The sequence below is a fragment of the Oreochromis aureus genome, linkage group 5, assembly GCF_013358895.1.
Source record: "Oreochromis aureus strain Israel breed Guangdong linkage group 5, ZZ_aureus, whole genome shotgun sequence".
NCBI lineage: Eukaryota > Metazoa > Chordata > Actinopteri > Cichliformes > Cichlidae > Oreochromis > Oreochromis aureus.
This window is the reverse complement of record NC_052946.1, coordinates 20,232,525-20,376,703: the sequence shown is the minus strand read 5'-3', so window position 1 is coordinate 20,376,703 and position 144,179 is coordinate 20,232,525. Positions and strand designations below refer to the sequence as shown.

The 144,179-nt window shown below is 38.5% G+C and overlaps 4 protein-coding genes and 1 long non-coding RNA gene across 7 annotated transcripts; all 5 read right to left on the bottom strand.

Moving 5' to 3' along the window:
* Nucleotides 1–24,869: 24,869 nt before the first annotated feature.
* LOC120440193 lies at nt 24,870–30,316 on the bottom strand. The gene is made up of 11 exons (XM_039612042.1): nt 30,232–30,316; nt 30,003–30,029; nt 29,579–29,875; nt 29,140–29,415; nt 28,638–28,931; nt 28,192–28,473; nt 27,677–27,970; nt 26,956–27,030; nt 26,762–26,884; nt 26,454–26,539; nt 24,870–26,312 (listed from the first exon to the last, which is right to left on the bottom strand). Exons 1-11 carry the CDS (start codon nt 30,263–30,265, stop codon nt 26,310–26,312), a joined length of 1,791 nt encoding a protein of 596 aa, XP_039467976.1. The 5' UTR covers nt 30,266–30,316; the 3' UTR covers nt 24,870–26,309.
* Nucleotides 30,317–30,822: 506 nt separating this feature from the next.
* Nucleotides 30,823–35,011, bottom strand: LOC120440194. The gene is made up of 3 exons (XR_005613059.1): nt 34,958–35,011; nt 34,596–34,756; nt 30,823–31,317 (listed from the first exon to the last, which is right to left on the bottom strand). It is a non-coding gene; the product is annotated as an uncharacterized LOC120440194 (long non-coding RNA).
* A 26,733-nt stretch (nt 35,012–61,744) lies between these two features.
* LOC120440233 lies at nt 61,745–64,081 on the bottom strand. The gene is made up of 6 exons (XM_039612228.1): nt 64,026–64,081; nt 63,688–63,714; nt 62,860–63,174; nt 62,369–62,395; nt 61,972–62,186; nt 61,745–61,765 (listed from the first exon to the last, which is right to left on the bottom strand). The coding sequence occupies exons 1-6, from the start codon at nt 64,057–64,059 to the stop codon at nt 61,745–61,747; spliced, it is 639 nt and encodes a 212-aa protein (XP_039468162.1). The 5' UTR covers nt 64,060–64,081.
* Nucleotides 64,082–67,740: 3,659 nt separating this feature from the next.
* LOC120440399 (location of vulva defective 1-like) lies at nt 67,741–126,931 on the bottom strand. 2 transcript variants are annotated; one of them, XM_039612798.1, is made up of 21 exons: nt 126,787–126,931; nt 126,481–126,507; nt 126,078–126,365; nt 125,479–125,793; nt 123,939–123,995; nt 123,782–123,841; nt 123,345–123,431; nt 76,888–76,944; nt 76,731–76,790; nt 76,303–76,392; nt 73,243–73,302; nt 72,848–72,907; nt 72,715–72,765; nt 70,855–70,914; nt 70,558–70,656; nt 69,911–69,929; nt 69,005–69,024; nt 68,872–68,912; nt 68,716–68,782; nt 68,162–68,199; nt 67,741–68,071 (listed from the first exon to the last, which is right to left on the bottom strand). In XM_039612798.1, exons 1-21 carry the CDS (start codon nt 126,818–126,820, stop codon nt 67,979–67,981), a joined length of 1,683 nt encoding a protein of 560 aa, XP_039468732.1. In that variant the 5' UTR covers nt 126,821–126,931; the 3' UTR covers nt 67,741–67,978. The 2 variants fall into 2 exon arrangements, with proteins under 2 accessions (XP_039468732.1, XP_039468733.1); XM_039612799.1 differs by lacking the exons at nt 67,741–68,071; nt 68,162–68,199; nt 68,716–68,782; ... (9 more) ...; nt 76,731–76,790; nt 76,888–76,944 and adding exons at nt 113,477–114,545; nt 114,636–114,673; nt 115,285–115,320; ... (8 more) ...; nt 120,309–120,371; nt 120,466–120,522 and having other exon boundaries at nt 123,782–123,844.
* A 75-nt stretch (nt 126,932–127,006) lies between these two features.
* LOC116336007 (A-agglutinin anchorage subunit-like) lies at nt 127,007–134,175 on the bottom strand. 2 transcript variants are annotated; one of them, XM_039612800.1, is made up of 14 exons: nt 133,893–134,175; nt 133,741–133,800; nt 133,498–133,548; nt 132,095–132,139; nt 131,940–131,996; nt 130,901–130,963; nt 130,538–130,600; nt 130,326–130,427; nt 130,079–130,097; nt 129,745–129,764; nt 129,607–129,647; nt 129,393–129,459; nt 128,556–128,596; nt 127,007–128,455 (listed from the first exon to the last, which is right to left on the bottom strand). In XM_039612800.1, exons 1-14 carry the CDS (start codon nt 133,945–133,947, stop codon nt 128,363–128,365), a joined length of 777 nt encoding a protein of 258 aa, XP_039468734.1. In that variant the 5' UTR covers nt 133,948–134,175; the 3' UTR covers nt 127,007–128,362. The 2 variants fall into 2 exon arrangements, with proteins under 2 accessions (XP_039468734.1, XP_039468735.1); XM_039612801.1 differs by having other exon boundaries at nt 130,901–130,960.
* Between the last annotated feature and the right edge of the window lie 10,004 nt (nt 134,176–144,179).

Sequence of the window (144,179 nt, the reverse complement as noted above, 5' to 3'; positions counted from 1 at the left end):
AACAAGGAGGCCATGTCATTAGTTTTTCTTCTTTTATACCCTTTCTTGCCAGCCACGCTGTGGAGTACTTGGATGCGTGTGATGGAGCATTGTCCTGCATGAAAATCATGTTTTTCTTGAAGGATGCAGACTTCTTCCTGTACCACTGCTTGAAGGTGTCTTCCAGAAACTGGCAGTAGGACTGGGAGTTGAGCTTGACTCCATCCTCAACCCGAAAAGGCCCCACAAGCTCATCTTTGATGATACCAGCCCAAACCAGTACTCCACCTCCACCTTGCTGGCGCCTGAGTGGGACTGGAGCTCTCTGCCCTTTACCAATCCAGCCACGGGCCCATCCATCTGGCCCATCAAGACTCACTCTCATTTCATCAGTCCATAAAACCTTAGAAAAATCAGTCTTGAGATATTTCTTGGCCCAGTCTTGATGTTTCAGCTTGTGTGTCTTGTTCAGTGGTGGTCGTCTTTCAGCCTTTCTTACCTTGGCCATGTCTCTGAGTATTGCACACCTTGTGCTTTTAGGCACTCCAGTGATGTTGCAGCTCTGAAATATGGCCAGACTGGTGGCAAGTGGCATCTTGGCAGCTGCACGCTTGACTTTTCTCAGTTCATGGGCAGTTATTTTGCGCCTTGGTTTTTCCACACGCTTCTTGCGACCCTGTTGACTATTTTGAATGAAACGCTTGATTGTTCGATGATCACGCTTCAGAAGCTTTGCAATTTTAAGACTGCTGCATCCCTCTGCAAGATATCTCACTATTTTTGACTTTTCTGAGCCTGTCAAGTCCTTCTTTTGACCCATTTTGCCAAAGGAAAGGAAGTTGCCTAATAATTATGCACACCTGATATAGGGTGTTGATGTCATTAGACCACACCCCTTCTCATTACAGAGATGCACATCACCTAATATGCTTAATTGGTAGTAGGCTTTCGAGCCTATACAGCTTGGAGTAAGACAACATGCATGAAGAGGATGATGTGGACAAAATACTCGTTTGCCTAGTAATTCTGCACTCCCTGTAGTTGACTAGATGATTAATCGTTGTTGTTGTCACTGGTTGGAGATTGCTTCATTGTCTTCTTATTCTTTTTTTGCAACATGCATCATTCATAATGCACAGCACAACACACCACACTTTTCAGTCTTGATTTATTATTTTTCAGATGTTAGGACATGTTGTGTTCCTCTGGACACAGATACACAAAAGCACACGCACACGTTCACACACACACACACACACACACACACACACACACACACACACAGACAAACAAACAAACAAAACAAATTTTAAATTAGGGAGTTTTTTTCTTAAATATTGCTGGCTTTAAAACAACAGAACAATCAGAATAAAACCATTTTAAAATCCACACTGTGTTTCTGGTAATTTCTGTGATGTCCATTCATCCATCTATTTGCTTCCGCTTGTCCTGGAGCCTGTCCCAGCTGTCTTAGGGAAAGAGGGGGGGGGTACACCCTGGACAGGTGGCCAGTCTGTCACAGAGCTAGCACATAGACACAGACAACCATTCTTGCTCACATTCACAACTATGAGCAATTTAGAGTTTCCAATTAACCTATCCCCACTAAGCACATGTCTTTGGACTGCACAAATCTATTTTTATTCATGTTCTCTAAAAGCAGACCATGAATAAAAAGTTGCATTTGTTTGCTTGTACAGATACTTAGGCAGTAGATTATGAAATCTTTCTTTAAAAAATTAACACCTCACATAAAACCTAAACATATGCAGACCACACAAGTGGGAGAACAACTCTGCATTCTCATACTGTAGCTAGCCTCTATTTCTATACTTTGCATTTATACTAAAATGATTTTGTCATCATGTACGTTAGTGAACTTCTGTGGTTTTCTAAGAGAGTTGTTAAGCTACCCAGCGCATTCATTCTTTTTAAGGTTGAGCTCAGAGATCTTTTTTCTTTTTGAAGTGAGGAAATAAAATCCTAACAGCACCCCTCTTTTGGTGTCAGAAAGCTACTGTTGTGTTTTTTTAAAAATGTGTTTCTAAGTTTCTAATAAAACTTTATAGGGGTGTAGAGTGGGGTCATTTTAAAAATCCATTAAAATTTGGCTTACACCCACCAAGATCTTCATGGTCACCTTAATGATTTATTGGTCAAAAACTGACAGAAGGCTTAGAAATTATAACTTAGAAATTATGATTCGAACAAGTGCTGTGTGTATGGTTAAAAGATGAAAAATATCATGTCAGATTTGACCATGGTTTAAAGCGATATCAATGTTCTATAGCGTTATTTAAAACTATATTTCTTAAAGTACAATGTTGTACTGACAGCATATAGGGGAATGATGTGGGGATTCTAAGTGTCACCTTATTTCACTTCTGACCTCTTTTTCAAGGTTAAACAAGGTCAAATTTATTATTGTGCCTCTTTGTGTTTCTGGTATTTTTATTTCTGCCATTTCTTTTGTTTCCATTTTTACTTCATGTTTAATGTCATTTATACATTTGTATTATTTGTATTTTACTTTTCTGGCTTCCTCATTTGCCTCTCTCTCACCTCAGCTTGACTGTTCTCCCGCCGGTCTGTTCAGTCTGTCTGCTCTATGAGTATATTGTGTTGTATATAGTCTTCCTGTTATCAGATATCAGAATGTCTATTTGCTTTTTGAAGGTCCACCTTGTGCCTCTTCTTTTTTGGATTCCAGCTTTGGGTTTTTTTCCGTCTTTTAGATTCTGTGTTTCTGTGGTTTTAGATTAAACAGAGGTCTCCTGCATTTCGGTCTTGTCTCCAGTTATCTGTAACAAATGCACAGAAAACATACAAATAGAATAAAAGATATATAGAACTTCATGCTCTGTTTAATCTCAATCTTTTTATTGTTGGACATTATTTATAATAGGTCTCAGTAAAACCCCTGAGTTCAGCCACAACCTGTTTTAGCATCCTCCTTTTAGACAAACTTTCTTCTAATTGGTTGAGCATCACAATGATGAACGGCAGTTCAAAGCTCTGTGAGTTTCTGAGTAATACAATCTCTTCTTAGCTATGCTGCCTGTCAGTCTGTTGTAATGCGTTGACACCTTTGCTATGGTTGGCAAGAAAAAAATAGCATAGATCTTAATGCATGAGGGCCATGTAGCTGCTGCTGGATAAATTGCATGAAATCTGCCACACACATATGTATATGCCAAATTGTATTTAAACTCCCTTTGGAATAGTTAAAACAAGGAAACTACAATCAATCACAGATTAAAGAGAAAAAAATAGAACTTTTAAGATGGAGATATGACAACACATTGAGACATGGTGAGGGGAAACTAACAGTAAATACATGTGAGAGGGCAGCAGCCAGTTCAACTCGCACATAATCAAGTCTGTTCATTTTGTAAAGATCTGTGAGGACTGGCAACATGTATTAAGGAACCTAAAATAAGCCCTGAAGGACATCACGTAAGATAACATGTCAGTTAATTAGAGCGACTGTGAAAAGTTCAATTGAGGGAAACTTTGACATTTTAGTAAAAATGCTTACAGTAGTTATACTCCTGTTAAGTGGTATAAAAGTGGTGTGCTGTGACATTTACAGAAAGGTAAGCAGGGACTGTACCGCTCTAACCTCTGCATAAAATAAAATAAAGCTTCCTTTGCTCTTTAACAAGACAAGCTGGTTCAGACTAAAACAATATTGCTCTGACAGGCTCTTGCTTGCTTCCTGGACATCTTCTCCTTTCTGCTGTGGATTTGCAAAATTGTATTACTGTTATAGTTCTCTAACTTTTTACTACTAGCTGAAAATTATGAGATGTGAAAGAATTTGTTAGAATAAAAGATTCAATAACTTACTATGAAAAAGAATTACTATACACAAATCGTATTACTGGCATATTTTAGAAAAGTATCAAAAATGAAAATATGTATTCTGTAGAAAAATGTTATATGGTTCAGTGTTAATGCAGCAGATATTTAAGATCTGATATTTAAGAACACTTATAAACTGTTCAATCTACAGTAATGGATCATTTTCTATAAATTATATGTTTTGTAGTGTTTGTGCAGTGAGAACCACCTCAGCTCAGAAACATACCTAAATCCTGATTTAAAAACAACAAAAGCAACAACAACAACAAAAACAAGATAGATTACCTACATTTATAAAACAAAACAAAACAAAAATCTAGCACGCTCTATAGCAGGGGTAGGCAACCTTTCTGATGGCGAGTGCCATTTAAAATTTCCTCAGAAGTCAGTGTGCCATATGATTGCATTAGCAATAAATTTAATAACGCTCCATATGAACAGTTACACACTGTATAGAACCACTTTATAGAATTATATTTGTTTGCAAATGTTGGCAGCTATCAGCGAATAGTTATCAGCTATTTTGAAACAAAAAAAAGACACTTTTTATTCATAACAATAACTCCATAACAGCAAATGAACTGTACAACAGAAAATACAAATGCTATTTATGGTCTCCTCACAACAATGATAAGAAAAATAAACTGGGCCAATATGGTATGTTTGTTAATACAGAGACACACATGTTAATGTGATCTCTGGTCTCCCACTCGGAGACACAGGTCTCCGAGTGTCCAGTATTCAGACGGCTACCTGAGGACACTCATGTGAGAGAAAATCTGCTCACACAGATATGTAGAGCCAAATACTGTCAATAAGGCCTCTGCAATGTTCTGAAGACAGTTAAACTTGTCAGGTAGTGATGTCCAGCAGGTGAAAATGCAAGCTCCATGAACATGCACAGCTGTAGATTCCAGCTGCTTCGATGTCGCATTAACTGGCATTAACTTAGCCAGTTAATGCAAGACAAATCTAGCTGCTCATTAAAGATTTCTGGTTTGATCAGAAAATAAAACATTGGTCCATACACCTGAAAGTCCCAAAAATGCATTGTGTCTCGAGTCTATGGATGCATTTTGACTAAAGACCGGCCCCCCAGATATTAAAGCCATAAAGCCTTTGAATGAAAACAAACGCTGTTGTGACAGTGATGTACACTGTCTTGTTGGTAAATGTATGATTTCTATTCATTTTACGTCAGATAAAAACTTTGGTTGTAAGCTTCAGATAATTATTTAATAACAGCCAGACATTTTAAATGAGAATAAGAGTATATCTTTGTGCCCCCCTTTCCCTGTTAATGCCCTACCTGGCCCCCTGGCAAAACTTTGCTAGATCCGCCCCTGCACAGTTACCAGCTGTCAGCTACATAGAAAAGGATCCTGGTGTTATTTGTCTCTCAGAAACAGCTCATAACTTTCCTTCAACTCATTCGTGTCACCTAAAAGGTAAACCTGTTTCTCCATCACCTGTTCAGCTCTGATGATTCAGTAAGGACATCTCCTGGTTTCATCTGCATGTTTCCCTCTAACCAGATATACAAACCATCATGACCAGCAGCTTTACAGCTGTGGCTCCAGAAAACCTCAGCTGATACTAGAAATTAATATTAAATAAATTCTAACAGCAGCTGACCAAGCTTAAACGTGCTGCTGTTGTTTAGTGCGACATCCGGCGGTTTCCTCTTTGTGGCACAAAGTGAGCGATAAACAAACAAGAGAGAAAAGCTGATCAGCTGATCATTGATCAGTAGCAACAGGAGAGAGAGGGGGGAGAATGACAGGAGAAGAAGATGCAGCTGTGCAGCAAAGACACAATAACTCCAGCTGTGTGTCTTTTTCCATCCTGGCTGAAGTACGGGACAAACTGTGTTCCTTCTCAGCTCAACACGAAACGCGTAATAATTTCTCTGAAGGCGGGACGATTCCGTTTGTACGGGACGGTTGGCAACTCTACTAACTAACCTTATGAATAAAATAAAGTTCACTATCAATAAAATCATAGCACCCGCCCAGCAGTATATAAATTCCGTCATGCTAGCTAGCACGCAGTACGAGTTATTGTAACTGACTGTAAAAAGTCAGCACAACGAAAATAAACTCCACCTAAACTTGGTTTATATCTGACCCAGATAGACTGCAGGTCATAACTTCTTACCTGAAGTTTAGTTCACCTGACGCTCCGACCGGCGGCCGCCTCGGGTCTCTCCTCCTCCTGTCTCCCCTTCCCTCATCCACCTGCTGGCCTCCACCACTTGTTAATTTTACTGAATCTGTGGAAGCTACGCCATAGCCAACACCAAACAACTGAGTTATTTTTAGACACCGACCAGCGTCTGGCCAATCCACCACCAAAAAAATAATCCAAAAAAAAAAAAATCATCGGGCATACCGAGCCCGGTATGCCCGATGGCCAGTCCAGCTATGGTCGTGCGTGCCATCAGTTAACCCGTTGGCACGCATGTCTAGGGTTGCCGACCCCTGCTCTATAGCACGCTAGTCCCATCTAAAACCTGAGGTTTACTACATTGTGGATTCACAAACAACCTGCTGAAAGCTGAAGGCCTCTCAGCTTGAAAAACGCAACCTCACGAGAACGCCTACCTCATACATTTAACTGGCTCTGTTGTCAAGCTGCATAAATTCTACTTCAGTGAGAATAGCCGTCTGAGGCCACAAGATGGCAGTGATATAGATGGATACAAACATGCATAAGAGAAGCTTTATCACAGAAAGCTTTTTAAGATAAAAGTAAAGCTGTTGGTTGTTTAAATTGATGTCTGTTTTCTGTTTTGTTAGACAAGCAATGCTTGCCTCGCTTGCTCCGATGGGATGCCACTGGGTTTAAAAATAATACCACCCTTGCATTTCTATATAAAGCTACAGCCATTACACTTTTGGGATCTTTCTCTAACAGGTTTCAATAGCCATGCACCAGCAAAAGTTCACTAATAATGTATTCAGGCCAATATAATAACAAGTCTCTTCAAAAACACTCAAAGTCTGTGAATTATGGAGATTTTGATGTAGATGTTATAAATCTATTTTAAAAAACATGATAGCAAAATAATACTTCAAACTTCATAATATTAAGCATTAGTATGATATTAATGAATAATTCATCTTTTGTAAAGCATTACGCCTCCTGAGTATGACATTTATACAAATGGATATAACATGGAAACAAAGTAAAAGAGAGTGCTGCTGTCCATTTGGTTTTAACAAATGGTGCTGGATGGGGATAAATGTAGCATGAGACATCAGTTGTACACACTCATAGAGGAGATTCAGGAACATTTATGTCAGGAATAATTACATTTTAACCCTTCTTGGTGAGTTTAGCTGTATTAAGCTAGCGCTAAATAGCCTTACAGCTGTGTTCTCTGTTGATGCGTTGGGAAGGCAGACTCTATATTTCAAAAATGATGGGTGAACTTGACTTCACATTCCATTTACTGCTCTTATTGGTTGTTTTAAAGCTTTAATGAACTGGAAATTTTAAAAATTAATAATCACTTTTTTGTGCTTTGGATGCCAGGTTACATCTTTCTCATGTTAATATAAAGGCCATTACACGCCAAGCATGTTGTGAAAGAGTAACATGAATTTAGGATCAAAATTTGTCATGTAATGATTATAAACACTTAATTAATCCTTTAAAACCCTAAAAGTTGATTCTGTTTATCTGGACGTAACGCTTTCAGTGGGAGAAACGTTTTGTTAATCATCAAAGTGACTTCTTCAGTTTCAGCTGTCTGCAGTTTTCTCCACCCTTAGAAAGACTTTGCATAATGACTGAAACGTACATGAAATTACATACAACAGAACATTAAGAACAGGTGAGCCTGTAAAATGATAACACTTTTGAGACTCCATTGAAATTTTTCCTTTGGGATTCTCCACGATGAAGGAGATGCCAAGCCACCCATGAACCTGATCACCCCAAACCTCCTTATCCTGAGGCAGTGGGGCCAACTCCTCACTAAGGAAAATCGCTATTGGCTGTCCTAAAAGTTGCTAGAAGTCGCTAAATGGCATTATTGCCTAATTTGCATAATTGGTCATGCTTATGTAATTGTAACAGACATTGTAGGGGAGAGAAATAACATAGTGGAAGGACATAAGTGCCTAAAAAACACTAAATGCATTTAGAATATATTTAGAACTACAAATTAAATTTAGCAATTATTGTTTTTTTTTTAATGTCACAATGAGGTCACACAAAATACTTAACTAACAACAAGTAACTGCTTGAATTAACCATAAATCACATTATAAAATAAATACTCATATTTAGAAAACCTCTATTAACGTACGCATATGTGTAAATGTGAATCTAAACACTTAGTTAATCATTAACATAGACTTTGGAAACAGTTCCTAAACAATGTATTAGTTCTTGATGTAATACTTTATTCTGAAATAGTTAATCCATCATTTATAAATTATAAAAATGCTGTCATTTATTAGTTCTATATGAGCTTATTAATCAAGAATACACCAATGCTCAATACTGTGTTTTTTTTAAATAAAGTGTGACCCAACAGAAATGAATACACATAAACGATGTATGTGTCAGCCAACACGGGGGTAGAGTTTAGCTAAATATATCATAGTTAAATGGGTTGAGGCCAGTGTTGCCAACTTAGCGACTTTGTCGCTATATTTAGCGAGTTTTCAGACCCCCTAGCGACTTTTTTTCTTAAAAAAGTCGCTAAAAAAAGACGTGAAAGCACGTATCGCTTTTACTCTCAACAAGCAGCGGGTGCTGTAACACAGTCAGTTCTTCTTTTACTCTTTTACTCATATGCTGTTTTGTAGATCACAAGGTTTAAAACTACTTATAAACACACACACACAAAGTAACTCCACCAGAGTGCCTATTTCGATCACTTTTGCCGTCCAAGCCCGGGTGAAGGAGCAGGGTTGGAATTGTGACATTAAAAAACAATAATTGCTCAAAGAAATTTAATTTGTAGTTCTAAATAAACTCTAAATGCATTTAGGACGTTTTTTACTCACTTTGTGTCTCTTCCACGATGTTATTTCTCTCTCCAACAACATAGGTTACAATTATATTAGCATGACCAATTATGCAAATTAGGTGATGACGTCATTTAGCGACTTCTAGCGACTTTTAGGACAACCAATAGCGATTTTCCTTACTGAGGAGTTGGCAACACTGGTTGAGGCTTTCAGTCTATCAAAGCAGTTCCATGTGAAGTGGGTCTTACTGTGACCAGTTTGTGTGATAAACCTTTGATCCTGTGGTTTTCCTGAAAGCGAGTTCTCACATGACATGTAAGGTAGGTGAAAATCAGAGTTATCAGACAGACTGCTGTAGTCTGTTCTGTACACTCACTTTTTATCATGGCTGAACTTCTGCTGCTAGTCGTGCTTGTGTGTAAGTAAATTTTTTTCAAATTGGCTATAACTTGATGTCAGCTATTCCGTTTATATCTGCGTTATTTTTTGCTAGTTTGTACTTTAAGTTTTATTATCATTGCATATTTTTCTCTGTTTAAATTTCCTCAACAGATTCTTTTCATGACATTAAAGCACAAGGTCAGTCACTATGCTTTACTGTCACCACTATACCCGCTGTTTACTTTGACTATTTTTGCACATTATGTATTTCACCTGTGCATCTGAAGTTTCATATTTTATGTGAATAATTTTGGATGTTACAAAAACATAACCAAAACATTTAGCTAATTTTCAAAATGTTATTATATTTAAATGTAACTTAGCCGAACACTTACTTGTCCCTGTACTGATGGTGTTTACAGTGAATTAAATGTCCCACAATGACCTAAGAGAAAAAAATATTTTTTGAATTTGAATGTTCAAATTTTTATTGTAAAATGTTCTGTTGTGTGACAGTTGGGCTATGAAACAGTTGCCAGAGAGACCAGAGAGACTTTGATACATTGGTTAAAAAAATGCTTATTTACTTTCTTTTGAATGAAGTTTTACTAATACTTCACTATTGCTAAAGTGTGTTGTTATGAATACACTGGTAAATCGCTCTGTAGCTGTTAGTCAACACTGGGGCAGAGTTGGGCAGAGTCTAAATATATTATAGTTAAGTGATGTTTCCCTTGTGTCACGAGCATTCGCTGGGCAGGGAGTGCGGAGTTAGTTGTTACAAGCAGTGTTTGTGAACTAAAAATCAAGAATGTGGGATACTGTTTATCCGTTATTTGGAAAGCCCAGCGTGTGCTCCTGATGCAAGGGGAACAAATTCTGTCGGGGATACCTACCTTGGCATGACACATGTTTAAACAGTTTTGTTTAAACCCACTATGAAAAACACTTTCATACTTGTGTTAAGTTTTGTATAGAAATTACACAAAATTCAGTCTCAGGTTAAATGTGATAGAAACATCTGACACTGACATCCATCTTGATAAAAGACAATTTATGTGAGAAGCCTTGTTTGCACTTATTTGCACTGCTTTCCACCCTGGATTTCTATTTATGTTAAGCTTTAAGTATAAAAGGGTCAAGTCTACAACCTGTTTTTTGGGGGGGTTTTTTAGTTGTTGAATATAAACATTGTTTTGTTGATATTGTACTTCTTTTTCAGATCCAAAGAGTTTTTGAACTACATCCTAAAAATCCATTAAATTGTGGCTTACACCCACCAAGATCTTCATGGTCAACTTAATGATTTATCGGTCAAAAATTGACAGACAGGTTAGAAATTATGACATGAACAAGTGTGGAGTGTATGGTCAAAAGATGAAAAATATAATGTCTGATTTGACCTCGGGTCAAAGCGATATCAGTGCTCTACACACTTCTGCACAATTATTAAGCAAGTTGTATTTTTGAGGATTAATGTCATTATGGATCAAGGACAGTGCTTTTGGTCAATCCAAAATGTTAATGAATCTAAACCCGAATGTATTATTATGCAACTAATTTTAAAAAAACGAACATTTTCCCATCTCACTAGTTTATTTGCAAATGTTAAAGTAAGAATAATAAAACAACTCAAAATGTACATATAAACATTTCTGACATGTCAAAAAAAATAATAAAAAAAAATCAGTGACCAATATATCCACCCTCCTTTTCAAGTCACAAGCCTTCCATTCATGGAGTCTGTCAGTTTCTTGATCTTATGGCGATCATCTTTTTGAGCAGGAGCAACCACAGCCTCCCAGACACTGTTCAGAGAGGTGTACTGTACCGTTTAAGCAAGGCCCACAGGTTCTCAGTAGGGTTTAGGTCAGGGGAGGAAGGAGGCCGTGTCATTATCTTTACATACTTAAGGCCTTTACTGGATAAAAATCATGGTCTTCTTAAAACATGCAGACTTTTTCCTGTACCACTGCTTGAAGAAAGTGTCTTCTAAAAACTGGCAGTAGGTTTTGGAGTTGATTTTCAGGCCATCTTTAACCCGAAAAGGTCCAACCAGCTCATCTTTAATAATACCAGCCCATACCAGTACCCCACCTCCACCTTGCTGGCGTCTGAGTCGAAGTGGAGCTCTGTGTCCATCACTGATCCAGCCACGGGCCCATCCATGTGGTCCATCAAGAGTCACTCTCATCTCATCAGTCCATAAAACGTTTGAAAAATCTGTCTTCAGATATTTCTTGGCCCGGTCTTGACGTTTCAACTTGTGTGTTTTGCTCAGTGGTGGTAGGGTTTCAACCTTCCTTACATTGGCCATGTCTCTAAGCACTGAACACCTCGTACTTCTGGACACTCCGGGTAGGTTGCAGTTCAGGAATATGGCAGCACTGGAGGATAATGGGTTCCTGGTAGCTTCACGTTTGATTCTTCTCAAATCTTTGGCAGTTAACTTGCATCTTTTTTTCTCAATACGTTTCTTGCGACCCTGTTGGCTATTTGCAACAAAACATTTGATGGTTCTGTGGTCACGCCCCAATATCTTCACAATTTCAAGGGTGCTTAATCCTTCTGAAACACTTTTTACAATTTTTGACTTTTCATTAAATCTCTTTTTTTTGCCCATTTTGGCTGAGGGAAAGAAGCTGCCTAATAATTATGCACACCTTTATATAGAGTGTTGATCTCCTTAGGCTACACCCTCACTCGTTATGCAAATACAGATCACCTGACATACTTAAATCCAATAAGCACTCAAGTTTATCCACCTTGAAGTTGGAAAATATGCCTAAAAATTATGATATGGCCAAAATACCCACTTGCCTAATAATTGTGCACACAGTGTACAACTAGTGTAGCAGTGGTAATTCTGGAATTAGTTAAATAAACTGCCATTTGTTACATGTCACAATATAAAGCAGTACAGTATCAGTAACATATCCTAAGTCATTCATACCACTTTGCTTTTTTTTGCACCTCAGTACTGTGTGTGCATAATTTGTTTCACTTTACAAACCAAAAAGTGAAGATAGACAAACTTTCACTTTCCACATTTAGATGTAAATGTAGATAGTAGGAAACTGTCAACTTTTTGAGTTGGTTTAAGACTATGCCAAGGAAGTACCTTTCTGAGTACTAATGGATTATGCCGGCTTGTACACATACACGAGAGACACGAGAGTTCTTCTTTACTGATGTTTACTGTGCTTTTTTTTTTTAACGTACACAGGTACACCGTAGAACTGGTGAATACAAATGTACAAGAAAGTTATATTTCAGCATTAAAACATATTACAATATAAAATTCACAAAATATAAACAAACATACCACTTTGGCCTGCAAGTAGACAAACCGGTGTAACTGGAACTTAGGACTTATTTCTTCTTTGACATTCACACGGCTAGACCGTCACCATGAGCAGCTTCTCTGACCTTACTTCCCAAAACAGGAAGTCCCAAAACAGGAAGTGACCTCTGCCCTTACCTTATACTTACAAAATTAACCGGTTATTTTCCATGTATCAAATTAACTTTACACCAATCCGGTATGCAAAAAAGGAAAATGTTAACATGCTCAACACAAAAATAAAACATACAAAATAAAATGCGTTAATTACATTATCATTACAAGAGCTCCACCTAGTGGTCAAATACTAACATTTCACCAACTGTTACATGGATGTTTTCATACTGTATTAAATATTAAACAATATTAGTTTAAATTTGAAAGTTAAATGTTTAATAGTGGTGCAGCTGATCATGGTTGATCCGTAATCCGAACCGATCCCACTCCACGGTTTGGCACGCACGTGCAAAGCCTAAAACTTTTATATATGCAGAGCTGGCAACAGTACAGACATTGTTACTTAAGTGGAAGGACAGATACCTCTATTTCTATTAAGTACTCCAGTGGGGGGGGTGTATTTTTTGTTTTTGTGTGTGTGTGTGTGTGTGTGTGTGTGTGTGTGTGTGTGTGTGTGTGTGTGTGTGTGTGTGTGTGTGTGTGTGTGTGTGTGTGTGTGTGTACACAGGTTGTGATCATCTGACCTGTGCTACTGTTCAACAAGATGTTATCCAATATTTCTTAAAAATAATTTACTTTTCAGTGAAAAGCTTGATGGATATTTCATTAGGACCATCATTTTTGCTTTATTGTTCCCTCCATTTAGGCTCAAATTGGTTTGATATTTGAAGGTGTGCTGTGCTAGGGAATAAGAACTTCTTTCAAATGTGTCTGACTTAACCAAGTTAACAACTATTTGTGCTTTGTTATTTTGTGCACAGCATAGGCATACATGTGTATACCCATACAGCATAATTTTTAAAGAAAATTTTTAAAGAGAGTTGAAAAAATGCCTAATTAAAATTTGTCTGATTACACTGTATTATCAAAACTTTATACACAAAATTCACTTACCAGCTCCACTCCTTTCTGTACATGAATGGATTCATAATTACCTCCATAATCAGCTACATCAATAACTTACATTTCTTCCCATCCTTGCCCTCTTTCCCACAATATTCTCATTCCTCATTTAGACTCAGTATTATGTGTGCTTGATGTTTCAGATGCTCTACACAAACACTCTGCACCTCACTATTGCTACAATTCAACCAACATAGTATATTGTTAAAAATGCTTTAAAGAACATTTGTTTGGATTAGAATAACTTTTTCTTCTTAATTTAGCTGTCACTCTATTCATGCCACATCTGCTTTGAATAAAATTTCTGTATTATGTTTCATAAGGTGTTGAATTCATTGAGTGTTGTTGTGTCTTTTTTATGTTTGCTAGTTGCTTATATTAGGCTTTGTTGTGTCTGTTTTGTTTGTAGGTGATGTTTCACGCCCAAGAAATATGGACAGAGGAGAATGGGTAATTAATCAAAGTATTAATCAGTTAATCATTTTTTGTTAAAATGAACATTCTCAGTTTACAAATAATCCAGTTACTACGTTGCAGTCATTAATGAGTTATCCCTATCTCCATTCTTTTCTACTCTTATTAAACAAGTTGCCTCCAAACAATAATGAAGCCTACAGTCTGATCAACTATGTCCCTGTTGATGACACCCCTCATGGTGAGCTGCAGCTTTTTGTTCTTTTGAACAAAAAGCTCAAAAAGTTCTTTTGAAAAATACCCTTCCTTTTTTGTTTTGTTTTTTCAAAAAAAAAAAAAAAAAAAAAAAAAAAAAATCTGATATTTGTTACACCAGCTTGTGAGATTATTTTGATGAGCTACCAAAATGATATAATTTAACGAGCAAGGCATTTAAAACAAATATCCTTTTAGTCCATGAGTATTAAGGCATACTAAGGGTATACTACAAAGCAACATCAATAGAGCCTGGCTTTCTTTCTTTTTTGCCTTGACTTAACAAAACTAGTATCATTTCAATAAGAAGAGATCATTAGAAGGAACTATACATGATTTATTAATATACAGAATTCAGTTTGAGGTATTTGGCGGTTAGACTCCAATGACCCGTCAAAGTAGAATGGAATAATAGCGTTGACAGGGATTAGGGCGGAACCCCCCCAGAGTCTAGACCAGGGGTAGGCAACTCCAGACCTCAAGTGCCGGTGTCCTGCAGGTTTTAGATGTGTCCTTGATCCAACACAGCTGATTCAAATGGCTAGATGATCTCCTCAACACGTCTTGAAGTTCTCCAGAGGCCTGGTAATGAACTAAATTATTTGATTCAGGTGTGTTGACCCAGGGTAATATCTAAAACCTGCAGGACACCGACACCCGAGGCCTGGAGTTGCCTACCCCTGGTCCCTAAGCTGGTGGTGGAGCTGAAGATGGAAGCTTGGATGAAGCCTGAGAGATGAGGTAGAGGCGGCGATGGGGAGGAGATGGGTTGCACGAAGGGAGAACAGCAGTATAAAATATATATATTTGCATTTATATTACACGTTTGGTATCTCTCAGTGCTGCTGTTTATTTTCTAATGTGACAGTTTAACAGTTCTGAAGCTTTAAACTACCCATCCATCCACAGAGAAACACTTAAACGTTAACGATTACTTGTGTTCAGCTCTGACTCTACCCCAAAGGTCTATATAATAGACATGGGAAATAGTGAAAACATTTCGGCCAATTTTAAACTGAAACTCCAAACATACAGTGGCTTGCAAAAGTATTTGGCCCCCTTGAACTTTTCCACATTTTGTCACATTACAGCCACAAACAAGAATCAATTTTATTGGAATTCCACGTGAAAGACCAATACAAAGTGGTGTACACGTGAGAAGTGGAACGAAAATCATACATGATTCCAAACATTTTTTACAAATAGATAACTGAAAAGTGGGGTGTGCGTAATTATTCAGCCCCCTGAGTCAATACTTTGTAGAACCACCTTTTGCTGCAATTACAGCTGCCAGTCTTTTAGGGTATGTCTCTACCAGCTTTGTACATCTACAGACTGAAATCCTTGCCCATTCTTCTTTGCAAAACAGCTCCAGCTCAGTCAGATTAGATGGACAGCATTTGTGAACAGCAGTTTTCAGATCTTGCCACAGATTCTCGATTGGATTTAGACAGTTTCCTGGAAAGTGGATTGGTCGTCGTGGGCCAGTTGAACGGCCCCCAAGGTCTCCCGATCTGACCCCCTTAGACTTTTATCTTTGGGGTCATCTGAAGGCAATTGTCTATGGTGTGAAGATACGAGATGTGCAGCACCTGAAACTACGGATACTGGATGCCTGTGCTGGCATTTCTCCTGCGGTGTTGCTGTCAGTGTGTGAAGAGCGGGAGAAGAGGGTTGCATTGACAATCCAACACAATGGGCAGCACACTGAACACATTTTATAAGTGGTCAGAAACTTGTAAATAACTCATGACAGAATAAAGTTACGTTGAAACCAAGCACACCATTGTTTTTCTTGTGACATTACCAATAAGTTTCATGTGTCACATAGCCCTCTTCCTATTGAAAAAACAAAAGTTGTATCCAAGATGGCCGACTTCTAAATGGCCACCATGGTCACCACCCATCTTGAGGAGTTTGCCCCCCTCACATATACTAATGTGCCACAAACAGGACTTTAATATCACCAACCATTCCCATGTTATTACGGTGTATCCATATAAATGGCTCACCCTGTACACCAGTGTTGGGTAAGTTACTTTAAATTAGTAACTTAGTTACATTACTAGTTACTTCTCTAAAAAAGTAACTCAGTTACTTCAAGTTACTCGTTACTTTCAAAGTAACTAGTTACTAGGGAAAGTAACTTTGGTTTTACTCAGAATTCTCTTGTTAATGTGTTGCTTCCGTAACTGGATACCCAGCCAGACTGCCAGTCTTCTAGCTTGCTTACTTGCCACAAGTGCACTGTGCCACCTACCAACAGAAAGGAAAAAATAATGTGCACATTTCCACGAAAGAAATCCCACGCCTGGACCGTCGTTGACCGCCGCCATGATTCTAGCCTGCTTTTTACATCCAACACAAAAACTGCAGTCGTGGTGCTTTTGATTGTACTCAGAACTTGGAAATTCTGCCTTCTGAATAGGAAGATGTAGGTAACACCAGACTGCAGATGAGCTGCATACAGAGCTGGACTGGGACAAAAAAATCATCCCAGGCATTTTGACTAGAGACCGGCCCACCATTATAGGAAAAATCATAAAGCCTTTGAATGAAAATAAACACTGTTGTGACAGTGATGTACACTGTTCTGATGGTATATATGTATCAATCTATCAATTGTTTGTTGTAAAACTCAGATAATTAATTTTTTTTTTTTTTTTTTTTTTTTTTTTTTTTTAAAAGCGAGACATTTTAAATGAGAATAATAAAGAAAAGTATTTCCTTGTGCCCCCCTTTCCCTGTTAATGCCCAACCTGGCCCCCTGGCATCACTTTGCTAGACCCGCCCCTGCACAGTTACCAGCTGTCAGCTACATAGAAAAGGATCCTGGTGTTATTTGTCTCTCAGAAACAGTTCATAACTTCCCTTCAACTCATTCATGTCACCTAAAAGGTAAACCTGTTTCTACATCACCTGTTCAGCTCTGATGATTCAGTAAGAACATCTCCTGGTTTCATCTGCATGTTTCCCTCTCACCAGATAACCAAACCGATATCATGACCAGCAGCTTTACAGCTGTGGCTCCAGCAAACATCAGCTGATACTAGAAATTAATATTAAATAAATTCTAACAACAGCTGATCAAGCTTAAACGTGCTGCTGTTGTTTAACGCGACATCCGCTAGTTTCCTCTTTCTGGCGCAAAGTGGGCGATAAACAAACAAGAGAGAAAAGCCGATCAGCTGATCATTGATCAGTTTCGTGATTGAAGTAGAAACAGGAGAGGAGAGAATGAGAGAAGAAGAGGCAGCTGTGCAGCTTCAGCTTTGTGTCTTTTTCATTGTAGCTGAAGTCCGGGACAAACTGTGCTCCTTTTCACCTCAATACGAAACGCGTAATATTTTCTCTGAATACCAGACGATTCTGTTTTTTACGGGATGTTTGGCAACTCTAATAATTAACCGTATGAACAAAATAAAGTTCAACATCAGTAACATAGCACCCACCCAGCTGTATAGAAACTCCGTCATGCTAGCTAGCACGCAGTACGAAAATGTCAGCATACCGAAAATAAACTCCACCTAAACTTGGTTTATATCTGACTCAGATAGACTGCAGGTCACAACTTCTTACCTGAAGTTCAGTTCACCTGACACGCGGACCGGCGGCCGCTTCGGGTCTCTCCTCTTGCCTCCCTTTTCCTTCATCCACCTGCTGGCCTCCACCACTTGCTAATGTTATTGAATCTGTGGAAGCTCTGCGATATCCACCACACGAAGTAACGAGTAACGAGCCTATCTAAATCCCAGTAACGAGTAACGCGTTCCTGGTTTTGGCATAATAACTAGTTACCGTGCTCGTTACCACAATAATAACGTAGTTACTGTAACGCGTTACTTAATAACGCGTTAGTCCCAACACTGCTGTACACACAGCCGCTCAATCACGTGATGCATACTGGATGGGAAGCACGTCCAGACAAAGGCCCCCCATATATCATATAGGAGACACACACATTGATATACACTAAATATTTATTCCATTTCTTTTTTTGTGGTGCCCAAATTTATGCACCTGCTTGATTTTGTTTAAACAATTATTGCACACTTTTTGTAAATCCAGTAAACGTCTTTTCACTTCTCAAATATCACTGTGTGTGTCTCCTGTATGATATATTTAACTGACATTTTTTATTGTAACAACCAACAATTTATACAGGAAAATAATGGCTATTAACAAGGTTGCCCAAACATGTGCATCCCACTGTATTAGTATATTCTGTCATTAGTATAATATGAAATAAATTCTACATGTGTCAAGTCGTGTGCCAACATTTGCTGTGTAGTAGAACTGAGACATTAGTCATTATAAAAATTTATTTGAAATAATATTAAAATTCTCAAACAGAAAAACATTAAACATAAATATATAAAATATAAGTATTTACAGAGAGACAGGAATAAAAAGGACCCAGCTGCTCTCCAGAGCAGGAACAAGGCTGAGGAGGAAATGCTCCATTGGAGACTGGCGTGGCCTCTTCAGGGACACCAGGATGGCCAGCTCCACCGCCGATGGACCGTCCTGGGACCAGTAGCTCATCTGCCTCGGAGCAGTCCTCCTCTCTGGGCCTGTAAAACAGCACAAAACACAAAGAAATGAGAAGGCTGCTACTAGATTTTAATTTCAACATTGAAAAAAAAACAACAACAACAGGATATAATCAGATTAGTTGTAGATATTTAGTAAAGGTGATCACAAGGGAATCCCACCGAGTAAAAAGCTATCAGTGCTTGCTGTACATCTGATGCTACAATTGCATACCTGTGGGTGCAGCAGCAAGAGCTCAGGGACTGGGGAGCAAGGAGAAGCAACAGGGGATGCTCTGCTGCAGAATCAGTTGGTTCTGTCAAGACAATATTAAATTAAATGTTAACAGGTTGAATACAATAATCATAGAGAAAGTATATACAGTGGTCCCTCACTTATTGCAGCAGGGGTTGTCAGAATAACTAGCCCCTCGCCACGCACTTTATACACTTTTTTCCCCCACACACATGAACATTAGTCACAGTTCTCACAAGTTGTTTCTCAAAGTGCAAACCGTAAAAGTATTATGCCGTGTTTTGTCTTCGTCTGCCTGCCACTTTCGTGCGCCTTTTTCCCTCGCGGTGCAGGTGTCTATTTCCGAATGAGGGTCATAGTTATGGGTGTTTTTGTGCTGTTTTATCTATTGGACGTGATGGTTATAAAAACAAAACATGATAAATTTGACAAGCGCAGGAGACACGACACGGAGGAGATTTGTCAATCAGGCTGCAGAATGCAATGCTGTACTGTGCAAAAAAAAAAAAAAAAAAAATCAGCAAAAAAGCGAGGCAGTGACGGATGAGCGGGACCACTGTGTGCTGTTTATTAATAAACAAAATATATTCCTATATGACAACATGCATAAAAGCAGAACGGTATTTGTACATCAGTGGGAAAATAGCGGTGGCTTGCTAGCTTTTGTCTTGGCTTCCCGGGTCAGTGAAAAATTTCAAAAGAGAAATGAATGAACTCACCAGGTTGCCCGATCTCTTCACATATCTTCCTCCAAGCTCGGTCCTTTATATTCCTGTCTCGGTACAGAAAGCAGCTGGTGTTGTACAGCTCCAGGTTGTTTGCTATGGCGGTGATTAGCCTTCCCTCCATTGAAGAATGAAGGGCTTTGGCTGGATCTGCCCCTGATTGGTTGTTGCGGCGCGATTTGACGCTGGAGTTCAGATTTTTCCAACTCGAGCGGTAGAGGCGAAACACGTGTATGCACAAAATGCAACACAAAAACTGACGCGCGTGATTTTTTTTGCGAGTCCAACGCGCCAGACGCGGTACACTGACGCGCGTTTCACGAGTTTTGGCGTTTTCGCAACGCAAATCTGCTTCCGAATTTTCACCGGACGCGCAATCGGGTGTCATCGCGCTTTTCCATTGACTTTACATGTAAACCTGATGCTCTGGCCGCCTCTATCGCGTTAGGTGTGAACACACCATAATAGTCTGAGCTGCTTCCAGCTTTATTTGTGAAGAGCACAGCAGCTTACAAAACACGTAGCTAGCTCGTACAGCTGCGACGTAAAACTTTCATACGCTAAAATGACCTTAAAATAACGGAGCTACGTGTGGTGATGCTAGCGTTAGCCATGTTAGCACCTTACCTTCAACAGGTGGTCAGACTGTGAAAACAGGCACTCAGTCAGATGTTGGTCTCTCCGTTTCGCTGCAGGGTCCCTTCATTCTTCACATATCCGTGTCGAGCCCAGTGTAAATCCCGAGGCTGAACGGCATTTGTACAAGCACACACGCTTCTTACCAGGCCAAAGCTATGAGCTAGAAAAATCCAGGCTGGCAGACAGCCTGTGTCTGACCAACCAATCAGAGAGCTCCTTACATCCTACGGTGTGGCTAATTTGAATAGCAGCAGGATTTTTAAAATGAAGTTGTTAATCCAACTGCTAATCCAAATGCTAATCCACATGTTAATTCCTGAGCGAACAGGAAAGGGAAATGGATTTTGAAATGCAGTTTATTAAAGTGCAATTGAAAAAAGGTTTTTGAAATGAAGTTTATTAAAGTGCAATTCGAAAAAGATTTTTGAAATGCAGTTTATTAAAGTGCAATTGAAAAAAGGTTTTTGAAATGTACTTTATTAAAGTGCAATTCGAAAAAGATTTTTGAAATTAAGTTTATTAAAGTGGAATTCAAAAATGTTTTTTGAAATGAAGACTTAAAAAGCATTTTAAAAATCAGTTTATTAAATTGGAATTCAAAAATGAATTTACAAATGCAGATTTTATTCTACAATTCATTAATTAAGCACAGAATTTTTTATTTCGATGCGCGTGGCTCTTGTGGTCCTCCATATCTGACAGCCTCTGAACTTCAGCTCTGTATGCCGTCTCATCTCCCCCAGAGATGAGCTCCACCATGGTGGTATCATCTGCAAACTTAATGACTGCTTTGTCTGGGTGGGAACTAACACAGTCATGTGTGTACAGAGTGTATAGTAGGGGACTCAACCTTGTGGTGTAAGGCTGAGGAAAGATGAGGCTCCACTCTAACTCTCTCTAATTACTGAATTTAGTACTGTAGTACTTCTTCAGTCTCAGCTGACTGCAGGTTTCCCCAAACCTTATAAACAGTACATTTGCATAATGACTGAAACCAGCCCACTGAAGGAACAATGGGCTGTGAGGTCAGTTCCTTAATCATAATTATGCAAATTCCCATGACCATTGATCAACAATCACTGACCAAAACCCACTGATCAAAGAACACTGATCAATGGCCATGAGTACCATTCACAGAGAGTTGGGGAATGGCTGCAATCACAGCATTGTAAGATGGCGAAAGATGTCACTTGGATGAGTGACGAAACGTTTCTCCCACAAAATGCCACGTCCAGATGAACAGATTCAACTTTTGGAGATTTACTTTCCTGGATGATTGAGAATGCATCAAGACGAAATAACAGCCTATGAGTATAAATAATAGTGGGGCATACATAAAGGCAGACTTTATCAAACAAGCACAGGCTTTCAAAATTCTGAAAACAACACACTGACCAGTTGTAAGTAAAAGAAAAAATCTAATCTAATAGAGACTAAAAGTGTCACCGCTCAGCAGCCAGAAACAAGAAATGAACCCAGGAGCAGATTCAAGTAGAGGCTCAGAGTGAAGTGAACAGAAAACTTTATTTACATTAACACAAAAAGGGAGGCAAAAGCTAAAACTAAGGACAAGGATAGAATGCATGAATAGGAGCTAAAAGCTATGAACATGAACTATGGTAGAAAAATGCTATGAAAATGGACTATAGTTGTGGCGGGGCGTGGTCTGCAATCACACATCACCGGCACTAAACAATGAACTGGCTCCCAAGTTAGCGTTATTGTTCCATACGTGTGGCTGGCAGCATGGAAGCTGCAGCCAAGGTGTGTTGTGACAGTAACTGTGCAATAAAAGTGGTTAAAGATACTTAAAAACATAAGCGTGTCATTGGGTCTGCTGTGGTATTACTACAGTGGTGCTGAAACCCAGGAGGGGGGCGCACCAGACCCAGAACTGGACCAACAAGTGGAGGAGCTGGCCCAAATGGTGACCACACCGCCGGAGCAGGAAGAACTCCAGGACTGGATCGTGTGCAGGATGCAAGTGATTGGAAATCTGGCCGCTCTGATCCGGTCCTGGCCAACACTCCCCCCACGGGTGGGCCGCAGCTGGTCCCCGGCAGGGGCCTGCACCAGTCCCGGCTCCACGGAGCAAACAGCGTGTCCTCGACCGAACCAGCAGGAGGTGGGGGTCAAGGAGGCACGCAAGGGCCTCACCAGCCGGAGACGGGGGTCAAGGAGGCACATGGGGGACCTTAGTAGCCAGATATGGAGGTCAAGGCGCGTGAGTCACCTCGACAGCCAGAGGTGGAAGACGAGGTGCGCGAAGGACCTCACCAGTCCTGCAAAGCCGGAGGGCTTGCTGCCCAAACTGGCCTCACCTCCACCAGAGGCTGTTTGGTCCTGTGCCTGCTGTGCCACAGCTGCTTGTCACGCGGACCCACTTCATCACCGGCACCACTGGATCCGCAGCCGGCCACCTGAACTCACGCCTCCCTGTCGCTGGGCCAGGGTCCGAGAGCACTGACAGTTGATTTTCTCTCCCATGGGGTGTGGGGGTAGGTTTGGCAAGATGGCTCCCGGCCTCAGTTCGGCGATGGGGGTATGTGACGGGGCTGGTCTGCGGTTCCACTGCAGGGGATGCGGATGCACCTGAGCGGCAAATGCAATCATGCATCGCCGGCATAAAACAATGAACTGGGTCCTGAGTTAACATTGTTGTTACACCTCAGCTGCAGTTGAGGTGTGTTATGACAGCAACCATGCAATAAAAGCGGTTAAAGATCCTGAGAAGCATAAGCGTGTCATCGGGTCTGTCCTGGGTTGTTTACTATCGTATTTCACACAATTAGAGGGGTCAGGAACACAAACCGTGGCTGGCAGAGCTTGGCAAGGGAAACAGTCTTGCAGGTAGAGTAATGCAGGAGGGGGGAAACGAGGAAACAAGGCCTGGATGAGTCCAGTGGAGTAGTGATCCGTGATTCCAAACAATGGGGATGCAGGCAGGTCACACTGGAGAAAACAGACTGAGAGGTTACCAGCTATTGATTAGTGCCCAGGGGAATGAGGCTATTGTGAGGTTGAAAGGTTGTCCAGGAAGCAACTGAGAAGACAAGAACACAGAGGTAAGTACTAGAGCTATGAGCGCAGTGAAAAACATGAGGCCAAGAACTAACGTAAGCATACAATCTGGCAAAGGCTGGTTGCGAAACGCTGGTCTTAAATATAGCCGGCTTGATTAGTCTCAGGTGGTGATCCTGGGAGGATCGATGAAGACTCCACCCAAAGGAGGAGAGCAGACACTGTGGAAAATTACTGTGACTCCCCCAGACCATGACAACAAGTTTCATTGCTTGTTATTCTGAGGAGTTCATTTATACAAGAACTTGGCACACCGCTCGTTCAGGTGTGCAATCAGAAATCAGGGATGTCGTGGTTCAGTTGCTTGTCTCAGGGTCAGTACACCTGGAACGGGTTGTAAAGTTCCATAATTATTCTACAGAAAGGAAACAGAAAGGCAAAAATGAATTGATCTTCATTAAACGTAATAGTTTTCCAAAAAAATCTGAAATTTAAATATTCTATATTTAAAATATATTAATATTTTAACTCATTTTCCACATCACATGCACGTAAAAGACGACGCCTGAATAGCATGTTACTTTCAGTGGTCAAATCAAAGTTGTCAGGTCCTGCCTGTATTCAAGGCTGGAAGGCAACTCACCAAAGTTACACTCATAGGTGGCGATGCTGTAGGAGTCACTATAACCAGCCTATAAATTATTTCAAAAAGATGTTAGGTGGAAAGGACAGACTCAAAATAATGACTGGAAGAAGGATAATCTCACCACAGAGACTTACCTTAGATTTCCAGTCATCTAAAATGGAAACCAAGAACAAAACAAAATGACTTTAATGGACAAATATAGAGAGACTACATAAATAATATCTGCATCATCACTGTATATCTCCAAGCCAGAGTGTGCAAACATTTGTTGATTAGGTTGTGCTAGGCTAATAAGTTTAAAGCTATTTGTTATTTAATTCTAGCTAATTTATCACTTAGCATCTCAGCTATTTTGAACCCCACGATTCATACTAAATTCACACTCATCAGCTGTCTTCGATTATCTATCTTGATTGTCTTGTAGAGTACAATTTTCCAAAAATCATTTCAAGGATTTGACGTGAAATACTAAAATAGGTTTATTCTGTACAAAGGGGATGTAAAGTACACTGGTCTTATTTCTGTTTTTTAAAACTGTAATTTTCCTTTAATCTGAGCAACTCTGAAAAAGGACTGTTTGTTGCGAGCAGCAGTGATTGACAGTGATGATGGTAAGGAAGGTGTAGTGTGGTACTCATGCATGATGACCTAAAAATCCTTTAAAAATAAAATTACTTACCTACCCACACACACACCCCAATTCATAAATACAAAAACAAAAACAAATAATGACAATAATCCAAAATAACTCAGAGATGATACATTGTATTACCAGAAGCAGATTAGAAGCTTTTAGTTACAGTGTTTGTTTTTTATCATTTTGCAAAATATATAACTTGAATATTGAATATTTCAAAATACATTTTTCCAAAATAAAAGGATACACAAATGTTAACAATTTTATTTTCAGCAGAATTTGTAAAATAAAGACGCAGATGACCAGTATTGCACTCATATATGACAGTACTGTAGGTGGCACTATAGCCATCCTGCTGGTTTTGTAAAGAGTGTCTTCTTTCTAGAGAAAAAAGCACACATTTCTAATTTATGTTCTCCAAAAATGTCTTCGTTATGGAACTGAAAACAGAAGCTTAGGTACTGATGGGCTAATTTGTTTACAGAAACCTCTTAAGCACCTTACTGTTTCTTTCAAAGTGGGCAATTTTCAGTAACCAGTTATTTGGTTTTTGTTTTTTTGTCATGTTGCACTCATCATGAAATCAAAGTCATAAGACCTAGGTAGTATAATTTTCCACAAATCATTTCACAAAGTTTTCCTGAATTAAACACATAATAGGCCAACTTTGTTCGAAGAAGAGTGCACTGTTTTGCAAAAAACAAAACTGGAGCTTTCCTTTGACATTCACATACTATTCAGGTCAAATTTGATCCATCCTTTTTCAAGTGACCCAAAATTAAAATATTTAAAAATGCTATATTTGCCAGAGGCTACACATTTTTTGCACCGAGGTTGTTCCAGGTTAAACTTGGCCTGCATCTATTTGGATTTAATCTATGTTAGTGGGTTCAGTCGAGAGAAAAGGAGGTTTTAGGAAATCCTAAAGCTGTAAAAATATAAATGTTATGTCTGCGTGTATATTTTATGGGACACAGTGAAAGAGTTCCAGGGGAACCTTGATAATGTCATGATGAGACATTTGTGTTTTCTCACCACAATTGCTCAGGTTCCTGAAGAGACAGGCACCTTGTGAGGAAATCTTAAAATAGTGAAACAGTAAAGCACCATAAAGTTCCCTTCACATATAATGCAACAGCACTACTATGACACTCTGAAACCCATTGTTCCCTATAGCTGAGACATGCATGAACATTTTACCACTGTATCAAACAAAGTACAATGCAGCACAAATACAACATCTATGAAGCACTTACAGAGCCTATGACTATGATATACTTTTACATACATTCTTCATTCCTGATTTTTATTGCTACCAATAGAAGTAAAAAATGACCGACAAAAGTTTACATATTAAAGATACAGTGCAGCAGCCAGAACAAAACAATTTTGGGTCAACCTTAGTGGTCAGGTCAGTACGCACCATCAGAAAAGTCCTGTTTGAGTTCATTTGAGAAAAGAGGGCTGTGGTGGCCAGAAAGAACATAAGGCATAGACTGGTACTACTGGTGACCAGCTGGAGTTAACATTACTTACATCTTGGAACCACATTTCACTAGAAAAAACAAAACAAAACAAAACATTAAACAATCCTCAAGAAATCATAGATAATGTGTTTTATTGCAAGAAAACGTCATATAAAATGAATTTGAATTTAAAAGAAATGTACTGTAATTAGGGATTTTTCTTTTCTTACCAATGCTTTTTTGCACAAGGAGAAGAGGCAGTGCAAGCAGGACACCACTGCCACAACTACTCCGATTATCCATATCATTTTTGCTGCTTTAAAAGAGGAGGTCATTTCACATTTTAAGTGAAAACAGTTAACAGGGTAAAAATTCTGTGAACCTTACTATGGCGATGTGACACAGGTGGCTCATCCTCAACGAGCACTTGTTTAATTTGGCTTTTAGTGATTTAGACCACACAAAAACGTGTTTATTTTTTTTAAAAATATATATATTTATATTCGTCCATGAATAAAAATAGTAAAATTAGGTCTACCTGTTATTCCAGTCGTGTCAGCAGCAGTAGGATTGGTCACAGCTGTGAGAGTTATCCCAGGAACAGAAGGACAAGGGGAGGCTGCCGCCAGTGGGATCCCAGGAGAAATAATTTCTTTAGTGCCTAAAAAATTTACTTAATCAAACATTAAAAAAACCACAATCAACTTTTTTATTCAGTTTTAAAAATCGTACCTCTAATTCTGTTTCTTCTTCGTACGCTTGTAGAAATAGGAGTAGATGTGGTGAAAGTCCTCAAAGTAGTCAGGTCTGATGGATTTAACAAATGTTAAATTTAAACATCCAAACGATTTTTTTGATAGCTCACTAAAATTTCCACATTAAGGAACGAAGAAATGTTTTCAGTGTTATTTGTAAATTAATTTCAGAAGTTATTTCCAGTCCTGTATGCAGCTGTTTCATTCTAATATGACATTGGCAATGGTAATTTTATTTATATAGCACATTTCATTTCATGTAAACTCTATTTGCTTAATGCAGAAAATAAAATAAACACATAAAAAACCTGTGTAGGTCTATAACCCCTTATGGCAGTGAAAGCAGTAAAACAAAACAATGCCCCTTTAGTCCCTTTGAAGTGCAGGCCTGGGTGAATAAAAGTGCTTTTTGTCTACATTGGATACATGCACAGTTGTAATTGATCTCAGGTCAGCAGGCAGCTTGTTCATCACTATCACAGTAACTGAAAGCAGGCTCAGCACACATCCAATTCTGGGAACAGTTACAACTGATGATCTGAGAGGTCTAACTACACTGTAATACTCTGCAGTCATTTTCTACTCCTGGTTCATTTAAAATGCAGCTGTGTAAAAGTCAATTTTTAGCTCATCTTTTCGGCTTGTTAAACCTAAAACTATATGTGCAGACTGTGTGGAAAAGCAGTACAGGCACTCACATTGTATACTAATGAAGGATATGTTGCTGTGAGGAGACTGGTATTGTCCTCCTTTACGCTCTGTCATGTAAAAACATGCCACTTGAACCTCAGCAGGTGAACTCTGCTCTGCCATAAAGAGGAGCTCAGTTCCTGTAAGTGTCTGCTGACAGGAGATGGATGTAGATTTTCTTCTTCTCATAAAGTACAAAAAACACTGAGTCACAGAAACAGATGATGGAGTCTGACAGTTCACTGTGACTGAGTCTGTTTCTGTTATCATCTGTGGATTCACTGTCAGTTCAGGCCGAGGAGCTAAAAATATAAACAATTGTTGAGTTAAATAACTAAATATTGCATTTTTCAGAAAATAAAGTCAATGAGAGAAAATCTTTTGGCAGTTTCACTTTTTATATTAGTCATGAAAAATGTCTTTACACCTCACTTATCCTCCATTTTGAGAGCAGCTTTGTATATTGAAGTAATTATTTAGTTAAACATTCTAACATTAGCCCATTGTTACAGTGTTTACTCACTCTGTATGATGATTGGTGACATGTTACTGACTGGAGATTTCTGTATATTAAGGTAATAACAGGTCATTTCAAGTGTAACAGGTGAACTTTGACGTGTCCATGACAGAAATTCAGACCCTGTCAGAGTCCACAGACAAGAGGCTGATTTGGCAGTTTTATCTCCTGAAATGATGAAATAACACTGAGACACAGAAACAGATGATGGAGTCTGACAGTTCACTGTGACTGAGTCTGTCTCTGTGATCATCAGCGGGCTCACTGTCAGTTTAGGTGGACGAAGATCTGAAAAATTAAAGTATATGTTAGATTAATTAAATACATTTGCATACAAATTATATAATTTATATATGATATTTATGATAGCAGAGTGAGCACTGAGATATTAGTCATTCCATTTCATAAACATTCCTGAAACATAAACTGTTCATGGTCATTTGTTCACTCACTGATTATGGTGATGGTGGATGGCTCGCTATCAGGAGATGTATGTTTAAAAGTATAAGTTTGTACAGTGTAAGAACATCTCACTTCAACCTCAGCAGGTAAGCTCTTATGTGTGATCTTCAGCAGCTCAGTCGCTGTCAGTGTCTGCACACAGGAGGAACCTTTGGACAGTTTCTGGCTTGCAATATAAAAATCACACTGAGACACAGAAACAGATGATGGAGTCTGACATTTCAGTGTGACTGAGTCTGTCTCTGTGATCAGAGGTGGATTCACAGTAATTTCAGGCCAAGGAACTGAAAAAAATGTAAACATTTGTTTAACTGAATAAGTAAATATACAAAAATAATCAATGCCAGAAAATGTTTAGGTGGTTTTACTTATTATATTGGTGATGAAAAATTTTCTCACACCTCACTTATCTTCCATTTGCAGCTTTGTATATTAAAGTAATTATTTAGTTAAACATTCTAACATTAGCCCATTGTTAAAGTGTTTACTCACTGTGTATGGTGATTGGTGACATGTTACTCAGTGGAGATTTATATATATAAAGATAGTAACATGTCAGTTCAACTGTAACAGGTGAACGTTGACGTGTCCATGACAGAAATTCAGACCCTGTCAGAGTCTGCAGACAAGGAGCTGTTTTGGCTGTTTTATCTCCTGAAATGATGAAATAACACTGAGAGACAGGAAGAGGATTCTGACAGTTCAGTGTGACTGAGTCTGTCTCTGTGATCATCAGCGGGCTCACTATCAGTTTAGGTGGACGAAGATCTGTTAAATAAAGTATATGTAAATTTTAATAAGTAAATTTGATGTACATAAAATATTTTTGACAATAGATTTACAATACCAAAGTAAGCATGTAAATGTAAAGTATTTACGTCTATAAATTTTTAACACATAATGCAAATTTCATGGTCATTTCTTCACTCACTGTTTATGTTGATGGTGGATGGCTCGCTGTCAGGAGAACTATGTTTTAAAGTATCAATTTGTACAGTGTAAGAACATCTCACTTCAACCTCAGCAGGTAAACTCGTCTGTGTGATCTTCAGCAGCTCAGTCGCTGTCAGTGTCTGCACACAGGAGGAACCTTTGGACAGTTTTTGGCTTGCAATGTAGAAATCACACTGAGACACAGAAACAGATGATGGAGTCTGACAGCTCAGTGTGACTGAGTCCGTCTCTGTGATCAGAGGTGAACTCACGCTCAGTACAGGTGGAACACTGGCTGAAATTTCAGATGTAAATATTTCATGATGAGCTATTGTGGAGATGTTTCAAAGTAACAAATCAAACAGCTGATACACTGATTAACATATGTGTGTGTGTATAACTATTAAATTAATTACACTAACCTTGTACTTTAATTCCATGAAAAGAATCTGTTGAGGTTACAGAAAACATGTATAATGATATGAATCTTGAATGAATGTTATTATGTATTAAACATAAGTATGCATTAATAATGTATAGTATGTATGAAACATAATAATAGCAACACCTAACAGAAATATTCACTGAACACACCAAAGGTAAGAGCAGAAAAAATGAAAATAAAAGAATTTCACAGGAAGTTTAACTTACAGAGAAGGACAACGAGCAGCAGGACTCCAGCCATGATAGCATGAACGACTACCAGAGCAAACTAACACTAATCTGACGTTCACCAACATTACATGACATAACTGTCTTCCAGGAAAGCCAGAAGTAAACCATACTAACCAGCCACAGTAACACATATGTCATATAGAACTGCAACGACGCATTTTTTTAAAACCCTCAGCCCATGTAATTATGATATATTTAGATAAGCGCTGCCCCAGTGTTGAAATATAAACAGTTTATATTTCTCTTGCTTTGCTGTTACATCTTTTACACTGTACAACCTCATTAGTTCCCAGAACTTAAAAAAAACTGCAAACTCGTTGCCTCATAAAAACTAAGTAAAGCTTACTTAAGATGACAATGTTAGGACAACTTATTCATTGCAAGTATGCAGTATGACTAAATAAGAATAAATAAGAATAACTTCATGTTTCTGACTGTTTAGTACTAACTTCACCTGATGTTTTATCATCCTTGAAATTTCTAGTACAGCACTTATATTAATATAACACTGTATGCAAGTATGATTAAAAAAGAATAATTTACAACACTTCTTGCAATGGCGTTAAAATCAGCCCAACTTTTATTTTCAAATGTAAAAAAGTACATCGGCCAACATACTGGACACTGTTCTACTGAACAACAACAATTATATTACCATCATTGTTATAATCTTACAATGAAACAAAGTCTCAGATTTAATTATTCTTAAAGCTAAGTTTAAGCTTTCCACAACTTTGTTTTGCAAGTTACAGTACTTATATAATCAAAATAAAATGTCTTTATTGTTCAGTCACAAGTGCAGTCTCTAGTTTAAACAACAAATTTGTTTTACATTCAAACACAGAAGTTTGGTATGTTGTAATATTTTAAGGATGGCTTGTTTCCAGTCCAGGCATTACTGCCTAAATGACTGTGCAGAACAAAGTCTTTAACATTGTCCCAATTTCCCTTAAGCACAGTGGCAGTGGATGTGGGTTGGAGATGCAATGACCCTGAATCTGCAGGTGACCATCCTCACTGACTACACCATCTGTGACGGAGGACTCTCTCTCTCCTGGTGTCCTGCAAGCAAACAAACATATTCTTTAGAACACCAACTTATTTGCTATCTTAAAACATTTTTTTCTGCATTTACTATAGAGCTGACCTCAGTTGACAATCTCAGGCTCCCTCCCAACTGAGAGAGGTGACATTCAATGTCCCACTTGTCAGTCTGGACAGCCCTGACCACCACCCGACACAAAATGTCATGAAAGCATAATTTTAAAAAGAGCTATGCAAACATGGCCAATAACTTTTCATTCTGATGATCTGCAAAATAATTTTGGCACAAAACAAATTGCCCTGTTCAAAAACTTGCAGACTTCACTATATACAGTTTAGACTGTGTGGACACTCTAAACTAAGTTTGTGAGATATGATTTTCAAGAAATGCAGATCAAACTGTCGTTGTTTGTATTTACTTACTGTCTCGTAGAATTTACTGGAGTCACCAGCAGCAGCATAGAGCAGTCATATCTCAAGTCTAACAAATGGTAAATGGCCTATATTTGTATAGCACTTTACTTAGTCCCTAAGGACCCCAAAGTGCTTTACACTACATTCAGTCATTCACCCATTCACACACACATTCACACACATAACAGAAGACAGGAAAAGATTAGTAAAGAAACCACTTGTTAGGAGACCTGGGTCATTGACCCCGAGTTTTGAGTTTACATTGTTATTGTATTTTGATTTTGATATCATTTATCTTTTCTAGTCTTTTAGTTTCTTTGTTAGTGTTCTGCTTTCTGGTTTCTGTCTGTGTTCCTTAGTTGCTCTGTCTCCCCTGTCTTCTGTATCCCCTTGTCAAGTCTGCGTCTCTGTGTTTCCTGTGTTACTTTGAAGTCCGTGTCTCAGGTTATTGTATCAGGTTTTGCTTCCCTTGTCTCGTTAGCCCTGATTTGCCCCAGCTGTGTTTCACTTCTGTCTCTCATTCCCTGATTGCTCCCTCTGTGTATTTAAGCCCTGTGTTTTCATTTGTCTGTGTCGTGATCTACCCTCATCCTATGTTGTGTGTTCTGTCTGATGTGTAAGTTTATTTGTATTCTTAGTTTGGTTACATCTGAGTTCAGCATCAAAGCTGTTTTGAGCTCATGTTTTTGCCTCCGAGTGTCTGCACATTGGGTCCTCCTTTCCACCACTCCTGCCTGCACACAGCCTTCACATGACACAACTTCCCCAAACCAAAGCACAAATGAAACACTAAATAAAACAGGTTCATGTAAAGCACATGTGTCAAACTCAAGGCCCGTGGGCCACATTCAGCCCGGCTTACATTTATATCCGGCCCGTGAGATCATTTTATATAGATTTATTATTATTGTTATGCATGGCCCAGCGATATGAGGCGCTAATAACACACAAACTAGAGATGCGATATTGCAGCGCTGCAGCCTCCTTGCCGAATGCTAGACTACCTGGGAACATTCCTGCATTAATCAAGTCAAACTTCTGTTATTGCGAAGCTAGTCCCTCACAATGGCGAAGAGAAAAGTTGATTCTGAAAACAGAGCCTTTCAGCACCAATGGGAGGCTGAATATACAGTATGTTTACAGACATTGCCGGTAAAGCCGTGTGTCTTATTTGTGGAGCTAATGTGGCTGTAATTAAGGAATTTAATTTAAGACGGCACTACGAGACAAAACATCATGAGCTGAAAAACCTAAATGCAGGGCAGAAAATACAGAAAGTAGGAGAGCTAAAGAAGAATCTAACATTTCAGCAGACGTTTTTCACCAGAACAAAATCACAAAGTGAAGCTGTTGTGAAAGCAAGTTTTATTGTCGCAGAGGAGATAGCCAAATCAGCCCGACCATTTACCGAGGGAGAGTTTCTGAAGAGCTGCATGATGATGGAGTGCGACATCTTGTGTCCAGACAAAACGCAGATTTTGGCAAATGTGAGCCTGAGCAGAAATACGATTGCTGATCGGGTTTGTGAGATGGCCACTGATTTAAGAACACAGTTGTGTGAATGAAGCAAAGACTTTGTTGCCTACTCTCTTGCTGTGGATGAAAGTACAGATATGATGGACATCGCACAGCTGGCCATCTTCATCTGTGGAGTGGACTCCAATTTGTGTGTTACAGAGGAAATATTGGACATTAAATCGATGCATGGGACAACGACAGGAAAAGACATTTTTGAAAATGTTTGTCAAAGTGTAACCGACATGAAACTGCCCTGGGACAAAATTGTTGGACTTACAACAGATGAAGAGTCGGCAACGTGCGGTCAAAAAAGTGGACTAGTCTAATGTTGAACCAAGTCGGCGCAAAAGCGTTCCCAAATGCGCACTTTGCTGATAAACTGAGCGCACTGCGCACTGAGTTCGCACGACGCTTTTCGAGCTGCTTCGCAACCCATTTACAGTTGACGTGGAAACTGCACCTGTGCAGATTCAGATGGAGCTGACTGAGCTGCAGTGAAATGGGACACTCAAGTCAAAGTACGACACTGAAGGGCCCGCACAGTTTATTCGTTCCATTCCTGAAGCAATGCCCCAGCTCCGTCTACATGCGGCTCGAACCTTGTGTATGTTTGGTAGCACATATCTGTGTGAGAAGCTGTTTTCAGTGATGAAGATTAACCAAACAGCACACAGGAGTCCTGAGAATCCTGAGAATCTCTACAACACAAGATCTCACACCAAACTCAAAAGAACCAGCTCTGACAAAGTGGCATAAGAGCAAAGAAAACCGAATGTTATGATTTGTTGTTATTTTAAATTTTGCTGAAAAGCATTAATTTTATTTATTTTTCCAGTTTTTTTGCATCATGTTCATATTTTGAATTTGTATCATTTTGACAGGAGATATTTTTATGAAGAGCGAAATATTTTAAGTTTATTTTATTTTTTATAAAATGGCGTAATAGCATCAAAATCTCATTATTTTGATTTGTTGTTATTTTAGCGTTTACTTAAAAGCACAATTTTCATTTATTTTTCTGGGTTTTTTGGCAGCATGTTCATATTTCTAACTTGCATAATTTTAACGGGATATATTTTTATGGAGAGCAAAATATTTAAAGTTAAAGTTTATTTATTCTAAGTTTATTTATTGTGGAATAATTTTCCTGTCTGTTTTATTCATATTTATGTTTAAAAAACATTGTTTTAGTGTGTTCAATAAATGTTTATCTTGTTTGGCCCGCAACCTAAAGTGTGCCTTGAGTTTTGGCTCCCTGTGTAATTGAGTTTGACACCCCTGATCTAAAGTATGATTAAAGTTCAGCCTGATTAATATAAATGTCACTGACAATTACAAATATAATGGAAAACCAAAATATTTACCACTCAGTTTATGTCTTTCTGTCCAACAGCTCCTTTTCTAGACTTGATGTAATGTGGGGTGTCAAGGTCCAGGGGAGTGTCTGGGGTTTCTCCACCTGCGGCTGCTGGTCTCCTGTCCATTCCTTTGGGTTGGAGCTTCATTTGTCTCACCTGGGCCTCATCTGCAGGCAGGAAGAGCTACTTAAACCTGTGCAACCTGCTTCTCCTCGCCAGTTTGTTATGCTCTCCATGGCCGTAACTAATCAGCTTCTAAGTAAAAAACCTTTCTGTTCATTTCCTGGTGTAACCCTGTTCTCCCCTATGTTTAGAGGAAATTGTCTCCACGGTTTGGACTCTCCTTGACATCTGTTTGGCTTCCTCACCTGCTTGCCTGCCCTTTGGCCTGGCACTACACCTCAAATACACTGGAAATTCCCACAGACCTCCCGGTCTACTTTCCGGCTCTTTGAAACACCGCGGCAAAATGTCAAGGAAAAGCACCGAGTTTTATCTGGAGCATGTACAAACTGATATTAATCTTTAATAGGGCTGTCAAAATTGAGAGAAAACAAAACAACTGCTCTAGAATGCCGTCCACCATCTTAGTTCAATTGGTCACATGATTGCATCATATGACTAAAATGCATCATCGTTTTCTAAAGCTACCATTTTCGCAGTCCACACTGCGACACGAAAACTGAGTTTCAAATTTATCCACTTTGTAGAGCATTTTCCAAAAGCTCAGTTTTCCTTGACCAAAAACGCCGTCTCAGTGTGGACCGAAGGCCAAAACAGAGAGAAAAAGATGCATTCTCAAACAAAAACATATTAGTTTGGACATGGCCTCAGTTGACTGCTCTTTATCCATACAATACCTCCCTCTCCGTCTGTTACAGGATCCCTTTCGCTTCTCTGTCTCTCGCTGTGACACCCTCTGTGACCCAGTTCCCTAGGGCCGCCGTTCTCATTTGTGAGCCATTTCTGGCTCACAAATGAGACACAAAATGTGACACAAAAAAACAGGTGGCTGTGCAACCATTATAACTAACAACAAAGAAGGTCAATGTAGACCTCATACAACCAAATTAGACTAGCACATATGGTACCTATTAATAAAAATAGTCATTTAAAAACACCATCTACTACTGTGTCTGAATGTGTGGTACTGCTACTGTCAGATACACGTTTTAAAAAAACGACTACCTAATATAAATGTAATTATTACATCCTTGTTAAAAGCTAACTTCCAATATATAAAGTTTCTAATAAGCAGAATGACCAGATAAAACATATGGCAGTGTTTATATGTAACATAGGGAAGCCCAAAATGTTTCAACTGTGGAATTTAACTTAATTCCTTAGAAGGACAAGCTAAATTAGTTTATTTTCAACTATAAAGCCAACCTAGACTTTAACCATTTAACAGGCCACTGATCTGATTTATGGCTTTGGACTTTCACAACAAAACTTGTATCTAAACACATGTTTAACAAAACAAATACTATAGTTATTATAATTATTATTACTATTACTGTTATTATTATTATTTTAAATGTAATTAAACAGAAATGTTCGTATGTTGCTGGCTAGATGAATGGCTAGATTTGACATTAATAGGTACCACAGATGTTCAAAAGCAACCACAAAGCATTAAAATAAATACAGCGGTTAAGAATATACAGTGCAAATGTTACAAAAGCTCATATGGATTGAAAACAAGCCCCCACCCCTAACAGCTGCACCTTCTGAAAAAGTTTGGTCTGGGCTCTTATGAAGTAGCTGCTCACTTTTCTATTTCAAACAATCAACAGAAAATTCCACTGATAGATTTTTATGTAAGGTTTTTAAAGCTGTTGGGTTAATTTTTAAGTAACATGAGCCGAGAGGCAGCAGCAATGCTAGGCTAACACGAGCTAGCTAGCAAGTTTATAAACCTGGTGTTAAACTGAGAGAAGGCACAAAAACAGTTTGAACACAGCAATGCCAACAATGATCTCTTGAGCTGAAGTTTCTCCAGCTGAACCAGGGCCATGCAGAGATTTTTAAAGGGGGGGGGTGCCCAAAGTTAAAAAGGGGGCATATAGAACCAGACTGAAGAACAAAACCCCAATTCTTTAAGAATCTAATATGGAATCACATCACACTATATCACTGTCATCAGGTGGGGCCAATGCAAAGCAAACACAGCCTATGTTTTACCTGATGGGGTACAATGTTGCTGTTGGGGGGTTCTGCTCCTGCTGCTGGAGGGCAGGGCTGTGTTGATCTGAGACTGCAGACTGTAAAAAGCCCATAGGAGAGATGGTAGCTGATTAAACAAGTGTCATGAGATAATAATAAAATGCAGGTTGGTGACAGCGCTTGGACACATAAGGCAACAAAACTGTGAGAAATAAACTAAGCGCTGCCTGTGAATCACTCTTTGCCTCTCTTCCTCACCTCATCTATCAGTCTCCACCTGCTTGTCCATCTGAGAACAAGGCATAATTTGCTATTGCATTAATCTATTATTTAAATATCCACACTTAACAACTCTTGCACCTAATCCTTAATAAAGTAATAATAGAAAAATGTTATAGAACCAAAACATTGTGTTTATTATTGTTTTTATACAATGCAATGCAACAACTGGTACATGTGTTATTGTTATCTGTGCTCTTTTTAATCCAGCTGGTGAGGGATCCACTGCAGCCTCACGCAGCTCCTTTTGTCACTATTTCCTCCTCATGTCCTCACAGGGCATGTTTGGACAATGTTATAGCATGAGTGGTAATTTTTGTAAAAATCTATACACATAAAACACGCGCACACACACATACACATGCACATACAGTGACATTTTATACCTTCTCCAGAATACTGTATATACTATGGCCACAAGTTTGCATCATGGGGCTGATCCAGAATCTTTCCATTATTATTTATGCCTAGTGCTATATTAACAAAGTAATTAAAATTTTTTTAAAAAGTAATAAATATAAAATATTGTATATATGAGGATTCAGTTTGTTTGATTATCCACTCTGAAAAAGCTTTTTAAATTATTAAACTGTAGAGATACAATAATGTTGCTGCTGTAAAATCACCATTTTGTCATATTTCTGACTTACTGCTGCACACTCTGGTTCAACTGCTGCACCGAGGAGGACAAGAGGAAACTGCAGCGGGTGGTGAGGGCAGCAGAGCGGGCAATCGGCACTTTACTAACCCCCCGCAGAGACATCTATACTGGCAGACTTCAGCAGAAAGCCAGCATCATCATCAAAGACCCCTCGCACCCTGGACACTCACTTTTTTCCCCGCTTCCCTCTGGTAAACGCTACAGGTCCATCAGGTCAAAGACAAACAGACTCAACAGAAGTTTTTACCAACAGGCTGTCAAACATGCCCTACCTCCTCCCTGATTGGAGGATAACTGCACTGCCAACACTCATGGACATTACACCTTATTTATAAATCGTATTTCTGTTTATACTTCAATGCAACCAACACCTTTACCTCTTTAAACTGTATTTATTATAACATTATTCAGTATAATTCCAACAGCAACCCCCCCCCCCCCACTCAATGTGCAATATCACTGATCACACTGCACCTCTCAATGCACCTGCTAGTTAGATGGCATGTATGTGTATGTATATAGATGTAAGTGTGTATGTGGAAATATGTGTGTGTGCGCATGTATGCGGATGCAAATATGTATATATACATATATATATGTATGTGCGTGTATGTTTGCAGGTGTATGTATAACTTGTACATATCTTTTCTTGTGTAAATGTAAATTTGTCTGTTATTGTGTAAATACATTCGCTATTGTGTACTCCACACACATGGAGAGATGCCAAACTGCCTTTCACTGTTCTTGTAACAGTGACAATAAAAAGCTATTCTAGTCTATTCTATTCTATTCTATATTTGAAATATAAATCTAATATATTCTGTTTCTTAATGTATACAGTGTTATTTCATTATATCGTAACTATAATAATTCATAATTATGTGGCTACCCATATTAGATAGTCTTTAGTGAAATATAAGCCCTCCAGAAAGGCAGGAAAAACCCTGTAACTTACTTTAAAACTAAATATGTTCCCTAAAACGGTGGACAGAGCTACAGACCCATGACAGCCTTACCCAGTGAGCTAGTAGCTAATGACCACCACTACTTGTGCAGTTAATAAAAGGGAAGGTAATGTTTGGTCGCGCTGCTGCACAGCAAGCACATTTGTTTCAATTCGTCAGTTGTCACGAGACACTTTACCACCGTGTACATAATAAGCTAATACTCCTTCGTGCTATAGACTACAGTGTGCGCTGTACACCTACTTACTGGTTTTTGCTGCATCAGTCTGCACGTCTTAATTAATTTGTGTTTCTCCTACAGCTCCGCACCGCTCGGAGTCAGACGTCAAAAAATGCGCGTGCTCTTTGCGAGCTCGTTCCCGGCTCGTAACCAGCGCGCTCTGCTTGTAAGGGCGGTCATTGGTTAATGGCAGTCATGTGACTGATGCAAGCGAGATCCTTTCATTTAGCAAAACTGTGGTTAATAGTTAAATATTGTTGTTGAGGGGCACAGGCAGGACTCCACACACACACACATATACATACATACATAAATAAAAATTTGCCTCAAGAAAAGGGCACTTGGGGAACCCATCAAGAACATATTCCAGAAAAAAATGTAGGTTTATAAAAAATAGAGTCAGTGAAGCCCTATTTTAAGTTTTGTCATATGTAAAGGTAGAGATGTCAAGATGAAGTGTTTCACACTGAGGAAATTAGTTCTGTACTCCACACAGCAGTTTCTCAGTACATTAACAAAGACACAGAGAAACAACACTCGCTGTAACAACACACAACAGAAAATCAACAGCCATAAAAAATGTATGGCCTATATGTGTTTTTTTAAATGTGAATCTGTACTTATTTGTATGCCATTAGAAATGGCAAAATCAACAGAGGTTCAAATTAGAGCTCAGGATGACAAATAGCAGGCATTCAGCCATGATGAAGCTGAAAACTGCAACTGTCCAAAACAAAATACTCAGGTGTCTGACTACAGAGAAGTTCATTTGTCATTTTTCAGAACTGGTTCACAGGAAAACCACAGGAGCCGTCAATAATCACACACAAAGGCCACGGAGCTACAAAGGACGAAAGGTGAAATTAAAAAAAGATGACCAGATGAGTGTAATTATATATCATGTCTGCTGCTCTAGCTTCAGTTTCCACTCATACATTTACTCTTATTGCTGGTTTCCCATATTAGTGGGCGCACAAACTCAATTGTTTGTTTCTCTGTTGCTATGCAATTAATGTGCAAAACTTGTCACCTGTGGTGCTAAAACATATTGTCATCATAGACAATTGTATGGAAAATGATTACCTCACAGTTCACATCTTAGCCTGTTTTGTTTTAGTTTTAATTTTAATTTTAAAACTCGTGTCAGGAGTTCAGGTAACATTCTTTGCTGATTCTAACATGTGTATCACAGAGGACAACAGTACAATTTTACATGATTCAACCTTGGTCTCAACCAAGGTGTACTTGACAAGTTTAGAGCTTTACAAGCTATAAAGCTCTAATACTTAAAAGTTAGTTTATGAGTATGCAGACTGTAATGATTTAAATAGAAGGAGTAGCAGATAGCTGCGGTGTGTTTGCCTCAGAAATAGAGGCATAATTCTACACCACAGAAGCTGCTTCATGTATCTATTTTTTGATCCTACCTCAAACATATTTCTTAAACATTTGTGAGACACTTAATTTTGAAACTGTGCTCATTTGTCATGTGTGGTTGACAAAAACTGCAATGTGATATTGAAGAGGCTGGCCAAAGTAGGTGTTCAACTTTAATGATAGTTAACTCAGACACTCTTATAAAGTTTCAGTCTATGCAGGAATGTTGAACTACTAGCAGACAGTGTAAATGCTTGTTGCTTTGCTCCATTACCTGCATGGAAAACTTCCCTGTGTCTTCTGTTTGCATATACTGGTGAAGAAATCCTGCCATGGGAGTGGTGAGCAAACTGTGACTAAGAGAAAGTATATGTGGAGAAACTACTGAGGAGATTCACTACAGTGGATTTCGTGTTGAACAATTGTTGCATTATTCACTTTTACAGTGGCTTGCAAAAGTATTCGGCCCCTTGAACTTTTCCACATTTTGTCACATTATAGCCGAAACATGAATCAATTTTATTGGAATTCCACGTGAAAGACCAATACAAAGTGGTGTACACGTGAGAAGTGGAACGAAAATCATACATGATTCCAAACATTTTTTACAAATAAATAACTGAAAAGTGGGGTGTGCGTAATTATTCAGCCCCCTGAGTCAATACTTTGTAGAACCACCTTTTGCTGCAATTACAGCTGCCAGTCTTTTAGGGTGAGTCTCTACCAGCTTTGCACATCTACAGACTGAAATCCTTGCCCATTCTTCTTTGCAAAACAGCTCCAGCTCAGTCAGATTAGATGGACAGCGTTTGTGAACAGCAGTTTTCAGATCTTGCCACAGATTCTCGATGTGATTTAGATCTGGACTTTGACTGGGCCATTCTAACACATGGATATGTTCTGTTTTAAACCATTCCATTGTTGCCCTGGCTTTATGTTTAGGGTCGTTGTCCTGCTGGAAGGTGAACCTCCGCCCCAGTCTCAAGTCTTTTGCAGACACCAAGAGGTTTTCTTCCAAGACTGCCCTGTATTTGGCTCCATCCATCTTCCCATCAACTCTGACCAGCTTCCCTGTCCCTGCTGAAGAGAAGCACCCCCAGAGCATGATGCTGCCACCACCATATTTGACAGTGGGGATGGTGTGTTCAGAGTGATGTGCAGTGTTAGTTTTCCGCCACACATAGCGTTTTGCATTTTGGCCAGAAAGTTCCATTTTGGTCTCATCTGACCAGAGCACCTTCTTCCACATGTTTGCTGTGTCCCCACATGGCTTGTGGCAAACTGCAAACGGACTTCTTATGGTTTTCTGTTAACAATGGCTTTCTTCTTGCCACTCTTCCATAAAGGCCAACTTTGTGCAGTGCACGACTAATAGTTGTCCTATGGACAGATTCCCCCACCTGAGCTGTAGATCTCTGCAGCTCGTCCAGAGTCACCATGGGCCTCTTGGCTGCATTTCTGATCGGCGCTCTCCTTGTTCGGCCTGTGAGTTTAGGTGGACGGCCTTGTCTTGGTAGGTTTACAGTTGTGCCATACTCCTTCCATTTCTGAATGATGGCTTGAACAGTGCTCCGTGGGATGTTCAAGGCTTGGGAAATCTTTTTGTAGCCTAAGCCTGCTTTAAATTTCTCAATAACTTTATCCCTGACCTGTCTGGTGTGTTCTTTGGACTTCATCGTGTTGTTGCTCCCAATATTCTCTTAGACAACCTCTGAGGCAGACAGAGCAGCTGTATTTGTACTGGCATTCGATTACACACAGGTGCACTCTATTTAGTCATTAGCACTCATCAGGCAATGTCTATGGCCAACTGATTGCACTCAGACCAAAGGGGCCTGAATAATTACGCACACCCCACTTTGCAGTTATTTATTTGTAAAAAATGTTTGGAATCATGTATGATTTTCGTTCCACTTCTCACGTGTACACCACTTTGTATTGGTCTTTCACGTGGAATTCCAATGAAATTGATTCATGTTTGTGGCTGTAATGTGACAAAATGTGGAAAAGTTCAAGGGGGCCGAATACTTTTGCAAGCCACTGTAAATAAACTCACTGTATCGCTTAAGAGAGTCTGTGCCTAAGTCCTGATTTACCACTCGGCTCAGTGAGAAGAAGGAGAATGTAGGAATTTCCAAAACTACCAAAGTTAGAATGATACATTGTATGGGAACCATGAATGTGCATGACCCACAGCACAACATAAAAGGTGCTGTGTTTTATTGCATTTGTGTGGCTTGTGTATTTTTGTCACAGACTGATGGAGAGTAGACCAAAATGCACAACACTAAGGTAGGCAAAATAAACAAAAAGCAAACCTTTAATGGTTGAAATGAATGAATCTGACAAGATGGAAGACTACACGCACACACACACAAACAAGGTGGACCGCAGACAGGTGAGGTTATGACAGCGATGGAAATGGATCAAAAGCAGGAAGTAAAATCACAATGAAGCAAGAGAAACATGACACTGTAGAATATGTGTTTAGCATTAACGCTATTTGGATTTAAGGAGATCTAGTTGGCCATGGCATAATTTTTTAATCACAACATAGTAATGAGACAGCGTCATAATGGTTTCAGAGGCAGAAAGAAAACAGCTTAAAGTGTTAAAAATGAGCTCTACAAGTGACCATGAAAGAACCTCTATGCTAGCACTGAGAGCAGGCTACACAATTATTTATTTTTATCATTTTAGACAGGGAGAGGTATTTACTTAAAAGACTAGGAAACCGACTATATCTTAACCTTGGATTTCCACCCTGCTGGATAGCTCTTCTGTTGGTGGGGAGTGAATATTCAAACAGAGCGGCAGGAGCACAACTCTCAATCCATGTCCATGTTGCTTTCACCTTGCTGGTCACTTTCTAATTGAAGATCTTCTTTGTACTACTTCCTTTCTTTGTACTCCAACATTGGTATGGTTTGTGTCTCATATGCACATATCACAAATACAGGCATGCATTGAATGCGTAAAGGGTCTTTGCATCTCCCTCAAAGTCTCTCATTACTTTATTTTTTTTGGCACACAGCAAGATGGCCTCTAATCTAAGGATCAAACACTAAATGATCATGAGTCTATGTTTGTTTGTTTTATTGAAAGAATTATAACATGTGATAGCCTGCACATCTCTTTTTTATCCTGAAACAAGCTCAGTTTCTAGCAATTCAGTATAGTTCAGGTAATATAAGGACTCTTGAAAATTGCACAATTTATTTATCAGGGCTGTACAGCTGGACAGGGACGGAAGTGCAGCCATTGCTCTACAGAAAAGAAACAGACAGGTACAAATTAACTGCTTTTACATAATTATAATGATTTTTCTTCATCACACAAAGTATGGATTTGAAATATTTTAAATTTCACATGTCAAAAAATCACATGTAAAAGATTTATGCCTGCAATAGTATGTTACATTTAAGTTTCTGTAGAGTGACCAACTGCCTGTGTTCAGAAACTGAAAAGGCAGCTCACCAGTGTTGCACTTGTAGGTGATGATACTGAAGGTGTCGTTATAATCAGCCTGTGAATTATTTCAAAAACATGTTAGGTGGAAGGGACAGAGACAGAATAATCACTGCATAAAGTAAAATGTTTTGAAAACAGTAGTCCTCTATTTTTGACACTTACCACAGATTTCCACTCGTCTTAAACAGAAGACAAAGAACAATGCAGTGTGTTTAATGAGGATGTAAATATTGCATTAAGAGTGCAGTGAATGTGCATTACCAGCATATGGTTTGATTTACCTGTGATGTTGCCTTTTTGTCTAAATGGAAAAAGAGACAAATTTTGTAAAAAATGTTTCATTTTTTAGTTACTCTCTCCAACTGTTTCTTCATCATGTGGCTAAAAATGGAATTTGTTTGCAGAAACTTACTAATTCTTCCATTGTATCACTGCTTTATCACTCAATACCATCATATATGTTAGTAAAATTTAAAAAAAATAAATATTTCTTTATTTCAAATTTCTGAATGTAAAGTAAATGTTTAATAAGCACAGCTATTTTGGCTCCATGTTGCACTCATCATATGTCGTGATTGTGTTGCTAGTTTTCTAGATATTATTTCAAACATTATAACTGAAGTCAACCCAAAAGAGATCAAGTCTGTATAAAGGAGATGACGCAATTACTAGTTTTATTTATATGAAATGAGCTACATAGAAAAAAAAAGTGTAGGTAGACACACAATATAAAATTTCTTACCTCTTGAAACCACATTTCTCTAGAAAATGCCACAAAAAACAACAACAACAACCAGTTTTATCAATGTCGGCTTTAAAACCAGACAATAATGTCAACTCAAAACTAAATTGTAATTAAATCTGAAATTATAAGGTGGAATGTTTAGTCTTACCAGTTTTACTTTGATGAAGGTCAAGAGGCAACAACAGCAGGACAACATCCAATGTTATGACTGCCCCAATCATCAATATCATGTTTTGAGCTTTAAAAGAGGAATTTATTTCACACATTAAGTTAACAGTTAAGGGGACAAAGAAAAAAAAACATTGATGGTGGTGCGAGAGGCAATGTTAAAGAACATTAACTGCTTTGCATTTGTTTAATGAAGATTTTCATGGTGTTTTTGGATGAATAAAATCATGATAAACGTAATAATCTATTCATCCATTTTTCTATTTATAAAATATGCATGTTGAGAAATGAGAAAGTGGTGATAAAAATGGAACAGACTGATTAGTACCATGCTTATGCAATTATGCCGGACTCCTTTTACCTTCTTAACTCAACAACATGCTGTCATGGCAGAGATTTCTGACCTGATTTCAGCAGGTCAAATTGACTGTTGACATGCCTAAAATGCATTTCTGCAGTGTGACCGACTGATCAGATATTTGCAAAGCAGTTTAAGGCGTGTTTTACTACAGAATCTGCAGTCCTTTACTCTACCTCCTAATTCATCATTAGAAGTGGTGTCCTTGGAAATTGAGTTGGTGGAGGTCAGATTACCTGCAGATAATGGGAAAGGAAGTGCAAAAAAACAAAACAAAAACAAAAAAAAAATGGGAAAAAAAAACAGGTTTTTAACATTTTCTTCAAAAATTTCTTAAAATAACATGACAGTTTTGGTTGGTCAACTTTAGATATCATGACATGTTGACAACAGAATGCTACATAGTAAAAACAAAGCAAATACTTTGCATCAAACACCCCATGTATTTGGACTGCTGGACATTTAGCACATTTACTTTGAAATAAAATGTTAAAGTTCTATCTCTTAGCTTTTATTTGAGTGCAGTGGTAGAGTTCATGGGAGGTATGAGGTCAAGGTCAAATGTATTTATATAGCACATTTCAAAACAGTACATGCTGCACAAACTGCTTAACAATGTAAAAAAAAAAAAAAAAAAGCAAAACAATGATGCTGTAAAATATAGAAAAACAAAAATAAGTCAATAAAATAAGTCAATAAAACAACAACTAAGGCTGTTAAAACCAAAATGTTTAGGTCAATATGTGTTAAAAGCCAGACCATAAAAATGAGAGTTTAGTAAAGATTTAAAAAGTTCAAGTGTTTGTGCAGCTCTAATATTAAGAAGACTGTTCCAGAGTCTGGGACCAGCCACAGAGAAGGCTCTGTCACCACAAGACTTTAGTTTAGTCTGTGGAATAGTTAAGGTTAGTTTCGATCTGGACCTCATGGTTCTTTCTGGAGCATAAATAAATAGGAGCTCAGACGGTAAGAAGGGGCTCGGCCGTTAAGTGATTTAAAAACAAAAAGTAAGATTTTAAAATTGGATCCTGTAACGAACAGGAAGCCAGTGTAGAGGCCAAAACTGGGGTAATATGCTCCTTCTGCCAGTGCCAGACGAGCAGCTGCATTTTGGACCAACTGCAGATGATGAAGAGAGGCCTGGTCCAAACCAAACTACAAAGAACTGCAGTTGCCCAGTCTGCAAGTAAGGAACAGATGAATAACACGTTCAAAGACATTAGCTGGAAGCTATGGCTTTACCTTGGCTAGCTGTCTTAAATGAAAAAAGCTGGATTGGACTACTGCGCTCACCTGCCCTCACAGTTTAAAGGAACCATCAAGGTACACAACAAGGTTTTTAACATTTGACTTACAATAGGAGGATAATGGGGCCACAGCACTGTCAGTGTGTTTATTAACAAAGTTACCAAAATGACAACCTCTGTTTTGTTTTGTTTTATTTAATTTTTAAAAATTAAAAACATGCAATGTGTAATGTCATCAAGGCAGCATAATAATAGCTAAAGTGAGACTGTCCCTGCTTTTAAAGGCAGATAGATTTGCAAGTCATCTGCAATACAGTGAAATGAAAGGTTGTACCGTGGGAAAAGAGACCCCAGTGGCAACAGTGCAAACAAGGCAGGACCCAAAATAGAGCCTTGAGGTACACCATAAATAAGAGAGGCTATTTTAGAGCTGTGAGGGCCCATGTTGACATAAAAAGTCCTTCCGGATAAGTAGGACCAAAACCACTGAAGAGCAGACCTTTTTAGGCCAGCATATGATTCCAACCGTGAAAACAGGATATCATGGTCGACCATGTCAAAGGCTGCTGTCAGGTACAACAACAAGAGGGAAGCAGGGCTGCCAGAGTCCGGAGTTAAAAGAATATCATTAAAAACCCTTAAAAGTGCCGTCTCAGTGCTATGTAGTAGTTTAAAATCAGATTAAAACTTTTCATCTCATTAAGATCAAGGTGGGCCTGCAACTGTAAATAGACCACTTTCTCCAGAACTTTTGAAAGAAAGGGAAGCTTCGAAATTGGCCTGTAATTAGCCAGAACAGTTGGGTCCATTTTGTGTTTTTTAAGAAGAGACTGAACTTTAGCTTGTTTAAAACATGATGGGACACAGCCTGTAGCAAGGGAAGTGTTGATTAATCTCTGTATAAAAGGCCCAACAGTATTAAAAGAGACTTGGGGAACACAATCCAATGGGCAGTATGATGATCTTAGCTGATGAACTACCACAGACAATTCATTCAAGGAGACAGACTCAAACTGCTCCAAGACAGCTGAGCACATAGGAGGAACACTGGGGTCTGAGGCACTGGACGATGAGACATGAGACCTAATAGCTGAAACTTTGTCAGTGAAAAATGCCAAAAAGTCATCACACATACTTGGTGAAGGTACAGCTCCAACATTATCACGGGGACTAAAACTAAACACATTAAAAAGTACATGAGGCTTGTGACTATTTGTTGACACTAGGTTTGAGACAAACTGAGTCTTTGCAGGTTTTACAGCCTCTTGGTAAGAAGAGAGACAGGTCCTAAGAATCTGTAAAGAAACATACAACCTATCCTTTTTCCATCTCTTCTCAGCGTGTCTGTAATCGCATTTAAGGACGCGCATATGTTCATTTAACCATGGCTCTGATAATGGCTTAGCGTGCACTGTCCTGAGTGGAGCGATAGCGTCCAAGATATCAATGCAGGCTGAATGAAGGATGTCAGAAAGGTCCTCAACGCTTTCACAGCTGGAGTTCATTATTACATTAATACAACGGAAAATTTAGGCGCTATTAAAGCATTAAGTGCTCGTCTTTTTCACACTGGAGTGCGCAGCTTATCCACAGAGCAGCACAAAGTTAAAGCAAACAGCACAAGAAAATCTCGGCCATTTGACCCTAGAACTGAAGAAGCTTCTCGGATGAGAGGTGAAACGTCTTCAAGCAACTTAAAGAAGTCCAGACGCTTTTCTTTGCAAACTCCTTTGACTACGATGACCTGGATGACTGAGAACCTTCACAGACAGCACAAGAAAATGATCAGAGAGGCACAAGTCAGATATTTCTGTGATGCACACATCCAACCCCTGGGATAGCACCAAGTCCAATATGTGTCTTTTTTCATGAGTAGGACCGGGAAGCATCTGTGTCAGGTTAAAAGAGACAATAACATTTAGAAAGTCCTCGACCAGAGGTTTAGACTCACAGCAGACATGAGTATTAAAATTACCGAGGATTAAAAGACTGTTGAACTTAAGACCAATTCTGGCCATAAAATTTGAAAACTCTTGGATAAAGTCCTTATTAAACGTAGGAGAACGGTATATGAGGACACACAGAGAAGGCACACTTCACAGGTAGCTCAAACAGCTGGAGTTCAAAACTAGAGAATGAATAATGCTGCAGTGTTTGATCGCAATGAAATCAGGTGTTGAACATGGTGCCTACATGTAAATGTAAGTGAATAAGGTTTCTTTAAAGATTTACTTATGGTAGTTTTCATGTTGGTTTTACATAAATTATCCCCTTCTGCTGATGATGCAAGTTCTGGTAACTTAAGCATGCATGTCCACTTCACGCCAGAAGAGGCAAAGCGTGACATCCACATGGTGGACATGCTTTGCCGTGAGATGTGTGATGACATTGAGGATTGATATTGCATGCTCTACCTGAGGTGATGGGAAATGCTGATTTCATGCTGGTCATTGGTGATTCTTTTTCCAATGTATCTAGAGCAAAAGGAAATGGATTTGTGTACAAATCAATTAACATGTAGGAAGGCTATCCCAGCTACCACAGGGCGGGAGGCAGGTAACACTCTGGACAGGTCGCCAGTCTGTCGCAGGGCCAGCTATCATAATTTAACATGGAGCCAAAGAGAATAAGGACTTTTTTTAAAAGTGTAAGCAATTATATGTAATACCATAAAATCTTCTACATTGGTTTATTAAAATGTTAAAATAAATGTGTCTTAGCACCAAAGGAGGAGACCATACTTAATATTCCTTGTCAGATGGATATCAAGCCACAGAGTATCAGTGTAACTCAATTAAATAATTTTATCACCTGATGCTGATGTCGCTGATGTCAGGCATGTACAGCATGAACAACCAGTGTTAGATGGTGTACTGATAGTCAGTCCTGATGGATAAAACAAAGCTTTATAGATTAATTCAGTAATTTCCCTTCTTCAAAGGGGAACACAAATAACTGATATTACAATCAACACTCAGTTCTGGGAGTGGAGTTATGTAAGTCAGAAACCGCAGGGCTTCATAAGCAGTGTTGGTCAAGTTACTTGAAAAAAGTAATCAGTAACTAATTACTGATTACTTCCCCCCAAAAGTAATCCCGTTACTTTACTGATTACTTATTTTCAAAAGTAATTAATTACTTAGTTACTTTTTAAAAACACGATTTACAACCTGAATAGGTAATAAAGCGATAGATCTTTCAGCCCAATTCTACTTTTTCTGCATAATCCATCATACAAAATGTAATCAAATGGAAAAGTCTCTTTTTAAAACTTGGTTTTATAAGTTTTAATCTTTTAACTTTACACATCAAGCAAAAATTAAATTATATGCAACATTCTCTGACTGGAAGAAATTTGTTTAACATTTAAACCTATTGTCTGCACATTCCAGCACATAAAATAAAATATTTTTTTGTGTTTACACTCAGTCTTTCAAATAAATGCAAGTGAAACCCAGCAGAAAATAAATAAAATCAAAGACTCAGCGGTCCTGTTGCTCTATTTTCACCTGTATAGCAGGCAGATGTTTGCCCTGGTGCAGGTGCCGCAGCGGTCAGTGGAAGAATCCGCGAGTTTCTCTGTGAATTTCTCATTCCGTGGTAGCGTACTCGGTGCTTGCTCGGAAGTTAAGGGTTTTTTAACTGTAAAAAGAAGTTTTCTTCCCACGCAGTGAACAGCAGACGCTAATGTTTTTATCACTTTTTACGGAATCAAACTCAAATTAAGGTCAGTACTTCCACGCTTTAAATGCTGCACGCTCATACTCTCTGCCGCACTCGATATATTATTATCCTTTGTTGATCTGCACACAGCTGTTGCCACAAACGTCACACTCGCTTACGTCATTGTCATGAGACACTCTCGCAAAAAAATCACGGTTTTAGTAACACAGTAACGCGGCGTGCTTACGGGAAAGTAACAGTAATCTAATTACCTTTTTTGCAATAGTAATCCTTGCATTACTCATTACTTGAAAAAAGTAATCGGATTACAGTAATGCGTTCCTGTTTAGCTGTTTTGTATGTCATACCTGTGGTCATGATACATACAGATTTCATGTTGAACATTCCAGATGCTCTTTCCACAACATCTACAGTAAAAGATAACAGATGTGGTCGTAAATAAATTAACATCTACATCTGCTATCTCACTCCCACCAGGCATATACATTAAACAAAGTTCCTTGTTTTCGCTTTACTTTCAAAATGCATTTGTGAATTTATATTTAAATGTGTTTTATGACTGAACCCATAGACAGTATAAAAGATGAACATACAGTTATAGTCAAAAGGGAATTAAATGACTTTTTTGAACTGTTCCTTTTCCACGGTGGAATGATTGTGTAATGTAAATTTTTAAAGTCTTTAAAAAGAACTGGCTGCACAAGTTTGAATATATTTTGGATTTTCTCTAATTGGGGTCAAAAGTCAAAAGTATGCATACAGGCAGAAATACTCTATTATAATCCATCAGATTCACCTGAGCTGTAATAGTCAGGCTGTGATATTGATAAGCCTGTTAACTTACACAGTTGGCCTTTTAGCTGGCTTTCTTTCCCAACTTCAATTCTACTAAACTTTACAACAAAGTAGCTCAAAGTAGTCTTCTTAACAAAAGCGTTTGCAGTGTCTATGTATTCATTCAACACTTTTAATACTATGAGGAAATGATTTCTTGTTATTATCAAGAAATGGAGGAAGAAGAAACACAAAGGGACACAACAAAACCAACAGAAAACAATGAAAATGACAAAAAAAATATTTCAATTAAATCATTAATAAATTTCAAGAAAAAAAAACATTTAGCCTTGAAATACACTATTTTATTTTTTGTCATTGATATTTTTTGCATGTAATAATGCCACTACTACAACAGTATTAACAGTAGACATTTTAAAAAACCCTGTAATCAAACACTGATTCTGCTGCCACACTTTAACTTGCCACATTTAAGACTGAAAAAAAAGTTGTGCCTCACTGTTTACTTTGTGGCCTTCTCCCACATGTTTACTTTGAAATTTTTTTACTTTGTACATCCTACATACAGAAAACTGTTCATTATTTTGAGGGCTAAACAATGTAATAATTACTCATGAAATATTGTGTTTTCTTTAAAATAAAAAATTATATTGTGACAGACTATACATAGGCGTGGGGGGGGGGCATTAAAACTTTTTAAAGTTATCCCACAAATTTTCCAGGGCTGGTACAGCTGGATGGGGATGTGAAGTGCAGCTTTTACTCTATAGGAAATAAACAAGAGGTGCAAATTGAATGATCCTGGTGAATTATAATGGTTTTTGGTCATTATGCAAAATATGAATCTGAAAAATATTGGACATTTCAAAAATAACAAAGTGGTCAACTCCTGCCTGTGTTCAGGATGTGAAAGGCATCTCACCAATGCTGCACTCATAGGTCACAATACTGAAGGTGTCACTATAATCAGCCTGTAAATTATTTAATAAGATGTTAGGTTAGGTGGAAGACAGATGGGACAGCCTCATTTAAGACCAAATGAATAATCACTGCATAAAATAAAATATTTGAGTAGAAGCAGAAGTTATGGAAATAATATTTTTTTGTTGAGACTTACCATAGACTTTTGGTCATCTAAAAAAGAATCCAAAACATGACAAAATGTCTTAAATGACTAGTTGTAAATGGACTACATAAATAATATAAATATATAATATTATAGCAGTGAATGCAAATGAGTCACATACATTCTGATTTACCAGTGATGTTGCTTTTGTGCCTAAATGGAGAAAAGAGGAAAAAGAGGTATTGTAAAACAGCATTTATATTCATTTCCAAGCTACTCTCTCCAAGAATTTATTCATTTTGTGACTATAAATGGAAGCTCCCGTTGTTCTGGTTTAATAGATATTTCCATCAAATTTTTTGCTACATCTTGCTGTTTATCGTTTAGGGATCACATACATTTTAGGAACATATTAAAAGGTAAAAAGTGTTAATTTTAAATCTTGCATTCAATAATGGATAATGGTCTTGCTTGTCTTGCAGATTGGAATTGTCCACAATAGTTCATTGTAGACGTGCAATGACAATAAATGGATATTCTATTCTATTCTATTCTATTCTATTCTATTCTATTCTATCATTTAAAACATTTGACTTAAAGTAAACTAAAAGTAGGTCAGCTTTATACGCTACTGTCCACTAAACCCATTTATATGCTGCAAAATTGTAATTTTCCTGTAATTTCACTCAGTCATGTGACTGTGGTGGTCCAAGGCAGCTGCTGCAGTAAGTGAGAGCAATGATGGAAATAAAAGTTCTGACTGGTAGTCATACTTGAGAAATATTACTTACCTCTTAGAACCACATTTCTCTGGAAAATACAAAAAAGTAAGAAATAATAATTAGTAGTCCATAAGAAAAAAACAGTTTACCAAAATATATTGACTCAAAATTATTTGAATTCAAATGAATAGTACATTAAATTCAGCAAGGATTGTTTTATTCTTACCAGCCGTGCTTTGAGCAAGAAGAAAAGCCAATGGAAGCAAGAGGACATCCACTGTCACAACTGCTCCAATTATCCATCTTATTTTTTCTATTTTAAAAGAGGAGGGCACACACTTAAAGTTAAAACTTTTAACAAGGAAAAACAAGATTACAGTAAATATGGGGTGCTGTGAGACAAAAGGCTTGATTATAAGAACCCTCCAATGAAACAATGTCCACAAAGTAAAAAAAAAAAACTTTTTTATTTTTTCTGGGTCATTTTATATATTTTTATTTATTTATTACTTCCTTTCTTTGTCTATTCAAAATAAGAAAATTAGATCTGCCTGTTATTTCATTACCAGCTTTTGGATCCGTAAGAATCGTGTAAGCAGAGGTCAAATTTCTGGCAGTCACAACAGATGTTGGAGTCTGACAGTTCACTGTTCTTGAGTCTGCCTCTGTCATCATCCTTGGATTCACTATCAGTTCAGGCTGAGCAGCTAAAAAAATGTAAACATTTGTTTGAATTAAGTAATTAAAATAAATGTTTTGGTTGTCTGAAAATGAAAATTAATTATAGAAAATGTTCTGTGTTTATTTTTTACTTTTGGAAATGATAAATGTCTTGATACATGTTTGTACACGTCACTTCTTCCCCATCTTGAAAACAAAACTTGCGTAACTCAGGTTCTCTGAAGTGCGGTATGTCACTGTGGCAGGGGTAGGCAACCTTTACCACTCCATATGGACCATATCAGTGCCATATGGACCTGGTTTCTACAAAAGAAAAAGAACCTGGATCTGCAAATCCTTTTTGACATTTAAAATGAAGATAATACTGCATATATTGTTTTTTACTTTCATGTTATGTATAAAAAATAGCCTGGTGTATTACTTGTGAAATTTTAGTTATGCAAAGAAAACATTTTGAACCTTTTGAACGCTGTAAAAGAAAAACAAAAAACACTGAGTTGAAGGTCTCTTTCAAATGAAATAAAAAGTTGAACTTGAAGTATACATGCAGCAAACAAAAATTGCAGCATGTTGTTGTCGTGCCAAGGTAGGCATCCCTGACAGAATTTGTTTCCCCTGAGTTGGAAGTGCGTACTCCGCCTCCATTACAACCAACTAGACGTGGAAGTAGTGATGTTTTACTTTAATGACAAAGTAAATGATGAGTGTCGTTACATTACCGGTCTGTTTGTGGGCAACAACAGAAAATGATACATTTGTTGATCCTCATGTGACGTGTTATCAGACGGGATTATTTCAACAAACTGAGGACGTTTTGCCTGAGTATTTTTAGGCTAATCCCTCTGTAACTTTACTGTATAAAGAGCTAACACCTCCACCATTTCAGGACTAATAAATCATTATAAGAATTGTTTGTGAAGTAAAAATAACAAATGAGGGATACTGTTTGTCCAAGACTTGGACATCCCAGTGTGTGCTCCTAACGCAGGGGAAACAAATTCTGTTGAGGATACCTACCTTGGCACGACACCGGTAATCCTATCCTCGCATATAAGCTACCGGAGCGTCGACCTGAAATTCAAAAATACATTGAAAAAAAAAACCAGACTGTTTCAAAGAATAATATAAAATACATATTTGCTTCCCCTGCCTGATTATTTCTTGAGTGGCTACAAAACTACCATATGTAATTGAATTTGCAGACTTCTTTAAATGATTTTTCCTTAAGATCAGCATTCCGCATCAGTTCCAAAACGTCTGTTTTTTCTCATCTCCCTCTAAATATTTTTCAGCAAAGGCTGTGTGTTTGTTCTGGAAATGTCTTGCATCTAGTGTTGGGTAGTGATGAAAAGTCCGGCTTTTTTCAGAGAGCTCTTGTGGCACAGCTCCCAAAGAAGAGCTGGCTCCTTTGGCTCCCAAATGGCTCTTAATTTATTATCATCTGTAGCCTCATATTTTAGCTTTATAAATATAAATGCTTTGTGGGTTGATAAACCCTTTTACATTCAGTGTTTTTATGAGAAGCCTTATAATTGCCTAATTTTGTATATTTGTTCTGTTGCAAAAGCAGGCATTCTTACTTTTGTTTAATATTTTAATCAAACTTTAAATTTTAATTTAACACAAAAACTAAACACTGCAAACAAATCCACAAAACAGAAACAGAACCAAACTCAGTAGCTGAACAGTATTTCCTCACTGCAGGTTTACATTCAGAAAAATCAAATGCTTCAGCTTGGATGGGCTGATGCGGTTTCTCCTCATAGTTAGTATCTGCTTCTTTTTTTAAATGCAGCCAGATGCTGCTTCGTTTGCATGTGTCTGTCATATTTATGTGTTTTTGCCACGCACTCGCACTCTCCTCCTCACCGCTGTCTACCGTCTTACCCACTGACTGAGGTGTAGTAATGTGCGGATTGATCCTGAAATATCATACTTTGAATACCAGCGTTTCATGTTGCAGGATCAATTCCCATATAAAAATATCAATATCTAATATGATTAATCTTTTTTAATTTTTTTAATTTTCATTCGTAAATATGACATACAGTGAAAGTAAACTCGGCAATTAGCAGGATAGTCTGCAACACCCTGTTAATAGGAACTGCAATCGCCTTCCGCCTGTCATTCATGTGCGTGCCACTGCTCCGCATGAGTGTGAGCCAATGAGAAACCCGAGGCAAAAAACATTAGACCACAAAACACACAATCTTGACTTTGTTCACGGATCATAATTGCATTTACATCCAGCATAGAAATTATGCTGTGTGTGATGTACAGGGAGTGCAGAATTATTAGGCAAATGAGTATTTTGTCCACATCATCCTCTTCATGCATGTTGTCTTACTCCAAGCTGTATAGGCTCGAAAGCCTACTACCAATTAAGCACATTAGGTGATGTGCATCTCTGTAATGAGAAGGGGTGTGGTCTAATGACATCAACACCCTATATCAGGTGTGCATAATTATTAGGCAACTTCCTTTCCTTTGGCAAAATGGGTCAAAAGAAGGACTTGACAGGCTCAGAAAAGTCAAAAATAGTGAGATATCTTGCAGAGGGATGCAGCAGTCTTAAAATTGCAAAGCTTCTGAAGCGTGATCATCGAACAATCAAGCGTTTCATTCAAAATAGTCAACAGGGTCGCAAGAAGCGTGTGGAAAAACCAAGGTGCAAAATAACTGCCCATGAACTGAGAAAAGTCAAGCGTGCAGCTGCCAAGATGCCACTTGCCACCAGTTTGGCCATATTTCAGAGCTGCAACATCACTGGAGTGCCCAAAAGCACAAGGTGTGCAATACTCAGAGACATGGCCAAGGTAAGAAAGGCTGAAAGACGACCACCACTGAACAAGACACACAAGCTGAAACGTCAAGACTGGGCCAAGAAATATCTCAAAACTGATTTTTCTAAGGTTTTATGGACTGATGAAATGAGAGTGAGTCTTGATGGGCCAGATGGATGGGCCCGTGGCTGGATTGGTAAAGGGCAGAGAGCTCCAGTCCGACTCAGACGCCAGCAAGGTGGAGGTGGAGTACTGGTTTGGGCTGGTATCATCAAAGATGAGCTTGTGGGGCCTTTTCGGGTTGAGGATGGAGTCAAGCTCAACTCCCAGTACTACTGCCAGTTTCTGGAAGACACCTTCTTCAAGCAGTGGTACAGGAAGAAGTCTGCATCCTTCAAGAAAAACATGATTTTCATGCAGGACAATGCTCCATCACACGCATCCAAGTACTCCACAGCGTGGCTGGCAAGAAAGGGTATAAAGAAGAAAAACTAATGACATGGCCTCCTTGTTCACCTGATCTGAACCCCATTGAGAACCTGTGGTCCATCATCAAATGTGAGATTTACAGGAGGGAAAACAGTACACCTCTCTGAACAGTGTCTGGGAGGCTGTGGTTGCTGCTGCACGCAATGTTGATGGTGAACAGATCAAAACACTGACAGAATCCATGGATGGTAGGCTTTTGAGTGTCCTTGCAAAGAAAGGTGGCTATATTGGTCGCTGATTTGTTTTTGTTTTGTTTTTGAATGTCAGAAATGTATATTTGTGACTGTGGAGATGTTATATTGGTTTCACTGGTAAAAATAAATAATTGACATGGGTATATATTTGTTTTTTGTTAAGTTGCCTAATAATTATGCACAGTAATAGTCACCTGCACACACACATATCCCCCTAAAATAGCTAAAACTAAAAACAAACTAAAAACTACTTCCAAAAACATTCAGCTTTGATATTAATGAGTTTTTTGGGGGTTCATTGAGAACATGGTTGTTGTTCAATAATAAAATTATTCCTCAAAAATACAACTTGCCTAATAATTCTGCACTCCCTGTATGTGGGAAGACAGTTAAATACTGTGGCAACACAACATACCTCGTTAGAAAAAAACAGTGGGGAGCCGGCTCTCACTCAATGGTAGTCGGCTCTTCTGATTCAGTAGAGAGCCGATGCTTTTGCTCATTACACATCACTAGTGTTGGGGAGTAACGGAATACGTGTACTGGCATTACGTATTTAAAATACAAAATATGAGTAACTGTATTTCGTTACAGTTACCTTTTAAATAGATGATAATTAAATTACAGTTACTTTGTTGAAATTAATGGATTACACAGTGGTCATTTCCTGTTTCATATGTTAGGCTATCCCCTCTCTAGTTTTGGTAATTAAGCGTATTGCCGGAAAACCAAACAAAACATGCAATAAGAGTGAGTGTATAACATGTAATAATGTAAGTTTCCTGTTAATGTTGGTGGTGTCAATTACACGATGGACCCGAAGCCAGCACAACAGAGCCAGCACCGCATGGGCAGGAACGTATTTCTTACTTGGACATTCCCACACTACTTCACATTTAAAGAAGAAAGGGATGGGCGAAATCTGACTATGCAATGCAAACTCTGTTTGTCAGCAACCAAGCTGCTCTCAGCATCAAAAGACCCCACCTCCCACCTAAAGAAACATCTGGAAGTAATATCTTTTTTAAAAAACTAACTTTAGCCTACTGCAACTACCTTGTTTTAGGTGTGGTAGCTACCTGGGTTATGTCCCACTTAAGTATCTTCGATGTACTATTGCTATGTGATGTTTTACTATTACTGAAGGCTACTCACTACCAAGCTACCATCTTATCTTATTTTTACATCCTATGTTAACTTATGTTAACATAAGTATTTGCTCCTCTACTGTATAGAGTCTCCCTGAATAGATGATATATTTGTATTGTCTATTCAGGGAGATTTGGGCTTAACAGCCAGTTGGTAGGGAAAAACAAGCAAGAATTTGCAGGATGTGATTGCTACATTCATGGAGTTGTAAAAAGCATGACAATATATTAAATAATCCAAAGTATTCAGGATATGTTACGCACATTGAGTAACTTAACAGAATATATTACAACCTACGTTTTGGGGCATGTATTCTGTAATCTGTAGTGGAATAAATTTCAAAAATAGCCTTCTCAACACTACTTGCATCATTGGACCTTTTATTGATGGCTAAGCCACTCTCATCAGAGGTAAATGCAAATGAGTATGCCCAGGCATCATTAAATTTCTCATTCTATTATATTCAGATATTTTTCTTTTCTTATATTTATCCATATTTGGCCTACCTGGGGTCGAAAAGCTTGATAACTGCATGGCAATTTGGCGGGCAGCATTTGTGACACATATATGGAGTGCCAAAAATTAAACATATTGTATTTTAATGTTACAAGATCACAATAATTTTCAAATTTTGAACTACAATTTAAAAAACAAAAAAACAACAACAAATAAAAATAATACTACACTTAAATTATTTTTTACTTTCCAAAACCACAGGGAGCGGCAATGTAAGGATGAAAGAGCCACAGGTTGCCAACCCCTGCACTATGGGAAGTGCCCTCTGGAGTGATAAATCATGGAAGCTCCACTACCACCACGTCTGTCCATGAAAATCCCTTCAATCACCAATGACTTCAAAAAGTGCCCATGAAGTGCCCATGAAGTACAACAGTGTAGTGAGATACCTCACTCGGTTTGCAGAAAACCAGGGTTATGCAAGTAACCAAACATTCTCTTTCAAACCTCACTCGGTATGTCACTATGGGAAACACTATATATACTAAGTTTATATCTTAGTATAATTGGGGGAAAACTCCAGACAGGAACTGTGCATAGCTAAAGCATGCAACTCACTCATCCTTTTAGCTTATGCCAAAGCCAGCAACAGGACAGTTTTGAGTTAAAAAGCCTTTAAGTTGACACGCTTCAAAGGTTCAAAAGGCAGTAGGACCCTTGAAGCTTACATAACATTTTCTTGCCACCATAGTGACGAAGCCCAAGAGGGTAGGCGGCGGCTGGCATGGCGTGGGTTTACGGGAAAGGCAGAGGTCAAAAACTTCACCCTGCTTCATCCTCAGGTTGCTAGCCTGCTGCATAGTGGTTACGGGCTCCCTAAATTATCCTCCAGCCCATGACAGCTCATACAGAGAATCCATAATGCCCTGCTTATCCTAGTCAGGCAGCCACAGTGATCTCACTCCTGTGTCTCCTGATAGCTCTCCTAAACTATAGGACTTGGGGTACCCTTATCTAGCACCTGGCACATGTCCTGAAACAGCTCAGCCAGATAGGCTGAGATCAGAGTGTCCACATTCAGATTTTTTTATTGACTGAGCTGTTGATTTATAAACCTTTTGCTAGAAGGAAGCTGTGAAATGCTACATCGTACCTGGGAGGATTGGTCCTGCCAATGTGAGAGTGGAACGTCGGCTCGGATGGAGATGAAAAGCCACTGATTGCTCCACCACCAGGGATTCGGTGAGCCCCAATTTCACCATTGGCAATCTCCAGGCCTGAGTAACTCTTAACGGGTACTTTGTGTCGAAAGGGTTTATCCCAGGAACTCCTCATTTCTGTCATGCATGCTAAAGGAAGGGATTGCTTTTGGGGTCTTTCCCACTCGCATATGCCGCTCCCAGATTCTGCTGGAGTCGGGATCTGCTAGCTAACAGGAGTTGGGATCTGCTGTGTGCTTGAAGCCCATACAGGAAGAGGGGATGGGGCTCATTTCCCGAGATGATAAACCCGCAGCTGGGCAGAGAAGTGACATGACATCCTTAACCTTGCCGCCACGAACATTCCTCTGACAGGATCCAGTAGCTATGGTTACTAAAGATTAGCTTTGACAGATAGCAGTAACATAACAGCCACTATTATTATTTCCTCAACAAAAATAGATAATTATAGCATACTAGATGGTCCTGAAAACAGGAAAGACAAACGTGAGCTACCTTAACAGCTGCGTCAATGAACAGATTAAGTGAATTATCCTGGTCCAGGATTGCTGAGGAGCTCTTGTGATCTTCAAGAGGAATAAAGCGAGAATGCCTGGTTTGGGCTCAGGGGCTTTTATAAGAAGGTCCAGAGATTCCATGATTGGTCATGCCAGAGGATGCTTCCCATTGTGAGATACAGTGGTCTCTTGTTTATTGCGGGTGTTACATTCCAAAAATAACCCACGATAGGTGAAATCCGCGAAGTAGCCAACTTTATTTTTTACAATTATTATAGATGTTTTAAGGCTGTAAAACCCCTCACTACACACTTTATACACTTTTCTCAGACAGGCATGAACATGTTCACACTTTTCTCTCTTGTTTAAATACTCTCAAAGTTCAAACCTTCGTAGAAAAATAAGTCCAGTATTATAGAATGAAACCAAAGGCACCCGCAGTTGCCTTTGGTGGTGTAAAACATTTCGTCGACATTGTTGTGTGTTACATCCTGTGAGGCTGTGGTAGTGTGTGGGTGGGGTGTTTGCCCGTTCTCCCCGCCTCCTCCTCCCTTGCCACTCCTACCCCCTCTGTCTCTCTCTCACTCTCCTCTCTCCCCAGGACACAGCTGCTCTTGATTAGTCTCGTTTGCCACCTGACCCAAGTCAGCAATCACCTCTGAGGCTATTTAAGCTGGGGATGAGCAGTGAGCAGGGTGGTTTTTTCCTCGGTGGCTCGACACGGTTTTGTGCTAGGTCTTGGACAGACAGCCTCCTTCTGAGTAGTGAGTAGACGGGCTTGTGGGCCCTGAGAGTGTCTCCCCATGGTGAGGAGTAAAAGTTGGAAGTGTGGGAAGTGCCTCCCTTCTTTGGTTAGTAGTTTTCTTGTCTTTTGTTGCTACGAGTGTTTCTTTTGTTTTTTTTGGCATTAAAGGTAAAACGGCGTTGCCGGCTCTTTAAGTTAATGTTGTTTGTAACAGAACTATATTATTTGTAATAAAACTATATTATTATAAAACCACTCTGTGTGTTTTCCTTTTCATTCTGTTTCCGGACCCATTTGTTACTGGTCCCCTCACTTGCACGCCTAGACCCCTTCGGAGGGGACGTAACATTGTGTTTGTTTGGGGAGAAAACTTGCAAACATACAGTACAGCACTTCAGAGTCACACTGCTGGCGATCAAAGATTTATGTAAATTTGACAAGCTGAACGCATTCTGTACTGGACAGGAGACATGGCACAAGATTGATTGAAAATGGTATACAGCCAATCAGGATGCAGAACACAATGCGCTGTTTAAAAAAAAGAAAGAAAAAACATGGAAAATTGCACACAAAAAAATCTGCAAAACACTGACGCCGCGAAAGCTAAACCGCATTATAGCGAGGGACCACTGTACCAAGTGAAGTTTGAAAGAGAACAGTTTTGTATATTGAAAATGTAATAAATGTAATTGTAAAAAACTGTAATTATTTAGTTATATATCCTCATATTACTTCATTGCAGTAGTATTTACTTACTTTTTATGGTGATTGGTGACATGTTACTCACTGGAGATTGATGTATTAGAACGTAATAACAGGTCACTTCAATTTTAACAGGTGAAATCTGATGTGCCCATAGTACAAGTTCCAAACCTGTCAGAGTCCGCAGACAAGAAGAAGTTTTGGCAGTTTTCTCTATTGAAATTAGGAAATAACACTCAGTCACAGAAACAGATGATGGAGTCTGACAGTTCAGCGTAACTGAGTCTGTCTCTGTGATCATCAGTGGGCTCACTGTCAGTTTAGGTGGAAGAAGATCTGAAAAATTAAAGTATATGTTAAATTAGCATACACTTGTTTTAATGGCTTTATAATGGTTGAGGCCTGAGACAATAATTGTTGCAATATATTATATAATGGTGATGAAAATTTAGTCACTCACTGTTTATACTGATGGTGGATAGGTTGCTGTCACGAGACGTATGTTTAATAGCATCAAATTGTACAGTGTAAGAACATCTCACTTCAACCTCAGCAGGTAAACTCATATGTGCAATCTCCAGCAGCTCAGTCGCTGTCAGTGTCTGCACACAGGAGGAACCTTTGGACAGTTTTTGGCTTGCAATGTAGAAATCACACTGAGACACAGAAACAGATGATGGAGTCTGACAGTTCAGTGTGACTGAGTCAGTCTCTGTGATCGCAGGTGGATTCAGTGTCAGTTCAGGTGAAGCAATGGCTGAAATTTAAAATTACTACATGTAAGTTGTATTAAATGTTAAATACCATTGATGATGTTGTTGTAGAGAACTTTGACAAATACAAAATGTGCAAAAATAGTCAAATTAAACAATCAATATAGTCATAACAATAAAAAATTATTATATTATTATATATATTATTATATTATTACAGACTGACCTTGAGCTTTAATTTGTTGAAGGCAATCTGTTAAGGAGAGTTAAATACAAAATAGAAGCATCAATAATAAGATTTAAAGTTCAATTTATTGTCAGTAGCCTGAGATCAAAGAGAACTGTGCTAACGGGTTCACATAGAAATGTCACTTCATTTGGAGCAACAAACATGAACATTCAGTAGTAATTAATTTTTTTCTTTTTCATTTATTTATTTGATTAAATTTTCACTTCAAATTTTGGCAGTTCAAGAAATTCACAGTGAAGATATTGAAAGCAAATGTGGGAAAAATATATAAATTACCTTTATTTATTTATTTTTGGTAATCTAATTTAACATAAAATACACATGCATGGATATGCTAGGAGAGTCTGCAATACTCATTGTACAACAGCATCCAAAAATCATGCAATTATTTAAGGTATCATGTGTGTATCACTGACACAATATCAATCTTGTATTTTTAAATATCAAAGTTAGACATTCATAGTTACCTTTCAAGTTGTATCTTACACTACGATAAGACAAAGACAAAGACTCCTTTTGCAAACTGTAATCGCAACTGGCATCTTTTTGTTGAACAAAATCTAGATGCCTCAAAAAATTATTAATTTGAAAGAAAAACTGGCAGAACCTCTGTTCGCTATTTGAGCTGCTTTTCTTCCCAACAGTTGTTGTTATGATTGGACGACTTGCCTCTCCAAAGTACAGGTTACATTTTGTATCATGTTTCACAGATCGAGGCAGAGAGCAAGTGAAGATAATTTGGTTGCCAACAAAATGCTGAACCATCATCTGTGGTTCTTGACCTACATGAAAATCAAAAGAGTTTCATTAAACATTCTGCATCAGTCTGCAATCAAGCAAACTAAGATTCTGTATTAGTATTTGAAATCATATTAACATTCACAAAAGTCCTAATGTATCATCTATGTTCTACATGTTCAGAGACCTGCATAATCTTGTTTGTCATTTCAGGTGACTTTAAGTCAGATAAAATAAAATATAGAAATGTTTGCCAATAACTGTAAAAATGCTAAATCTCACTTCTACTTTAGCAGATGAACTCTGGTGTGATATCAACAGCTATTCCTTTAATGACAAATTCTGTGATCACTGCTGTGTTCACTGTCAGCTTCAGACCAAGACATGTTATATTAAATACTTAATTGTTCTGTCATATAATATACCCGTTTTTGTTTTGTTTTTTTACTCTTCCATTTGAGTAGTTATACCTTAACTGAAACAGTCATGGACTAATCATGAACTAGCATACAGTGGCAGTACAACTAAATAATAAAGACAGTAGATCAGAGACTGACCTTGTACTTGAATCACTTGGAAGGATACTGTTGAAAATATATGTCAAGAACGTAAATAAATCTTTTAATGCGTCTTAAATAACTCTATCAAAATATAGAGTCAGTAAAATTTTACATTTAGTCATATGGTGTTGGAGTCGAGACAAAGCTATGTTTGATTTGTCCCATAGTTTTGCACATAGCCAAAATTAAAAACAGAAAAAATACACTGTAGGAAAAAACTATATAAAATCAGCAACAATTTAAGAATTTGCACTCTGCATGTTGCAAGTGTGAACCTACACGAATGTTGAGAGACCACATTAAATATTCCAAAATCTGCAGGATGTTTAACTTACACATTAGGATGGCACACCAAAGACATCCAGCCATGATGAAGATGAATACTACAACTGTTGAGAAGAAGATTCTCAAAGTGTCTGACTACACAGACGGTGATGAATTAAGTTGTTTGCAGGAAAACCACAAGAGGCAGGAGGGGTACTTTATTGCAATATACAGGCCACAAAGTGGCAGATAATAAATGAGCAGCTTTTTGAAAGTACCTATGTGTGTGTAACAATATGAGCCACCACAGGGGAAGTTAAATTAAGATGACTAGATGAGTATGCTATGCTACTATATCATTTCTGTTGCTTTAGCTCTTCCTCAGATGTAAACTCTTATGCTTCTATTTCATTTAATTATTAATATTATAATAACAATTTGCAAAGAAAATGGTACGCTGTTAGCAATAAAATAGTAACATCTGTACATGATAATTTTTATGTGGTTTCCCCACCAAACAATTAAAATATTAGTTTTAATGCTGTGGCTTATTACCTGGAACATCTCTGATAGTTTGTGTGCAATAACCAGGAACCAGAAATGGAAAATGAAAAAACATTTCTGATACATTTCACAGTTGTATTTCCTATAAATGAAACCTAGAACAAAATTAAGACATCTCTATTTGCTGAATGTAAATGTCAGTTCTTCCCTCTCTTGTTTTACTTCTGTTACCTGTGTGGATACAAGGCATCATCATCATCAACAATGAATTATTTATTTCATTATGTTACTACTACTGATAGTGACATCCCCTTTTTGATGATGCTTGACATTAGGCACTATATGACTATCTTCAACAGAAGCCTCCAGTAGCCAAGTGTGCCCTCCAGGCAAACTGTAGCAGCTATGCAGTATTAGTAGCAAGCAGCTACAGTACATTATTCTTCCTGTATTTTTTCATCATCATGTTCTTTGGCCTAAAATGGGTTTGTGTGCTTAACTTAAAACTGTAGCTGGTTGGCGGGCTGAGGGTTTAAGTTGCATGTTGCCTATTTTTACAAGCCTGTGTGCATTCACAGCAAATAATAAAAGACTAGCTGCTAATGCTATTTTCACAGTTCAGAGTATTTATAATAAAGAATTTATAGCTGGAGTTGTAGTATATGTGCTATATGTGCAAAATCTTTGTACTAAACAGCTTTATGTAGTTGTGCAATAACAGACAGGGTACGGATAAGATTAAGGGGAGATGCATTTCATAGCCCTCAGTAAAGATAGAGATTCCTCTCTGAAAATCTTTCTGGCTGTGACAGATGTTTTGAAAGACGAACTTCAGGCCACTCACATGAGCATAAAAAGAGATGTGCATTACTCGATTGCTCTGGAACATTGATTATATGTATAACCGGCATACATAATACAGTAACAAGTGTTTGTGATACATGTGTAAATGTGTAAGTGACACATAGTAACCAGTTACAGAAAGTTATGTTAAACATTAAGAAAATACAGGTAAAAAATAAAATAGCAACTCTAGAGCACAGTTAGCAAGTTGTTTTTTGCCTTTTTATTTATTTATTTGCTTGTTTCACTAAATATGGTTTTCCATTTCATATGTGGTTCTTATACATGGTTTAAATAATAGATGTCTGGATGCATTTTTAGGCATTCAAAGCACAGGACTTCTGAGACATGTAATTGAAGTAAAATCAGTTCTTGTAAAAGAAAGCCTTTACAGGAACCTGTTTTATTACCTGGAAAAGGAAATCAAGTTAAATACTTTAACTGTAGTAGTTCATATTACTAACTTGTAGTATCAACTTTTTACCTTGATACTACAATTTGAAATACAAATGACACAATAGATAGATAAACATAGTCTATTAGTCAATTGTATTAAGCAGTCATTGTTCAAAAGTTGGATGATTTGGGTGAACTACAGAAAAAAGTGTTGGGTGTAATATGTTACAAAGTAGCACATTATAGGGTGACAATACATGTTTCAGTAATGCAGTAAGTTCTTCAGTTTTCTGAAGATTGAGAAAGAAAAAGTAATTCGAACAAAAATGCTTTTTTCTTCTGTACACTTCCATGGCAGTCGAGCGATTTCAGTTTGTGTGGAAAGAGGAAAATAGGGGAGCAGTCCACAACTTTTCACAGGTGGAGATATGGATGCTAACTTTATTTTTATTGCACAAAAGGAGGAGTGCACAATGGTAAAGTGGAAACTGCATCCAGGACAAAAACAACCACAATATACTGCTAACACTACTTCAGTTCTTTGCAAGCGTCTGCACAGACAGAATGCTAACACAAAGCTAGCCAAGAACCCAGAGTGACGGAGCTGCCAGATCCTGATCTTCATATTTCTACAGTAAAATTGGTGTTGCAATCACTTTGAAGTCTCTTTGGCCTGGTTTCCATCTTTTCTTTTTGTTGTCGGTTTTGTGAAAGAGTGTTTTATAATTAGGATAGGGATTTGTATTGGTGTGTGGTAGAGCTGGGTGATATATCGAGTTTTTTTAAAAATATCGATATATTTTTATACGAGATATAAGATGTGACAATATCCTTTATATCGATATAGTCTATGTTACGTTATAATTATAGTTGGGGTGCCGCAAGTTTGCCTCTCTTTCGTCCACTTTTGTCTCTACGCAACGTTACTCGACCTCGCCTCTCCTTCACTGAACACAACTCCCCCTCCTCCCCCATCGCTTCACCTGCAGGCAGCGACAAGATGGACACGGCAAATCTCTGTTAATGAGTTACTGCGCATCGCCCCGTGCGTGGGTCTGGACGGTGTCAACGTGTTAACGAGCTAACCACGCTAACGCCATGCACGGCCTGAAATCCTTTCCTTTTCTCAAAAGTTGACTGCGCACCTTTTGTATGAATTCTGGTTGTGCTTGATGACCACGAACCGATTTTATGTGATACACAGCGCTCAGCAATCTGTCAAAAATGTTTTAGTTCGACTTTGGTAAGCTACGGAGCTGCACCGCTTGATGGATTGTCGGAGCATTACGGCTACCGAGGAGCCTCGCGGAGTAATACGTACTGTGCTTCAACGTAATATTACCGTATTGTGTGTGTATAAGGACCATAAATGGCACCTGTTCAGAGACATGGTTACGAAGCAGATTTCAAACTCCAGGCTGTCAGTCACGCAGTAGAAGTTGGGAACAGAGCAGCTGTGAAATCTGTCTATGTTATTATGCTCAGCGTCTTTTAGTTTACATTTTGACTGCACAATTGTGAGCTCTTTGTTATGCACAAAACAACATAGTTTTCTTTTATTTATAGAACATCATTATTTAATAAATGCTCATAATTTATTTTTGAGTAGTTTTTTTCATGTACATCTATGCTGTATGTTAATAAAAGTGCCTGTGTGACATCTGGAACACAGCTTTGACTAAGAACTCTCTTTTTGTTCTTACTTTATGGCTTTAAAAAAATATCGAGATATATATCTTATATCGCCATCCAGCTAAAAAATATCGAGATATGAATTTTGGGTCATATTGCCCAGCTCTAGTGTGTGGGACTTTAGCCTAAAGTCTATATTCTTAATTGGTAATTATGAGACATTGCATTTCAGGTCATTTTACTGATAATGAGAAAGTAAAGTAACAAGTAGTGTAACAAATTACTTTCTCCTGCACATTAGTTTTAAGAAAAGTAAAGCAATGTGTAATACATTACTTTTTTTTTATTAATGACCCCAACACTGATTGGAAAAGTATACATTGTTCTAAGCTTGACTCAGGTGTTGTGACTGTCATCTTCCAAATTACAATTACTGAAAAAAAAAATCAATAAATATCTAAGAGCGCTTATTAAAAATACCAAAGCTGAAATCATCATCATCATGTCAATCATCTTTAGAAAAAAAAACTACAACAATTTAAGCTCAAGATTTTTTGCAAGATTGCATCTATTACCTGTCACACTTTCCTCACTTTGAGATAATTTAGATCATTTTAGACATTTTACTAACAACATCACCAAAAATGTTTCAGTGTGCATTCAGCATGCTGTATATTGTTTCCTGTGAATCTGGTGGATCTGTTTCTTCAGAGATGGTGGCGTACACGTGGTAAATGTCAGACTAGAAGAGAAAGAGTAATGACCTTTTAGTCATTAGCATTGATTAAGATGAGAAGCGGACATATTTATTACTACACCAGGTCTAACTTACATCTTCATTTTTTGTCTGTTCCAAGTTTAGTTTCTCTCCTGAAAGAGAACGACATTGAAAAATTATTGCTTTTAGTCAGGATTAAAACACACACACACACATACACCTACACACACACACACACACACACACACACACACACACACACACACGGAAGTGCAAGAAAACATATAGTCCAGTGGGTTCACAAAGTTTGTCTTCTAACTGTATATGTCACAGTGTTCTTCTCAATTTGAACATTTTAAAGGCTCTTTAGTGGTCAAGTAGCTGTCCTTATCACAAGGCAGTAAAATGTTATCAAAGCCAAAGCTCCCTTGTCATACACTGGAAAAAATCAACTATGTTACTGAAAGTTAGTCAGCAGTAATAACTAAATATGCTACAGATATGAAATAAAGATTTGAGCATATTAACAATATTACTGTTAAAACAGTCATCACGTTCTTGTGATACTTTCAGAAACAACTAATGCTACACATAAATAATTTGTACTCCATGTACCACAATTTCACCATCAAATTGGTAGGCAGGTAGATGTTTGAAAAAACACTTACTAGTAAGATAGTTGTTGTCAGGTACTGAAGTGATCACACTGTAGTCTCCATCATTACCTGCAGGTAACTTAACACAAGAGGAAAAAAACTTGGGTATTTAAGTGATTTTTTAATTAAGTATATGTTTCATTTGACCGAAACATTTTTTTAGATTACCATTCCTCCATGGTTCATTTTAGTCATTGACAGAAAATCACCTGTAACAAAAGAAAAACTCACTAAAATAAAAAACAAAATACATGGATTGATAGTTTTGTAATGCTGCCTGACAGCTAAATGTATACAATACCTGGTGATGCTGCTTTTGTCCTAGACATCAATAAAGAAAAGGTTTAAAATTATAATTAAAAAAAAGCTGTATGCATTACATTACACAAGAAAAAAAAGTGTGCCTGTTGTAGAGAATTAGAAAAAAATATTATGAGACACATTTATTAGGCTTCCTCCCCTCAAGCAAGCCATTTAATACACCACTGCTCCAGTGATTCTGTTCACTGGCTGAATAAGAAAAAGTCTGAAGTAAATAATGATGATAGAAAAAACAACTTAAGGTTTGCTGAAAAAATATTCCTTACAGCTGCTACGGCAGACGTGTTTGGTTATGAATGAAGGGCCCAAGATGGAGGCACTGGCTGTGATGCGAGTGAGCTTTTATTCCAACAGGGGGAAAACACAAACAAAAGTAACGATGGCCAGAACAAAACTAAGAAAACCTAAACTGGGAAGACCTAACAAACAAAACCCAAAACCATACACACAGGGAGAAACACGGGTTAACACGCGAAGATGAGCAGAGGAATGATGGCATCATGAGCAGAGGAACGCAGACGAACCGACGACGAACACAGGAGAATACACACTAGATATACACAAAGGTAAACGAGGAAACAGCACACAGGAGGGAGACATGGCTGAACCTAACTGACATAACGAAACAGGGAGGACGCAAAACAGAACACACCGACATCAGACATGGACCTTCAAAGTAAAATTGGAACACACTGAGTGAACTCAGAAACACCACACTGACAAAGCAAAGAAGGAACACGCGGGCAGGGATCACTAGACACTAACCTAAACCTACCCTAACTCAATAATAATAATAATCAGAAAGCACAACTAAGGATAAGTATAATACAAAAACAAAAGAAACAAAAGATGCTGGGTCAAAATGACCCAGAACTGTGACACTTACCTGCTTTGAGAACTTGTTTCTGGAAAGGTAGTGGTAAAGAAATGTCTGATCAGCATCTGATTAACCTTAAAGTCACAGGTTCATTTTAAACTATGAAACTGAGAACATAAAATAATTTTTTAAAGGTGTATAAAGTAGGGATGATAAACTGGGGGGAAAAAAATCCAGGAGAAATTAAATGCCTCCCTTTTGTCCTCTTCAGAATAAGATGATCTTTTTAATGTACCATTATTCTAGTATATTTCATGCAGCTATGCAAAATGTATCACTATATTATAAACATTTCATGAGTTCCAGGTTATCGAAGCAGGGATGAATCAGAAATCTTAAATGTACTGTTTTGTACTCATTTGCACTACATTTTCTGAATATTTGATCCCTCATAACTTCTATAAGTACTGTAAGTACAGGAGATAGCCACATTGATTTTTTCAGAGCTAATTTTTTATTTATGGCATAGATTAAGTGAAATAATCATTGGTACAGTGGGTGTTTTATCTGTTTACTGATCATTCATAGGAGAACAGTTTAAAATGCATGTTTTGGTTATACTTTGAATTCAAATGTGTTATTTTTGGTTGACAGCCAGATTCTATCTCTAAAAAACATAAACATAAAAAGTTGTATGTTTTCATGTGTGCCCTCACCACTTCTTCTTTTGAATGTGAGAAGCCCCAGCACCAGTAAGATGACACCCATGGTTACTCCAAATCCAGTCACAGCTACTGCCAACTTCCATAGTGCTTCTGTATTGAAAGCCAGAAAAGAGTTTCACTTCTAACTCAAAACCAAAACAATTAAAAGTCGACACAGTTGGTCCAGACAAAATGTCTCAAAAACTGTGAGACATTAATAAATTACTAATTTTATTTTTATACGTTTTATTAATAACTATAATGCCATGTACTGAGGTGAAAGAGTTGAAGACATTGTCTTCTGCCTACCTGATTCTAATATTTCTGAGAAGGAGTTTACTTTATTGTCAGGCTGGCGTTCCTGACCTACTAAAATGAAACAGAAACATTGAGAAGTTGTGAAACTCATGCGATAACATCTTTTAAATATCATTTTTCTATTAGTTCCTTTAAAAACAGCAGTCACACTAATAGCAGTTTTAGGATAAGCAATAACTGATCCTTTAGTATATAAATATATTATAAATATTATAATTTTATATACACTATGTTGCCAAAAGTATTCACTCACCCATGAAAATCCTTGAATTCAGGTGTTCCACACATGGCCACGCATGATCTGATATCGTCATGTTGGTGTTGTTCCCAGATCATCATACTAAATGTTATTCCAGGATCAACATTGCAAGTGACCAATGAGAATGTTGTGACGTCATACTTTTGCGACTTCGGGAAAAACCGCCGTAAAACAAAAAAATGTACTTAAGCTGTGAGAAACCGCCTCTGTCCGCCGATCAACGGACCCTGACCCTAATCCTAACCCTAACCCTTTAATAAACGGTAAGCAGAATTGATATTGTCCTTGCAACATTGGAATTTCATAAATGCACGAATGGCTTGGCGCGCAAAAGAATAACATCACAACAATGTGATTGGTCACTTGCAATGTTAAACCTGGAACAACATTTTCATGATGATCTGGGAACAACACCAACACGACGATATCAGATCATCCCATGGCCACAGGTGTATAAAATCAAGCAACTAGGCATACAGGCTGCTTCTGATCAATTCAATTCAGCTCTATTTATATGGTGCCAAATCACAACAACAGTCACCTCAAAGATCTTTATATTGTAAGGTAAAGACCCCACAAACATTTGTGAAAGAATGGGTCGCTGTCAGTAACTCAATGAATTCTAGCGTGCTACATTTATAGGATGCCACCTAGTCTAGTCAGGAAATCTTCTCACTATTAAATATTCCACAGTCAACTGTATTATATCAACTTAGAAAGAACTGGGAATGTAAAGATGCCACTACAAGGGAGCCAGCAAAGACAAAGAGCCTCCTCCTCGCTTCATGGTCTTCAGACTCTGATTCAGCTGAGGAAGCCCTGTGTGACAGGGCCCAGAGTTTGTACAGAGCAGAATCCACCATCAGCGAGACAGACTGTTCGCTGCAGTGATGGTCCAGTCAAGCAGGGACCCACCCACAGCTGTCTGTCCTGGCCCGCAAGTATTTGATTAGTCCTGCCACTTCTGTCCCATGTGAGAGACTGTTCTCACTTGGTCACATAGTAACAAAAAGAGAACTGCCTTGAGCTCTGAAAATGTGAACAAGCTAGTCTAAGTAACTGGCTGAAAGAGACAGACAGTAAATAAGCATGGAGGTATTGTGAGTCCAGTGAGTTTGTTATTTTTTGCAATAAACGGTTCAATGATCACACTGTTTTAGCCTGATGTACAAAATGATGTTGGCTAAAGTTGCTCAGAGTTTAAAGGTGAAGCTGGTCAAATAACCTTTTATGTTTCTGCCTTATTTTTTTTAAGAAGAAAAACTGCAGTTTATGCTGAAATGTTTATTATTATAATCATTTAAAGAAAATACAATTTTGAAAATGTACTTAAAGTACTTAAAATAACATTTTTAAGTCTGCCCAATTTTGGCCGGGGATATTATTTTTATTTCTCTGTTTTGAATTTAAATGCAGTTTTTTTCTCCAGAAATTAAAAAAGCTTGATTTACAATAGTCATATCCATGTCTATTATTTGATTCTGTCGCCCACTAAAACCATATATATATATATATATATATATATATATATATACACACACATATATATTTAAAGGACAGAGAGAGATAGAGAGAGAGAGAGATGTTGTTACCTGAGGTAGCAGTGGCATAGGTGGAAGTATGAGCCGAAGTAAAAGTCAGACCTATGGAAAAAAATTTACTTTTGAAATAACAAATGAAATACGTGACCTTTTCTGGTTATCGTTTTACTGTACTTTGTCTTACCTTTGACTGTAACTGTCACTGTAGTATTAGTCTCATATGACTCTGAAGATTGATTTGGATCTGTGAGCCGATACAAAATGAAAAGCTGCTTCTTTAAGGTCCACAGCGTTTGCACAATTACTTTGAAATAACATATACTGTACTAGTCTTTGATGTGTTAGCTTTTCAAATATCTTAAAACACCATAACCACATTGACGTGGCAAATCTCTGTTAGTGAGTTAATGCGGATCGCCCCGTGGGTGGGGCTGGACGGCGCTGGACGGCGCTAACGCGTTAACTCGCTAAGGGGGATTTGCTGCGTTAATGTGGTTATGGTGTTAATGTCATTTTAACGAGATTAACGCTGACAGCACTACTTAAAATATTTTACAGTACTACTGTCTTTGCAGTTACCTGAAGGTGAATTCACAGAAGTGGTAGGACTGGAAGCACTAGGACTGCTGAGATTCAACTCTGTTTCAAAAAATGCACAAATATTGAGCTTCTTTAAAGACGTGGTGTGTGATGATGTTCTGGATCATATTTCAATGTATTGTCCTACCTGTGGACAGACTAAATACCACTTTTGTGCTGGTCATTCTTGATTCTCTTCTCACAATAACTACAGTTTAAAAGAATTGATTTGTGTAGAAATAACTTAATGTGTCAGATTTTTTTTCTTTTTTTCTTTTTCACTACAGCATGAAGCTGTAACTAAAAACTGCATGTATTCTGTTTAGCACAGCCATGCAATGAACATTTCTGTCTTAATGGCACTGTCAGCTGGTCAGTTGACATTAGACTGTTGTATTACTTTTAATTTGGTGTGCACCAGTAAACTAGCACTTAGTAGGAAATGGCAACAATTATAATAATCAATATTCATTATAACATATATTAAACACAGAACAATATCTACAGATAAAATGTATCTGGTCATTTGCATCAGTGTTGGAGACCAAAGGTTTATGATCAAGTGCCAGCAAAATTAGTAACTTCCTTCAGCATCAGCATTTGGCCTGCTTACAAAGTACTGGCACACACTATTTAAGATGCTGAACATGGTAAATGTTTAATATTACTGCTAAACATCAGAATTTTAGAGTTAGCGTTCAGATCAATTTAACATGCTGAGAATTTAATCAAACTCAATATATGCATGGGCAATAGATTAATGTCTAACCTTATTAAATAAATCAGGAACATTTGAAGGGTTTAAAGCAGGGGTCGGCAACCCTGAGCACGCGTGCTACAGCTGGCACGCGAAGGGTTAACTGATGGTACGACAATAGCTGGACCATCGGGCATTTGGTGATTTTTTGTTTTTATGGGCCGATGGGTTTTTGTTTGTTTCTTTGTTTTTTGTAACGGTATAAGCAATTAAAGGTGGTGGATTGGACAGATGCTGGCCGATGTGTAAAAATAACTCAGTTGCTTGGTGGTGGCTATGGCGGAGCTTCCACAGAGGCCAGCAGGTGGATGAGGGAAAGGGGAGGCAGGAGGAGGAGAGACCCGAAGCGGCCGCCGGTCCATGTGTCAGGTGAACTGAACCTCAGGTAAGAAGTTATGACCTGCAGTCTATCTGGGTCAGATATAAACCAAGTTTGTGTGTAGTTTATTTTTGTTGTGCTGACTTTTTACAGTCAGTTACAATAACTCTGCGTACTAGCTAGCATAACAGAGTTTCTGTACAGCTGGGTGGGTGCTATGATGTTACTGATAGTGAACTTTATTTTATTCATAAGGTTAGTTATTAGAGTTTCCAACTGTCCTGTAAAAAAACGGAATCGTCCCGTATTCAGAGAAAATATTATGCGTTTCTTATTGAGCTGAAAAGGAACAGTTTGTCCCGGACTTCAGCTAGAATGGAAAAAGACACAAAGCTGGATTTATTCTGTGTCTTTACGTTGAGCAGCTGCCTTTTCTCCTCTCATTCTCTCCCCCTCCCTCTCCTGTTGCTACTTCAATCATGAAACTGATCAATGATCAGCTGATCGGCTTTTCTCTCTTGTTAGTTTATCTCCCACTTTGCGCCAGAAAGAGGAAACCAGCGGGTGTCGCGCTAAACAACAGCAGCATGTTTAAGCTTGATCAGCTGTTGTTAGAATTTATTTAATATTACTTTCTAGTATCAGCTGAGGTTTGCTGGAGCCACAGCTGTAAAGCTGCTGGTCGTGATATCGGTTGGGATATGTGGTGAGAGGGAAACATGAAGGTGAAACCAGGAGATGAATCATCAGAGCTGAACAGGTGATGGAGAAACAGGTTTACCTTTTAGGTGGCATGAATGACTTGAAGGGAAGTTATGAACTGTTTCTGAGAGACAAATAACACCAGGATCCTTTTCTAAGTAGCTGACAGCAGCACATCGCAAATTAGCTCGCATAGACACATTAGTTGTGCCGCTTCTTAATGACGGTATCTTAGCTAACAAGCCCAACTACCAGATTCAACTTGTAATTGGCTAAAATTAGGTCACTTAATCATAATACACTGGTAAAAAACTGCTAGCTGGCAGTTTTTTCAAGCGATGTTAAACTTTCCACATTCCAACACTTCAAATGCTTCAGGAGCTGCCCGCTCAGCGCAGCATCAGCACCACAGAAATACACGGATACATCCGTAGACTCGAGACAGAATTCACAATGCGTTTTCGGGACTTTCAGGTGTATGGACCAATGTTTTCTTTTCTGATCAAACCAGAAAGCTTTAATGAGCAGCTGGATTTGTCTCGCATTAACTGGCTGGACACAGACGACATCAAAATGCAGCTGATTGAACTGAAAAGCTCGACTCTGTGGGGGTCAAAGTTTGCAGAACTACGAACGCAATTGGTATCCACAGCTGTGCATGTTCATGGAGCTTGCATTTTCACCTGCTGGACATCACTACCTGACAAGGTTAACTGTCTTTAGAACATTGCAGAGGCATTATTGACAGTATTTGGCTCCACATATCTGTGTGAGCAGAGTTTTTCTCACATGAAGAGTGTCCTCAGGCAGCCGTCTGAATGCTGGACACAGAGACCTGTGTCTCTGAGTGGGAGACCAGAGATCACATTAACATGTGTATCCCTGTATCAACAAACATGCCATATTGGACCAGTTTATTTTTCTTATCATTGTTGTGAGGAGACCATAAATAGCATTCGCATTTTCTGTTGCACAGTTCATTTGGTGTTATGGAGTTCTTGTTATGGACAAAAAGTGTTTTGTTTTTTTTGTTTCAAATTAGCTGATAACTATTCGCTGATAGCTGCCAACATCTGTGAACAAATATAATTCTATAACGTTGTTCTATATAGTGTGTAACTGTTCATATAGAGCGTTATTAAATTTATAGCTAATACAATCATATGGCACATTGACTTCTGAGGAAATTTTAGATGGCACTCGCCATCAGAAAGGTTGCCGACTGCTGGTTTAAAGGGAACAATTTATCTTCACATTATTGATGGACTCAATGAAGTCTCACCTGTAGTTCTGTCTCCTGATGTTATATACTGAGTTGTTTTGGCAGGAGTGTTCACACCAGTTGTAGCGCTGAGATTAAGAGCACCCAATCCTTTAAGATAGAGAAATATCAAATAAATGCTATAATGTCACACATGCCACTAAAAAATGTTCTCCTTTGTTTCTTTTCTGTATTGAAATTAAATAAAAGTTATGAAATGCCCAGAGAAAAGAATTCACAGAAATGTTTCCTGGTGTATGTCTGACAATTTTTGCATAATTTAAAGGAGAACTGTGTAAGCAAGTATTGTTAGACATTGTTTTACTCTTAAGTCTTCTGAATATTAATTTTTAAAAATAATATATACCACTAAAATTAAATGGCAGGTTTACAATAATACAGAAATAATACTTGCTAATTTACTAACACCACAGCAGTAATTTATTTACCTGATAGTGAGTTCACTGAAGTGGTAGAAGTTGAAGCACTGGGATTGCTGAGACTTGATTCTGCTCCAGAAATATTAAATGAAATGTTAAAGATATTTTAAAGAAGTGATGTGTGATGATGCTCTGGGTTGTTAGTTAAGTGTACTGTATGTCCTACCTGTGGTCATGATAGATGATGGTTTGTTGATCTTTGGTGGTTCACTTTCCAGAATAGCTACAGTGAAAGGAAATGGGTTTGTGTACAAATAAAGGCTTTGTTATTCATGCAATCAATTCAAAAGTGATTTTAAAATTTTGAAAACACATTTACAGTTACTAGTTTTATTAAATGTCAAATTTATCCCAATGATAGTGTCAACTGAGGCACTGTTTTTGGTCTATACTGAATTATCTGGTAGGGTGTCGTTAAAATAGCAGACATTCATGGCCCCCAAAATAATGAATACAAATAGGTAGCTTCCTGTCAACCTCAGCCCTAAATCTCCTTACTGATATGATACTCAGAATATCATCAAAGTTCAACGAGGCTCCTCGTTGATGTCTAGTCTTGATGTAGTTTTATTTACATCAAAAGTCATGGCCAGTTCTGTTAATTTGCACTTTGGGTCCAAATAAACAGAATGAAATGAATTTAAAATCTTGGGAGTAACAACATTTTTAGAAAATAATAATACTATAATAATAATACTTTCTATACTTTTATTTTAGTCATTTTCATCATTTTAATTAATTAAATAAGCATCTGTACCATAAAGTCTGTTTATCTTTGAATTATCTGTTAAGTTGTATTGATCACTGCGAGGAGACAAAGACCTGGGTTCCCTTTTCAAAGTGTAATCACAGCTGGCTTCTTTTTGTTGAACAAAATGTAGATGTCTCAAAATATCATCAACTGAGACGTAAAACTGGCAGAACCTCTGTTTGGTTTCTGTGCTGCTTTTCTTCCAGACAGTTGCTGTCAGGACTGAACGACTTGCTTCTCCAAAGTACAGATTACATTTTGTATCATCACTTCACAGATCCAGACAGAGAGCAAACAAACTGAACTTTTTCTTCATTAAAATGCTGAACACTCATTTGTGGTTTCTGACCTACATGAAGATTAATGGAGGCTCATTAATATGCAAGAATATTGCATGTTTTACCAGTGCAACAAAAACAATGCTCACAAAAGCTGAACTTTAACACTCAGTCATTGTATTTTCTAATTAACTGTAACTGGTCACGTTTAGAATCCTGTGTGCTGTCTTTGGTGGTGCAAGAAAATATGTAAGAACAACACTCCTAAAAAGATTTTCTCAAAGAAAACCTGCAGCTTTATAAAGATAAACATGTCTAACACGCTGTATGATAACTTATCCAGTCACAGGAGGAGCAGTCTCTCACTTTGTATGATGGAGGATGGTTCACTGTGCGCAGACGTTGAATTTATTTCTGCAGTGTAAAAACATCTCACTTTAACTTCAGCAGGTGAACTCTGATGTGACATTAAAAGCAGTCCTGTTATATTTAATACTCAGTTTCATGACTATTATTATGAACCTGAAAGTCATTTTTGGTTTAAATTAAAAACAAATATGCAGTCACAGAAAATCTATGTGAAAAGTGGAACATCGATGACTCACCTTGTGCTTGAATCTCATGAAAAAAAGCTGTTGGAAAGAAAATCTGTTAATCTATTAAATACACATATTATTACGTATTAAAAGCTCAGTAATACAAACAAATAAGATCACAGGAAATTTTCCTGGTGAGAAAGTTTTAGTTTTGGACTCCACACATTAGTTTATCAGTTAAAAATATAAACAAGGACGCACCACAAAGACACAAAAGTGGCTATAAGAACGCACAATGTAAAATCACCAGCCATGAAAAATGCAAAGCCAACAGTGTGAAACTCTTCAATCATAAAGCTACAGGAGGTTTAACTTACACATGAGGATGACAAACAGAAGGTGTCCAGCCATGATGAAGAAGATAACTGTGACTGTGCAGAACACATCTGAAAGTCTGACTGTGTAAAGGTTGATGTTCCAGTTTAAGGAGCTTCACAGGAAAACCACAGCAACAATGAACGCTTTTACACAAGCGGAGCAAATAAACATGAACAGCCCTTTGAAACTACTTCTGAGTTTTATTTAGACCAAAGAACAAGAAAGGAAGTGAAATGAAGACAAGCATGAGTACATTTGTGTCATTTCTGTTGCCATGGGCTTAGTTTCCCAGATGTCTGTGTGGCAACATGTGGCAGTAAAAACTCAAGAGGTTTAATAACAGGGACACCATCATGGGAATTTAACAGAGAGAATATTTATTTCAAACCAGTTCAAATAACACACAGTTATACTTGATTAAGACCTTAAGAAGTTATTTTACTAATAATAATTTAAAAAAAATATTCACACACGTTTGAATCCCAGTTCAGTATTGTGGTTTTCCTGTAAGCAGAGGTCCAGGGAATTACTTTACCTCGAATGTACATCTCAGTTTTACACACACTGTCACTACAGTGCAGTTCAAACCAGGGCTGCACTGATAACCACTAACCACTGAAGAGAAGGCCTCCACCATTACAGCCCAGCCACGGCCACTTTAGGCCCTCAGCTCTGGTCAAAGCAAAAGCAACAAAAACAAAAAAAACCAACCCCTACTGTTCTTAACCCAGATACAAAAGCAGCCTCCTGCCAGTGTCTAACAAATATTTAATAGAATAAAATACAAAAAAAGTGAAAAGGGGTCATTACTTGGGAATAATATATACAAAAAATAGTTTCAGGAAAAATGCTTTGAAAAAATTTTAAGCCAAACACAGCTGGCAATTTGACATTAACCAGGCAGATTGTCAGGATTCCTGGGTCACTGACCCAGCGTTTTCAGTTCATGTTCTGTTTTCGCCACTCCTACCATTTCCTGTTTCATTATGTTCAGCTGTGTATTCACCTGTGTCCAATTATCGTCATCATCCAGTCTGTGTATTTAAGTTCCTCAGTTTTACCACTTCTCTGTCGTGTCATTGATGTCATTGTAATGTTGATGTTGTCACTGCTGTCCATTCCTTGCGTTTGCCTTTCAGTTCAGTTATTCAGTCAGTCAGCCATCTCCTGTTCTTGCCATTTGCCATCGCCTCTGTCAGTGCGCCCCAGGGTGGCTGTGGCTACAACGTAGCTTGCTATCACCAGTGTGTGAATGTGTGCGTGAATGGGTGAATGACTGGATATGTAAAGGGACCATAAAGGCGCTATATAAATACAGGCCATTTACCATTTACCATTTGTCCCTCACAATAAACACCCTGAACCTTCACCGTGAGTCCTGCGTTTGAGTCCTCTACTCCACCTCCACTCAGCAAACCTGACACAGATATAGAGTGACTACAGTGTCTTAATCTCAGTCTCTCACTGAACGTGCTCCTGTGACTGACCAGCATGTCATGGAGTGGGTGGAAGGTATTATCCAACATTGTCTTTATCTTGGACAACATCCGCCTCTCCAACACCACCTTAAGGGAGTCCAGCTCCTTCCCCACAACATTACTGGCCTAACGGATCAGTTTGAGTCTGTTGGCATCTGCGACCCTCAGCCTGCTACCCCAGCATGCTACGGCATAGAGGATCGCACTGGCCACAACAGACTCGTAGAAAATCCTTAACATTGTCCGGCAGATGTTGAAGGACCTCAGTCGCCTCAAAAAATAGAGACGACTCTGGCCCTTCCTGTAAAGTGCTGTGGTGTTTTTAGCCCAGTCCAGTTTATTGTCAATGTATACGCCGAGGTATTTATAGTCCTCCGCAATGTCAACATTGACCCCCTGGATTGAAACAAGGGTCAAGTGTTTCCTGGTCTTCCTGAAATACACGATCAATTCCTTGGTCTTTGCCATGTTGAGCTGCAGATGATTCTTCTCACACCACGTGACAAAGGAGTTGACCACAGCCCGGTACTCTGTCTCATCATCCCTGCTGATGCATCCAACCACTGCAGAAAACTTCTGAAGATGGCAGGTCTCTGTGCAGTGGCTGAAGTCAGTGGTGTAGCGGGTGAAGAGGAAGGGAGAGAGGGCGGTCCCTTGTGGTGCCCCTGTGTTGCTGATTACCTTGTCAGACGCACACTGTGGAAGACGCACATATTGTGGTCTTCCTGTCATTTCACTATTTTTTTCTTCAAGAGGACCTGAAACATCATGAGCTTGTCATGTCATCGTTTTCCTCATCACAAAGCAGCAAAATAATTTGTTGGTATTTTTCATGGAATAGAAAAATAAAAGCAACGATGTTACTGAAAGATTTGCTTTTTCAGTGGTGCAACTCTTTATATGATATACTATTCACTTTGTCATACTTTGAAAGAAACACCTTGTAAACAATTAAATCTGCAGACAAACTGAGGAATCTATTGTACATTCTCTATAAAGCTGTCAGGACTGCAGGGATTAGGGACACTGAGGGTCCTGCAGCAGCCCCTGGTGGATGGTGGATGTCCACAAGTATAATTAAAAACTGTGTAGCTGTGTGTTATTGCAGATAAGGTGCTGCCATATTTAACTTATTTTCAAACACAAGTCTCACCAAACATCCATAACAATGTACAATTTACAGCATATATATAAATATCTGTTTTCATATTGCTGTTGAGGTACCCCAGTTGTCACATATTATGTCATCCCTTCAACAACCTCTGCCCCCACATAAAACGTGCTGTGGTATAATAATATAATTACAACATTGCCATTTGTAATTCCCCCAGTACTACAGTATTTAAGGAGGTGTAAAGCAAAAAGGTTAATAAAAATAAATAAATAAATAAAAACAGCTCACCGGTAGCGCAGCTGGCAGCAGGTATTGAAGTGATCACACTGTAAGGCTGCATCATCACCTTCAGGTAACTTAAAACAACAGGAAAGAGGACATTAAATGAAAAAATCCATTAATAATACATTAAAAGTTAACACACCTTTAATTATATTAGTTATATTAGTGTAAGATTTGACAAGCATTTTCATTTATTTACCATTCTTCCATGGTCAATACTTGTCATGCACACAAAGTCATCTGCAGCAGGAGGTAAATAAATAAATAAGTAAATAAATACTGTACTGGGTATTGTATAAATTAACAACACATTGATGCTGCTAAATTAATCTAACACCTTGGATGCTGGCTCTTGTCCTAAACATAAAAAAAGGAAAATTAATTGAAAAATTAAACAAAAATAATATAAATGCTGATTATTCTCCATAGACCCATCGTATTACTCTGTTTGGTTAGTACTTTAAAGGCTGTTTCACAGGAAAGTGAATGGACTTTCTGCCCTGAAGTGCCCCACTGCCCCTGAGCAAGGCATTTAATCCACAACTCTTCCAATAATTCTGTTTAGTTGCTGAATAAGAAAACAATCTAAAGTCAGTAAGTTTAACTTCTGCCTATGTAAGTGATAACAAAAAAATACTTACTTACTACTCAGGTTTGCTGAAAACAGGTTTCTTACCTCTTTAGAGAACATCCTTCTGGAATAAACAGCAATAAAGAAGTGACAGTTAGTCTGCTGGGGTCATGTTGGGCATCAGATCAGCTTTACAGCCGTTAATTACAAACTGACAAGCTCTGATTCAGTGAGACGTCTGTGAAACAGAAGAGCCTCTAACAATAAATCTGACTACAAAACTGCTTGTAAGAAGAAGACACTGTAGTCAGTATTAATCAACTGAGTGTGAAATGTTAATATTACACTCTAACTCTCATATACAACTGCACACTTTCACATATTAACTGAAAGTAATATGTACTTTAAAGGCTGTTTTTTGATACAGGAAAGTGAATGGACTTTCTGGCCTGAAGTGCCCCACTGCCCCTGAGCAAGGCATTTAATCCACAACTCTTCCAGTAACTCTGTTTAGTTGCTGAATAAGAAAATCTAAAGTCAGTAAGTTTAACTTCTGCCTATACAAGTGATAGCAAAACAATACTACTGACAAGCTCTGATTCAGTGAGATGTCTGTGAAACAGAAGAGCCTCTAACAACAAATCTGACTACAAAACTGCTTGTAAGAAAAAGACACTGTAGTCAGTATTAATCAACTGAGTGTGAAATGTTAATATTACACTCTAACTCTCACATTCCAACATAACATTATCATTGATTGGGGAGATTAAAATTAATGATATATTTTTATGTGGTTCAGCCACAACTCTACTAAAACCTCAGCCAGTAATAGGTAGGCCAGCTTTTGGACTGTCCAGTTGTCTGTATGACTGCCGCAGTACGTGCATCACATTTGCGCACTATCAGAAAGTGCCAAACGGAGCCCTGATGGAGTGAGGAGCTGTAAAGAGAAGCAGAGTGCTCTGTTTATATTCTAAAAATGTTTTAAGCTTGTTTCAAAGATTCTGTACAGCAGCTTTAAATGTTTTCCAAAAGCACACATACACTTACCTTATCAGTGTTTCTCAAACTTTTTACAGTGTGCACCACCTGATAAAAATGTCAAGTCTCCCAAGTACCACTATGAAAGCATGAACTCATAAATCTTACAACACAAAATTAGTATCTGCAGTAAAGATTTTTTCATGCATTGTATACATTGTACCACAGGCAAAGTTGCCTCCATTTTTATATTCTTTTTTAATATTTTTTAATAATTTATTTGTAATAATTTATTCTGTTTTGGGAGTGTTTTTTTTATGTATCTGTATTATATTATAAATACTCATTAAAAGTGAATCTCTGTCCAAAAATGCTCTCAGTTTGCTTTTTACTCACTATGAGCATCATTCATTATTCTCCCCCAGTAATTAAGGTTAGGATATGTATTTTTTTATATTCCAATCCATTCTTCTTTTGCAGCATTTAAATAACCTATATCAGATTTGATGGTTTTGTTACAGACTTTTCAAAAAAGTGTTTTGCTTTTCTTTCACAAATGTGGGGATTAAATTTTGTTAAAATGTACAAAACAGTGATGTCATGTTTTGAGACGAGGACCCAGGCACAGAGAGACTTGATGAATTTAAGAATCTTATGATTTAATAAAGAAATTTGCAGACTTGCACAGAGATAGTAAAATTATGATGACTGATAACAGAGATGAAGACAACAGACGATGAGGACAGGGAGGATGCAGGGACCGACAGAGACAGGGAAGAAGTCTCATTGTGATGAGTAAAGTGTATCTTGGCTGGCTGGGCAGCTCTCTGGGTGCTCAGCACCCCCAAAGCTCTGATCCTAGAATCGCCCCTGGGTCACACTAACTGTAGGTCTGATATTAAAAGTAACAAATAGTTTAAAATGCAAACATTTTAAACTATTTGTGTCTGTAACTGTGTCTGTAATATAATAACTATTATAATTTGGTGTATGTCACTAATTTGTAAAACTAAATACATTTCTTCATTCCTTTTTTTAATTATGTTGAAGTTGATGAAATCTGGGTTTGTTGTTTTTCATGTATTTTCTGTATACAGTAAACATACACTTTATTATTCAACTGCTTGTTAACACAAACACCTAATAACCTAATCAAATATCAGAAGCTCAGTGCATTTAGGCATTTTTACATGGTCAAGATGACCCACTAAAGTTCAAACTGAGCATCAGAATGGAGACGAAAGGTGATTTGAGTGATTAAACTGTTGATCCACATGTTCCACAGTAGAGAAAATATCTAGTGGGCTTCAGTTCTCTGGGGTAAAATGCCTTGTTAATACCAGAGGTCAGAGGAGAATGGCCAAACTGCTTCAAATTTACAGCTAGAGCACAGTATGAAAGGTTTAAATGTTTCAGTGTGCCTGCAGCATGCTGTACGTCATATCCTGTGGGACTGGTGTGGCTCATTCCCCAGAGATGGTGGCGTATACATGATAAACATCAGACTGGAGAAAACAGACAGTCCTTTAAGTCTGCAGCATCAGTTAAGCTCAAAAAAGATATTGTCTTGTAGATTAATGAGTCATGAATTTCTCATTTCGCTCTTATAAATTTGTACATCTAACAATCTTTAGTGCTCAGATATTTTTAAATTAAAATAATAATATGGAAACATTTATTTTCTGATTGTTATTGTTGGTGTTTTTCATATAATGAAAAAAGGAAACCAACTGTGTTGGTCTTTTGCTAAAGAGTGAGTTTTTGCAGGCAAAGTGTTGTCTCTGTCAGCTTTGACAATGAGTCATCAACAATGTAGAGGGTCACTGTTTTATAGGTAACATTCATTTCTGGCTGAGTGTGCTGGGACTTGATTCTGCTGCAGAAATACACAAAAAGTGTTAAAGACCTTTTAAAGAAGTGATGTGTGCTGATGTTCTGTAAATAAAAGGGAAGACAGTTGTATAGATGGAAGTCAAACTGTATAGAAAAACTGTGATTATTCTAATGTGCAGGTTTAAATAGCTCTGAGTGAGTCTTAAAGCGCTATATAAGAATCAATCCATTTACCATTTAATGACAGTTGAAATATACACTATGTGAAATACTTTACTCCTGTGAGGGTTGGTTTTATGACGTACCAGTGTTTGTTTTATTTACAGGTTTTTCAAACAGAAATATTACAAAAACTTTCGCAGCAACATATCTTTGCATTTTCATTGTACTCATAAGAGTACCTGTGATATTCCCTCCTGATGTCATATCTTCAGCTTTTGTGGTTGCAGAGGTCATATTAGTTGCATAGTTTAGATTAATAGTAGTTACTAATTTAAAACACATAAATAGAAAATAATTAACGCAATGTCAAATATATTAGTATTTTTAAAAGTAAATATTTGCTACTGAATTTCTTTTCTGTATCAATAATAAAGATTTAACTACAGTAAAGAAAACAACATAACAAAAACATTGTTGGTATACACCATAAACAAGGTTCAGACTCAGAATATTTGGATTGTTGGACCTTTGAGTGTATACAGAAAACATTTAGTGTACAATAAAAATATATATCGCACCAAAATTCCACAACTTAGCTTTAATGTTAGAAGATTTGCATTAAAACTGAAAAAACTGCATGCAACACATAGGCCATAGTTTGTGTTTAACTAATGAGACATATCAGCAATTATATCAGAAGAGATAGAAGTGAAAGCAGCTGATGTGGTGAGGGTCAATTCTGCTGCATAAATGCATAAAAAGTGTCTAAGTTCATTTAAATAAATCATGTGTGATGATGTTCTGGATTTATTTTACAAGTATTGTATCTAACACCTACCCACGGTTAGAGTAGATGATGGTTTTGTGTCGGTCATTGCTGATTCTCTTTCCATAATGTCTACAGTAAAAGGATTTTTTGCTTTGCATCACTTCAAAAGGATTAATTTCAAAAATAAATTTTTAAAAACTAATGAATTTAAATCACTCTCTCAAGCTTCTGACATGCACCTATGAACCCTTCCTGGAAGTCAGAAGACCACTTGCACTTGATTTATGGTGCAAAACTCTGTGAATGTCAAGAAGACAAACTCTTCCTCTAAATAAACACGGTTGTTGTGTTCATGAGTCATAGTGAGAGACTAAGCTTTATCATTCATGCTAAGCATCAGAATTGTAGCTTTAGCATAACGTATGTAAGCATGTTAACCTGAAAATTGATTTAAAGCTTATTTTTGGTCAAGTACACACCACAGCCAACAGGCCCTTAGACAGGCAGCCAAAATCATCAATGACCCCTCTCACATTCTGCACCCCGCATTTCAATGGCTCCCCTCTGGGCGACGCCTCCACTGCATTTCCTGCAGGACTGAGAGGAGGAGAGCCACCTTTGTCCCCAAAGCCACCCTGCTTTTTAACTCCAGCAGATGAGACCATTTCCAACACCCAGAAAAATAAACTACTCTACACTCTTTTTATACTGCCGACACTTTATTCACTTTTAGTCACTTACAGTTATTTATTCACCTATTCAGTCACTTTAATTTTAAAACTGTGTATATACTGTATATTCTGTGTATTTATTATCTCACTCTTATTACCTGTTTATGCCCTGTCCTTATCTTCAACGTCATGCTGCTCTGTTGTATCTTAATTGCCCCTTGGAGATAAATAAAGTCTTTCTGATTCTGATTCTGCTTGTGCATCTGAGCCTACAGAAATAAAACAGACATTTTTCCACAATATCTACAGGGAAAAGAAAAACAAAAAAAGTGTGGGGTTTTTTGTTTTTGTTATTTTTGGAATCACTGCAGCAGACATCTTTTTAAACTAACAAACAGAATCAAACTGTTTTAGCTGTGCAGTTAATGACAGTGTGAGTTAATCAGTCAGTTCACCACTTTGGAAACATTTAGTAGATTGTCATTAAATTTAAATTGCAGATGATTATTTCTGCAATAACCACATACATGCAAAAAATAAAACTTCCTGTGGCCTTGCTTACTAAGTCCTGACACATACTTTGTAAGATAGTGATCATAATAATAATTTGCTTTTTTTTGGTAATACCTGAATCTTATCATTAGCACTGTGAGCTTTAATCAAGAATTTAATTAGCTGGACTGTGAACACAGAAGCCACTAGCATGGCTGCACTGTTATGTTATAAAAATCAGGCTTATGAAGCTGTTTTATTTATCGTGAAGTGTAATTTTTCCAATATGGACCCACAGTCAGAAATGCAATCAGCTGAAGTGAAATGAAATCAGAATAACAGGAGTAACAACTTGAAACTCTTCAAAAAGTGAAATTTGTGATCAGATCAATGTGAATATTCACCAGCACTTAAACACTTTCATAAACTTATCACATAAAAATAATTCAGGGTTTTTTTGGACTTACGTTTCAAGCTGTATTGATCACTGCGAGGTGACAAAGACTTGGGATCATTTTCCAAAGTGTAATCACAGCTGGCATCCTTTTGTTGAACAAAATGTAAATGCCTCAAAAAAAATCAGCAACTGTGACATAAAACTGGCAGAACCTGTGTTTTGGTTTTTCTGCTGCTTTCCTTTGAGACAGCTAGATTCAGGACCGGACGACTTGCTTCTCCAAAGGACAGATTACATCTTGTATCATGTTTCACAGATCCAGGCAGAGAGCAAGTGATGAGAACAGACTCCCCATCAGAATGGTGAACACTCATCTCTGGTTTTTGACCTGCATGAAGATCAATGGAGTATCATTAAATATCTGTCACATATTCTGCATGTTCTACCAGTACAACAACAACGACAGCAGTGATAATCACAACTGTCCTACTGTAGCACTCAGTCATCATATTTTACAACTGACGTTAACATTCTCTCCTAAACATAAAACAGATGATTATCTTTAGAGGCTTTTTAAAGCCTTCTAAAATTATCTGTATCATACTGTATGATAATACATCCAGTCACAGGAAGAGTGGTCTCTCACTTTGTATGGTGAATGATGGAGGATGGGTTACTGTGTGGTGAAGGAGGACTCACGTTTCCATATTTTACAGTGTACAAACATCTGACTTTGACCTCAGCAGGTGATCTCTGATGTGACGTTAACAGCAGTTCAGTTCCTTTCAGTGTCTGCAGACACGAGTTGCCTTTGTTACATATAAAATCAACTTTTCAGCAAACTTTGTCCTTAGCCCTAAGCATAAACAATGTGTTGTTGCAAACAACTATAATGTGATTATGAATGGGACATCCAGGGTGGGTGTTGTTCTTTGTTTGGCTTTTTGTTGTTCAGTTGTCATGTTGTGGAGTACAGTTGGTTAGGACCCAAATGCAAGATGCAGTAAGTATAACAGTAGAAGGTAAGCCATTAATCTGTCTAATAAAAGGCCCAAATAAATGATTCAGAACAGAGGCCAAGAGAAACTACAACAAGATAACATATATCCACATAGCACAATGAAATACGCAGGGAGGTAGACTGTAAAACACTACAACAAAACAAGCAACACAAACAAGCTAAAGCCTGAAATACACAGGAGACATATTCAGGAAACTAACTAATCAAAGGCAAGGATACCGAGTAAGTAGGACTAGGAACAAGACAGAAAGGACAAACAGCTAACTTCAAATAAAAAACACAATTTAAGCCTTAAAAAACTCTGGGTCAAAAATCCAGGGCTATGATAGAAGTCTGATAATGGTCAATTCAGACATTCTTGTAAAACAAGAAACATCAGTGATATGAAAAATCATGCCCTGGTGTTTTCGATTTGTGTCTTTCTAATTAATTTATTTTGTTGTGAAATGGTTCTAATGAAATACAAATTCCACTATACAGTGAATAGACAAGTACAACCTGACACCGATTTAAAAAAAAAAATGATTACAAAAAATGTTTAATCCACTTTTGTACATTTACATGTAAATCATATTTCATGTGATGAGTATATTAGCTATGTTATATTCTGCTGTCACAGCACCTAAAAATGACCTGAACTATGATCTTTATTAGGGTTAGGATTAGGGTCACTCTGTATAGCATTAAATATATTTGATTATTATTATGAACCTTAATCGGGTACGAGAGCTTTTGTAATCACAAAATAGTAATAAAATTAGTGCTGTCAATAGATTTTAAAAAAAAAATTAACTTATTATTCTCACAATTTTCTGTCATTAATCGCGATTAATCAAAGTTAAAAAATTTTTGGTCAATGTGGAAATGAGCAAGTTTCCTAAGGCAATAAAGGTGCTGGTGACCCTTTTTACAAACTGATTTGCAATTCTGATCAAAGTTCAGTTTTTCATTGATTATGGTCCCAAGATATTTACAGGGAGTGCAGAATTATTAGGCAAGTTGTATTATTGAGGAATAATTTTATTATTGAACAACAACCATGTTCTCAGTGAACCCCAAAAAACTCATTAATATCAAAGCTGAATGTTTTTGGAAGTAGTTTTTAGTTTGTTTTTAGTTTTAGCTATTTTAGGGGGATATCTGTGTGTGCAGGTGACTATTACTGTGCATAATTATTAGGCAACTTAACAAAAAACAAATATATACCCATTTCAATTATTTATTTTTACCAGTGAAACCAATATAACATCTCCACATTCACAAATATACATTTCTGACATTCAAAAACAAAACAAAAACAAATCAGCGACCAATATAGCCACCTTTCTTTGCAAGGACACTCAAAAGCCTGCCATCCATGGATTCTGTCAGTGTTTTGATCTGTTCACCATCAACATTGCATGCAGCAGCAACCACAGCCTCCCGGACACTGTTCAGAGAGGTGTACTGTTTTCCCTCCTTGTAAATCTCACATTTGATGATGGACCACAGGTTCTCAATGGGGTTCAGATCAGGTGAACAAGGAGGCCATGTCATTAGTTTTTCTTCTTTTATACCCTTTCTTGCCAGCCACGCTGTGGAGTACTTGGACGCGCGTGTGATGGAGCATTGTCCTGCATGAAAATCATGTTTTTCTTGAAGGATGCAGACTTCTTCCTGTACCACTGCTTGAAGAAGGTGTCTTCCAGAAACTGGCAGTAGGACTGGGAGTTGAGCTTGACTCCATCCTCAACCCGAAAAGGCCCCACAAGCTCATCTTTGATGATACCAGCCCAAACCAGTACTCCACCTCCACCTTGCTGGCGCCTGAGTCGGACTGGAGCTCTCTGCCCTTTACCAATCCAGCCACGGGCCCATCCATCTGGCCCATCAAGACTCACTCTCATTTCATCAGTCCATAAAACCTTAGAAAAATCAGTCTTGAGATATTTCTTGGCCCAGTCTTGACGTTTCAGCTTGTGTGTCTTGTTCAGTGGTGGTCGTCTTTCAGCCTTTCTTACCTTGGCCATGTCTCTGAGTATTGCACACCTTGTGCTTTTGGGCACTCCAGTGATGTTGCAGCTCTGAAATATGGCCAAACTGGTGGCAAGTGGCATCTTGGCAGCTGCACGCTTGACTTTTCTCAGTTCATGGGCAGTTATTTTGCGCCTTGGTTTTCCACACGCTTCTTGCGACCCTGTTGACTATTTTGAATGAAACGCTTGATTGTTCGATGATCACGCTTCAGAAGCTTTGCAATTTTAAGACTGCTGCATCCCTCTGCAAGATATCTCACTATTTTTGACTTTTCTGAGCCTGTCAAGTCCTTCTTTTGACCCATTTTGCCAAAGGAAAGGAAGTTGCCTAATAATTATGCACACCTGATATAGGGTGTTGATGTCATTAGACCACACCCCTTCTCATTACAGAGATGCACATCACCTAATATGCTTAATTGGTAGTAGGCTTTCGAGCCTATACAGCTTGGAGTAAGACAACATGCATGAAGAGGATGATGTGGACAAAATACTCATTTGCCTAATAATTCTGCACTCCCTGTATATGATTGCACTTGCTCTATTTTCTGACCTTTAATTAAAGTGACACACGTTTGTATAGAGAATGAATAATAAGGGCAATAAGACGGACTCTTGGGGAGAACCTGTGGCGGAGAACATTTATTCTCACTCTTTGTGACCTGTCAGTTAAAAAATCTAAAATCCAGCCCACCAGGTTTTCCTTGATTTCAAACTGTTCTAAAAGTCTTTTAATTAAAATATGGGGCTGTATTGTATTAAAAGCCGAAGAAAAATCAATGAAAAGAAGTCTTGCAAAAGTCCCTTTACTCTCTACATGGTTAAAAATCAGATTTAGTAAAGTCAAAAGTGCGTCCTCCACTCCTCTGTTGGGCCTATATGCAAACTGCATTGGATCCAGCTGATGTTCAATGTCTTTCATAATCACATTTCTGGTGATTTTTTCAAAGACTTTCATTACAACTGAAGTGAGGGCAACAGGCCTGAAGTCGTTTAGAATTTTTGGACGACTAGAAATAGGGACAGGAACCACGACTGCTTCTTTCCAAAGAGAGGCTCACATGTTGTGTTTGCAAGGATTGATTAAAAATAACCTGAAATATAGGACTGAGTTCTTCAGCACAAGATTTAATTAGGCAGCCACTAATGTTATCAGGACCCTGGCTCTTGTTCACATTGACTGTATGAAAGGCCTTTTTGACATCTCTGAGTTCAATGATAAAGTGCTGAGTATCTCTCAGTTTCTGTTTCAGTTCCAAAATATCCTTGCTAAAATCAGAAGAACTAAAACGAGCATAAAACATATTTAAAGCATTTGCAAAATCTCTGTCTGAATTAAAACCATCTAAAATGATCTGACTACTGCTCTGGGGATTTTGAAACCCTGCTAGGGTTTTCATACAAGTCCAGGCAGACCCCAAATTTTTTGCAGCAAATTTGCTTTCAAGAAGGTTTTTGTAGCTCCGTTTTGCTTTCAAGATCTCGATTTTCAGTTCCTTGGTGGCTGTCTGAAAATCAGTAAGAGCCCCCTCTTTAAAGGCCTGTCTCTTTTTCCTTAAACAGGATTTGACACTTTTGGTGACCAATGGCTTATTGTTAGTGTACACTTTAACGCGCTTACGGAGTATAATCATGTCTTTACAAAATACTGCATTAGAGCTAGTAACATCCACCAAAGCGTCAAGATCATCTCCACAAGACTGAATAAAAACTTCCCAACCTGTACACTTAAAACATTCGTGCAAGGTAAACACAGATTCTTCTGACTATATGTCAACATCCTTAGTCTTTGTCTTCTCTTGCTTTAAGACAGTTTTATAGATGGGCAGAAGATGCACCCAGTTATGGTCAGCAGATCCCAGAGGAGGAAGTGGCAGGGATTTATAAGCATTCTTCACCGATCCGTAACAAAGCTCCAACATTTTATCCCGTCTGGTAGAACAGGATACATATTGATACAAATTGCCCAAAGTTGATTTAAGAGAGACATGGTTAAGGTCCCCCATCATAAAGTTTGGGGCGTCAAGACAGAGTGCCTGCAGCTTCTGCATTACGTCTGAGATGATGCTGCAGGTGGAGGCGGGGTGAGCCCTCGGGTGAATGTAAACTATGGTAATAAAAAGTTGTGGAAACTCACGAGGGAGGTAAAAAGGGCGCAGTGACACGGATAAAAGTTCAACATCTGGTGTACAAATACACTCTTTAACAGTCACAGCGCTACAGTAACGTTTGTTCACATACAAGCATACTCCCCCTCCTTGGGATTTCCCTGTTACCCATGCATCCCGATCCCGGCAAAAAGGAGCTCCAAAACCGTCAATTGGTCCTGCTCCGTCAGCCATGTCTCGGAAAAAGCCATTACACAGCTGTCCCTGAAGTCTTTCTGGAACCTGACGTTTCCCTGGAGTTTGTCCAGCTTGTTCCTAAGAGACTAAACATTTCCAAGGATAACAGAGGGCAGGGGAAACCGGCTGACCTGTTGTCTCCTCAGACGCAATTTAACACCTCCACGTCTCCCTCTTTTTCTCTTCCTCTTGTCACTTGTTCTGTTAGAGTCTCTATGTATAAAATCCGGCATACATGAGGTGAGGTCCTTACCATCATACGGTAAGTTAAGTTGTAACAGCTCGTCGCGGGAGTAAACAATCCTCAGCTGACAGAAACATTTCAGGGATTTTGAGTCATTCTGCACTCCAGATGCATTAATAGCGTTAACGTTTTTTTTATTGCGTTAATCGTGATGACGGCTTAATCTGCGTTAATTTTGACAGCACTAAATAAAATACAACAAAAGGTTTACAAATGTGTATAAAAAGCCAAGGATCTTAGGACCTTAAAACAACATCAGTTTCTAGTCCAAAACTTCAATATTAAAAAGAAAGTTTGACAATAAATTTCCCAGGCCTGGAACAGCTGGATGAGGGTGTGAAGTACAGCCAGTATTTCATATATTTTTCATATATATTTTGTCAAAACAACTTATTTTCCATGCCATGAAACATGCCTGTAGCATGTTTTTAGTTTCAGTAGAAGAGCTCCTGCCTTTGTTCAGCTCGTCAAAGCTGCAGTCATAGGTGACAGTACTGTAGGTGTCACTATCAGCCTGTTAATTATTTCAAACAGACGGTAGGTGGAAGGGACAGAACTGTGACTACAAACTATGAGTAGAATGTTTTTGAAATATTCTTCAACTTTTGACGCTTACCATAGATTTCCAATTATCTAAAACAGAAAAGAAAAGAATAAAATGGCTTAAATAACCAAGTATGAATAGACTACATCACTGCAGTGAAACAAATGAGTAACAAACATTTTGTGTTACCAGGGACATTGCCTTTGTTTTTTATGTGAAAAAAAAAAGAAAAATACAGTTTTCATTTTTAAAAAAGAGGTTTCTTCATTCCAGTAGAAAGAAGACAATACAACAGTGATGTGTCGGTTGCGAACGAAACGGCTCTTAGAGCCAGATCTTTGAAGTGAACGGCAGGAGCAGTGTTTCTTTTTTCTTTCTTTTATCGTTTCAGCTCCACCTTCTCGCCACTTCTTCCACACTAAACTTTTTCTACAAGCTGCTGAGCACACAGGGGAGGGGCCAGTTGCGTTAAAAGATTTGATTGGGGAAACCAGTGAAAATGAACGAATCGGCTGCTGTCAGTGCCTGTATGGCTGGTGGGCAGCAGCCTTTCACGACGACCCATTGGCCCAAAAGAGCATCGGCCTGACGAGAAAATGCCTGGTATGCCTGATTGCCAGTCCAACCCTGATGGCATATTATGTCTGCTAAATTCAAGATACTTTTATATTTCGGCAGAAATGTAAAATAAAGAAGCAGCTCACAAATGTTGCAGTCATAGATGACAGTATTAGGTGTCACTCTAGCCATCCTGGTTTTCTTCTTTCCAAAGAAAAAGAAAAAAGAGAGTTCGCATTTTTATCTTCTCCAAATATTTCTCCATTATACAACTAAAAATGGACATAGGCTAATTGGTTTACATAAACCTATAAATTCTATTCACGCTATTCCATTCAGCTGACGTCTTTAAAAGTCACGCCTAAAAAAATTTACTTGTTCAAACACTTGAAACCTCCACAGCAATCAACTTTTTTATTCAGTTTTAAAATTCTTATCTGCAGGACTATGTCCTGTTGTGACTTTCATAGTAGGAGGAGCAGAGGTCAAAGTGCTTGCAGATGAGAGTGATCTACAAGTAGTCAGAACTGATGCATTTTCAAAAAGAAAAGTCAAATCTTCAAAGTCAAAAAGCAATAAACTACAATCAACAACTACCTCAACTTTCCTCTTGGTGTGGCTGTATGCACATAATGTAGAAAAAAAGAGGAGTAGGTTATGTCAGTTACTTTCTATGTTGAAGGAAAATATGTTACTGTGAGGAGACGGATATTGTCCTCCTTTATTGCTGTGACATGTAAAGGCATGTCACATCCACCTCAGCAGTGAACTCTGCTGTGCCCAAGAGAGGACTTCAGTTCCTGTTACATGCACAGACTCTGGAATAATCTTCCCCTTAATATTAGATCGGCACAAACACTCGAACATTTTAAATTGTTACTAAAGACAATTTTTTTATGGCCTGGCTTTTAACACACATTGACCTAAACACTTTGTATTTAACAGCCTTAGTTGTTGTTGTTGTTTTGGTTGTTTTTATTGACTTATTTTTATTCATTTATTTATTTTTCTATATTTTACTGTATCATCATTGTGCATTTTATTTATTTTAATGGCATTTTACATTGTTAAGCACCTTGTGCAGTATGGACTGTTGATAATGTGCAATATAAATAAACTTGACCTTAACCATCCCTGACACAGCTTTATTAAGAAAATGTACACCTATATTGTTGTTTTGTAAGTGTTAATATATCATATAAATGCGATTTTTATTTGGTGCGATACTTTTTTTAATGATCAAATACTGTACCTACACAATTACTGACATTACTGCTAATTACTGCTAATGTCGCTGAACTCTTACAGACATCAAAAACCAAAAGTGGTCTGTAGGAGCAACTTTCTTATTCATTTTGAAATACTCAAGAAAATACTTCAATGAAATGAACTGAAATAAAGTCAGTGCTAAAAACCTTTTTAGTACTAACCTCTATATAAAGAGAAATTCTTTCTATAGAGAGATTCAAATATTTCTTTGTGATTATCATAACACTTTTAACATTCAGTAGTAATTAATTTGTATTGTTTTTATTTATTTATTTTATCAAATTTTCACATTGAAGATATTGAAAGAAAATATGGGAAAATATATAGAAATTAAATTTATTTAGTTAGTTTGTCAGTTAGTTAGTGTTGGTAATTAATTTACCATAAAATGCACATGCATTTTATGCATGGAGAGTTTGTAGTAGTCATTGTATAAAGCATACAAAAATTGTGCAGTTATTTAAGGTATCACATGTGTATAACTAATACAATATTAATCTTGCATTTTTAAGTATCAAAGTTATTCATACATAGTTATTTTGGCCGACTTACCTTTCAAGTTGTATCTTGATGAGACAAAGTTGAGCATGCTTTTGTTAAACATCTCAAAAAATCATTAATTTTGACAAGAAACTGGCAGCACCTCTGTTTGCTTTTTGAGCTGCTTTTCTTCCAGACAGCTGTTGTTATGAGAGGACAACTTGCTTCTCCAAAGTACAGATTGTATTTGCTTTATTGTTTCACAGATCGAGGCAGAGAGCAAGTGAAGTTAACTTGGTTACCAATAAAATGCTGAACCATCATCTGTAGTTTTTGACTTACATGAAGATTAATGTACACAGAACTTACATTAAACATTTTGCATCAGTCTGCAATCAAGGAAACTAAGATTCTGTATTAGTATTTGAAATCATATTGACATTCACAAAAGCCCTATATTATCACTTATATTCTACATGACCTGCAATGTAACAATACTCTTTTTTGTCATTTTAGGTGATTTTAAGGCAAATAAAATACAATATAATAATGTCTTTTTGTCAATAAGAAGGCTAAGTCTCACTTCTACTTTGTGTTACGGCCGAGAGGCCAGACCAGGTGAGAGGCCTCAAATGCAGACAGAGACACAGACAGAGACACAAACTGATGTGAAGACAGTGCTTTATTTACAAAGTGAGACTAAACCTTAGGGTGTCGACTATGAACTGAGAACTTGCGAGACAACCTAAAAAGTCAAAACGCGAAGCTTAATCTTTGAGTTAAAGTTAATTCTAAAGTCCATGAACAGGGCCAAGGGGAGGAGGGGCTGTGGCTCGGGTGAAGCAGTGCAGAGTGACTGCAACAAAAGGAGTGCAGAGAGTCAGCTGGGTTCCAGTGATTAATGGTAAGTAAGGCTGGAAGTGTTTCTAATGGCTTACTTGTTGCAGGCGGAGAACGATGTGGAAGAAGGGCAATCCAAAAAGGTCCGGGTGAGTTTCCAATCCGGGGTGAGTCAAAGTCCAGATCCAAATGAGTTCCAGAAGCCGTGACAGGAAGGAAGGCAGGTGATGTGTAGAGAGGAATGGAGGGTAACCAGACTGGGTGACTGCAGCAAGACCGATGTCCTAATGAAGGTAAGTATTGATCAAGAGTGAAGCGTGGTGACCTGGTGGGTTACTAGAACAGAGAGCCACAGGTTAAGTAAGAATACTACTTTCAGTGTAGCCTAACACTAACACTGGTTAGCTGTAGATCTGGAGAAGACTTGTTGAATGTGCTGGTCTTAAATACTGGTAGCTTGATTGCAGACAGGTGAGACTGCTGAATGGAGACTCCATCCGGAGGTGGAGCCCCAGCTCTATGAAAAAACATCTCACTCACCCAGACCATGACACTTTGGCAGATGAACTCTGATGTGAGATCAGCAGGCAAACATTCTACAAAACAAATTCTGTGATCACTGCTACTCATTGCCAGTTTCAGACCAAGACATGTTATACTGAATGCTTAGATGTTAAGTCACATAATATACCTGTGATTTTTTTTTACCCTTTTTTCCCCATTTAAGCAGTTATACATTACCCAATCCAATCATAGACTAATCATGGAATAACATACAGTGACGGCACAACTCAGCAATAAAGACAGTAGATCAGAGACTGACCTTGTACTTGAATTACATGGAAGGACACTGCTGAAAATATATGTCAAGAACATAAATAAATCTATTATTAAGTCTGAAATAACTTTAGCAAAATATATGTTTCAAGTGTGAACTTACACGAATGTTGAGAGATCACATTAAATATTGCAAAATCTGCAGGATGTTTAACTTACACATTAGGACAGCACACCAAAGGCATCTGTTGAGAAGAAGATTCTCACGTTTCTGATGACACAGAAGGGGATGAATCATTTTGTAGCAGTTGGTCACAGGAAAACCACAAGAGGCAGGAGAAGTACTTCATCACATATTGAGGCCACAAAGCTACACATATAAAGAGCAGTTAATTAAAAGTACCTATGTGTGTGTTATTAGAGTTTTTTGCTTAACTCTCAACACCTTTGTAAAAATTGTATTTTCGTATCAAACAGTTAACACAAGCCATCACATTAATAAGCACACAATGCACCAACTACACACTGATGGTATGAATAAAAAACACATCTGGCTTTTGCTTTCTCTGTGCACAAGGTAGGCTATGTCAGTTTGAGGTCATACTTTTGTCATAGATCCGTAAGCATAGAGGGATCCAAACTTCTTTTTTTTTTTTTTTTTTTTTGTCTGTCCCATTTGGTTCTTAAGCCGTCAGAATTGTTGTCTGAAGACCAACAAGGATACCAAATGGATTTATTTTGCCAAATGGATCATCATGGCATTGCCGTATTGGTCCATTTGATCAAACTTTGTTGTTATTATTTATTTTATTTTCAGTTGTTACAGATGGGACAGACATGACTGGGGGATAGGAAAGGGAGAAAGAAAGAGAGGAAGGAAAAGAAAAACAGAAGGGAAAAGGGACAGTGAGAAAGGGCACTTATAAAGACAAAGAGAAAGAAAAAAAAAAATCTCTTGGATCACCTGTTAAGAGAAAAAGAAGAAAAGACAAGCAAAAAAAACCAAACAAAAACAAAGCAACATACTAAACACAACACCATCACGTTAATCTAGCTGAGTGTGAACAGCAGTAAATACTAAATATTGAAAGTTGTTGTGCAGCACGCAGGGACAGACAGCGCACAATGTGCTTTGAAGTAGCAGCTAAGAAAGGTGTAGTTTATGTCTCACGAACAGTGAACACCCGTGTGCACACCTGTGTGGATCAACGCGCTTGTATACAAAAAGGTTTCCCCATGTAACGGTCTGCTAGAGGGTGTGGAGGCCCATAGCCCCGTCCCCAGGGCATGAAGCAGGCATGGAGGAGATCCAGGCTCCAGACATCCAGAGGACCCAGAGTGCGAGAGCCCAGGAGCACCACCGGAGGGGCATCCGTGCCACCTTCCTGGGAAGGGCTGAGGAGATCCCCAGACGAGGGGTCACCCAGTAGCCACGGAGCAGAAGCCAGAGGGGCTGCACTGGCGTGCCCGCCGGCTCTGCCGACAGCCAGCTGTGCCAGAGTGAACCGAGTTGCAGGCCCGAGGCCGGAGGCCCGAGGGCCCCTTTGCCCGGAAGAGGCCTGACCGGCGACAGGCATCGGGCCCCGCCAAGTAGCCACGGGAGTGAGCGGTGCATACCTGAGCGCCCAGCCCGGACACCAAGAACCACCAATGCACCAACCCCTGAGGGCATCAGCTACCAGCAGGGAGTGTGGTGAGGGGAGATAGGCCTCCACACTTGGAGGGCCTGGGAGTACCCAGGGAGGTGGAGTCTAAGACCCGACCTGACATATAGACACAGACAAACAGGCACACACAGACATAAACATGCTTTCCCACCCTCATGCACACATATACAAACACTCAGCACTCACCCAACGTAGGGATAGACATATATAGACATGTACACACAATCATACTCCCCAAACATACTCTATGCCCCGGGTCCAGGTACCCTCGCCCCCAGAGGGGGAAACGGCACCCAGACCCAAGAGATGTGACCCTTTCCCCCGGGGTGGAGGCAAGCAGACCGCCCCAGGCTCCGCAGCAGCAGGGAGACCAATCGGACAGCCAACACCTCCTCCCAGCCCCCCGCCCCGATGGCTAGTAGAGAACGGGGGTGTGTGAAGACCCCATACCTCCCTCCTCCCGCTCATGTGTAGTGTTGCTGCGTGTTGTTCTAAAGTGCATTTAAAACAAGGGAGGGCATGGTGCTGCTGCCAGAGAGCAGCAGGTGTTAGCACGGCCCCTCCCGAGAACCCTCAATGTCTACATGGATTTAAAATTGAGAGGTGGGCACCGGCGCCAGAGGTAGGGTTGAATACACAGACCGTCCTCTGGACGCCGTTAACGTGGTCACCCTCAAGGCCCTATATATATATATATATATATATATATATATATATATATATATATATATATATATATATATATATGTGTGTGTGTGTATGAGAGTGTGAATAATGTGGATGTCTAAGTTGTGAAATAAAATTGAGGCACAGGTGGCCAGAAGGGGACAGAGGGGGGGAATGCCTCCCTGCACCCTGGTGACACACCCGCACCCCAAGGCCCTACCTGTGTGGGTGGGTGTGGTGGAGCGGGAAGAGGGAGGTAGCCGGGGATGGGAGGAAAAGAAGGAGGGCAAGATGCCCTCCTTAGGCCAGCTCCCGGCTGACCCCAGTAGGCACCCCTGTCCTCTAGTACCCACCAAGGCAAGGGAGCCCAGGCCCATCCCGATCGGGGCCCACGGCAGCAGCACCGCTAAGCCCCACAGGACCTGGGGAAGCCCACCCCACCCCACCGCAGAGGAAACTATACCCACCCCAACATTCAATCATCTCCAGACTACACAAGACAACAGACACCCAGGTTAGGTTTATTCTCCACCTCTCCTGTGTCTCTCCCCCACCTGCAGAGTGGACTTCTGCAAGGATGGAACAACCTCCCTGCCAGTTGAAGAGTCCCCCAGTTAGGTCGATGCACCAGAGGCCCCTGCGCCAGGGCTGAGCCCCGTGCACCCACCGGCCCACAACCTCGGCGACACACCGGCGAGGACCCGAGCCCCCAAGGCCCAGCCAGAGCCCCATCACGGAGACGAAGCACCCCAACCCCAAGCCCCCGCCTGCCCCGGATCCACTCAGGGGCAGCCAGGCTACCAGGCCAGTAACCTCGTCCGCCAGTACAGACCATCCCCAGCCCCGCTGCACGCAGCCACGAGGAGAACACCCTCTAAGAGCGACCAGAGCCACTCACCAGGTTATGACCACAACCCCGGGTTGTGCCCTCCAGGATAATGTCTCTAGGGGCTCTCCTGGCGCCTAAGCCCATCCCAACCTCCACATCAACCACAATAGCGAAGGCAGGACCAAACCATGACCCCCCCACCCCACTAGGTGATGAAGCCGATCAAAGGAGCCCAAAGGGATTGATCAAATGTGGTGGCAGAGGCTGTATCAAGACTAATGTGATCTATTAGATGGTTTTTATATTGATTAGAATTAAGATTATTTTATTTTTCCAGTTAAGGAGGACCGTTTTCTTGGCAATGCATAGGGCTGTAAAAACAATGTGGGCTGTGTTTATTTCTGCAGTGACCTCATCCAAGTTGCTCAGCAAGCATACTAAAAGGGAGGCTGGAATGTTACATTTCAGACACTTTGATAAGTCTTCACATATCTCACGCCAAAACTTCTGCACTGGTGGACAGAACCAAAGGGCGTGGATGTAATTGTCTGGTGTATTGCCTTGACAGTGTGAGCAGTTGTTGGAAGATGTAAAGCCCATCTTGAACATCCGATGACCTGTATAGTGCACTCTATGTAGTATTTTGTATTGTATTAATTGCAGACTGGGATTTTTAATCAATTTAAAGGTTTTAAGCATACCTGAGACCAGAAGTTTTGGTCAAAGTTAACTGATAAATCTGCTTCCCACTTTGCAATAGGAAGGATATTGATTCATCTATTTTAGAAAGTGTTCTGTATATTTTAGATAATAATTTGGGGATTTAAGAGTAAGAAAGTGTACCGCACTTGGTGGTGTTTGTAATTCAGCTTGACTGAGGTTAAATCTCTTTTTACTATGGATTTAATTTGTTGATATTCTAAAAATCTTTTCTTGTTGATCCCATATTGTGTAACTAGTCTGTCAAATGGAATAAATTCTGTTCCCTCTAATATATGTTCTAAGTATTTAATTCCTTTACAACTCCATTCTGGAAAATTAATCATATTATTGTTTTGTAATATGTCAGGGTTATTCCAGATAGGTGTACGTTTGCATGGGATTAATGAGGACGCTGTCATTTTTAGAAACTCCCACCATGCTGTCAGAGAAGAGCTGATGTTGATGCTTTTAAAGCATTCATGTCTTTTGATGTTTGAGCTGATAAATAGTAGGTCTGAAATTTCTAGATTATTACATAGTGCCTGTTCTACATCTAGCCAGGGCTCATCTAAGAAGCTGTGTTTAAACCATCTAGAGATGAACTGAAGCCTGTTGGCTAAAAAATAGTGATTAAAGTTAGGCAGATCTAATCCTCCTTTATCCTTGGTCCTTTGTAATGTTTTTAAGCTGATACGTGGGGTTTGTCTTTCCAAAGGAATTTAGAAATACATGAGTCTAGAGATCTGAACCAATCTTGTGATGGCTTATTTGGGATCATTGAAAACAAATAGTTTATTTTTGGCAAGACCATCATTTTATAGCGGCAACCCTTCCCATGAGTGATATGGGTAAAGATTTCCATCTAGCCAGATCGCTTTCTACTGTCTTTAAAAGCGGGATGTGGTTTAATTTAGTTAATTCTGAAAGCTTAGGAGAGACATTAATACCTAAATATTTTATATTTCCAGATTGCAGTGGTGTAGGAGAAGAATTATGGAAGGAGCAATTAATCGGAAGAACTATAGATTTTGACCAGTTGATTGAATAATCTGAGACTCTTGAAAAAGAATTTATCAATTCAATCACCCCAGAGATATTGGTTTGTGAGTTTTGGAGAAAAAGTAACACATCATCTGCATAAAGGCTGATTTTATGTTCTACATTCTTGCATTTTATGCCCTTAATTACTGAATTCTGTCTAATTGCTGCTGCTAGTGGCTCAATAAAAATTGCAAACAGTGAAGGGAGAGTGGGCATCCCTACCTGGTGCCCCTCAGGAGACAGAAGCTGGAGGATGTTTGATCATTTGTTCTGACACAAGCTGTTGGGGAATTATATAATATTTTTAACCAGTTTATGAAAGAGGTTCCAAAACCAAATTTGTGTAAAGTTGCAAATAGAAATTTCCAGTTAACTCTGTCAAATGCTTTTTCTGCATCAAGAGACAATATTATGGTTTCAATGTTTTTGCTGCATGAGTAGTCTGTTAAATTAAGTAATCTACGTGTATTTGTTGATGAGTGCCTACCTTTTATGAAGCCAGTTTGGTCAGGATGAATTAAGAGGGGGTTATTTTCTCTAATCTCTTTGAGAGAGCTTTGCAGATTATTTTAAGGTCTACATTTATAAGGGATATTGGACGATAGCTTGAGGGATATACAGGGTCTTTGCCTGGTTTTAGTAAGAGACTGATATTTGCAGAGTTCATATTTGATGGAAGTCTGCCATTTTCTTTGATTTCCTGCAACATTCTGTAAAAACTGGTGCTAGAATCGTCCAGAATTCTTTGTAGAATTCTGCAGGAAAGCCGCCTGGACCTGGAGCCTTATTATTGGGCATACTTATCAGGGCTTCCTGGAGTTCACCTGGCATCAGTGGTGAATCCAGTGCCATTGCTTGGGTGTCTAATAATTTTGGAAGAGTTATGTTGTCCAGAAACTGATCAATTTCGTTTTTAGATGGGTTTATTTGTGGTGTATATAAAGTTTCATAGAAATCCCTAAAAATTTTGTTTATTTTTTAAGATCATATATTGTATTCCCAGATAAATCTTTAACAGCACATATAGTTGTTTTTCTTTATTGATTTTTAACTGGTTAGCAAGAAATTGTCCGGATTTGTTACCATGTTCATAATTTTGCAGGCGAAGTCTTTGTACTAAGAATTTAGTCTTTTTATTAATAATTTCATTTAATTCTAGTTTTGTTTTATGTAAATTGTTTAATATTTCTTGATCTTGGTGTGATACATAGGCTTTTTCTAAGGATTTGATGTTTTTTCCAGTTCTTGAATATTTTTGTTTTCTTCTTTCTTCTTATGTGATGAGAAAGAGATTATTTTACCTCTCATCACGGCTTTCCCTGCTTCCCAGAGGACAGATGCTGATGTTCCAGGAATGTCATTAAAGTCTAAATATGAAGTCCATTCTTTTTAAAGTATTTGATAAACTCTTCATCTTTGAGCAGCGATGTATTAAATCTCCAGTTTTACTTGGTGTGGTATTATTCTTCTGCATTAGTGTTAAAGATACAGGAGCATGATCGCTGACAGCTATAGGATGAATCTCAGTGTCTGAAATGTCACTCAGCAGTGAGCTGCTGATCAAAAAATAATCCAGACGAGAGTAGGAGTGATGAACATGTGAGAAGAAAGAATATTCCTTACTGTTAGGGTGGAGGGAGCGCCATGCATCGCAAAGACCAAAGTCGCTCATATACTGTTTGATTATATTTGTGGACTGCCAATTACGCTGAGTTCCTGTTGTATTGAGCCTATCCATTTCTTCATTTAGTCCCAGGTTGAGGTCTCCCCAAGAACAATTGTGCAATCTAGGTGTTCGGAGAGTGCACTAAAAACCGTGGAAGAATGAGGGTCATCAACATTCGGACCATATATACTTACAATACCTAGCTTTTGGTTAAGTATAGATAGTTTGACTATTAGGAATCTGCCCTCTGGATCTATAACTGTATCGAGTACTGTGAAATTAATATTTTTATGTATTAGAATTGCTACTCCTCTTTGTCTAGAATTATAACAGGCTGAGAACACATTAGGAAACTCAGGTGTTTTAAGTTTATTCAGACCTGTGACAGGCATGTGGGTTTCTTGTAATAAAACAACGTCTGCCTGTAGTTTTTAAGTTGGTTAAGTATTTTTAACCTTTTTTCCCTAGAGCCAGCTCCATGCACATTCCATGAGACAAACCTTAGCGTGCCCATAGTTGTGTGTTTGTGGCTAATGACATATGCTGTGTGTCTTGCTTAGACGGGTGAGGAAAATGGAAACACATCTTTTTTTTTTTTTTTTTTTTTGTATAGAGAGAAGAAAATGCGCAGCGTGAAGCTCCATAGGTCTGACTATGTGTGTGCATAATAACTAAAATGAGCAAATGTGTGCGTGTGTGTCCTATATCTGTGTGCACTGTGTGGCTGTTGTAAATGTGTTGCCTTTAAACGCATGTGTGTGCGTGATCGTGCAGAGTGAGCATGTAGAAATAGACAGTGTCCTTTGTGGATGGATAGGGAAACAGGTGATCGACATAGTGAAAGAAAAGAGAAGCAAGGAAACCAAAGAGCAAGGTGAGCGACAAGAGAGAGAGAGGGAAAAAGAAATAAGAACGGAAACATTCCAATTAAAGCATTGGCGGAGAGTGACGGTAACGTTATACTAAATTAGCAAACTGATATTACATAGTTAAGCAAAAGTTAATACAAGAGAGTGTGAGTGAAGAGAATAGCGCAGCGGATTCTTATCTGGTGTGCGGTCAATACAGCCATGGAGTGATGCGGGGTCGCGGTAGAGCTGTCCGTCCACGTAGAGCCGGTCCACGGCGATGACAGCCCGGAGCCTTTCTGAATATAACTACGTCGGACTGGGAACAGGACCCTGCGTCGTTCCAGAATCTCTCTGGGAACTGGTCGTTCACGCTGAAGTCCGTTCCTTTCAGCTCTCTGCCGCGACTCTTCACCTGCTCCTTCTGCTTAAAGTGGCCGAATTTGGCCACAATAGGACGCGGTCTCCCGCTTCCTGTCTTCGAGCCCGATGCGATGCACTCTTTCAAACCCTATGTTTTCACCGTGTCCTCCGGCAGCTTCAGCTGGATTTTAATGAAGCTTCTCACGGTCGTTTCCGGGTCCTCTCCGGCAGACTCTGGAATACCAGAAAACACAAGATTATCTCTCATGCTACGGGCTTGTAAATCCATAACGGTCTCTTTTATTTTTTTATTTTCTATGTTTAATTGGGTCACATTTTCGGTTAGAGATTTGACCGAGTCCCGTAGCGTTGCGTTTTCTGCAGCAAGTGTTTCCACCTGCTTCTGGCTGAACTCCAGGGATTCTTTTAGAGATTGAAATTCCCGGTGTAAGATCTCCACCAGGGACAACCTCGCATCAAAACTGGACAATCGCTTATCGATTGACTCCAGGATGTTGACGATATCTTTGCCGGCAGGCGATGTTGTGCCGGGGAGTCTGCCGGGCGATATCTTTTAGATGATGGCGTCTCAGTTTTGGCGGGGAAGACATGCTCTGGGCCTTCTTCATTACTAAATCTTGAAGCACCGGTCGATGTATTCTTGGAGAGCGTCTAAACTCTCCTCGTTGTTCTCCAGGGTGTTAGAGATGATAGGACAGATGTTGTTAGTTATATGACAGTTGGTTAGTTTATTTGACAATACTGAAGATTAAAGAAACTTTGTTAAATTCTAGGCTACCATTCGTTTGTTTTGTTTTTTTCCGCCAAATCTCCGGCGTCTGACGTCACCTACAACATGGGTCCTTACCTTACCGCCGTCACTTCCGTCACTTACCTCCAAACTTCAAGTACTGGGCCCTGTTTCAGAAAGCCGGTTTAGAAAACTCAGAGTTAAAAATGATACTCAGGGTTGAGTAACCCCGAACTGTCCAACTCGGAATATTCGGTTTCAGAAAGGCTGATAACAATTAGTTCAATCAACGCGGAGTTGCTTTAACCCCAAGTTAAGCACGCGCATAAAGCCCTGATTAGTGGAGCACAGATTAAGCGAGTCACCATGGAGACGGAGGGAAAGAAGGCGCGGCCAATGTATTTTACAGCGCTTGAGGCCGAAATTCTGATGGCAGCATATGCCGATAACATGCAAATTTTGCGGAAAAAAACAACACAGCCTCAGCTGCAAAAGAAAGGGAGCATGCATGGCAATACATAGCCGACAGAGTCAATGCGTGAGTGTTAATTTAAAAATTGATCTAGGATTTCCACCCATTTAACACGTTATTTTATTATATTTAATTTTATTTTTATTTTATACATTTTATTTTGTGATGTGATGTGAGCGCATGTGCAACCCAACAGGCCCCAAACGTTCCTGGCAGCAAGTAAAATGAAATATAAAAATGTAGAGGAAGAGGGTCCAGCCACTTCTCCAACAAACCTTTCCTCAGTAAGATGTTCAGCACTGATTTACAACCAACCTAAGTAGGCATGTACTATGAATGTCAATGCTATTTTCTGTGTTTCAATAGCTCCCTGTAAAGCAGCTGTACAAGACCTGTTTGATCAAGAAAATAAAAAATGCTTTTTGGAAATGGAACACTTCAAGCAGCAGAATGGAATGTGAGTGCCATCTATACAGCCAATCACGCCTGGGAACCCTGAAAATAAATGTAAAATCTAAGTAGTAGTATCACCACATCATGAATTAAGTTTTGTTCATCCTGATACCTGCAATTTTGTGGAATCCCTCTTTGATAAATCTTGTGGGTCTGTGACCGGGGAACACCACAAACGAGTACAGGAGACGTTTCAGTGCAACTGTAACATTCCTGACTGCCCGACAGACGGTAGCCTTGGAAACGTGCTCAGCGTCACCAATATTATACAGAAAGCTCCCGTTTGCAAAAAAAACGAAGTGCAATACAAATATTATGTACAGAACTGACAGAATGTCCGCGATGTGTCACATGAGCAATATAAGGCCTGAGGATGTTATTCAAATAAATTATCGATTGTGCTGAAAAACAGTAACGTTCACACAGAAAATCATCAGGAAATGATAAAATGTCCAAACGCGCTCTAATCACTCTCTCCCGGCGGAGAGCTCTGCGGAGAATTTGGGCTTCAACATCTACTGGCTCTTCAAGGAAGGGGCACCATGTCTGACACTTCCTACAGTCAGGTTTCCGACAAAGAGGCGGAGAAGTTCAGGGTTAGTTGAAGTAAACCTGCTAGGGGGCAGGTTAGCTTCACGGAGTGTGTCGTCATAGTAACTCACTCAGAATTAATCTAAACTCGCTTTGTGAAACCGAAAACCCAGAGTTTTCGTTAACTCAGGGTATACTTACTCAGAGTTTGCACTAAACCAGCTTTCTGAAACAGGGCCCTGGTGTTTATTCACACACATCAAAACAAACACAAGTGTTTATTTCCAAGTATAGAATTATTCGCAATCACCATGTGAACATTCTTCCTCTGCCCCCAGCATGTGGTCGTCTAGCAATTCTGTAAAGTAACAATTTCAGTATTTTTACATCTATGGTATTGTTGTGTTTGTCATTAGCATATGGCAGTGCTACAAATCTTAGTGCAAAGTGACTGTACTAACCGATTCTCATTTCGAAATGTCCTTATGATGCCTGCTACAGTGTAGCAGCTCGAGTTAGGCTGAACCCGTTGGCCTCCTCGGCCTCCTCTAATTCTCACTCTTCTCACTCTTCCTGCTCCCTCCATTGTACTCCACACGGACAGCTTACCTGTAGCTTATTTAAAGTGCTTAGGCTGATAGCAAAGTGAACTCATTCTCTAAAACAGTTTCCACATGTGACAGTGTGCCAGACAGTTAGCAAAATAGTGTAAATAATAGCCATAAATGTGCATAGTTTTGCTAGAAGTGTGTTGATCATTTGGAAATTGAGTGTAAAGCAGTGAGTTGTGTTTACAGTTCTGCAAAAACAGTGCTATGCAGTGGATTGTACCTACAGTTTTGCAAGGTGTGTGTTACAAAATGGCAAACTGAGTGCAAAGCAGTGTTTGTGCTTTTAGTTTGGCAAACTCAGTGAGTGGTTTTGCTATAAGTATTAACAGTTTTAGAAATTGTGCTATAAGAATCACAGTTAGGGTTTAAGCATTCAGAAAAAACTGTAATACCAGCCACCACAAGGTGGGCTAAATTAAGATTACTAGATTACAGTTTTTCTCAAATGCTAAAACACAAACGCCAAACCTCTAAACCAAATGACCAGTTGTCTAAACACATTTACTAAATCTAGCCATCATTTACCAATATCATAAACACATGTGACATGAAGACACAATTCACAGAACACAATCCTCCGCTGTCATAAATCTAACCACATTTTGCCTTGCTAAAACACAAGTTGCAAAAGAACTCTGCTCATATTCTCAAATGAAAGCTCATGTGATGCAACATGCTTGCCACAGTCAGCAATATTTGAACACAATGAACACACCTGGCGTCATTCATTACACACAACGACTCAAAATTGAAGACACTTGTTGCTAATGCTGTGACCACATGTATAAAAGCAAGTTCAGAGTGCACAGTTTGCTGAAGATTCCAAACAAACACAATGGATGAAGGCAGAGTGAGGGTAAGAGGAATTCGATGCAGAGGAGGGAGAAGAGCTGGCCCTGGAAGAAGAGGAGCAGGCCAACGAGGAAGAGGAGTCCAAATGAGAGGAGGAAGAGGAGCAGGTCAACGAGGAAGAGGAGGAGGCCAACATGGGAGAGGAGAAGGTCCAGGAGGGAGAGCAAGACAACCTCGCACCATCATTACGGACGAGATGCGAGCAACAGTCATTGACCATGTCATTGTCCATGGCATGACAATGGCTTAAGCAGGACTAAGAGTCCGTCCAAACCTGAGTAGGTTCACCGTGGCCACCATTATCAGGGCATTCAGACAACACAACAGGTATTGTACTCTATTGCTTTCTTTGTCACAATACAGTTTTACAAACCTGTGAAAGTAGTCTATTGGTTTCAAATCAGTTGTGACTGTATTGTAACACATGTCAATAGACAACACGTTTCTTTCTTTAGAGTTGAAAGAATGCCACATAGAGGTGGGAGGGTTGCCATATTTACAGCGGCACAAGAAACCCTTATTGTGGATATGGTTCGTGGGAACAACCTCATCAGACTCCGGGAGATCAGAGACAAATTGCCGATAATGTCAACTTTGAGAGCAATGACGATGTCAGCTTGGCCACAATAGACCGAGTTCTCCGGCGCCAAAAGACGCGGATGAAACAGGTCTATAGGGTTCCCTTTGAGCGCAACTCTGCGCGACACAAAGACCTACGTTACGAGTATGTGCAAGTAAGTATACATCCATGTTCACAGTACAGTTAGTGGACATACTGTGTTACTCAGTGGCCTACGTTACTTCTGGACAATACTGTGCTACCTGATTGACTGTTGTTCTGAACACCTGTGCACTTTCACATTTTCACAGAGGATATTACAGTTGGACGCGATGGCCAGACCTCATGAGTACCTCTTCCTGGATGAGGCTGGCTTCAACCTGCAGAAACTAAGGCAAAGAGGCCGTAACATCATTGGCCAAAGTGCCATCACTGAGGTCCCTGGCCAACGGGGGGGTAATATTACCCTTTGTGCGGCCATGGGTTCGGAGGGGCTTGCCCACCGGCATGCTGTCCTTGGGTCTTACAACACCCAACGTCTCCTCACCTTCCTAGAGGAGCTAAAAGACATCCTCCTGGACCGCCAACAACACCATCCTGGGCCCGCACATCACCTTTATGTGATCATTTGGGACAATGTCCACTTCCACAGAACAAACCAAATCAGAGAGTGGTTCACCACCAACAGTGACCACTTTTTAAACGTCTGTCTGCCACCCTACTCCCCTTTCCTGAACCCTATAGAGGAGTTCTTCTCATCGTGGAGATGGAAGGTTTATGACAGACAACCATACACAAGAGAGAACCTCCTAAGGGCAATGGAGCTGGCCTGTGTTGACATCCCAGCGGAGGCCTTCCAGGATGGATTCGCCATTCCAGGCGCGTTTTTCCGTGGTGCCTGGCGAGAGACAATATAGCCTGCGATGTGGATGAGGTGATGTGGCCCGATGCAGCTCAGCGACATGATGCCGCACAGTGATTGTGGTGTGTGTGTAGTGTGAATAAAGTAAATGAAAAAACTTCACACCCTGCTCATGTTTTCAAGAGTACTGTTGTGTGCAATAGATTCTGTTTTTGCATTGAGTTGTGTTACAGTAGTGTACGTACATGCAGGATTTTCTATAGATTTATACTCTTCATATGAAACTCACAAATCTAAATGCCTAATCCTCTGCAGAGATCTACGACGATCCGTTACTGTATAGTTTCGAAAAATATGCATTGGCAGTTATGAAACAAAGAACCTTCTCACAAATTGAGCATTGTGTTTTCAATTGTTTTGCTGTAGTGTGTAATGATGTGTATAGTGTTTACATTTTTGAAAGCTTCGAGCTGCTCTTTTGGTGTGAAAGTTTGAGTTTTGCAGTGGGAAGGTGTGGTTGTGTTTAGGTAGCTTTAGAAAAGGGTGTTGTGTTTAGACAGTGGGGAACATGGTGGGAACGTTTGTGAAATGTGTTTTAGCATTTGAGAAAAACTGTAATATGCTACAGTATCATTTCTGTTGCTTTAGCTGTTCCTCAGATGAAGGTCAATCGAGGTGCAGTGCACAAACTTGATAGTACAGTAGGGGTCTTAATTCCTAATGCTACTATGTAGCATTAGACAATATATACAATCAAGAAATTGTATATATTGTCACACAATTATTCCAGAGTTCAAATTTTAGACTATATTTTCATTTATATTATTTATAATTTCACAAATCATGTGACTGATTCAGATACCACAGTTTATAAATACACCAGTGGGCTCTGTGTCTGAAAGTCTCGCTGGCCTCAAAAGATGTTGTGAAAAAGGAACTTCAGGCCGCTCGTGTGAGCATGAAATGTGCTGTGAATGCCCACATTGTCCTTCTTCTGGTTTTCACAGAATGCTCTGTCATACCAGGGAGTGAGCTTCTGGAATAGTCTTCCACTGTCAGTGAGGGAAAGTACAAGTCTACCCATCTTTAAGAGTCACTTAAAAGGGCGGCTGAGGGACACACAAACATGTGATCATGTTTAATAATCATGCTTTATATTGGACAGGAAAAAGAGTTAGTGTATTACTAAAAGGGAAACAACTGTTAGTGCAATGGGTGAACGCAATATCACGACAGTCAGGGCATGTGCAATACTGGGGTTTGTGCAATATAATTGATGTGTTTCCGTTATTGTTATCTATGCTGTCCTCTGTGTCCACTCTTCTTGTCATTTGTTTGTTCTAGTATAATGTGATGACTGTTTTTGTCTCTGTTACATGACCTGTAAATAGTGTCTCTGTATGTTTTTACTAACTTGTGTTTAACACCAACCTGCCAGAGGGTCTGCAGATGGAAATTAGCCCAAGGCTATAATCTGGCATATTTACATTTATTAAAATGTTCATTAATATGTATTGCCCCTCTTTCTAAAAAAAAAATAAAATAAATAAATAAATAAAAATATGCATACACCCAGAAACTGCTGATAATAATGTGGAAACAAACATCAGCCTATGAGAAAAAAAAAATTAGTAATATTATAATAATATTTTGAGAAGAAAATGGTAAGTTTACCCACCAAAACAATTTAAATATGTTTAATGTTGTTATCCGCGACCCGGCCCCGGATAAGTGGAAGACAATGGATGGATGGATGTTTAATGTGTGAGTACTAGAAAAGTGGTTTACAAGACTTGTGCAAATGGTATGGGGCCTGTCATACATTTTAGATCACTTTCACAGTTAACTGAAATTCTGAGCACTGAAAATAATGTAGTTAAATTGGGCTACTGAGCCCTCAGAATAAAATAAGTAGAATAGATATAGATTCACATGATTGAGAATTGTTTGTGCAGACTTAGTGAAAGGAATGTGGTGTAAACAGAGCGAGGCCTTAGATAATAGCTCTCATAGATAGATGCTACTTTAGGTACATGAAACTGGGTAACAGGTCAGGGAAATGTGTGTGTGTGTGTGTGTGTGTGTGTGTGTGTGTGTGTGTGTGTGTGTGTGTGTGTGTGTGTGTGTGTGTGTGTGTGTGTGTGTGTGTGTGTGTGTGTGTGTGTGTGTGTGCGTGCGTGTGCGTGTGTGTGTCTGCGTGTGTGCTTGTGTGTGTGTGTGTTTTTGTGTGTGTGTTAGTTTATGTGTAATAACCAGGAACCAGAGATGGAAAATGAAAAACTACATATCTCTAATACATCTCACAGTGATATTTCATACAAATGAAACCTAGAACCAAAAACATACATCTCGATTTGCTGAATGTAAATTTCAGATCTTCCCCCTGTTGTTTTACTTCTGTTACCTGTGTGGATACAAAGTATCATCATCATCAATAAATGTTTTATGTCACATGATTATGTTACTACTACTAGGCAAACTGTAGCAGCTGTGCAGTACAGCAACCAGCTACAGTACATTATTCTTCCTGTATTTTTTCACCATCATACTCTTTGGCCTAAAATGGTTTTGTGTGCTGACCTAAAAACTGCAGCTGGTTGGTGGGCTGAGGGTCAATTGCATGTTGCCTATTTTTACAAGCCTGTGTGCAGTCACAGCACGCAACAAAAGACGAACTGCTAATGTTATTGTCATAACTCAGAGTAGCAGAGCATCATCTACACAAATTTATATACTGGAGTTGTATTATATGGATACATTCTCAGTACTCTGAGTACTAAACAGCTTTATTAAGTTGTGCAATAACAGACAGGGTACAGATAAGATTAAGGGGAGATGTATTTCATAGCCCTCAGTAAAGATAGAGATTCCTCTCTGAAAATCTTTCTGGCTGTGACAGATGTTTTGAAAGAGGAACTTCATGCCGCTCACATGAAAAGAGATGCTCATTACCTGATTGCCTTGGAACATTGGTTATATGTAAAACCCCATACATAATACAGTGGCAAGTGTTGTGATACATGTGTAAATGTGTAAGTCACATACAGTATCCAGTTACAGAAAGTTATGTTAAACATTAAGAAACAAAATAAAATAGTAAATCTATAATTTATTTATTTATTTGCTTGTTTCACTGAATATGGTTTTCCATTTCTTACATGGCTCCTGTACATGGTTAAAATGGAAGATGTCTGGATACATTTTTAGGCATTCAAAGCACAGGATTTCTGAGAAATTTCAACGGAACTAAACTAGAATCAGTTCTTACAAAGTAAAGCCTTTACAAGAACATATATGTTCTTCAGTGCAGTCAACAACATTTCACGGGTGAAGATATGCACACTAACTTTATGTTTATTGCACAAAAGGGGGAGTGCACCATGGTAAAGTGGAAACTGCATCCAGGAAAAAAAACAACTACAATGTTTTTGCAAGCATCTGCGCAAATTAACACAAAGCTAGCCAAGAACCCAGAGTGATGGAGCTGCCAGATCCCTTTGTATTTCTACAGCAGAATTGGTGTTGCAATCACTTTGAAGTCTCTTTGGGCTGGTTTCCATCTTTTCTTTTTGTTGTCGGTTTTGTGAAAGAGTGTTTTATAATTAGGATAGGGATTTGTGTTGGTGTGGGGGACTTTAGCCTAAAGTCTATATTCTTAATTGGTAACTATGAGACATTGCATTTCAGGTCATTTTACTAATGATGAGAAAGTAATGTAACAAGTAGTGTAACAAATTACTTTCTCTGGCGATGAACATACGGCATTAGTTTATTTGAAAAGTATACATTGTTCTAAGCTTGGAAATGACTCAGGTGTTTTGACTGTCATCTTCCAAATTACAATTACTGAAAACAAAACAATAAATATCTAAGAGCGCTTATTAAAAATACTAAAGCCGAAATCATCATCATGTCAGTTATCTTTCAATAGAAAAAAAGAACTACAACAATTCAAGCTCAAGATTTTTTGCAAGATTGCATCTATTACCTGTCACACTTTCCTCACTTTAACATGATTTAGATCATTTTAGACATTTTACTAACAACGTCACCAAAAATGTTTCACTGTGTTTCAGTGTGCATTCAGCATGCTGTATATCATGTCCTGTGAATCTGGTGGATCTGTTTCTTCAGAGATGGTGGCGTACACATGGTAAATGTCAGACTAGAAGAGAAAGAGTAATGACCTTTTAGTCAGTAGCATTGATTAAGATGAGAAGCGGACATATTTATTACTACACCAGGTCTAACTTACATCTTCATTTTTTGTCTGTTCCAAGTTTAGTTTCTCTCCTGAAAGAGAACGACATTGAAAAATTATTGCTTTCAGTCAGGATTAAAACACACACACACACACACATACACCTACACACACACACACACACACACACACACACACACACACACACACACACACACACACACACACACACACACACACACACACACACACACACACACACACAAGTGCAAGACAACATATAGTCCAGTGGGTTCACAAAGTTTGTTTTGTAACTGTATATGTCACAGTGTTCTTCTAAATTTGAACATTTTAAAGGCTCTTTAGTGGTCAAGTAGCTGTCCTTATCACAAGGTAGTAAAATGTTATCAAAGCCAAAGCTCCCTTGTCATACACTGGAAAAAATCAACTATGTTACTGAAAGTTAGTCAGCAGTAATGACTAAATATGCTACAGATATGAAATAAAGATTTGAGCATATTAACAATATTACTGTTAAAATAGTCATCACGTTCTTGTGTTACTTTCAGAAACAACTAGGGCTGTGAGATATGACCAAAATCTCATATCCCGATATAAGATATTTATCATCCCGACAACGATATATATCACAAAAATTTTACATTTTCTGTAAATTCTGTGAATCTCGGGCAACTTGACTTACCGGTACATGAAGTGTTTTCAGCTGGGGGTAGTGTACCTGGAGTCGAGTGTTACATAAGTTGAAACCACTGCAATTCTTTGTGAGTATTTATTACACTGTGTGCTGCGGGGGAAAGCCTGTTCTAAGCTTGATATTTTTAGCACCTGACGGCTCTTTTTAGCTTCTCGTCTGTAAACACTCTGCATACTATTTCACGTGATTCAGTTTATTGGGAAAAATCTCGACAGGATCTTGAGCTTTATTGTGAAAGGTTTATGTGGAAAATAAACAAGCGGACGACAGAACCACGCAATGGTTTTACCATCGTTGTTGCTAACGTCAACACATAAAAACAGTCGCTTGGCTGTCCATAGTGTGGCTATATTAAATATAAGAGCAAGAGAGAAATTCTACAGTGACCATGAAAACAATGAAAAAATATTGCCATAAACAGTTATTAGTTATAGTTATTTTGCGACACCACGAAACAAACGTTAGCATAATATGCAATGATAGACGTTTTCATATCGTCATCCGATATATATCGTTATATCAAACAGCCCTGCCATGTACAACAATTTCACCATCTTATTAGTAGATGCTAGAAAAAACACAGCTTACTATTAAGACAGTTGTCATCAGGTACTGACGTGATCACACTGGAGCCTCCATCATTACCTGCAGGTAACTTAACACAACAGGGAAAAATCAACTTTATATCCTGGGTATTTAAATTGACTGTTTTAATTAAGTGTATTTTTATTTGACTGAAACATTTGTTTACCATTCTTCCATGGTTCATTTTAGTCATTGATATAAAATCACCTGTAACAAAAGAAAAACTCAACAAAATAAAAACCATAATACATGGATTGATAGTTTTATAATGCTGTCTGACAGCTAAATGTATACAATACCTGGTGATGTTGCCTTTGTCCTATACATAAATAAAGAAAATGTTTAAAAATTTTTGAAAAAGCTGTTTGCATTACATTACACAAGAAAAAAGTGTCTGTTGTAGAGAATTAGAAAAAAATATTATGAGACATATTTATTAGGCTTCCTGCCCTCAAGCAAGGCATTTGATTCACTACTGCTCCAGTGATTCTGTTCACTGGCTAAATAAGAAAAGGTCTGAAGTAAATAAGTTCAACTTCTGGTTGTCTGAATGATGACAGGAAAACAACTTATTAAGGTTTGCTGAGAAAATATTCCTTACCTGCTTTGAGGACATGTTTCTGAAAAGGTAGTGGTAAAAGAAATGTCTGATCAGCATCTGATTAGCTTTAAAGTCACAGGTTCATCTACAATTATAGACCTGATAACATTTTTTACATGTGTATAAAGTAGGCATGATGAAGTTAGGAAAACTCATTAGAAATTAAATGTTTCCCATTTTTCTTCTTCAAAATAAGATGATCTTTTTAATGTACTATTATTATCATTATTATTATTATTATTATTATTATTATTATTATTATTATTACATATTTAATGCAGCTATGCAAAATGTATCACTATATTACAAAAATGTCATGAGTTCCAGGTTCTCAAAGTGGGGGTGAATCCCTGTGATCCATCATAATGTTGTACTATAAGCACAGGAGATAGCCACATTGATTTTTTTTTTTTTTTTTTTTTTCAGAGCAAATTTTTCATTTGCTTGTTCATGGCATAGATTAAGTGAAACAATCATTGGTACCATGGGCGTTTTATCTGTTTTCTGATCATTCATAAGAGAATTTTTTTAAAATACATATTTTGGTTAAACTTTCAAAGGTAATATTATCTTATTTTTGGTTGACAGGCAGATTCTATCTCTAAAAAACATAAACATAAAAAGTTGTATGCTTTCATGTGTGCCCTCACCACTTCTTCTTTTGAATGTGAGAAGCCCCAGCACCAGTAAGATGATACCCATGGTTACTCCAAATCCAGTCACAGCTACCGCCAACTTCCATATCGATGCTTCTGCTTTGAAAGCCAAACAAGAGTTTCACTTCTAACTCAAAACCAAAACAATTAAAAGTAGACACAGTTGGTCCAGACAAACTGTCTAAAAAACTGAGACATTAATACATCATTATTTTTTTTTATTAATTCTATTAATAACTATAATGCCATGTACAAAGTGAAAGAGTTGAAGACATTGTCGTTTACCTACCTGATTGTAATATTTTTGAAGAGCAGTTTACTTTATTGTCAGGCTGGCGTGCCTGACCTACTAAAATGAAACATTGACTAATAGTGAAACTCATGTGATAACATCTTTTAAAGGTCATTTTTCTTTCAGTTCTTTTTAAAGCAGCGGTCACACTAATAGCAGTTTAGGATAAGCAATAACTGATACTTTAGGATATAAATATATGATAAATATTACAATGTTATATACACTATATCACCAAAGGTTTTATTTATATGGTGTTAAATTGCAACAAGAGTACCTTTATAGGATGCCCCTAATCTAGACATGAAATCTCCTAGCTACTAAATATTCCACAGTCTGTTAGTGGCATTATGACAAAAAGGAAACAACTGGGAATGACAGCAAAGTGGTAGGTAACATAAAATCAGAAATTTGGGTCAGCAAATACTCCCCCTGTCCTGTGTGCAGTTTGTCTAGTTTTGCTTCCCCTTGTCTCGTTAGGTCTGATTTGTCCCAGCTGTGTTCCCACCTGTTCCCCATCCTTTCGTTATCCTTCTGTATATTTAAGTCCTTTGTCTTCCTCTGTTCAGGGTCATGTCATCTGTTGGCTTTTGTGCCATGTCTCATGTTCCAGGTATCTTTGTATCCACGCTAAGTTTCATGTTTAGGGTTTTTCATGTTTATTTTTAGTTTTCCCAGTTTAGGTTATTGTTTATTCTCGTCTTTATTTGCCTTGCTTTGTATTTTTCCATCAGCCATATTAAACGGCTCAATTTTTGTTAATTCAAGTTTTGGGTCCACTATACACAATAGTTAGTCTGCTTCTGCATACTGTGACACATTTTGAAAATTTTCATTCTTCCAACTTTGTGAGAACAGTTTGTGGATGTCCCCTTCCTGTTCCAACATGAACATGACCATAAAGACTTGGATGGGTCAGTTTGGTTTGGAATGACTTGACTGCCCTGAATAGAGTCTTGACCTAAACCTGACTGAATACCTTTGGGATAAATTAAAGTAGAGATTCCAGGCCGGGCCTTCTTGTCCAGCAGAAGTGTCTGATCTCAAAATGTGCTAATGGAAGTTCCTATAAATGCATCCCTAAACCTTGCAGAAAGCTTTCCTAGAAGAGTTGAAGCTGTTATGGCTGCAAACAGTGGGCCAACTAAATTCTAAACCCTATGGTGTGAAAAATCACTCCACAGGGTTTAGAATGATTAGGAATGGGATGGCACTCCAGTTCATATGGATGTGAAGGCACTTTTGATCATTGCAAAAAAGTTGTTTCTGTTCATCTTGATGTAACGTTTTCAGTGGGAGAAACTTTTCATCACTCATTCAAATGACCTCTCAGCTGACTACAGGTTTCCCCAACCTTATAAACAGTACATCTGTATAATGACTGAAATTAACATCACTGACGAACAATGAGCCGTGAGGTAAGTTTCATTTTTGGTAATATAGTGTATGTTGCCAGAGGTGGCATACGACATGGGTGGAAGTATGAGACCAAGTAAAAGTTGGACCTGGTGAAAAAATTTTACTTTTGAAATAACAAATAAAATAGATGACTTTTATAATATTTTTTTATATATGTACAGTTTAACTGTACTTTGTCTTACCTTTGACTGTAGTAATAGTCGTTGTAGCATTAGTCTTGTATGAATCTGTTTAGAAAAAAAATATTTGGATCAAAATTTTAAAAAGCTGCCTAAGGTTGTTAAGTGTATTTGCACAGTTAGTTTGAAATAACATATACTGCAATAGTTGATTAATGTGTTAGCTTTTTTTTTAAGTTGGTTTGCATTAATGTAGAAATATATTTGTACAATATTTTAGAATTCTACTGTCCCTGCAGTTACCTGCAGGAGAATTCACAGACGTGGTAGGACTGGAAGCGCTAGCACTGCTGAGACTCGACTCTGTTTCAAAAAATGCACAAAAGCTGAGCTTCTTTAAAGAAGTGGTGTGTGATGATGTTCTGGATTATATTTCAATGTATTGCCTGTCCTACATGTGGGCAGACTAAATACCACTTTTGTGCTGGTCATTCTTGATTCTACAGTTTAAAAAAAACAACTATGATAATGAATATTCATAATAAAGAATATTAAACACACAAAATATCTCCAGATAAAATGTATCTGGTGATTTGCATCAGTGTTGGAGACCAAAGGTTTGTGACCAAGTGCCAGAAAATTAGTAACTTCATTTCAACATCAGCTATAGCCCTGGTGACAAAGTACTGCCATTTATTTAAGCTGCTGAACATGGTGAATATTTACTGTTCCTGATAAACATCAGAGTTCACGTTAAGATTTTTTTTTTTTTTTTTTTACATTCTGAGAATTTAATCACACTCACTGTATGCATGGTCAATAGATCAGTGTCTGTCCTGCTGAAATAAAACAAGGACATTTCAATTTATCTACGCATTATTGATGCACTCGGTCTCACCTGTAGTACTGTCTCGTGAGGTTATATACTCAGTTGTTTTGACAGGAGTGTTCACACCAGTTGTAGGGCTGAGATTAAGAGCAGCCAGTCCTTTAAGATAGAAAAATATCAAATAAATACTATAATGTCACATATGCTGCTATTCTCTGTAAAGAAATTCCTGCTTCTTTTTTTTCTTTACATTATTCAAACCAAGTATAGGGAATGAAATGCCAAATGGTGTTTCCTGGTGTATGTCTGACAACTTTTGCATAATTTAAAGGAGAACTATGTTAAACAAGTATTTGAAATGTTAGACATTGTTTTAGTCTCCAGAATATTTAGTTTGAAAAATAATATATAACAGAAAAATTAAATGTCTCATCTTTAATTTGAGCAGCTTTACATTATCACAGAAAAAATATTTACTACTTTACTAATACCACAGCAGTAATTTATTTACCTGATGGTGAGTTCACTGAAGTGGTAGAAGTTGAAGCACTGGGTCTGCTGAGACTTGATTCTGCTTCATAAATGGACAATAAAATGTTAAAGATATTTTAAAGAAGTGATGTGTGATGATGCTCTGGGTTGTTAGTTAAGTGTACTGTGTGTCCTACCTGTGGTCATGATAGATGATGGTTTGTTGATCTTTGGTGATTCACTTTCCAGAATAGCTACAGTAAAAGGAAATGGGTTTGTGTACAAATAAAGGTTTTGTTATTACTGCAATCAATTCAAAAGTGATTCAAAAATCTTGAAAACACATTTACTATTTTATTACATGTCACAATGGGAGTGTCAGGTGAGCCACAATTGTTGGTGTATACTGAAATATCTGGTAGTGTTGTTAAATTAGTAGATGTTCATGGCCCTGAGATAATGAATACAAACAGGTTTCGGCATTGAAGCAAATTTTACTTGAGATGTTTAGTGAAATGTGTTTTGCTAACAAAATGTGTTCTGTTGAAATTGCTCCCTTTAAGTCCTGTTCTGATCACTTTCACTTGATTTTATAAAGCACAACCCCATGAATTTTGAAAGCATACTTGTACACTGTAGACTCTTCTGCTAATGAAACTTTTTTGTTCACCTAAATACAATATTTATTTTAGGTTTAAAAAAATTTGGCCAGCTGTAGATGTGGAAACAAATGTTTTAGCTATCTTTCAGTTCTGTCCTTTCCATTTTATTTATTTATTCTTTAGATACAATTATAGTTTTTTTTTTTTTTTTAAAGTAACCTTTCAGCAAATCTTTGAAAGGTTGATGTATTTTGAAAGTTTATAGGTTTGTTTACCTAACAAACCTATAGTATAAGTATCATGAGCAGGGTCGTGTGAACTCCCACGCTCAGATACTAGAGTTGCATCAGGAAGTGTTTTCAGTTCTAGAAATTCATCCCACACCAAAAATATTATTTTTAACCTCACAAGGGTATTGTAATTTGGTAGACAGGAAAATTCCAATTGCCTAAATTCGGTACTTAATAAATTCAACAATAATGACAACAATGAATGAATACAGGTCCATCAGGTCCATCAGGTCAAAGACAAACAGACTCAAGACAAACAGAGGACAAACAGACTCAACAGAAGTTTTTACCCACAGGCTGTAAAACATGCCCTACCTCCACCCTGACTGGAGGATAACTGCACTGCCAACACTCCTGGACATTACACCTTATTTATAAACCATATTTCTACTATTTTAATATACTTCAATGCAACCAACATCCCTACCTCTTTAAACTGTATTTACTATAACCTTATTTAGTATAGTTGCAAAAGCACCCCCTGGCCCAAAGAAGGAGGCTTGCTAGTCCTCTCCCAATGCCACCATCTGTGGAGGAGCAGGAGCGACCGCAGTGGTACACTTATATATACTTTGATTGCTCCCTTCAAGTCCTCTCTGCTGTCTCTCCGCAGGTACCCGTGGCCGCAGCTACCGCATCGACCCACAGGGGTCACACAGACTTCAGGGCAGGAGTGTTGGGGGTGCAGGTGACTGTCCACTAATGCAGACACTCCTGTAGCTGGTGCCCCAACATCTTCCCCGGTCCAGGAGGGACGTACAGTGTTACGTAAGGTGCCAGGGGGGTATGCGCCAGGCTATGGTGGATTCGGCCTGCATGCAGACTCTGATCCACCAAACCTGGTTCAGCCAGGGGCATTGCTGGAGGCAGAGTGGGTGGAGGTCAGGTATGTGCATGGGAACATTCATACATATCCCATAGTGCCACTGCAAATTAAAGACACGGGAAAGACACACAGCGTAAAGGCTGCAGTAAGCTCACACCTGGCGCAGCATAACCTGTTGTGGCAGTGTGTGGGGATACATTCATGACCCTAAGCGGCGTGTAGTGTCTGCACTGCACTCAACTCTGATGCGAGGTTGTCCAGCACTGTCTCATGGTAGGAGGAGATAGCAGGGCCTTCTTGGGAGGTCCCTCAGCCTCCAGTCATGCACTCCATGGAAGATTTCCCACTTGAGCAGTCTTGTGATGGCACCGTACGCCCAGCCTTTGACCAAGTGATGAAAATTGATGGTCACTTGGTGCACCCTGAAGTAGCACAAACCTAGCAGCATTTTGTGTTGTTGAAAGATAGGCTTTATCGGGTGTATCGTGACACTCGCACAAGAGAGGAACACACATAGTTGTTAGTGCCAAAAAGCAACAGGGAAATGCTTTTCCAGCCTGCTCATTATAACCCCATGGCAGGGCATATGGAATATTATAAATCTTTGGAGCGAATAATAGCCCAATTTTATTGGCAAGGGTAAAACAGCTGGACATTCCAAAAGCGTCTTTGCGCCTGTTACAATTAATGGAGGTCCCGTTTGAGCACATTAGCATGCACTCAAACTTTTATACTGTAAACGGGTGCCTCGAACAGAGGGCGGGGGGGCATTTTCTCTCTGCGACCACCTGGTTGTTTACATCAGATAGAAGCTGTCAGAGCAAGAGACAGTTGGGGCGGGAGGACGCTGGATATTGAGTGCCTGGCCATCCGGTGGGCAGTCGACTCTTCATTATTACCTCCTGGGACACCCAGTCACCCTCTGTTAAGACCACGCCCTGCTGTAGTGGCTGTATCGCTTGAAGGATGCCAAAGCCCAAATCCCTCTGTGGTATCTGGCTTTGCAGCCCTTTAACTTCGAGGTGGTCCATAGGCCGGGTCGCAGATGGTGGTGGCCAATTTTGTCACCCTCTTGCAGGGGCGAGGGAGTAGGCTCGGTCGGATGGCTCCCCAGCCTCAGTCGGGCAGTGGGGTGGTGTGGTGGAGGTGTGATCTATGGCTCTGGTGCAGAGGAGGGATAGTGCAGCAGACTTGAGGTGTGGTGTCAGGAAAACTGGGAGGGCAGCTGGATAGCACTTTAGAAATTGTGCTTTGCCTATTTCAGTGATCCGGAGGGTCCGGCGTCATCGGGTCCACTCTTTCCACAGCTAATAGAAAGAAAATGTATTATATATATATAGTGACATTTGTAGTCTCACCTGTAGTACTGGCTCCTGATGTCATATACTGAGCTGTTTTGGGACGAGTGTCCACATCACTTGCAGCACTGAGAATAGTAGTTAATCCTTTAAGATATCAAACAAACATTATGTCACATAGGTCACTGTTCTCCGAAAGGAAAGTAAAAAGTAACAATTGGTATTAAATGCCCAATGAAGGGAATTCCAAAAACAATGTGTCTTGGTGTACACCTAAATACTTCTGTATAACATAAAGGAATGGTATATTAAATAATTATTTGGACTCTTAGACATAGTTTTGCTTGTCAGTGGGCAGAATATTTACTTTGAAAGAAGATATACTACACTAAATTTAAATGTCTTAGCTTTAATTTGAGCAGGTTTACATTAATACAGCAGGTTTACATTAAGCAAAAATTTGAATTTTACAAATACCACATCAGTAATTTATTTACCTGATGGTGAGTTCACTGAAGTGGTAGAAGATGAAGTAGTGGGTTTGCTGAGACTTGATTCTGCTCCATAAATGGAAAATAAAATGATAAAGATATTTTAACGAAGTGATGTGTGATGATGCTCTGGGTTGTTAGTTAAGTGTACTGTGTGTCCTACCTGTGGTCATGATAGATGATGGTTTGTTGATCTTTGGTGATTCACTTTCCAGAATAGCTTCAGTAAAAGGAAATGGGTTTGTGTACAAATAAAGGTTTTGTTATTACTGCAATCAATTCAAAAGTGATTCAAAAATCTTGAAAACACATTTACTATTTTATTACATGTCACAATGGGAGTGTCAGGTGAGCCACAATTGTTGGTGTATACTGAAATATCTGGTAGTGTTGTTAAATTAGTAGATGTTCATGGCCCTGAGATAATGAATACAAACAGGTTTCGGCATTGAAGCAAAATTTACTTGAGATGTTTAGTGAAATGTGTTTTGCTAACAAAATGCTCTGTTGAAATTGCTCCCTTTAAGTCCTGTTCTGATCACTTTCACTTGATTTTATAAAGCACAACCCCATGAATTTTGAAATTATACTTGTACACTGTAGACTCTTCTGCTAATGAAACTTTTTCTGTTCACCTAAATACAATATTTATTTCATTTTTCTACAGCAGGTCGAAGTTTTATAAAACAAAACTTTAAACAGTTGTAGATGTGGAAACAAATGTTTTAGCTATCTTTCAGTTCTGTCCTTTTCATTTTATTAAATTATTCTTTAGATACAATTATAGTTTAAAAAGTAACCTTTCAACAAATCTTTGAAAGGTTGATGTATTTTGAAAGTTTATGGGTTTGTTTGCCTAACAAACCCATAGTATAAGTATCATGAGCAGGGTCGTGTGAACTCCCACGCTCAGATATTAGAGTTACCTCAGGAAGTGTTTTCAGTTCTAGAAATTCATTCCACACCAAAAATGTTATTTTTAACCTCACAAGGGTATTGTAATTTGGTAGACAGGAAAATTCCAATTGCCTAAATTCGGTACTTAATAAATTCAACAATAATGACAACAATGAATGAATGAATCAACGATGAATGTTAACACAGAGACATTTGAACATGTGGGTCAGTGTAAGAAACCAGAGGTTTCTGATTAAGTACCTGCAAAACTAATGACTTCCTGTATACCTCAGCTGTACATCTCCTTATTCATATGTAAGATGTTGAACATAGTAAATATTTCTTATTCTTTCCTGCTAAGCATCTGAAATTAGGCATTAGAACTTTGGCCATGTCAACAACCTGGAAAGTGTTGGCTGCATATTGTAGTGGTTTACACATTCATCTATGAATAGATGCCCACATGCCTCCTCTCCCAGGAGAAGATATAAATCCCTTTGAGGATATGTCAGGAAGGGTATCCAGAGTAAAAACTACCCACTGTGCCACCCACTTCTACGGTAAGCATGCTAATATACTGGCATTATCATCAAAGCTCAACTCTTCCTACGTTTCAAGACACTGCTAATCTGGATTATTCTTTTTCACATCTGAGGTCGTGGCCAATGAAATGAAAATCTTGAGAGTAACAAGTAAAAAAAAAAAATTGAGAAAAATACTTTGAATGCTTTTATTTTAGTCATTTTCATTATTTTAATTAATTAAAGTAGCATCTGTACTATAAAGTCTGTTTATCTTTGACTTACCTGTTAAGTTGTATTGATCACTGCGAGGAGACAAAGACCTGGGTTCCCTTTTCAAAGTGTAATCACAGCTGGCTTCTTTTTGTTGAACAAAATGTAGATGTCTCAAAAAATCATCAATTGAGACATAAAACTGGCAGAACCTCTGTTTGGTTTCTGTGCTGCTTTTCTTCCAGACAGTTGCTGTCAGGACTGAACGACTTGCTTCTCCAAAGTACAGATTACATCTTGTATCATCTTTCACAGATCCAGGCAGAGAGCAAACAAACTGAACTTGTTCTCCATTAAAATGCTGAACTCTCATCTGTGGTTTCTGACCTACATGAAGATCAATGGAGTCTCATTAATATGCAAGAACATTCTATGTTTTACCAGCACAACAAAAACAATGCTCACAAAAGCTGATCTGTAACACTAAGTCATCATGTTTTGGTCATGTTGAGAATCCTGTGTGCTGTCTTTGTTGGGTGTAAAAAAATGTGTAAGAACAACACTCCTAAAAAAGGTTTGTCAAAAACAAAACCCCTGCCAGCTTTAAAAAGATAATATATCTAACACACTGTATGATAACTTATCCGGTCACAGTCAGAGCAGTCTCTCACTTTGTATAGTGATGGAGGATGGTTCACTGTGCGCAGACGTTGAATTTAGTTCTCCAGTGTAAAAACATTTCACTTTAACTTCAGCAGGTGAACTCTGATGTGACATTAACAACAGTTCTGTTGCAGTGAAATTCTGCAGGCATGAGAAGGCTTTGGAAGTATTTTTCTCCACAGTGTAGAAAAAACACTGTTGAACTGAGACAGATGTTGGTGCCTGACAGTGAAATGTGACCAAGTCTCTCTCTGAGATCACTGTTGTGTTCACTGTCAGTGTTGGTGGAAGAAAAGCTGAAAAGTCAGAGGTAAAGAAATGTTACATCTCATAATTAATTTTTGGTTTAAATAAAGAAAAAATATGCAGTCACAGAAAATCTATGTGAAAAGTGGAACATCAATGACTCACCTTGTGCTTGAATCTCATGAACGAAAGCTGTTGGAAAGAAAATTTGTTAACAACATACTGGAGGCATGTATGACTGATTAATACAAACAAACTGTCTTTTTAAGATCACAGGAAATCGTCCTGCTGAGGAAGTTTTAGTTTTGGACTCCACACATTAGTTTATCAGTTAAAAATATAAACAAGGAAGCACCACAAACACACAAAGATGGTTAGAAGAACGCACAACGTAAAATCACCAGCCATGAAAAATGTAAAGCCAACAGTGTGAAACTCTTCAATCATAAAGCTACAGGAGGTTTAACTTACACATGAGGATGACAAACAGAAGGTGTCCAGCCATGATGAAGACGATAACTGTGACTGTGAAGAATGCATGTGAAAGTCTGACTGTGTAAAGGTTGATGTTCCAGTTTAAGGAACTTCACAGGAAAACCACAGCAACAATGAACGCTTTTACACAAGCGGAGCAAATGAACACGAACAGCCCTTTGAAACTACTTATGAGTTTTATTTAGACCAAAGAACAAGAAAGGAAGTGAAATAAAGACAAGCATGAGTACATGTGTATCATTTCTGTTGCCATGGGCTTAGTTTCCCAGATGTCTGTGTGGCAACATGTGGCAGTAAAAACTCAAGAGTTTTAATAACAGGGACGCCATCATGGGAATTTAACAGAGAGAATATTTATTTCAAACCAGTACAAATAACACACAGTTATACTTGATTAAGACCTTAAGAAGTTATTTTACTAATAATAATCTTAAAAATATTCACACACGTTTGAATCCCAGTTCAGTATTGTGGTTTTCCTGTAAGCAGAGGTCCAGGGAATTACTTTGCCTCGAATGTACATCTCAGTTTTACACACACTGTTACTACAGTGCAGTTCAAACCAGGGCTGCACTGACAAACACAAACCACTGAAGAGAAAGCCTCCACCATTACAGCCCAGCCACGGCCACTTTAGGCCCTCAGCTCTGGTCAAAGCAAAAGCAACAAAAACAAAAAAAAACAACCCCTACTGTTCTTAACCCAGATACAAAAGCAGCCTCCTGCCAGTGTCTAACAAATATTTAAAAGAATAAAATGCAAAAGTGAAAAAGGGTCACTTATATACAATATATACAAGAAAAAATAGTTTCAGGAAAAATGCTGTGCAAAAATTTTGAGCCAAACACAGATGGCAATTTGACATTAACCAGGCAGAAATATAGTGACTACAGTGTCTTATATATATGAAAGGCAGATATAATGGGGCCCTAACACATAAAGACAGGAAAACCTTTATGCAGTGTGACCAATTTCGATCCCCCAGTTAACCTAACACCATGCATGTCTTTGAAGTATGGAAGGAAGCCTGGAGAGAACCGACCCAGCACAGTGAGAACATCCAAACATCCAAAAGACCAGCTGGCTGGTGGTTTGGACTCAGGACCCTCATGCTCTGAGGTAACAGTGATAACATTGAGGCAACTGTTGTTGTGCTTTTGTGCTATATAAACAAAACTGGGTTGAATTGAAATAAACACTGCAGCACCATTACCAGTGTATTTTGATTAAGTTAACTGTTTATGCAATGACATAATGTGCATTACTTCTCTTTTAGTCCCTCTGGGATCTTTGGTTGTGTGTATCGCGTCCATAGATGATTCAGTATCATGTGTTTGTAATATAAGTATGTCACTGTGTTTAATGTCTTACAATACAGAAAAATATCCAATTACAAAATGTTGTGCTAACATTGATTAGAACAAAAACACGGTTACAATCTTAACTTGCAGCTTCTGCAGAGTACAGTTTGTTCAAGGAACAGAAAACATTTCCAGTACTGACAGAGTAACAGTGGGTATTTACATTACTGAAAATAAAATAATAAGCATCATCAATGTGCCTGCAGCATGCTGTAGGTCATGTCCTGTGAGACTGGTGCAGCTGGTTTCTCAGAGATGGTGGCGTATGGATGATAAATATCAGACTAAAAAAGAAAGAACACAGCTGTAAGAGTCATTTACGTCTATAACATCTTCAAAGCCAAATAACAAACATCTTAATTACTGAAACTTTGTCTCACTTACATCTTGCTCTTTCCTTTCTGGTTTGTTCAGTTTCTCAGTACCTGCAATTAAGAGAATCACAAACTAAAGCTGCTGTTTTTAGACAGATACAAAGTGCAAGAAGAACTGAAGTAATACAGTTTTGTTCTATTCCTGTACAAACATGACCTGGTGTACTTCCCAATGTACTGAAGGGCATACACCACATGTTACTGTCATTTCACTATTTTTTTTTCTTTAAGAGGACCCGAAAGATCTTTTGTTGGTGTTTTTTCATGCAGCAAATAAAAGCAACAATGTTACTGAAAGATTTGCTTTTTTCAGTGGTGCAACTCTTTATATGATACAGTATTCACATTGTTGTACTTTGAAAGAAACACAACAACTAAACAACTAAACCTGCAAATAAACTGAGGAATCTATTGTACATTCTCTTTAAAGTTGTCAGGACTGCGGAGATTAGGGACACTGAGGGTCCTGCAGCACCCCCTGGTGGATGGTGGATGTCCACAAGTATAATTGAAAACTGTGTAGTTGTGTGTTATGTTACAAGGTCTTTGCAGATAAAGTGCTGCCATATTTACTTTTCAAACACACATTTCATCAAACATCCATAACCATGTACAATTTACAACATTTATATTGTTTTTTTTTTCATATTGCTGTTGAGGTACCCCAGTTTTCACATATGTCATCCCTTCAACAACCTCTGTCCCCACATAAAAGATGTTCCCACAGCTGTGGTATAATAATATAATTACAATATTGAAATTTGTCTTCCACCCTGTACTGCAGTGTTTAAGGAGGTGTAAAACAAAAAGGAAAACAAAAACAAATAAATAAATAAAAACAGCTCACCGGTAGCACAGCTGGCACCGGGTATTGAAGTGATCACACTGTAGGCTCCATCATCACCTTCAGTTAACTTAAAACAGCAAGAAACAGGACATTAAATGAGAAAATCCATTAATAGTACATTAACGTTAACCTACCTTTAAACCTTTTGTATTTAAATTTTTGAATGTTTTAGTTACATTAGTGTAGAATTTGACAAACATTTTAGTTTATTTACCATTCTTCCAGGGTCAATATTTGTCATGCACACAAAGTCATCTGCAGCAGTAGGTAAATAATAAAGCTCAGTTATATAAATACTGTCCTGGGTATAAATCAAGAACACATTGATGCTGCAGCTGAATGAATTCAATACCTTGGATGTTGGTTCTTGTCCTAAACATAGAAAAGGAAAATTAATTAGAAAATTAAACAAAAGTCATATAAATGCTGAATATTCTCCATAGACCCATCGTATTACTCTGTTTGGTTAGTACTTTAAAGGCTGTTTCACAGGAAAGTGAATGGACTTTCTGCCCTGAAGTGTCTCACTGCCCCTGAGCAAGGCATTTAATCAACAACTCTTCCAATAATTCTGTTTAGTTGCTGAATAAGAAAATCTAAAGTCAGTAAGTTTAACTTCTGCCTGTACAAGTGATAGCAAAAAATACTTACTTACTACTCAGGTTTGCTGAAAACAGATTTCTTACCTCTTTAGAGAATATCCCTCTGGAATAAACAGCAATAAAAAAGTGACAGTTAGTCTGCTGGGGTCATGTTGGGCATCAGATCAGCTTTACAGCCGTTAATTACAAACTGACAAGCTCTGATTCAGTGAGACTTGTGTTTTACAAATGTCTCACTGAATCAGAGTTTCTCTGTGTGAAATGTTAATATTACACTCTAACTCTCATATACATCTGCAGACTTTCACATATTAACTGATTGAGATCTCACCCGTTCTTCTTTTAGATCTGAAAAGTGCCAGTACCAATAAGATGGCACCCACAGTTACACCAGAACCAACGACGACCAACACAACAGTCAGTGTCCACATTCCTGTTTAGGAAACCACAAACACATCTCATCTCTAACTGAAAAGGAGATTAATGTCTGCTCTGATTTATTATTAACTATTGTCACAAATGATGCATCAGTAATTTAATTACCTGATGGTGAGATGACAGAAGTGGTAGAAGTGGAAACACTGAAACTGCTGAGACTCGATTCTGCTGTAAAAGCACAAAAAATGTTTAAGATCTAAGATTTAAGAAGCTATGTGTGATGATCAGTGTTAATATTCACATGAATTGTATGTCATACATGTGGTCAAGGTAAATGATGATTTTGTGTTTATCTTTCTTGAGACTTCATCTACAATGTTTAGGATGAAAGTGTATTTATTTAAAAAAAAAAAATATTACACCAAAACTCCATGTCTTTGCTTTGAGGAGGATTGCATTAATAAAGAAAAATCAATAATTTCTGATTAAATAATGCTACAATTCATAAAACCTCAGTAATTTAGTTACCTGATGGTGAGTCCACAGTACTGGTAGAAGTGGAAGCCCTGGCTGTCGTGAGACTTGATTCTGCTGCATAAATACACAAAAAATGTTAAAGACTTTTTTATAGTGATTGTGTGATTGAGTTATCAAGTCATTTTGAACTAATAATCAAATGTATTATCGCATTAATCACTAACTATTTCTTTCCCAGCAGCATTGTTAGTTACTCAGTCGATCCACCGCTTTCTTCCAAATTCTAATATTTTGTGTATTGTTGTAAATTTAGTGCAGACAGAAGATGAGTGTAAATGTCTGGAGATGCTGAATAGTTCTTCTCTTTGTGTCCCTCTGGTGGTTATTTTTGGTGTCACACTCAAAACAGTACTTTTAGTTTTCTTGGTCAGCAGTCACATGAGCAATGATTAAGTTAAGAGAATTTAATGATTACAACTTTTGTTATACAGATAAGAGAAATCATGTAGGCTTTACTCTGATGTGTTGGTTTATTTATTTTCTCTGTGTTATTTCAGTTTTAGAAATCCCCGTACCTCAGAGGAACAAAATAACATCGAGACCAGACATAGACAGTCATAATTATAATAGAAATCAAGTTAATGTAACTTCTGTGCCTGACTGTGTGAGCATGTTCACTGTGTGTCTAACTGGAAAACTGATGCTAACTCTGAGGACAGAATTACTCAGTAAACATTTTGTAATTTCAGCCACAAAAAGAAAAAACTGTTGTCACTCTACATAGTTCCTCTGCTTTCGCACGAACAGGCTCTTTCTTTACCTGCAGGAAGTTACAAATTTATGATAAAAAAATTGCTAAATTAATGGCTCAGCTGTTGCTTCATTGAAGCTCATTTTAGCAAATGTTTATGCTTATGTTTGAATTTTTGATGCATACATAACAATCTTACCTGTGATCCTGTCTCATGACCTCTGCTTTCAAAACATCTTCACATGTTTTGACTGCAAAGGTCGCGCTGACTCTAAGACTGACACTAACAGCTTATTTAAATGTGCTATTAACGATTGTCACACAAAACACATCAGTTACCTGACTTAGTCGGTAAGTTCACAGTGGTAGAGGGGGAAGAATCTTGCTGCGGTTTTGCTGCATAAATCCACAAAACACATTTAAGATCATTTTAAGAAGTGGTGTGAAAAAAAGAAGTGATCTGGACTGATATTTAAATGTACTCTATGTCCTACCTGTGGTTGTGGTAGATGTTGACTTTGTGGTGGTCGCTCTTGATTCTGTTTTTCACAACAGAGTAAAACAAGACAAATAAATCAACATGACAAGTTTTTTCCTTTCACACAGTCATTTTAAAAGAAGACATTTTGAGACTAAAACAAATTTACTGTCACAGTACTGCAGCATTTCCATCCTAAATGCAAAATAAGTTAATCAGTCAATCCCCCACTTTGTTTCAAACTGAAATATTTGGGGAACTGTCATAAAATATAAAATTAGATTTTACCTCCACCTTTACTCTGAGTCTTTACTGAAAATGTTTTATATGTCTGTTAAATATTTATCGTTCTCGTCTTGTATTCCTCTGGTGCCTGTGGTGTTGCACTTACAGTCATGTGGACAGAGTTAATTATTAATCCAAGAAGGTAATGTATTGGAATCATGGCATTATTGTTATTCTACTAATAAAAGGTCTCTAAGATGAGACCTTTTATTATCATTCAGTGGTAAAGAAAGGACAGAGCCAGTGGATACTGTGGATTTATTATCAGCTCAAAGTAATATCTAGTCTACTTCTCTCTAACTGTGACTCTGAGGACAGTGAGCAGTTTCTTTGCACAGGAAACATTTGCTGTATCTTACTGTGGAAAAGACTTTATTACCACATCATCTGTACATCTTATTTAAAATGACCCATCCATCAAAAATCATACTAAAATATCTTATATCCACCTGACCAACATGTATTATTTATAACATGTTTTCCTTTACTGATAAAATTTCACACTCATTAAAGACTGAAAGCTGCTGTGTATTTTGTTTTGTTTTTTTTTCACATGTAAAACAGTTACTGTTGCTTATCTCTTATTATTATCAGTAAAAAAGTACAATATTTCTGTTATGGCTGTAAGAGCCAACATCTCTCAGTGAAGGCTGCTATTTTTCATTTATCAAGTTATTAATGGTTTTACTTTGGAAAATTAAAGCAGTGCTTTTCTGTCAATCTTATTAAGCATTTTTATTTCAGAAATCACAAAATACTCTGTAAAAGTGAGGATGAAAAACAGTAGTTTTGTATTTATTTTCAAACAGATTTAATGATGAATCCTCTCCAGATCTATCAGAATTAAAATGGCGACATGGTGCTTTATATACTCATTGCAAGGATGTGTCCTTGTTGTGGAGTTCAACTAATGATGACTTTCTTTTTCTAATCATGGATATGCTTAACTCAGAGTGAACACACTGGGAGCTGAATGAACTTAATATGTTAACATGGTGAGAATTTAATCAATGCACAAAGTACACACAGCTGCTGTATCATTGTATAGTAAAAATGTGGTTAAAACATACAGTATTACAATATTAATAAGGAAAATATTATGCACTTTAAAATGGTTGAATTGTTTTTACTTACCTGATGTTTTCTTTTTCTTTTGTGAGGTAGGGTTTTGAAGATTTGGAACTTCTGAAGTGAAACAGAAACATTTAAAACTTATTTTGTGTTTTTGCATTTTTCATGCACTCATAACAGAATCACACATTATTATCTCTACTCATGCCATGTTCTCAGGTCACACTAATTGTAGGGCTCAGATTAACAGGCTTTTCTATTACTGATTCATTACCGTCACACATACCACATCAGTGATTTAGTTACCTGATGGTGGGGTTACAGGAGTGGTATTATTGGAAGCACTGGGATTGCTGAGACTCAGTGCTGTATAAATACATAAAAAGTTGTTTTTTTTTTAATCTAAAGAAAACATTCATAATGTTCTGTATGATACTTAGATGTATAGTCTGTCTTACCTGTGGTCATGGTGCATGGTGAGTTCACTTTGGTTGTTGGTGATTCTTTCTTCATAATATCTAGAATTAAAAGAAATGGGTTTGTGTATATAAATTAATGTGTATGTTTTGAAGGGTGATTTTGTTGGTTGGTTTTCTTGTGTTTGCCTGCGGTGCATTGGGAGTCATCTGCCGGGTATTTAAGGAGCAGCGTGGCAGCTCTCAGGTGTCGGATTGTTGTCTCGACCTTAAGTGGTAAATCATCAACCGGCTTCTATGTACTACTTTGATTTGCACAACATTCACGGATCGTCGTTTCCTCTGCTTCCTGACAGTTTGCGACCCTCACTGCCCAGCCATTCTTGAAATCCTGACATTCAGGATCTTTTTCAGAGCCAGAGGAAACACTAAGTGACTGCAGAGATGTGGTTTTCATAAAACACCTATAAAACAGGAAATTAACAAAAATACACAATACAAAAAAGTAGCATCATATACAGTCTTTAATAATAAACACATTCATTTAGAAACTGCATTTTGTGACTACTTGAGTTTTCTTTGTCTAATATTTACATTAAAAACAGGAAGGTTTTTACACCACTGTATGTCTTTGTAAACTATCACTTCTTGGGAAATGAGAAAAACAGATGAGATCTGTGTAGGAGGTCAGAGGGTTGTGACCAAGTAGAATATTAATGATTTCATGTCAACCTCAGCTGCAGCCTTCCTCACCACTAGCACATGCTGAGCTAAATGCTCAACACTGTTAATATTTACAACTCTTACAAAATGGCTTACTAATAATTTAACCATAGCTAAACTGTGACTTTATTCACATCTTCTGGCACAGCTGCACTCTTATAACCACCAGTTCAATTTTTGAATTTTAATGGACAAACAGGTTGAAATACAATAAACTGAACAGAAATTCAGTCAAATTAATCAGATCAACTACAAGAAAAGAGGGAATAATTATACAGCGACTAAGGCACATTTTGTAAAAATATGTCAACTTCAACATTCAGTAGCAGTTTATTTAATTAATATTTTATTAATTTCAAAAGTAGCATCATATACAGTAAAATAGGCTATGTTTCTCTTTGACTTACCTGTCATGTTGTATCGATCACTGCGAGGTGACAAAGAGTAAGGTCCACTTTCCAAACTGTAATCACAGCTGGCATCCTTTTGTTGAACATAATGTAAAAGGCTCAAAAAATCTGCAACTGCGACATAAAACCGGCAGGACCTCCGTTTGGTTTTTCTGCTGCTTTCCTTTGAGACAGCTTCATTTAAGAACGGACGACTTGCTTCTCCAAAGTACAGATTACATCTTGTATCATCTTTCACAGATACAGGCAGAGAACAAAGGATGAGAACAAATTCCCCATCAAAATGTTGAACACTCATCTCTGGTTTTTGACCTACATGAAGATCAATGGGGCGTTATTAATTATCGGTCATGTATTCTGCATGTTTTACCAGTACAACAACAACAACAGTGGTGATAATTACAAATGTCCTACTGTAACCATCAGTCATCATATTTTACAACTAACGTTAAAATTCTCTCCTAAACATAAAACAGATGATCATCTTTAGAGGTTTTTTAAAGCCTTCCAAAATTATCTGTAGCAAACTGTATGATAACACATCCAGTCACAGGAAGAGTGGTCTCTCACTTTGTATGGTGATGGAGGATGGGTGACTGTGTGGTGAAGTAGAAGTCACAGATCCATAATTCACAGTGTACAAACATCTGACTTTGACCTCAGCAGGTGATCTCTGATGTGAGATTAACAGCATTTTAGTTGCTGTCAGTGTCTGCAGACACGAGAGGTCTTTGTTACTTTGTTGCTCCCCAGTATAAAAATAACAGTGATAAACTGAGGCAGACCCTGGTGCCTGACAGTGTAACGTGACTGAGTCTGTCTCTGAGATCACTGCTGTGCTCACTGTCAGTGTTGGTGGAAGAAGAGCTGAAAGATTAGAGGGAAAGACATGTATCAAATATCTAAAAGATTATTATGGAAATATTCTGACTGATAGAGATTCATTGTAAACAAATAATGTTTAATAGTCATTATCTAGTCAGGCCTGTTTGACACATGTATTCAATGAATCAGTAAAATTTGACATTCATCATTCTCAGATGATGGGTGAGAAACACATGTTGAACTGGTTAAACATGAACTGGCCCACCGCGTCATGTCTGTTAATATGAACAGACAGAAAGGTGTAACTGAAATCCAACATAATTTTATCATAACAAGGTTTGATATGAAATACAAACAGTGATTCTGTATCAGGTTTTTGTATTGCAAATTTAGTTCAGTGCAGTAGGCCAGATGTTTATAACCAAAGACCTGCAAAGTAATAACTGACAACAACTGTAGCAATTAACTTTAACACACTCTCCTAAACATGAAGCACTGTCCACCAGATTCCTGCTAAAGGTAATTGTATGATAAATGATCTAATAACAGGAAGAAGAGTCTCTTACTTTGTATGCTGATGGAGGATGGGTGACTGTGCGCTGAAGGAGAATTCACAGCTCCATTTTTCACTGTGTAAAAACATCTGACTTTGACCTCAGCAGGTGATCTCTGATGTGAGATTAACAGCAGTTCAGTTCCTGTAAGTGTCTGTAGACACGAGTCGCCTCTGATACTTTGTTGCTCCCCAGTATAAAAATAACAGTGATGAACTGAGGCAGATGCTGGTGCCTGACAGCGTAACGTGACTGAGTCTGTCTCTGAGATCACTGCTGTGCTCACTGTCAGTGTTGGTGAAGGAAGAGCTGAAAGATTAGAGGAAAATACATGTATCAAATATCTAAAAGGTTGTTATGGCTATACTGTGAATGAGAGATTTGTTATAAACAAACAAGGCGTGAAAACTTTGTTCAGTTATTTGCAGACTGCATCAGTTCATATGATGCTAAAAGAACAGTTTGAAATGAAAATTGTAAATTGCAGACTGACCTTGGACTTGATACTCATGAGAGGAAACTGTCAGAAACAACATGTCTAACAAGGGAAATACATGCATGTGTTAATAACTGGATAATAACAGATATGTAACATTTAAACATTTAAACTGTTAAAGTTTGAACCAGTTTTATCAGAGTCTGTATAAATGCAGATTTAATTTAATCCAACAAGAACAATAGTTTCTCGATAAACTAACCTGCATAGAATCACCAGCCATGAAAAATGTAGGTTACAGATTATTTGCAAAGATGACCCTGAGTTCGTTTATGGTGAAATCTACAGAGAGTTAACTTACTCATGAGGATGGCAAACAGCAGGTGTCCAGTCATGATGAAGCTGAATACTGCAACAGCCAAATTGAACAGAGTGATTCTCATTTTGCAGCACTTGTTCAAACTAAAAAGTCAGGAAGCAACAGCACTGAACATCACCCAAAAGCCACAAAGCTGCAGCTTTCAAAAGTATCCATACGTGTTTTACTGAGCACCAAAGAACCACAGCAGAGGGGTGAAAAGAAGCTAATAAGATTAGCACATTTGAGCATCATTTACTTTGAATTTGTGTGGGTTAAAGGCCTCACTATCTGCACACATGCAAACATTATATGCTCATGTTCAGCTGTAACTGTGCAATCATTTCCACAACTCTGACCATACTTCAAATCTACATTTTATCTCCAAATTTTATTCTCTGATGTTCATCTGTATACGTGTTACCCTTCATGTTGTATTGCTGTATACTCTTGCTTTATTGTGAGCTGTAGCCCTGCCGCTGTGGGTTCCCCATCACACTCACAGTCTGAAACAGTTTTCACACTTTATTTCACTTGCATATTCGACTTAATGATTTTTTTTTTTTTTTTGTTACACTATCTTATCAGATGTTACCCAGTCTCCTTAATTAAACATGAGCTGCAGCCTTCTGAGTGTCAGATGCAGCTGTGGACGCGGGCCTCTCCTGGCACTGCCCCTGTGCTCCACCTCTCTATGCAAACTGCCACCACAGATGAATTTAAGGTAATAGTGTGAATCGCTAATCTTGTGTTGAGGACTTCAGTTACAACATGTGATTTCTGTACAATGTGATGCATAAATAAAGAGGAAACCAAACTGTTACTGTGGAAAATAACCAGACTTGTATCACTTGCATTTATTATCAAAGCATTGCAACACATGAAGAGTTCATAAGTTAGTTCATAACACAGTAAAGCACTCTATATTATATCTTTTGTATCTGCTGTTACCTGATAAACCTGTTACCTGATAAACCTGTTACCTGATAGTCTGCCTCTTTAGTCACTGAGCAGTCTAAATTTTTTCTTGCTTCACATATAGATACATTCAAAGCTTCAGTGATGAGAGGTAAAATCAAATTTACTTCCTGCCCTTTAGCTCTAGAATAAATGTATTTATGACAACACTGAAGGCACTATGATGGTTATTACTGAAACAGAGATCATTTTAACACCTCTACAACACATCATATACATCTGCTTTTGACACAGACAAAAGTGCGCACTAAACAACAGTTGAAATGATGTTCAACATTCTCAAAAGTTGGACGTAGCTTTTTCAAAGGGACAATGTTACATGATTGAGTATGCATAAACATGTTCAACATTGCACTATCAGTCTAAATGTAATTACATCTGCACACTCAGATAATACTGAAATAATGTTGCAATCATGACTACAGACCATGATCATCATGATGTGGCAATAACAGAGCGCTCTACATATCCAACATTTAAGACACATCTCAGTCAATGGCTCATTGCATATCATCAGCCGCTGTTTTAACTAATGTCTGTTTGATATGTTATTTGTGTTTCTTTTGTTGTATGTCTGTAGACACATGAACGCATGAAGACTATTGTTCATAAAAAGGTGGATGAGAAAAGATGCAAAATGGAGCCCTCTACATTGTATCCTTTACGGTCACTGGAGCTGTTGTTTCTCTATGAAACAGACAAAAAAGAAATAAAGTCAGATAATGTAATGCTGCATGCTGCATGCAAATTCAATAAATGGATGGAGAACTAATATTAAATGCAGGAGTGGTTAATTCATTTTCCCAAGGGACCACATGAGACATTGGGACTGTTGTGAAGGGCTGCACCAATAAGCTGGACTCAGTTCTGTTTAATACTAATTTTATCCCATTATAAGCTTACCACAACAGTCCCAGTTTCCTGTGTGGCCCCAGAGGAAAATTCATAAAACATACTCTGACTGGAAAACCCATCATGTCACCAGTCCATTCCACCACCACCACTCTTTTCAGAGGAGCCGCTGCTGAGTTTCTGAAGTCCTCAATATAAAAATATCAAAGCCATTTTTTGTTTGTAGGCATTTCTAGACCCAAGGTGGAACTCAAGCATGAACTCATCCTCACCTATGCAAACATTTTACACTCATCACAGGTCTGCCTCTTTAGTCACTGAGCAGTCTAAATTTGTTCTTGCTTCATATGTAAATTACATACAAAGTTTCAGTCACGAGTTGTGAATACAAATTTAGTTCCTGTCCTTTTTCTCTACCGGATAATTTTATCTGTGAGAACACAGAAGCCACTAAGGTGGTTATTACTGAAATAGAGGTAACATTCACACCTCTACAATGTGTGACACACATCTGCTTTTGACATAGACAAAAGGATTGTGTTCTTTAAAGTTGCACAATTTATTTATCAGGGCTGTACAGCTGGACAGGGATTGAAGTGCTGCCATTGCTCTACAGAAAAGAAACAGACAGGTACAAATAAACAGCTTTAACATAATTATAATGATTTTTCTTCATCACACAAAGTATTGATTTGAAATATTTTATATTTGACATGTCCAAAAAAATCACATGTAAAAGATTTATGCCTGCAATAGTATGTTACATTTAAGTTTCTGTAGAGTGACCAACTGCCTGTGTTCAGAAACTGAAAAGGCAGCTCACCAGTGTTGCACTTGTAGGTGATGATACTGAAGGTGTCGTTATAATCAGCCTGTGAATTATTTCAAAAACATGTTAGGTGGAAGGGACAGAGACAGAATAATCACTGCATAAAGTAAAATGTTTTCAAAAACAGTAGTCCTCTATTTTTGACACTTACCACAGATTTCCACTCATCTTAAACAGAAGACAAAGAACAATGCAGTGTGTTTAATGAGGATGTAAATATTGCATTAAGAGTGCAGTGAATGTGCATTATGTGCATATGGTTTGATTTACCTGTGATGTTGCCTTTTTGTCTAAATGGAAAAAGAGAAAAGTTTTGTAAAACATGTTTCATTTTTTAGTTTCTCTCTCCAATCGTTTCTTCATCATGTGGCTAAAAATGGAATTTGTTTGCAGAAACTTACTAATTCTTCCATTGTATCACTGCTTTATCACTTAATACCATCATATATGTTAGTAAAATTTTAAAAGATAATTATTTTTTATTTCATGTCATATTTTATGTTGTGATTGTGTTGTATAGTTTTCCAGATATAAAGGAGATGACTGAATTACTAGTTTTATTTATATGAAATGAGCTACATAGAAAAAAAAGTGTAGGTAGACACACAATATAAAATTTCTTACCTCTTAAAACCACATTTCTCTGGAAAATGCCACAAAAAACAACAACAACAACCAGCTTTATCAATGTCGGCTTTAAAACCAGACAATAATGTCAACTCAGAACTGAGTTGAAATTAAATCTGAAATTATAAGGTGGGATGTTTAGTCTTACCAGTTTTACTTTGATGAAGAACAAGAGGCAACGACAGCAGGACGACATCCACTGTTATGACTGCCCCAATCATCAATATCATGTTTTGAGCTTTAAAAGAGGAATTTATTTCACACATTAACAGTTAAGGGGACAAAAAAAACTTTGATGGTGGTGCAAGACACAATGTTAAGGCACATTAACTGCTTTGCATTTGTTTAATGAAGATTTTTGGATGAATAAAATCATGACAGTAATATTCTATTCATTTGTTTTTCTGTTTATAAAATATGCATGTTGACAAATGAGAAAGCGGTGATAAAAATGGAACAGAGACTGATTAGTACCATGCTTATGCAATTATGCTGGACTCCTGTTACCTTCTTAACTCAACAACATGCTGTCATGGCAGAGATTTCTGACCTGCAAGCGTCATCCTGACCATGTGTACATGCCTAAAATGCATTTTTGCAGTGTGACCGGCTGATCAGATATTTGCAAAGCACTTTAATCTACCTGCTAATTCATCATTAGAAGTGGTGTCGTTGGAAGTTGAGTTGGTGGAGATAATGCAGATAATGGGAGAGGAAGTGCAAAAAGAAAAAAAAGGTTTTTAACATTTTCTTTAAAAATTTCTTTAAAAAACATAACAGTTTTGGTTGGTCAACTTTAAATATCATGACATGTTGACAACAGAATGCTACATAGTAAAAACAAAGTACTGAAGCAAATACTTTGCATCAAACACCCCATGTACTTGAACTGCTGGACATTCAGCACATTTACTTTGAAATAAAATGTTAAAGTTCCATCTCTTAGCTTTTATTTAAATGCAGTGGTAGAGCAGATGGGAGGTATAAGGTCAAGGTCAAATTTATTTATATAGCACATTTCAAAACAGTACATGCTGCACAAAGTGCTTAACAATGTAAAATCCCATTAAAACAAATAAAAAGTCAAAACAATGATGCAGTAAAATATAGAAAAACAAAAAGAAGTCAATAAAACTACTAAAACAACAACTAAGGCTGTTAAAACCAAAATGTTTAGGCCAATGTGTATTAAAAGCCATAACAAAAAAATAGTGTCTTTAGTGTTTGTGCAGCTCTAATATTAATAGGAAGACTGTTCCAGAGTCTGGGACCCTCCACAAAGAAGGCTAAGAAGGGGCTCGGCTGTTAAGTGATTTAAAAACAAACAGTAAGATTTTTTTTTTTTTTTTTTTTTTTTTTTTTTAACCTGTCCCGTTTGGTTCTTTTGCCATCAGAATTATTATCTAAAGGCGAAGAAAGATGCCCAACGGATTTACTTTACCAAATGGACCATCCCAGCCTTGCCGTAATGGTCCATCTGATTCACCTTTTATTGTTTATTTTATTTTCACTTGCTGAATACGGGACAGACTTGACTGGTGGAAAGAAAGGGGAGAAAGAAAGACGGAAAGAAAAAAAAAACCTGAGAAGAGGGACGGAGAAAAAGGGCAAAACACAAAAACCAACAGAATAAGCAGACAAAAAAAATACATATCGATCACCTGGATCACCTGTTGAGAAAGAAAAAAGAAAGCAAGCAGAAGAAGACGAGAGTAATAAACAAGATCACAATGATATATGGGAATATGACAGTAAATACTAAATATTAAACATTATGGTGCAGCACGTGAGATCGACAGCGCACAGTGTGCTTTGAGGTAGGAGCCCAAAAGGGTGTAGTTTGTGTGTGTGATCACCCGTGTGTACACCTGTGAGCATGAACGCGTTTGTTTTTAAAAGGTTCCTTCATGTAATGATCTGCTAGAGGGTGTGGGGGGCCACAGCCCCGACCTCCAGGGCATGAAGCAGGTATGGAGGAGATCAAAACTCCAGACATCCAGAGGCCCCCAGAACACAAGAGACCAAGGAAGACCAACAGAGGGGCAGCCGCGCCACTATCCCAGAAAGAGCTGAGGAGAGTCCCAGATGAGGGGTCACTCAGCAGCCGCGAGCAGAAGCCAGGGGGTTGCAGTGACGTGCCCGTGAGCTCCGCCGGCAGCCAGCTGTGCCTGAGTGACCGAGCCCGGGCCGAGGCCGAGGCACCCGCCTCCGGTGGCCCGAGCGAGCCCCAGGCTCCATGCCCGATAAGCAGCCGCCAAGGAGTGAGCCGGTGGGTACCTGGGCGCCACCCCGACACAAAGAACCACCAATGCACCGATGTCTGAGGCGCCTGCCACCAGCAGGGGAAGTAGTAGGGGAGATGGGCCTCAAACCTTGGAGGACCTGAGATGTCCCCAGAGAGGTGGGGTCTGATACCCAACCTGACATATAGACACAGACAAACAGGCACACACAGATACAAACATCTATTCCCACCCTCATGCTCTCAACACTCACCCAACGTGGAGACAGACATAGAGAGACACTGTACACACAATCACACTCCCAAAGCGTACTCTAAGCCCCGGGTCTAGGTACCCTTGCCCCTGGAGGGGAAACTGCGCCCAGACCCAGGTAGTGTTACCCTTTTCCCTGCGGTGGGAGAAGCAGACCGCCCGACTCCGCAGCAGCAGGAGGCCCCACATTCCAGACCCCAGTCGGACGGCCAACTCCTCCTCCTAGCCCCCCCGCTCCAGCACGCTGCAGAGAACGGGGGTGTAGGAAGACTCAAACCTCCCTCCACCCGCTCATATGTGTGTGTTGATGTATGTGTGTTCTAAGGTGCATTTAAAACCCAGGAGGGCATGGAGCTACCTGCCAGAGCAGCAGGTAGCGTATAGCCCCTCCTGCTAGCCCTCAATGTCTACGTGTATTTAAAATTGAGAGGTGGGTAGCAACGCCAGGGGTGAGGTGTACACCCTGGTGGTGATTGGAATCCGTGTAGCGTGCCCACCCCCAAGATCCTATATGCATGTGTAATGAGAGTGTGAGTAATGTGAATGTCTAAGTTGTGGGATAAAATTGAGGCAGAGGCAGCCAGAAGGGGACAGAGGGGGGGGATGTCTCCTCTGCACCCTGGTGACACACCCCACCCCAAGGCCCTGCATGTGTGGGTGATTGTGGTGGAGCGGGAAGAGGAGGCAGCTGGAGATGGGAGGGAAGGAAGGAGGGGGCAGTGACCCCTCCTGGGGTCAGCTCCCCGCTGACCCCAGTAGGCACCCCATACTCTGCAACCCGCCAGGGAAAGGGGGGCCCAGGCCCATCCAGACCGGGGCCCAGTGCAGCAGCGCCGCCCGGCCCCACAGAGCCCGGGACAGTCCACGTGACCCCATCATCCACTCATCTTCCAGACTACACAAGACAATAGACGCCCAGGCTGAGATCTTCCTCCACCTCTCCTGTATCTCCCCCTCCTGCAGAGAGAGTTCCTGAAGAGAGGAAGGCTCCTGCAGGATGTGACAACCTCCCCCACCAGTTGAAGAGCCCCCCAGGTGGTTCGATGCACAGGCGGCACTCTGTGCCAGGACTGGGCCCCCATACACCCACCCGACCCTCCACAAAGAAGGCTAAGAAGGGGCTCGGCCGTTAAGTGATTTAAAAACAAACAGTAAGATTTTAAATTGGATCCTGTAAGGAACAGGAAGCCAGTGTAGAGGCCAAAACTGGGGTAATATGCTCCTTCCGTTCAGTGCCAGTTA

What these genes read in the sequence shown, in the direction of transcription:
- LOC120440193 (XM_039612042.1), bottom strand. Translation starts at nt 30,265, where the DNA reads ATGGCTGGAGTCCTGCTGCTCGTTGTCCTTCTCT. An exon ending in GCTGCTCGTTGTCCTTCTCT is followed by an intron (nt 30,030 to 30,231) that starts GTAAGTTAAACT and finishes TAACCTCAACAG; the next exon opens with ATTCTTTTCATGGAATTAAA. An exon ending in ATCCACCATCAACATAAACA is followed by an intron (nt 29,416 to 29,578) that starts GTGAGTGAAGAA and finishes TTTATTTAACAG; the next exon opens with ATCTTCGTCCACCTAAACTG.
- LOC120440233 (XM_039612228.1), bottom strand. Translation starts at nt 64,059, where the DNA reads ATGGCTGGATGTCTTTGGTGTGCCATCCTAATGT. An exon ending in TTGGTGTGCCATCCTAATGT is followed by an intron (nt 63,715 to 64,025) that starts GTAAGTTAAACA and finishes TATTTTCAACAG; the next exon opens with TATCCTTCCAAGTGATTCAA. An exon ending in TGTAAGATACAACTTGAAAG is followed by an intron (nt 62,396 to 62,859) that starts GTAACTATGAAT and finishes TCTCCTTAACAG; the next exon opens with ATTGCCTTCAACAAATTAAA.
- LOC120440399 (XM_039612798.1), bottom strand. Translation starts at nt 126,820, where the DNA reads ATGGCTGGACACCTTCTGTTTGTCATCCTCATGT. An exon ending in ATCATCTATCATGACCACAG is followed by an intron (nt 76,791 to 76,887) that starts GTAGGACATACA and finishes TTTCTGGAGCAG; the next exon opens with AATCAAGTCTCAGCAATCCC. An exon ending in AACAGACAAAAAATGAAGAT is followed by an intron (nt 68,072 to 68,161) that starts GTAAGTTAGACC and finishes TTTCTCTTCTAG; the next exon opens with TCTGACATTTACCACGTGTA.
- LOC116336007 (XM_039612800.1), bottom strand. Translation starts at nt 133,947, where the DNA reads ATGAAGAAAGAATCACCAACAACCAAAGTGAACTCACCATGCACCATG. An exon ending in TACTGTGGACTCACCATCAG is followed by an intron (nt 130,601 to 130,900) that starts GTAACTAAATTA and finishes GTGCTTTTACAG; the next exon opens with CAGAATCGAGTCTCAGCAGT. An exon ending in TTCTGTCATCTCACCATCAG is followed by an intron (nt 130,428 to 130,537) that starts GTAATTAAATTA and finishes TTTCCTAAACAG; the next exon opens with GAATGTGGACACTGACTGTT.